Source organism: Cupressus sempervirens, chromosome 11 (assembly GCF_028749045.1).
Source record: "Cupressus sempervirens isolate cs-2001-9-10 chromosome 11, ASM2874904v1, whole genome shotgun sequence".
NCBI lineage: Eukaryota > Viridiplantae > Streptophyta > Pinopsida > Cupressales > Cupressaceae > Cupressus > Cupressus sempervirens.
In genome coordinates, this window is record NC_143128.1 from 653,792,707 (window position 1) to 653,936,885 (window position 144,179).

The following is a 144,179-nucleotide window of genomic DNA, read 5'->3' on the forward strand; positions in this document are numbered from 1 at the left end:
CTTTGGTTACTTTCAAAGTATCTAAGGAAAAATCAAAAGTGCAACCTTATAGATAAAGTTCAATCATAAAAATCAAATTTCTTTTTAGAGTAGGAAAATTTCATACATCTTTCAAAAGCCATTTACTTTTATTTTTCAGCAACAATAAAATGGAACCCTTTCTAACAATTTCACATTCAATATTATCTCCTTGATTTTTTTCACAAAACATATTGGCTAAATAGTTTGTAAAAGCACTCTAACATGGAGTAGCATGGATTTAGGCACCTAAATCAAGAACCCATGAAGTAACATTCATGTCACTGGAAATGAGAACCAAACCCCTCTCATATTTAACGTTTGTAGTGTTTACTATATGTTTAATCACTATTTTGGTGAATTTATAATTTCAACATTTCTTTTTTGTGTATCTGGGTTTACTGTAAAACAAAGAAGCATCATTTATACCTCTAGATTTGGAACTTCTATTAATGTTATGTTTTCCTCTTTCCCAATGCCTACCTCTATTGTTAGTTCTCATAGCATTGAGTGCATCATTAGATAAAGATTCTTTATTTTTTCTTTTCATGTCTCCACTGAGAAGTGTAGCTATAACCTCATCATATTTGAGTGTACTTTTGAAAATAACTAAAGTGATGACTACCATTAGTACACCTTCCCATTTATTCAATAGTGACAATAGTAATAAAATAACTTTTATCTCATTATCTAGAGGTATGCCTACCAAAATTCATTGAGTGACTAGAGTGTTGAACTCATTGAGGTGACTTGTCATAGCTAACATGATTTAGGAGATACAAGAGAAAGAGATTGAGGAGAAAACTAACATGATTTAGTTAATACAAGAGAAAGATATTGAGGAGAAAACTAACATGATTCAGGAGATACAAGAGAAAGAGATTAAGGAGAAAGCTAACATGATTTAGGATCTAGAAGAGAAGTTGTGAAGATTTCTTACAATAAGAAGATACCTTACAATGAAGCTAAATGAACGTCATGAATACATTAAGAAAATTGAATAACTATATGAAGGTGCTATTATAGAAGAGTCTAAGAAATCCATTGAAGAGTTGATGGACAAAAATGAAAAGTTAAAAGAAAAAGTTAAAAACCTACAAAGAGAATTGGAAAGACAATCGTTTAGAATGCATGAAGACTTAGAATGAAAAAGTAAAGATGAAGATGCTAGGAAAGTTACATAAGATGCCAAAATAAATGTTGAGAATGCACTACATGACAAGGATGAATAACACTCTTCACTATATTACAAGAGAATGCTATTGTGCATAAACACCTTCATGCGAAGACTATGGAGAATAAGGAGATTGCAACTGAGAACCTAACGTTGAAGGAAGAAAATGAAAAAATAAAGAGAGAACTAAGGATAGATAAAGATGCAAATGAAAAGAAGAAATAATACAATGAGAGCATGCAAAAGCTTGATGAGAAATTGAAGAATCAAAGAAGACATAATTATACAACCAGTCTTGGATACAAAGTTCAGAAAGAAGATATGATCGGAGAAACATCGTATTTTGAATCTAAGATCTATTAAAAAAACCAAAAAGAACTACAAAAAATTCAAGTAAGAGATTTAATAAACCCACTTTCTTTAACTATGGAAGGAATGGTCGTACTACTAAAGTGTGTGGAAGAAAAATCTTCAACAAGTCAAACTCATTTTAAGGTTGTTGCTATAATTGTCATAGTGTGGACATGCTTCCTATGAGTGTAAAATGAAGTCTAAATCCAATAGTAGTACTTTTTATGGACTCAGTGTTTACCGAGTGAAAAAGGTAAACAAAGGACTCAGTGTTTACCGAGTGAAAAAGGTAAAAAAAGGACTTAGTGTTTAAAGAGTGAAAAAGGTAAACAAAGGACTCAGTGTTTACCAAGTGAAAAAGGTAAATGAAGGACTCAATGTTTTTCGAGTAAAGCAAGGTAAACGAAGAAGTTAGTTTCTACCGAGTGACACTATATCTATCGAGTCACCAATGGTTACCGAGTTCCAAGAAATGTTGTGTGGATAGTATGAACTGAGCCTCTACTTCTACCGAGTGCATGACAATGTCGAGTAATGTAGTGGATGTGGAGTATCAGAAGGTCACCAAGTTAGTTTGAGGAACCTGAGTTTTCTACTATCTAGCCGACTCTGTAATGTTTTGTTCACTTGTGTTTTGGCCGACCTTGCAATTGTAAATATTGGAATGGTATATATGTAATGTATGATATCATTTGTAGAAAGTGAGTAAGATATGGATAAATATATCAAGAGAGACATGTAATATTTTGGAAATCAGCAGAAGAGCAAAATATTCAGCAAGGTCTATAAGGAGTAGAACAGATTCATCAGTCACAAGAGGTGATCTATACTTCAAGGATCTAATTAGTAAATCAAAATTTTAAGTAGATCCACTATTTCGTCCTAACAGGTGAATCAATTTTGTAAATCCTTTAACAGGGTAGACTTAACAGTCTTTGTATAAATCTCCTAACAGAGTGCATACTTCAGTGTATGTTTGTAAATCCTCTAACAAGGTGGACCTAGTAGTCCTTTGTGCTCCTAATAGGGAAAATCATCAGAAGTGATCAATGTAAGTGTTAACCGGCCAACTTCATACTGTAGTAACAAAGTTTTGTGGGCATCATCCCCACCCCAGTTTTACTTTCTATTTGGAAGGTTTCTGGGTCACCAAATCTCTGTGTACATGTGCAATGAATGTTTAATCTTTCAATTATGCAGTAGATTAGATGAATGAATGATGAATGGTTAAAATGATGAATTGTTTAAAAGTTTTAAAAGTTATTGATTCACCCCTCCCCTCTCAATAACCTATCTTATCCTAAATATTTCCAACAATTGGTATCAGAGCTTTGTGGTTCTCAGGATAAAGTTTGAAAGCTTGAGCAAAGATTAAGGACAATGGAGATATTCAAACTTGACAAATCTATTGAAAATGAAAAGCTAGATCTGGAAATGGCCATGGCTCAACTCAAAGAAGCTAAGGATCATCTTTCTCAATCTCTAAAGAGAACGAAGGAAATTGAAAGACAAATGAATGATCATCAATATGTTGAAGAAAACATTGAAGACCTTTTACCATCAAGTAGTTCAAATGAAGCCAATGAAGCAATCAAAGAACTCCTAGCAAAGAATGGTTCTCTATAGGAAGAAGTAAGACATCTTAAAAGAGAACAAGAAATCCAATCAATCAAGCTATGTGAAGTTTTGGAACAACGAAACAAGGCAAATGAAGACTTAGAGGCAAGAAATAATCAATCCCTTCAGCATGAAGATCTTGTAGGTCAACTATCTAATGAAAATGAAGAAATTATGAATCTAAGATCTGAGAATGAAAGTTTGAGAAATGATTTAATCACTGAAAGACAAATCAATGCAAGCTTACAAAGTGATCTGAGATTTGAAAGACAAATCAATGAAAGTTTGGAAATTGACTTGATCATTGAAAGATAAGTCAATGAAAGAATGATGAAATCTCAAGCAGACATGAATCAATTGAATTAACAAAATGAGTAGAATCTTCATAGACAAAAAGGTAAAGCCAGTCTTGGATATAAGGAAAAAGGTGAAACCTCCAAACAAGGTGCCCAAAGGAATCAAAGACCTACTTGCAATCACTATGGTAAGTTAGGTCATACATCAAACAAATGTTGGAGTAATGGAAAAGGAAAATTCAATGACAAATGCTACAATTGTAGTCAGCATGGTCATAAAGCTAATGAATGCAAGGACAAGCCAAAGTTTGAAGGAAATTGTCACAAATGCAAGAAGCATGGTCACAAGGCATTTGAATCCAAATCCAAATCATTCAATCTAGTTGAACAACCTGTTAAAGTAATCTTTGGATGGGATTACAATACCTGGTGTAGATGTCATTATTGTGGAGAATATTGACATATTGGCAAAGACTACTCAAGGCATCACTTGAGAAAAAAGGATACAACCATAAGATGTTACACATGTACTGAACTTGATCATATAGCTAAGAATTGCATGAATATTGGAAGAATTGAAGATGAAAAGAAAGCTAAAGCTGATAACATTCAGAAGTAGATGAGACACCAGTGGATTCCTAAATCTACCGAGAAAGACAGTTCAAATGATGGTCATGTCACTCAAGAAGTGGGTGACTCCACCATTTCCAATTAGATTTAAGAAGAATTAGGAACTGTATCATCAAGCTATATCCAGAGTAGTTCCAAATGCAAGTAAGCAAAATTGATCAAATCACTATTCCAGATACACAAAGATCAAAGGAAAGGTATCTTTCGCTGAGTTGCATCTACCGAGGAAAGTCGGTTGAAGACCTTATCGAGCTAGGTCGGGAGTAGCTAAAATTTTTTTTGACCACCGAGTTGCAAGGATTTACCGAGTAAATCAATGATAGACTAGCAAGAACTATGTCATCATAGCTACCTTCATACCGAGCATTAATGATAGTATTTTTGTCAAAAGGACAAAATTCGATTTCATTCTTCATCACGATTTTAGAGCAAAGAAATTTCTAGCGTATCTAGAGAAAATTCCAAGTGATTTCAAGCAATTTTCAAGTGGAGAATTTGTTCAAGATTTTTTTATACTTACTGAGCAGCTATGGCATCTACAAGCACTAGCAGCACCAAGGTGAAGAGGGGTTCATAAATGCTGGTAAAGGGTATAGAATTGAATTTGCCCCACTTCAAAATTGTTTCGACCGTTGCAGAAACACTCGACCCAAATGGAGCTCAATCATGAATTCCACCTAAGGTACTTCTTATCAATGATATTCGTACTCATTTCAAATCTTCTATTCAAGAAATTGGAAACTTAGAAATGGACAATACCCTAGGTGAAATGAGTGTAGATGGCTCTCTGAAACCTGAATTCAAGCATCTTGAAACCAAATGCTTGACTCATATCTCACATATGCCTAGAAAATTTCAAACCAAATGGATTAGGTATATTTTGAGTCGGGTGCATAATGGGCAATTATGGTTAGAGCAGCTAGTGTTAATCACAAAGAAGATGATTCACAAAACATGAGTCTCCCTATGCTCAACAAAGCTAAATCCACCAAAACCCTAGGTTGGGAGGAGTTACAGAAGAAAACCCTAGCCAAGTGGGATGGTAGAGGTTTAAAGGTCAACATTGTATCAGATGTTGAACTAAGATTTGGCATTCATGTCATTGCCCATAAAATCTATAGCTCTAGTCGACCGAACAATGTACCTTGTGAAGCTGTGGATTTGGCCTTCAAAATTATAAAGAAAAACCTTGAATTTGACCTGTTGAAAGTATTGTTAAGACAATTGAATAAAAATATGGATAGTATAAGGACTTCCAAGAATAACCCTTGTAAATTCAATTCTTTGTTGATCTGTTTATTTTTCTACATTATAAAATTCTTTCCATCTAAAGGAACTGTCGTATGGAGGAAAGACATTCCAATTTTATATTAGATAAATGAGTTTGTAGCAGAGATGGGTGAAAATTTTGATAGCATCATGGAAAATTATTTTGAAGATTTCAAGGAGAGAATGAACAATAGGTTCCAAATTCCTCCAAAACTAGTTGAAGATTACAGAGATGATGTATGCTTTATGGTTGACTATGACAAGGTATACATTCAGGCATTTAGACCCCGAGTTGCATGGGTGAAACCTCTTCCTTATGAGGTAAATATTGATGAAGCTAGAGACATCATAGAAGCACTAGTAAATGAGCTAGTAAACCCAAGGCAACCAAATTTTTGAACTTATGATGAAGCAAAGGCTAGAATTGAGCTTGAAATCAAGCTACCACAGGCCATAAGCAAAGGCAAGAGGAAGATAGCCAAATTTAAAACTGCTACTGACCCTCTTATGCTAATAGAAGGAAAAGATGAGGACAAAGGAGATGATGAAGAAGGAGGAGAAGAAGAAAAATATGAAGAAGAGCCATCAAAGAAGAAAGGTAAGGTAATTATTACCAAACCTAAGAAGAAGCCTACTGTAGTATTCACTAGAAGGACTAGAAAAGGCAAGTAGGAACCTATACTAGTCAGGCCTGCACCCACATTCGAGGAAAGGCTTAAACAATTAGAAGAAGGAGCTGGCATCACAAATTTCAAGGCATTGAAATTTGAAACAAGAACAGATGCTGAGAAAATGTAGATTGAGGAACTAGTACTCAGCAAAATGGGTAAATGGAAATACTCCTTGGACCAGCTTGCCTCTCAAATCTCCAAAGAACTACTGGAGAGATTGCAACCGAGATGGGAGTCAGCTACCCAAACAATAAAGACATATATGAGCAATCTCTGAAGAATCTTAGACCAAGTCTCATTGGAGCAAAAATAAAGACTAAAATGAAAAACCATGAAGGTAAAATGATGATCAGATTTTACACCTATTTGATTTTAATCAAAGACATTGAGCATGTTGTAAATGATGCAACAAACATGTGGAAAATATCTATCATTTTCATAAGCCCAGTGAATACCCAGTAGAAATCAAGGATGATGACAACAATGACAGTGATGATATTAATGGCACTCCATTCATCACAGTCTCACCAAGAGAGCTGCATGCACTAATGGAAGAAGACAAGGAGGAAGAAGGAATGGAGGAAGAAGTTGAAGAGGATAAGGAGGAAGATGATCCAGTAAAAATTGTAGCAGCAGTTATTGCATCCCTTCCTCACTCTCCACCTAAAACTATCACATCATCAAGGTTGGAGTTAGCTTCAGCAGGTTTGATAGCATCTACATTAGATTTATCATCTGCACCTGCCACATCATAGCTCTAGGTATCATCAATGGAAGTGTCTACCACTTCATCTACCGACATGCAACCCTCTTCTTCAGCTACTGAGCTAGCCTCCTCAGCTCCATCATCATCAGTCGGTATAATAGTAAGTCCTACAATTTTGTCAGTTCCAGCTTGTTCCATAATTTTGTCAGCATTATCTATATCTACTTCAAATCCAGGTAGTTCAGATACTGCTCTATCGAGTGTATCATCATTTTTGGAAAGTATTCCAATTTTTGATCCAGTAAATACTTCTATTGGCATTCAATCCTCAAGTCATATCCCAGTTTGTACTGCTAGTCCTTCCATCTCCACTACTGTGTCTATTCCTAAGGTCAAACCAGTCATCACAGAACTCAAACAAAAGCATCCATTAAGACTTTTGATCACTGGAAAGGAAATTCTAGAAGATATTGACTTAGACACAGAGATGGTGATTCCAAAGATTGACTATGAAAATGCTACCATTGAAGAGATGAGGTATGCTAGTCAACTAATAGAGATGAATGCTACACAGAAGTAGTTAAGATCTGAAAGGGATAAGGAATATAGAATAATTGAGAATGCCAAGAATATAATTACAGATGCTATAGGTGTTGAAGTAGATTGTACTCAACACATTTTGATTCAGTTAGAAGAGGCTGTAAATAAATTCAATGAGGACACCTCTGGTCAAGAAAAATTGATTGAAAAGGCTGAAAGGAAATTTGATAATAATGTGCTTGAGCACATTGCTCAGCACATTGTAATAAAATAGGCAGAATTGTCCACCATTTTGGCCAATCTTGAAAATTCCTTTAATAATGTAACTTCACTTTTTGCCAAACTTTGTGATGTTACTGAGTACACCAAGGAGATCAAAGAAAAATTGAATAAAATTGATGAGGATATGAAGGTCAGTGCCCAAATGCTGCAACTTGACCCCAATTCAAGTTCATCCCATCATTTTAGAATCAGATTTTTGTCAAAAAAGTAGGCAGAATTGTTGAGATTTCTAGTCTAACATGAAAAATCATGTAATATTTTCTTCTAATGTAACAAAGAAGTACAAAAATAATATTTGTTTCCTAGTGGACACAAATTCATCTATATTGTAGGTAGTAGAACCTATAAGAGGATTTCCTTCCACTTATAGGATATGAGGTTGATGATGATGATGCTAGTATTCAAGCTAACATGTTGTTGTAAAAAATTGTGGACAAAATTGAGAAAGTTTTAGTACCTATGATGAAATTCTTGTAGGAAATCTAAAAAGATGAATACACTAGAAGCAACCAAGAGGAGATTGATAGAACAAGTCCAACAAGCACTAGGTGAAGGAGTTGCGACATCTAGTAGAATCACAATCATGATAAAGGGTGCATCAACCAATATTCCCTCCACCTACAAAAGAGTAAAGATGAAGGTTACTCAATTAGTTGCCAAGGAAGAAAACAATGAATTAATAAAAAAGAAGAGACAACTTCTTGGTGCTCAAATTGATTGGTTAGGAATCCTATAAACTTGCCACTTAATCTTTGGATCTTCTAGCTCAATTTGGTCAACTAACATGAATGATCCTCAAAGATCAAACTCCTATGCACTTCAGGCTCTACAGGCCGTAGGCAAATGAAACTATACGTTGACCTTGAAAATGATTTAAGTCTTGTATTTTATTTTATAGAAGATAGGTTATGGAATGCTTTGAGTGATTTTTCTTGGAATGGAAAGTGATTCTCAAGTTAAAACAAATCTATGCCTTTAATGATTTTGGGATGTTTGGTTAAATAAATTAAAAGTATGAATGGGAATGATTTGATGATTTGTAGATGAGTAAGGCAGTGCAACATTAGGCCGCAAGAGTATATCAATTCAAAGAAAAAATGAAGATAAGTCCCTTACCAAATTATGGGAAAATAGAGTCAATTATAAACCAATTTATTATTATCAAATTGTATGGAGTTAGTTCACCCTAGCATCAAGTACTAGACATAGACCTTCAAATATAAAACCCTAGTCTAACTATACTTAACGTCAACCAAAGAAGACCCATTAGAGAAATGATGCATATCATGCAAATTTTGATAATCAAAAGTATATATCAAGTTTGATCTATCAATAACAACATTGATCCAATAGGATGATTATTGAATGCATGCAATTACAAATTGAAACAAAAACAACATCTTTATATTTATTGAAAGAAGAAGTTCAATTGATCAGTACCATGTTGATCTCTAAGCCTATGTTGTTGATTAGTGTCCAAAAAATTAGTCATTTACTAGGCACGATTACAAGGTCATCACTATGACCAGGATATCTAGTAAAGGCCAAGCATACAATATTGTTAATACTGAGCATGATAGTGATTGCCAAGTATTCAGTAGTGATCAAGAAGATGTATGTGCCAAGAAATATAGTTGAGACTGAGAATGTTGGCAAGTTATTGATTGCTAAGAAAATAGGTATATAGATGTCAAGTCACAACATATAGAAGTCTACATGAGCAAAAGTCAGAGCATTCAAGTGTTGAGCAGTTTAGTTTTGACACATATGTTTGTAATGACACAAACACATATGTAAACCATTTTGGTTGACTTTTAATATTTCCAAAGCTAGCTAAGAAGATAATCACACATAATTTTATAAGGTAATGATCCCAAGGCATGAAATTCAACCAATCATAAAATGGGATAGAAATGACAAAAGATGAAGTGTAAAGTGTCAATAAAGATCTAGAACCTTCACAATACATCTATTTAAGGAGGTTTCTAATCCTAGAATCATGTGGAGTATCCTTATGTGAGTAGGAAGGAAGGAATGGATGTATGGATGCACATGTGAAGGAGCGAAGATTAAGTTCAAAGATCAGACAAAGAGAAATTAGAGTAGTGTAGGGCTAAACAGAGTAATTAGATTAGGAGATTAGATAAGAGATATAGAAAAGAGGAGACCCAAGATCAGCTTATAGAGAAAACTGAGGGTCAGGTGTTAAATCAATTATTATTAATTGAGATAGGGCAAATATCTTAACAGAGTGGTTTTAACAGACCTATGTAAACCTCCTAACAGAGTCCTTACTTTATTATGAGTGTAAAATCCTTTTACAAGGTGAGACCTAATACTCTCTTTAGATTTTCACAGGGAAGACCCCTCACAAGGTAGATCATAATTATGAACAAACATTGTAACCCTAATAGGTCAAATTTATTGTTACATCATTAAAAAATTGTGGGTTTCATCCCCACCCCTATTTTACCTTCATCTTGAAGTGTTTATGGGTTACCAAATTAGTGTGTTATGTGTTGAAATATTTATGGATGTGATGTATTTCATTTATGTTTTAACGTTACAATTTTAGTGGTATATCTATTACATGAGATGAATTAGGTGTGGATTTATGAAATTGATTTTGAAGTCAAAAGTTTAAGATTGTGATTCACCCCCTCCCTCTCAGTATCTTGTTTCCCATATACTCACTCCAACAATTGGTGTCAAAGCTCAATTCTCTTATTAGAAAGCTTAACAACTTGAGAGGGTCAAATAATGGAGATGGAAGTGTATAAGATGGAAAAAATCATTGAGAATTAGATGATTGAAATCTAGATTGTATTACAACAATTAGAAGAAACAAAAGAGGAGTTAAGGAAAATCCTTAAAAGAAGAAAAGAGATAGCTATTTAGAAAAATGACACTTAATATAAGAAGTTGACACACAAGGACTTCTTGACAATGGAAAGACTGGTAAAAATGATGAAGCATTGATAGAATTGCTAGAGAAGAATAATGCCCTAGCAAAAGAAGCAAAAGATCTCAAGATAAAATAATAAATTCACTTAGTTACACTATTTGAAGCAATAAAACAAAAGAAGAAAGAAATGGAAGAAAAGCTCATGGCTAAAGAAGATAAAAGACATATAGCTAGCAGATTTGAAGAGAGATCATTTGAAGTGCAAAATCTTACAAATAATCAATTGGATATGATAAATCAACTAGTAATTACAACTTAGGAAGCTAATATAAAGGATTTGGAGATCACAAATCTAAGGTTACAGAATGAGAAATTGAAAAGTGAGTTAAGGCATGAAAAGGAACTCACAAAAAGATTGAATAAACCAAATGAAGTAATCAAACACTTTGAAGAAATGTTGAGGTCACATAAAACAAAAGAAACCTCTAGACTTGGATACAACAAGCACTTCTCATCTACTAAAGAAGGAGAATCATCCAAAAGTGGAGAACAAAGGAATACAAAATCAAAAGGAAAACCTACATGTGATTACTATGAGAAAATTGGTCGCACAACAAACATTTGCAAAAGCAAAAATGGTATGCAGACTCCTGAACCTAAACTTATTGGCAATTGCTTTAGTTGCAAGAAAGTAGGACATAGAACAAATGAATGTAGATCAAAGAAAAATGAATCAACCATAAATGTATCTAGATTCCAAGGTCATACAGTGCCAAAAGTATGGACATAGAGCTCATGAGCACAAATTCAAGAAAAAATCAATTTGGATAGCTAAAAAAAAAACTCATACATCAAGGAAAGGAAATTCCTATAATTGGTATTACAATACATGGTATATTTGTCACTATTGTGGAGAATATGGACACATTCCAAATAATTGCATCAAAACACATTTTAGAGGAAATTACAAGAAATGGCTAATTGGAGAAATAATATGTTTTAGTTGTCTCAAAGTTGGACATATGAGTAGAAACTACAAAATTAGAACACCAACGCCAACACCAAGGGAATTGAAAAACCTAAAGGAAAGAAAATATGGATAGAGATAGTAAGAGTTGGAAGCAATAGAGCAGATGAACCTATGATTGCCCAATCTAATAGATTAGGTGATCACACCATATCTCACTAAAGAAAGAAGGTATGTAGGAACTATAAATGCAATGTTAAACTTTACATAAGTTCCTAGCATGGAAGTGATAAAGGTTCATACCCACATAAGTAAAGATATATTAAGAGCTATAAGAAAAGAAAATCATAAAGTATTGAGCATCAGTGGTACAATCTATATTGATTGAGCTTTGCAATATAGATCGAGTGATCAAGAAAGGTAATATATTGACTAAATGAATTAGTTATGGCTAAGTGAGTAACCTTGACCAAGGTGAAATGGAGATCAAGAAAGGTGTCATACATAAAGCAAGTATGAGGGCATTAAATATAGACCTAAAATGAAAATTTGAAGGTATTTATCAAATTTGAACATTCATTTTCATTCACCAAGTGATCAATGAGTTTAAAAAAAGATTTCAAGGAGATTGAAGTGATTTTAGTGACTAGTGCAAAAGAATCACAACAGTGTATCAATGAATTTATGGAAAAAAGTAAGTATTATTCTCTATGTTGAGTTAAATATTTAGTGTAGATATTTGCAAAAGGTTTTGTTTTACACCCTAGTTCAGAATGACATCTGGAAGTGAAATGTTGAAGGAAAAAAATGTACAAATTATAAGAAATGATCAAAGTCCTCCACCCAACTTCAAAAATTCAATAATCCTCAAAAACATTATTGATGATATTAGAGCTTTATCATGAATTCTGTCTAGATTCTTGACTATTGAAAATATAATATCGTGTTATCTATTCAAAATAGGTGAAATTGGAGATTTTGAGATTAGAGCAACTTATGATAAGCTATGTGTTGATGGAATACTGAAGGATGAATACACGATCATTGTTGAGAAAGGGCTTACATGTGCTCTAGGATTTCCAATGGTTTTTAAATTTTAATGGATAAAGATTGTACTAAGTCATGTTGATGACATGGAAATATGGTTAGAAGGTGGCCCGATCAATATAAAAAAAGCTATCACTCGCAAGGTAATTGGGTATGATTGAAGAGTATAAGTAGTGCAACAAATTTAATGAAATTGAAAATTTGACCAAGGAAAATTGGTATGACCATGATATGTCAACTAATGGAATTGAGGACCCATTAATTGAATTTTCTATTTATGTAATTGCACACAAATTTTATCAAGTAGGTTGAATAGTGTACCTTGTGTAGCAGTGGATTTGGGCTACAAAATTTTGAAGAAGGATCATTCCTATGATCTTCCCGAGCTATAACTTCACCAACTCACAAAAAATTTAGAGGTACTGAGGAAAGAGAAGACTATCTCTTGTAAGTTTGGATCTTTATTAGTTTGTATATTTTTTTATGTACACAATCTTTTCCTACTATTGGTACATTTGCTTGGGATACAAATAGAACAACTATGGAGCAGATTAGTGATTTAATCAACAGATTGGGAGAAAATTTTGAAGCAATAATGAAGAACTACTTTGAATAATTCAAAGTAAAGATGAGGAATAGATTGAGGATTCCTAAGTCAGTTGTGGACAAGTACTATGATGAAGTATGTTTTATTGTAGACATAAATCTTTTGTATGCTCAAGCATTTTTTTCCAAGGATAACATGGGTAAGGCCAATACCCTGTGAAGTAAATGTAGATGAGGTCACTATAGTAGTCACTATAATTTTGGTAAAGGACATAGATGCTAGTGCTGAGAAATTTGGCACATAGGAAATTTTAATTGCTAATCTGATTGCTAAATTTGGCACACCCAAAATAGAAAACAAAATAAAAAGAAAGATTGCCAAGGGTGGAAATAAGGAACAAGGAGAAGGGCCTGGACAACCTATAGAGGCCAAGGAAAGCAAAGGGAAAGAAATTTTTGTTATAAAGTGTAAGGCCACCAAGTGGAAAAAGGTTGTTGTCATTGTGATGAAGGGTGCTCCCCTTAATACCATAAAAAAATCACAAAAACAAAGAAACAACACCAATTTGCAAGAATAAAATATGGGCTTCTTATCATCACCACAAATGCACAATTACATAATTTAGAATTACAATATGCTAACCCAAATGGGCACCTTCATTATAGTAATCTACAAGACAAAGCTGCAAACTACTATCCAGAGCTATCCTAGATAATGTTTGGGCCTTTCTTAAATAGGCAATTTTATGCCACCTAGGAAGGTTCTAGACACTCAAACTTAATACCTAGGGCTGACAAATCTTGAAAATACATATAGAGTCTACCAAATAAACTTTTGCCATTATTTTTGAAATTTTTGTGCAGCCCAACTTCAGAAGACCATAACTCTCAACCCGTTACTTTGACTGGCTATTATAACCACTTTTTGGAAACCTTAACTCTTGATCTACAGGCTTGAATTGGCACAAGTGCCCATCCATCAAGTTTTTGGGCCTCATCTGAGGCCTCTAAGGCCTTCAAAACTGAGCCTAGATTTTTTATACCAAAATTACACATCAAAAATATGTAATAACATTACAAATGCATATAATTTATCCATGGAACTCAATTGACAAACTAATATAACTAAAACAAACCTTCACCACTGAAATTAGAACATTTTGACTCATATGACTGACTTACTAATTATAAAGCCTTCATAGAAAACAACTATTCATTAAGACAACCCTTATTAAAACAACTGAAAGGAAATATTTTTGTGTGATGCAAGATTGCTCTTACACCCATGATACTCTTGCATCACATTAAACCTAAGATAAAGGATGACTTGAGGAAGAATATGCAAGAAATGGTGATACATCAGAAGCCAAAGGGAAAGGTGATCATCACCAAGAGAAAGGCATCTCAACTCTTTCTAAGCAAGCAATAGGAAGTTCATTAAAGAAGAGGAAACTGACTTAAAAACAAAAGCATCCAACACAAGCAAAGTCGAGGAGAAAAATGATCATAGCACAAGAGGAGGAAGAAGACAATGAAAATATCAAGTGTGATGAACCCAAAAAACTTCAAATAGTGAAGAGACTCCCTCCAATGACTATCAATCATGTATGTGAAAATTTAAGAGAATATGGAAGTGTTATGGGATTCAAAGATATTCATTATGATTCTTTGAATAATGTTGATCAAGATAAGCTTGAAGGAGCTTTGATTGACATGATGATCAAGTTTAGATGCACACCCTTGGAATTGGTAGCTGGATTTCTAGTGGGATTGTATAATTGAGTAGATGCAAAGTGGAAGTGGGCATTGTCCACTAAGAAAAAAATAAGAGAGACACCACTGGCACAAGCTATGCCATATTTGGTGAAGAATCATATTTCTATAGCCCTTAAAGATATTGTAAAGAAGTTTATGTCGAGAGATAGGGCATATAATATTTTGAAAAATAAAGCTCATGAATTTGAGCAAGACAATATTTAGATATGGAAAGAAGCATTTGGGTTGCTTGCTCCATTTGTGGAAGTGAGGGAAGGATGAGACACAATAGAATTTGAAGATGAATACAAACAAGAGGTGGTCAAGTTGATTAAGGAGATTCAACAACTAGTTAGTCATTTTGAATAGAAAGAGGCTGCCACAATAGAAGATGACATTGACATCCCTCCACCAAATTTGAATATACTGATAGAAGAGGAAATTTAAGGCTTAATGAAAGATTCAAATAAAATATATACTAACCCAATTTTTTTATATATTATAGATTATCCAAAGCATGAAAATAAGAAGATTGATGATATTGATGTGACATCAGTTCTAGAGGATACAAGTGCCAAGAAACTTAGCAAGGTTTTAATTGTATATATACTATTATGCCTATTTTACAAAAGGAGGTAAATTTTGAAAAAAAACACATGCACTGAATTAGTAGAAGAAGAAGTAATACAAAAATATTAAGAGGCTACACAAGATCTTATTCAATTTCTAAGTGTAAAGGCTATAGAATAAAAAGCTATGCCACCTATGCAACAAGTGATTTCTACACAAGTGCAACAACCAAGATCGAGATGAAGTGGAAAGGGGAAACAACTAAAATTATCACTACCAAGTGATACACCCTCATGATCTCAAGATGTGACTCATTTAGGTAAGGATGACGAGTTAGTTAGCCTTGATGAGGTAATCACATTACTTATGTATGATTTGAACAATGTCATGCCCTAAATTTAACCAGGAAAAACACAACCAACAATTTTTTTTGATGAACTTAACAAATGATACGTACACAGACCTATACTTTGTTATGAGTATTATATGGAACTATGGGGTGTTGTAATGATAACAAGTTATATCCTGCAATAATATTGGAATGTTACTTTATTCAGACATTGAGTTGAAGATAAGAGATTTAGTTGTTGTGGAAAGATTTGTTTCATTTGGAAAATCTACACTCTAGTTTCCATGGTAGATCAATTGTTTTCTAAACATCCTTTAGAACTCTGAGACATATATTAGGAGCTATATGGTTTATCTTTTCAAATCCACATCCTATCCTTGAAGAAGATATTTTGTGTAGAAATGTGAAGGACAATTCTTCTATCGATGTTGTTACAATAATTCAATAGTTTTGCAAATATGAAAAAGAGAGTTTATAGTTGTCTTAGATATTCCAACTTCCAAGCTGACTATCGTTATATATAGATGTCTTGAACTCATTATGTCCTATGTCCAATTAGTCTCTATTTTATTTTATCTTTTATTATTTGAATTTATTATTTTTATTTTCTTTTATGTATGTATACCAATTTTAATGAACTAATACGCATTGTCATTTCATTAAATGTCCAACAAATTCTATACCATCACTTTGGCAATTGAAGATATATATTTATATACTATTTATTTTCCCTAGAACCGTATTATTAATTATCAACTAACTATTATTCATAGGGTTGTTTCCAATACAAAAATCAATTTTATAAGGCTCACACATTAACTAAGGGTCAAGATCAACTTAACCACTACATAGCCTACACTTTAATGTCATTAAGAAATTTTCTCACTCAATTAAACAACATCATTATACTTAAAATTTTTTATTACAATTTAATCACCATTTTCATTTTTAACTACAAATTTAATAATCATACTTACATTCCACCCCCTCACTACAACAAAAAAATAGTTGAGTAAATAATAATAACATAATTGTTTTATTTAAATTTTTTTTACCTATACTTCTACTTAACCCCTCATATGCCTTTTTGAAAAAAAAAATATTAAAATGGGAACTACCAAAATTTCCTACACATTCATACTGACTTAATCCTAAATAAATACTTAAGCCTAATACTTTATCCTACCAACATTCCATATTAGCACTTGATTATAGCAATACTCTACTTTCAAATATTACATACATTAATCCTACCTAACACATGACTCAAATAATTATCTAACTCTAAACATCAATTCTTAAAACATGACTTCCCTACCCACTACCTAAGACCTACCCTTCCCCACCTTAGACTTCACCACTCCCCAAGCACCTATACTTCCTAGGAACATGTAATCTCTTCTCCCATGATGGATGGTGACCAAGAAGGAAGTCCTACTTGGGTCAAAACAAAGTACTACTTACCATGACAAGTTTCTATCAAGCTTTTTAGAGGTGGAGGCCTATTACCCCAAGGTTAATGACACATATTAGTGGGTGTTTCCTTCCTTCCAAGCACCTAATTTTATTGCTATTTGTAGATTTTGTAAACCAATAAACTTCCTCCCTCCTTGGTTAAGGCACCTAAGTCCTTGTGGATTTTATGATTTTTTTTTTTGGATTTGTTACATATATATTTTTGTTTAATTAATTAATATTTTGTCCCCCTAACACTTGGTGCCTAGGAAGAAGCTTTTTGATTAGATGGTTTCTCTTTTTTTCTTTTTAAATTTTTTTTTATGGTTGCAAATAGGACCACCTTTACACTCAAGTGCCTACACCTAGGCATATTATTACATAGTATTACAAATGGGTGTAGCCCTATCCTTAAATGGATATTTATATTTATATTTCCTCTAATCTTTAGCTAGGGATGATTATTTATTAGTGCTCTATAGAGAATATCCAAGGTATATTCTTCCTAAATATTATAATGTTTTGTAATAGGTAGGGATGAATTTTTCACATTCTCATATATTTTTTAGAGAATAGAAGTGCAGCTACATGAAGTTTTCTCCCTAAGTTTAATACATTTCTCCTCTTTTTTTTTTTAGGTGATCATATATTTTTGAGTTTCCAATGTTTTGATTTGACTACCCTACTAATTTTACTTTGCAAGTTTGTTATTAAAAAAACATCTATCACATCTAAGGATCTAATTGAACTTGAAAACAAATGGATCATTCTCCATGCATACACAATAAACTATCAAATATAATACTTTATTTTCATTGCATCTAAAACATGATATATGATCTTATTTTTCAATCACCTATGTTTTCAAATTGAGCCAACTATATCAATGAGGAACTACAACAACTCATGAAATGTTTTCAACAATTGATTTATAGACCAACATAAAAAAAAATGTCCCATTACTTAACTCTCCATATTACATAAAATTACCCAATGTGAAACTTACAATGTATATTTCCTTGCAAGTAACTATATACAATGATAAGAAAATTTCTTTTACATCACAACACATTTGAGCTGACATGGAACATTGGTCTTTCTTTATACACTTGATTTTTTTCAACATTGTCAAGGGTTAAACCCTAATAACTTCAAGGAATCCATCTTCACAAAATTTGCATACACACACAAACTAGAAACCATGGTGGGTCAGCTCCCATCCTAGGCTTCTATGAAGCCACCCACTAAGTAGGGGAACAAGTCCAAATGGGATACACACACCCAACACTTTCCAATGCATAAAACATATCACATAACAAAAAACAATCCCTCCCATGGCTTGCACATTGATTCACCATTGGAACCTTAACCATAGGGTGAAGGTGTGCTTTCAAAAAGGAGACTTTTCATATCATACCATATCTGCAATAACAATTTTTCATGCCCTTTTGGGGCTTTTCACAAATCAAGCAAAATTCCATGCCCTTTTGGGGCTTCCACAAATATCCGCCAAACATACTATCAACAACTATGAAGCCCATACTCCATTAACTTCCTTGCTACACCATTTTTCACTTATCATCCCCAAAGTATGGTATGAATGAATATAGCATATGATGGAGCCCATACTCCAAGGTTCTCAACTACATTTCAAGCCCAACTAAGCCCTTCACCCTGAACTTCTCTTCCCTTCCCAAAGGTTGAGTGAAGCCCTCACACCCATAACAACAATCTTCATGCTGAAGGGATTGATTATTTCTTACCTCTAGGTCTTCATTTTCCTTGTTTCTCTATTCCAAAACTTCACATACCCTGATGGATTGGATTTCTTGTTCTCTTTTAAGCTTCCTTACTTCTTCCTGTAGAGAACCATTCTTAGCTAGGAGTTCCTTGACTGCTTCATTAGCTTCATTTGAACTACTTGATGGTAAAAGGTCTTCAACATACTGATGATCATTCATTTTTCTTGCAAGTTCCTTCCTTCTTTTTAGAGATTGAGAAAGATGCTCCTTTGCTTCTTTGAGTTGAGCCATGGCCATTTCCAGATCTAGCTTTTCATTTTCAATAGATTTGTCAAGTCTGAATATCTCCATTGTCCTTGATTTGTGCTCAAGTTGTCAAACTTTATCTTGAGAACCACAAAGCTCTAATACCAATTGTTGAAAATATTTAAGATAAGGTAGGTTACTGAGAGGGGAGGGGTGAATCAGTAACTTATGAAACTTCTATCCTATTCAGCATTTTAACCATTCACCATTCATTCATCTAAACTATTGCATAACTGAAGGAACAAACATTCATTGCACATGTACACAGAGATTTGGTGACCCAAAAACCTTGCAAATAGAAAGTAAAACTGGGGTGGCGATGATACCCACAAAATTTCAATACTACAGAATAAAGTTGGTCTGTTAAGGCTTACAATGATCACTTCTGGTGATCTGCCCTGTTAGGAGCAAGTATGACTGCTAGATCCACCTTGTTAGAGGATTTACAAACATACAGAGAAGTATGCACTCTATTAGGAGATTTACAAAATGAATGTTAGGTCCACCCTGTTAAAGGATTTATGAACTGATTCACCTATTAGGATGAAGCAGAGGATCTTCTTACAACTATTTTCTAATAAGATCCTTGTTGCATTGATCACCTTATGTGATAGATATAACTTTTCTGCTCCTATGTTGACCTTGCTGTATTCCTTTTGTTCTGCTGCTGACTTGCTTTTACTTATCTCAAAAATATATCAAAATCTTCTTCATATGCGAACATCACTCTCTTTTATACACATCATACCATACTACAAATGATATCATACATTACATATATACCATTCCAATATTTACAACTACAAGGTTAGCCAAAACATAAGTGAACAAAACATTACTGAGTCGATCAGATAGTAGAAAACTCAAGTTCCTCAAGCTGATTCGATGACCTTCTAATACTCGGCATCTACTACATTACTTGGCATCATCATGCACTCGATAGAAGTAGAGGCTCAATTCATACTAGCCACACAATACTGCTTGGGAATCGGTAACCATTGGTGACTCAATAGATATAGTGTCACTCAGTAGAAGCTAACTTCTTTATTTACCTTGCTATGCTCAGTGAACACTGAGTCCTTAATTTACCTTCCTATGCTTGGTGAACACTAAGTCCTTTATTTACCTTCCTTTTCTCGGTGAACACTGAGTTCTTCATTTATCTTGCTTTGCTCGGTGAACACTGAGTTCTTCATTTACCTTTCTTTGCTCAGTGAACATTGAGTTCTTCATTTACCTTGCTTTGCTTGGTGAACACTGAGTTCTTCATTTACCTTTCTTTGCTTGATGAATAATGAGTTCTTCATTTACCTTTCTTTGCTCAGTGAACACTGTTGAACTACCCATTCACTCGGTATCCTCTGGAATGCTCGGTGAGAACTGTTTACCTGTTGAACTTATAAGGTAACCACTGAATGCTTGGTATACATTGTAGACTAAGTGATGAGCTTGGTAAGCATTTAAAACCGAATAAGTGTTTGCACTAATGAAAAATATATCATAATTCCAATAAACAACACTTGACGTTCAAATCAAAACAAGAAGATCAAGAAAGAAAGCCAAGAACTTACATGAACACAATGCACATTCACATCATCACAACACAATATCAAACTCTACAATATTAAGATTCACAATACAATGCAACATCCCATAAAAAATCCTCCAAGCTTGAAAACTCATTATGCAATGTTAAAAGAGAGAATATGGTCATGGTATGAACACCAACCTTGGTCCAAGCTAAGGAAACGGTATTTGTTGTAGATCTCCCTTCATCTTCCTCCAAAACCTAATTGTATCTAAACTTAGGGAGTGGGTGAACAATCCACTACTTTGACCAAGACTCCCTAAAAAGGCCTTCTCACTAACTATTTTAGCAAAGACACTAAGCCACTTCCTCTTACAAACTTGTCTCCCTCTAAATTTTCTATATTTGAATTAGTGGAAACATGGGAGAAGACACATGTGATAGCTCAAATTTCGAATTGATGGAAGGATGCATGGGTAAAGGCCCCCCCTAGGATGTCTAGTCACTATCATGGTCAAAATTAGGTCCCTAACATGTTATACTATCATATGGGCAACTCATTTTCACATAAAGGACACTTTGGGACCACCTAATGACCCCTTAAAACCCTAGCCAAGTCCAAATTCGAATTTCTTTTGATTGTGACCCATCCTACCCCTTGTCAAGTGGGTTTTCTTACTCATTAGTAAGGTGATTAGTTTTAGGGTAAAATGCCACCATGACCAAAACCCTAGATGACATGTCATTGCACACAAAATCCACAAGTATCAAATGACACATAATAGGACATTCCACATCACCATGACATGTCCCTAATGCATCTTTATGATTAAACATTTCCACATACAAGAAAACTTACATTTACAAAGAAAAATTCTCTCATAATGAGGCTTTTGAATCTTCCAAAGATTTACCTTGGTTAAACTATGTTCATATAGGTTTGGAACTTGTTCCCCCCAAAATTCACATGGCTCCACTTCCTGCACATTAAACTCGAGCATCAATAGTCAAAGGAGGTCAAATAAAATATATATCATAAATGCATATAATTTCAAATGTTATGTGAATCCATATGAACATAATTTGATTAAGTTTCCTTTCCTAATCATTTGAAATAACTCATTCAAAATGTTAAAATATCCAAAATATACATATCAACATTAATATTTAATCAAAATTCATTTCCTATCGTAGTGATGGAATGTTGAATCTACACTATTAGATCAATCAACATGGAAATTAGTTCCAAATACTTATTTTAGGTTAAACCATCAAAATAAAAACATCTCTACTAATATCCTTTGCTTTAGTTAAATATCATTTGGTTGCTATCAATAACCTGTTATCATTATGAGATAATTATAAAGTGTATCAATATGTCAGGTAGACAAGATGTTTGTATAGTCATGTCACATGGTTTTAGGATCCAATCATAGAATGGATTGATTATATTATATTGGTTCATAAAATCTTCCCTTATAAATACCAAGACATCCACCTAATTGACTCATCACATTTCATTATATCAAGTTCTTCTGTATAGACTTTTATCCAAAATTTGATAATAGTTTTATCTTATGACTATTAATACTATTCCCAAGAGTGAGTGTGAATTAATCTTTCCATACTAGCCGTCTAATTTAATTATCCTAATAGACCATCAAATACCAGGAACCTGTCATCATAGTTTTCTAATTTATGGCACCTCAAGTCTTTATTCCATAGGGTTTAGCTTATCAACCTAATGTAATTCGAACATGATACTTGGGACAACAATGAATTCAATATACATCAATCTCAATAAGATTTTAGGTTTATTATAAATCAAGGCATACTTAGATTCCAAGACCTTCATACCATCTATTAGCAAAAAAAATTTGCATGGTCAATTTTGAGCACCATTGAGAAAATTTGGTCCTATAAATGCTTTTGAATGAGATTGTACCCAGCTATACCTTTGAGACCCCTAAGGTGTTTAATGTTTCTAATACCCTGCATTCAGTGTGTCTAAGTGTTCTATGAAGTTAAACTATCATTTCGAACCATTCTGCGAAGTCTTGTTTTGAGTGCATTTCTAATCTGCATTTTCACCTGTGTCAAACAACGATAGGAGGCTGTGTTTGCCATTGAATATCTCACACCCAGAAATTTTTTGTGACCTTCCACTTTGGGAGTATTTAGTGTCCATACTTGAGAACCTATGTTTCATATTTGTAGTCATTTTGAGTTCGTTTGCCTAGGTTTTGAATCCCTCAAAGTATGGATTGTACCACTATGTTGTCCTCTAAAATTACTTTAAGTGTGCCAGTTTTTAGGTCATGATGAATCCATTTGCACACTTTTCTAGGTCAATTCCATTTGCAAAACATTGCTTTCTGTCAATGTTTCTAGTTTGCAAAATTCTGAGTAGCCCACTTCGAACGCTCGGCAAATTTTCCTTGTTATTCGTCATGAGCCAAAATCCCATATTTATACTCACCTCATGACAGAGAACTAGTGCCCTAGTTTTTATCTTCTCAAGTGTCAATTTACCCAATTTTTGAAGTCGATTATGAACCCCATTTAGTGTTTTTTGACTTGTTTTCTTGCAAGAAGTTCTGAAAGGTCAACTTTGATAGTGAATATCTTTTGACCCTGAATTATTCATGAGACAAGATTCAACATGGTGCAAGTATGTAGAGCAAAGATTTAGTGTGCCAGATTTCAAAGCTCGATTATTAGTTCGAGTTAGTTTTTAAAGCCAGTCAAAGGAGCTCCTGGCACAAATTTGATAGTTGGAAAAGGGTGATAAATTGGATTTCTAATGATCATTCAGTGATCAAATTTAATTCTAAACAGTTTGAGAAGCTCAAGGGATCAGTTTACATAGTCAGTTGTCCAAAAATGAATTTTTTTAGTTGGACTAGCTTTGGGGCCTGGCTGATTCTATCAGAATGGCAACATGTTGTGATGTTTCTCATTAATCAGGATTCAATGTAAAAATAATGTACAAAGTTGCAAAGATCAATATTATTGATGCTCCAAGCTTGATCAGATATATGTTTCCAAGATGTTATAGGAACTAAAGGGAGTGGATATATTCGAAGAATCTTGAGGCCTGCGTAGGACAATATTGTGGTATTTCTACTTTACCATAATAAAATATGAGATGTTAGACTACTTCAACATTATTGATACAAGGATAAATATGGAGAATGATTACAAGTGCCCAAGTTTTTTGCATTAGATAGAAAAGGATATGGAAGAGAAATTGTGTGAATCTCTTCAAAATTTAAACTAACCTCAGGTAACCAGCCAGGGAGTGATGGGGAAAGAACATATTACCAAGAGCATCAACAAAACAAAAATCTACAGTTTGAAATAAGAAGCCCCCCATGCATTGGGAGAAGGGTCTCCAAGGCATCAGAGGGATAGATCCATGGCTTTGTGGCAAGGGAGGCATCAATGAGTTCTACAGGGGAAGTCCACGTATGAGAGGGGAAAGATTTGGGCATTTAAAAAAGGGGCGAGAACCTAATATGCAGCTCACGTCAAGAACAAGGGACATTATCAAGCATCCACATGCACATCAGGAAGATGGAAATACAATGGGATCCACATTGCTTGGTGCCAGAAGAGTAAGTGTATATAGCATCATCATTAGCGACAGGGGATGTCATAGTCCAGCACATGAATGGGAGGAGGAGCCATCTATTTCCAAGGAAATAATGTAGGGCATCTCATAACAAAGAAGGGAGCAAGCTGTTTGATTTGCAGTCTACACAAGGTGCATAAAGGATGTAGGGGATGGCAGGAAAGGGGCTTCACATTTTACATAGGAGACACCCCATAGTGCATGAATGGAGCTGGGTTCTCCATGCTAAATAGCAAGTTCTTTTAAGCCACTCATGACAAGTAAAAATTCAAAATGTATCCCAAGAAAAAACAAAACAAGAAGGTCCATGTTAGATTTGATGTGCAGAAGCTTTTTCTCTCCATACGCAAAAGGTAGAAGTCACAGTAGCACCCCACATGTAGAGGAAGAAAGGAAGCTCCACAAAAAAAGACAGGGAGCTGACTAAGGTAACCCGTAGTCAAAGGATAATAGAGAAGGTGCCAAAGAAAGGTGCAACTTAGCATATGATCTCCAGTGTTGGAAGAAACATGGATGGTTAAATGAAAATAGAGTAGTGACTCACGGAAGGTGTAGAGGTGAACTTTAATCCCACATTGGGGATACTGTAATTTTTTTAGCAATATAAATAGAAAAGTGCTCATTATACACAATGTCTTAAGGACATGCACTCTTTGAAGTGCTAGTTGCAGTGTGGTCCTGGATGACGTCAGCCAGAGGTGACTTGTGCAAAATTTTAAACAAAAATGTAAGCATGCTGACATGGAAACCTGCGCTAAGATCATGACATGTGGCAGGATCAACGGTGCCCACACTCCTACAAAAAGAAGTTGCAAGGAGGATAAAAATTGTGGGAATGCAAATTTTTGACACATGGCATGGGTCCTAGTTGATGGTGAGGTGGCACCACGAAGCAAGTTTCAGTGCGATGCACAGGATGCTATCACATGGCAGATCTAAGGAATGATGCATTCCTACAAAAAGAAGATGCAAGGAAGATAAATAATGTGGGAAAGCGGGCAAGTGCCACATGGCGCAACTCACAGTGGCACTGATGTGGCAGATAATGCAAAGAGGCAGCCAATTAAACATTGACACATGGCACCCAATCAAAGGGGGGTTGACCAAAAATTTGAAGGGGATGGAAAATTAAAGTGATTAAAAATTTTTCATTTTAAAATGTTTTCAAAAATGATACATTCAGGTTTTTTAAATTGTGAAAAGGCATTCTCTAATGTTCAGACATTAGAATGTTTTACATTTTTTGGAATTTTAAATTTCAAATAGTTGCAAACCTGAACATTTATAGCAGGGGAGTCATTTTCAAAATGAATTTCAAGGGGTTTTTGGAAGGCAAAATAGGCGATGTTATATATTGCCAAAATTGGGAGAAGACAAACTTTTTGATTCTGAAGCCAGTTTTTACACAGAATGCCATTGATTCCTGCTATAGGAGGTTTTGTCCCAAATTCCTAATAGGCAGCCGTATTCATATGACAAAGTTCAAAACTATTTTCTAGCATGATAATGAGTTAATGCTGATAAAACATGATAAAAATGTAGTTGGGATTGAATTGGGTTACATTCAAATCAGTTAAATTTTGATTCCTTTAACATTTTATGATGTAGTTCAAATTTTTGGAAAGAAAAAGGATTTCATCTTTTAGCAGAAGATATATTCCAATCAGTTACAGGTAATGATGAAATCAAATCAGATTAGATGGAAGAGAGAGATTAGAGAGAGTCTTTTCAGTTGCAGAAGAGGGAATTTCAAGTGGATAGATGTCAATTGTAGATTCAATCTAAGAATTCACCTTTGTCTATATCTTTCTATCTTTCATCCATTGTAAGGGTTCCAATTTGTCACTATGAGACCATTGTTGGTAGGAAATTTTTGGTCATTCTGTGAGACCACTTCTTTGGATCCAGAACTGTGATTCCACCTTCATTCTTCAGTAATTCTCTCTTGTATGAATAGCATTAGGAAGGAATACACAGATAGTTCAAATCTATTAGGTTGTTTTATGTCTTTCATTTCATGCATATGATTGTATAATTTCAAGGAAATAATACAAAGAGCAGTAGATGATTGAGTTTCAATTGAATCTTGTCTCCATTTTCAGTGAGCTGTAATGTTTTATGACCTTTGGACAAAGAACCTAGGTCATAGTTGCAGTACCTTAAGGCTGTATGTTGTTTCATTGTTGCTGATAATTCAAGGAATTATGTAAATGCTTCATAGAAATCAACAGGGTTGCATATTTATTAAGGAGGATATCAGGTAAGAATGAGATCAAAATAAACATAGATGTCTATTGACAAGTTGAATAGTTAGATCAAATATCTGAGGATACACATATGTCTTAGATATTCATATGTATGTTTGTGATTCATGGATTTGCCCAATGGTTAAGGCATTGATCAATTACAGGATCATTAGGTCTTATTGCTACATATCTAAGGATTTTTTGAAATCAACATTATTAACAAAATGTTTTTTCCATTTTATGTTGAAGGACCTAAATAGAATGCCCTCACTCAGCTTGTGAATATTCTAGATTTGCATTTAGCTACTGTAGATTGATGTTATTTCATGAGTTATTAGGAGATATAAGGGTTTTCATCTGCTTAATAGATTCAGGGATATGTTTTTGCATTGGTACAGTATCATTTGAATTTGAGGTCTACCCGCCTAGGTTTAGTAGAGCCTAAAGTAGAAGAAGGGTCATGCCTTATAGTTGGCCCATTGTCAGAAATGACATGTTGAAAATGGGAGTTAGCCGCCCCTAGATATGCCACTTTGCTCAATGGGATAATTGAAAACCCTCCAGCGTTTTCAAACACCAACACCATCATTCTATCATAAGGTGTGTGGTAACAATCTATCATTCACAAGTGACATCACATAACATCTTATCTGCTTTATTCCTCCTAGACCTAACCATATTCATGTTATTAAGATAACTAAGGTACTAGGAAAGGGGCCTTACATCTTCCCCCCCTTTCTTTTGACTTCCTCCTGGAAGTCACCCAAAATTAGGAACATCATCTTCATATATAGGGCTTACCTAGCCATAGCATAAATGATCAAATTTTAGAGGTCTTTTCCATAATATTCATAACAGGTTTATGTGTATTCATAATTTAATTTAAGAAATTATAAACTTACACAAATTAACTTCAAAATGCCTAGATAGGAAGAATAAATCAACACTAATAGTTGGGTCACTTCGCTATTGAAAAGCATAAGTGCCCTCTAAATTTATCCAGGTACAGCTCCCCATATGAGATTGACAATGAATCAAATATACTATGATTGATAATGGTTTTAACCTAAAAGAAAGAAAGGTTTACAAACATCTATCCATAAACATGGAATAGATGTGAAAAGACTAACTGACTAAAAGGAAATAAATAATAACTAACACAAAGTTCATTTACTCAAATGCTGCATTACAAAATGAACATAGCGAGAAAAAAGAATGGTCTTTTTCAAAAATATGAACAACTAAAGCACAAAGTCCAAAATATAACTGTGACAATAATCATATATACCAAACTACATTCAAAAGTAACCAAGATAATGCAAAGATCATCATTGATCAGTAATTTAATACACAAACTCAAAGTTTTGATGCACTAAAATAATCCTTCTCTGAACACCACAAAATAAAAAAAAAATTGTTGCTTGATACACACAAAAATCACTATCTGGAAAAATGTCTCCATTCTCTCCCTATATTCATAGTCCCTTATTCTACTATTGCTCAAAGTCTTCCCAACAAAATTTAGAAAAAACTAGAACCTTCTTCTCTTTTTTCTCAAAGATCATATAATTTCCTTCAATCTCAATCAAGTTAATTAGTTATGATAACTACTTCTTGGAGATTCTTTCCCTTGATATGTCTTTCATCTTTTTATAACTCTCTCTTGGTGATGAATATCTATCTATAAAGTTTGTGAAGTCTATTTTAAATCATCATAAAGATATGTATATAATGTAATGTCTTGTTCCTTTATATCAAACATTATTTAGAATTCTCAAGACCCCATGCATAAAATGAGCCACCACATCATAAGTGAGGGATGTAGATATTCTAGCATGCGGAGGTCTTTATTTCTTTGATATAATCTGCTGTCAAAGAATTCTGTCAGACAATTCACAAATTTTCTCTCCAAATAGCCTATGGTCTGGTCCATCAAATGCAAGTTGATTTCAATGAGGGTGTTCATTCTCAATTCACCACTTCTACCTCACCATTTTCATGGGATTCCCATTCTATACCTTGGGCTCTCACAACATGCATATGCTAGATGTATCTACAAAGTGCTAGATTAGTGATCTTGCAGGACCCCATAAATAAATTGGCAAGCACTCAAGGGTGTCTTTGGGGTGATATGTCGAGACAACATCTCTCATAAATATTGTGGGTTGTGACTCACTTGTCTATCCTCCAAAATATCAAGTTTTTGAGCATATTGGATTTTCAAACAATTCATAATGTGTCTCTTTTCATAATGGAAGAGCTTGTCCTCAAGATGCATTTATATAGGCTTTTTTGCATTAGACTATGGAACTTAACCATCTTTCATGCTGATGCTTTCACATTCACTGTGATTTGATTATCATCCAAAATAGAGAGATATGCTTATTATGGCTTGACTACCTCGTATCAAAATGGAGACCCATATGCTTGACTAGTCGAGATTTTTTGATAATTTGGTATACAATTATTACCACTACTAAAGATAATTCATTCTCTATATTTACATTGAGTGATATTGTTTCTATTGATGCTGATGTATAAAACACATCTTTGTCTATCCTTGTAATGGTTTTGAATGTTATGGTATGTCAGGCTAGAAATATGCATGACATTGGTGATTGTTTCTCCTCAAGCCGTTGCCAGTGGTCTCCTTTCATGGAAGTGAAGATTGGAATCCTTCTAAATTGGACATTCTATCAAACTATTGACATGTAGTGTCTCTTGATCTCTCCTATGTTGATCCATGGCTTTCACACATTGATCTCGTTCAACTATAATCATGTCCCTTACTAAAGAATTTTGTCAAATAGTTGGTGTGCATCTCCATGTCAAGTTGACCACACTCCTGTCACTCTTGATAACTTTAATTGATCTAATGTGTCTCTTGAATGGAGGTCCACAACTCACCAAAAAAGTTGATACATGTATCCATAGCTACCGTGGTCCCTAGATCGAACATGTTACAATCTTGAGTAACTAACCACATTTGATGTTGGTTTAACAACACTTCTTTATGTCAATATTTGGTCAAATGATTTTGGGGAAAGAAAGAAGCACACCACAGTCTATTGATATGAGTATCAAGTGCGCTACCATGATTTTTCTCTTCTCCTACCTATTGCATCCAAACTAGGGTTAAAAAAAATTCATTTACTTCTCGATTGTTCAAGTATTTGGTATTCCTCAAGGAAAGTGTGCACTTGTGCCCAAAAATCTTTTTAACAATTCATCAAATAGTTTGCAAAACCCTTCATATTCACATGCTACCATGACATAATGACTCGGCCATATGTTTAACACTATTTTCAAATTTTTGTGTTCATGGAAATTGACTATGGGGATCCCATGTTTAATAAATGCCAAAATAATCAAGAGTTTGAACAATGAACCTAAGAAACCTATACGTCAGATTCATTCAAATTAGAGTTAGAGGATAATCCTAAGTAAAATTGTTCTTGTGTGCTTTTAGAAAACTAGATTTGGAATTCATCAACCTTTCTGTTGGTGGATTATTGTTTTTCCTTCATTCTTTCAATTAAATAAAATTCAACTATTTTTTAGATGAAGGTAGAATCCAAGATCTCAAATGGTCAAGGCTATACATGGGTGTCTTTGTTAATACAACCATAGTTGCTTCTACATGTATCTATTTCTAGCTTTAAATGAGCAATTTTTGACTCATTCAACATTATTTTGAATTGTGAGTTATGATGATTGAAGAACTTCATCTAGGTAAACCTCTTTTTTTGAGATGAAGTGTCAAGAATTATGATTGAAATAACTTGTAGAATGGAAACTTAAACAATTGTTGATCCAACTATGTTGAAGTTGATTATCATGATAGTATCAACATTGAACTCGAACATTTTGATCTTTCTAACTTGTAGATCATCTTTGATTTATTATGAACCATAATGAAGCATTCTTAAAATTTCTTGAACTTATGGATATTTGAATCATATATGAACTAGGTGAACTACATTGTGCTCATTGAATCAGATTTGATCTTCGTAAGCAAGCTCTGGATCTCTAGACTATGATATTCTGACATCTTTAAACTAATTTGAATTGAGTCACAAAAAGTGTAGAAATTTTGGAGCCTTTCTTCTAAACCTGATTGCATTAATGGTATTAGGGAGAACCTTTGAACTTGGCCTTAAACATGAACTTTGCATCATTGAGCCATCAAATTTGTGAACTGACAAACTACATTTCTGAACTGGAAAGGAATCAATGGACCAAGCCAATGGATTATACATCAAAACTTCTTAGAATGAAACATTGAACCTATGTGAGAAAACTAGACCACTTTGAACTACTTCAAACTACTTTGAACTTAGTTCAAAGAGATTCAAGACCCTCAACTCAAAGTTTTAATTACTGGGTCTATATGGGTATCAACATGGGCTCTAATTGTGGGACTATTTTTCACTCAAAATAGAGAACTCTAGCAATCTTTGGTGAAATAAAAGTGCCTTATCCATTGGGTGAATAGTGTTAGAAAGAAGAAGAATATGGATTTTCTTGCAAATAGGACAAAGTGGAGTAGGGCAAAGCCAACTAAGAAAACACCAAACTAATAGCAAGCACGAAGCTTGCAAATTTTTCAAATTAACACTACTCACACCAAAAGCATATTTACAATTTATTAAAAGGTAGGAAGAGAGCCTACCACAAGAACCAAAAGTAAGAAATATTCATGTGAATCCATTTATCGATTGGGAGAAGTAGGAGCCTTTCTACCACAACAAATCATGTCTTAATGGAGCAGCTCCACACCATTTCCTCCTAGTAACTTCTTCAATGCCAAATCTCAAGCTAAAGGAACATATAATTGTGTTGACCAACCACTTCTTCCCCATAACTCATCATAGGACTCTTTTTCCCTTAAGAATTGATTTTCAACATTCATTGGGCTAAGTTTCATTTCAAACTGAAAAAAATAAAATGGAGAAACCTTTTCAAGAAAAGATGCACAATATCTAAAATTTTTGTCACCAAGACTCACCCCTTGCATATGGCATTTAGTATCATGATCAGCTTGTAGGCAAAGAGATGCCTAATCCAACATAGGATCAATTCCAAAGTATATGTTCTCCTCATCCCTTTCAAGAATCAAACTGTCATCAAGCATGCAATGTATTCTATCTTTTCTCTTTCCCAAAGTTTCATCACTTCCACAATCCAAATCAACAAAGCCACACATAGAAGGATGAAAAGAAAGGTTATCAATGTATGTTTCATTTTAAATTTGATTTGAATGAATACCTAAATCATTATGGAAGACATGATCCAGTTTGAGTGATGATAGAAATTCATATATGATTTCTTCTTCTTCATTAAGAAAATTATCCTTCAACATCTTGTTTGAGTCATCAATGGCTTAAAATTTTGCCTCGTACCCTCTTTTCTCAAAAATAATTTTATCATGAGAAGCTTCAACCAAAGAAATCTTTACCTCATCACAAACATCACTTGTATTTTCATATTGACAATATTCTTCAATGGGCTAACCATTGATTTCACAATAGGATAGATTATTTTCAGTTTTCTCATTAAAAAGAAAGATTCAAATTTTGATAACATGTCAATGGCAATTTTTTCACAAATAGGAACTTTTATAGAAAAATGACTATCATTAATGTCAAATTCTAAGCTTTCTAAAACTAGAGAAACAAGAGATTTAGGGGCACCTTTATCAATGTTTCCTTGAGTGCCGTCATGATTAGTAAGGATTGCATAGTTGCAAGAGGTGAAGTAAGATGACATAACTAGAGGTTCTTCCCCTTTGATTGTAAACTCTTCTTTATCTTTGTTTTTTTTGATAAGAAAAAAAGATTTTATAGGGATCTTGAAACCCACAAGTCAAAACATTTCAAATGGCTGATAATAAGCAACAAAATCCCAGCCATAGAAGAATAGCCAACCATAAGGCAAGTACAACAGACAGGTAAAAAGCTAGATCAATAGAAAAATAAAAAGCCAACTATCAAAAAACTATAGTAGACTAATAGTCTAAGAGACACAAAAAGAAACACCTAAGTTATTCCTCTGTCTTTCTCTCGAGCTCCTTCATTGTTTCCGTCACTTCATAGGCTTTGTTTAACTCCTTAGTAATCTGCACCTACCTGATTTGACTAGTCCAATCCAAGCTATTGAAGGTAATGTCCACCCTCATGTCCTCTTCCATTTTATCTCTAGCTTTTTCCTTTTCCTCATTTTCATCTAGTAACCCTCTAGCTTTCAGCATTCCAACAAGGGAAGAAATGTTATCATTTATAGAAGTCAGAATGGAAATCATCATGGTTTTCACATTCAGCTTGAGTGTTCTCGTTTATCCATGTCTAGTTTTCTTGTGCCTAAATTATAACTATTTGGCTTTCTTTCTCACTCATGATGAGGTGATTGAGATAAATAGATAAAACTCAGATAACTTAAGCTTCTTCTTCATCAACTTTCAACTCTTCATTTAGCTATGATACCCTTTTTTGATATACTTGCAACACTTTGCTCCTTTCTTCTAACTCTTTCAACTTGTGAAATCTGACACAAAGGCTTCTCCATAATAGCCAAAATGTGGCATCATCTTCCAATATTATATTATTCCTAACAACTTGGGAAATGCTTTCTTTATAGCTATCCACAAATTCACACAACACTTCATCCTCCATCGGATAAAGACCCATGAGAGTGAGATTTGGCCTTCTCACAAATTTCTTATTTGGCATGGTCTTTATATAGAGTTGTTAATCTCCTGCACATGGAGATAATCATAAAACTTAGGAAATAATTATAGACACTGATATTCATTTTTGATTCCCTAGAAAAGTCACCAAAAATTTGTTAGTGAACAAATTGTCCTCCAAAGAAATATACACAAATTAACTCCAAAATGCCTAGATAGGCAGATTAAATCAACACTAATAGTTGGGTCACTTCACTATTGAAAAGTGTAAGTGCTCTTTAAATTTATCCAGGTACTTCTCCTCATATGAGATTTAAAATGAATTGACTATACTATGATTGATAATGGTTTTAACCTGAAAGAAATAAAGGTTTACAAACATCTATCCATAAATATGACCTAGATGTGAAAAGACTAACTGACTGAAAGGAAATAAACAATAAATAACACAAAGTTCATTTACTCAAATACTGCATTAACAAATGAACATAGAGAGAAAGAAGAATGGTCTTTTCCAAAAACATGAATAATCAAAGCACAAAGTCCAAAATATAAAGGTTTGTGATAGTAATCATATATACCAAACTGCATTTGAAGGTAACTAAGATAATGCAAAGATCATCATTGATCATTAATTTAATACACAAACTCAAAGTTTTGGTGCACTAAAATAATCCTTCTCTAAACACCACAAAATAAAAAAACTTTTTTGTCTGATACACACAATAATCACTATCTATAAAAATGTCTCCATTCTCTCCCTATATTCACAATTCCTTATTCTGCTGTCTCTCAAAGTCTTCCTAGCAAAATTTAGCAAAACTTGAACCTTCTTCTCTTTGTTCTTAAAGATTATATAATTTCCTTCAACCTTAATGAGGTTAATCAATTATGATAATTGCTTCTTGGAGATTATTTCCCCTAAAATGTCTTTCAACTTTTTATAACTCTATCTTGGTGATGAATGTCTATATATAAAGTGTGTGAAGTCTATTTTAAATCATCATAAAGATATTTATATAATGCAATGTCTTGTTCCTTTAAATCAAACATTATTTAGAATTATCAAGACCCCATGCATGAAATGTGCCACCACATCATAAGTAAGGAATGTAGATATTATGGCACGCGGATGTCTTTATTTCTTTGATATAATCTACTATCAAAGAATTCTGTTAGATGGTTCACAACCTTTCTCTCCAAATAGCCTATGGTCTAGTCCATCAAATGTAAGTTTATTTCAATGAGGGTGTGCATTCTTGATTCACCAATTCTGCCTCACCATTTTCATGGGATTCCCATTCTATAGCTTGAGCTCTCACATCATGCATATGCTAGATGTATCTAAAAAGTTCCAGATCAATGATCTTGCGGGACCCCATAAATAATTAACAAGTACAAAAGGGTATCTTTGGGGTGATATGTCAAGACAACATCTCTCATCAGCATTGTGGGTTGTGACTAGGTCATCTGCACTCCAACATATTAGGTTTATGACCATATTGGATTTACAAACAATTCACAATGTGCCTCTTTTCATTATGGCTGAGCTTGAGCTTGGGCTAAATTTATACAGACTTTGTTACATTAGACCTTGGAACTTAACCATATTTCATGATGATGCTTTCACATTCACTATGATTTGATCATCATCTAAAATAGAGAAATATGTTTATGAGGGCTTGAATACCTCGTATCAAAATGGAGACCCATATACTTGATCAGTCAGGCTTTTTTGGGTAACTAGGTATTTGATTATTACCACTACCAAAGATAATTCATTCTTTATATTTATAGTAAGAAACATCCCTTCCATTGATGTAGATGTATAACACACATCTTTGTCTATCCTTGTGACCATTTTGAATGTTATGGCATGTTAGGCTAGGAATATGGAGGGCATTGGTGATCGTTTGTGCTCAAGCCACTGCCAATGGTCTCCTTTTGTAGACTTGAAGATTGGCATCCTTCTGAATTGTATATTCTATCAAACTATTGACATGAAGTGTCTATTGATCCCTCTTGTGTTTATTTGTGGCTTTCACACATTGATCTCCTTCAACTATCATTGGGTCCTTTCCTAAATTATTTTGTTAAATAGTTGGTGTGCATCTCCATGTCAAGTTGACCACACTCCCACCACTCTTGATAACTTTTGATGATTTGACATGTTTCTCGAATGAAGGTCCACAACTCACCCACAAAGTTGACACATGTATCCATAGCTGCCATAGTCCCTAGATCAAACATGCTACAATCTTGAGTAACCACCCACCTTTGATGTTGGTCTGATAGCTCTCCTTTATGTCAATATTTAGTCGAATGATTTGGGGGAAAGAAAGAAACATACCATAGACTATTGATATGAGTATCAAGTAGGCTACCATGATTTTTCTCTTCTTCTACCCATTGTATCCAAACTAGGAAAAAAAAACAAATCATTTACCTCTCTATTATTTAGGTATTTGGTCTTCCTCAAGGAAAGTGTGCACTCGGGCCCTAATACCATATTGACAAATTCATTAAATAGTTTTCAAAACCCTTCAAATTCATGTTTACCACAACACAGTGACTCAAGCATATGTTTAACACTATTTTCACACTTGTATGTTCATGGGAACTAACTATGGGGATCTCATGTTTACTAAATACCAAAATAATCAAGAGTTTGAACAATGCACCCTAGAAACCTATATGTTCCATTCATTCAAATTAGAAATCTAAAAGTACACAAGAACCTATAAAATTTGATATCTAATCTTTAATCTTCTCAATGCTTCTCCTTGTCTTACTTCCTTATATCTCCTTTCCTATCCTTTTCATATTCTATCCCCCTTTTTTTTGTCACTGAGGGAACTTGGGGTTGTTGAGGATAATTGATACTTATTAAAGAATTACTACTAATTTTCTACAATATTGGCATAACCTTTTCTCAGTACCCATATAGACCAAGTAATTAAAACTTTTAGTCAAGGGTTTTGAATCTCTTTGTACTAAGATCAAAGTAATTCAAAGTAGTTTGAAGTGGTCTAGTTTTCTCATAAAGGTTCAATGTTTCATTCTGAGAAGTTCAGAGGTATAATCTGATGGGTTGGGTCTAGTGATTCCTTTTCAATTCAAAAATGTAGTTTGTAAATTCACAAATTCAAAGGCTCAACAATGTGAAGTTCATTTTTAAGGCCAAGTTTAGAGGTTCTACCTAATACCATTAATGCAATTAGGTGTAGAAGAAAGACTCATAAATTTCCACACTTTTTGTGACTCAATTCAGATTGCTTTAAAGGTGTCTGAATATCACAGTCTAGAGATCTAGAGCCCGGTTTCAAAGATCAAATCTGATTCAATGGGCACAGTGCAGTTCACCTAGTTTGTATATGATTCAAAGGTCTATAAGTTTAGGTAAGTTTAAGAATGCTTCATTACACTAATTCAAAGATGATATACAAGTTAGAAAGCTTAAATTTCAAAGATCACAATGTTTGGGTTCAATGGTGGTACTGTCATGATAATCAACGTCAACATAGTTGGCTCAAAAATTATTGAATTTTCCATTCTACATGTTATTTTAGTCATAATCCTTGACACTTCATCTTGAAAAAAAGAGGCTTACCCAGATGAATTTCTTCAATCATCATAACTCATGGTTCAAAATAATGTTGAATGAGTCAAAAATTGCTCATTTAAAGCTAGAAATAGATACATGTAGAAGCAGGTATAGTGGTATTGACAAAGAGACCCATGTATAACCTTGACCCTTTGAGAGCTTGGATTCTACCTTCATCCAAAACATAGTTGACTTTTATTTAATTGAAAGAATGAAGGCAAGATAAAAATCCACCAGCAGAAAGGTTGATGAATTCCAAATCCAACTTAGCCATTGTTGTGGATTTCTAAGAGTAAGACAAGGAGAAGAATTAAGTAGATCAAAGATTAGATATCATATTTTATAGGTTCAAACTATGGTCTCAGGGGGAGTATGCATTTCTAAAGAAATGATTATTCATGAGAAAGTGTTTTTTCCACTAATGTCAAAGGGGGAGATTGTTGATCTCTAAGCCTATGTTGTCAATTAGTATCCAAACAATTAGTTATTTACTAGGCAAGATTATAAGGTCATCACTACAACTGAGTTATCTGGTAAAGGACAAGCATGCAATGTTTATACCAAGTAGGATAGTGATTGCCAAGTATTTAGTAGCAATTGAGAATATGTACTCACTAATAAATATAGTTGAGATTGAGAACATTGGAAATTTATTGATTTCCAAGCAAGAAGGTATATAGAAGTCGAGTGACAATATAAAGCAGTTTACATGACTGAGCATTAGAGAATTCAAGTATTGAGAAATTTAGTTTTGACATAGAAGTTTGTAATAGCACAAACATATATGTAAACCATTTTGGCCAACTTTTATATGTAAACCATTTATGAAATTGATTTTGAAGTCAAAAGTTTAAGATCCTAATTCACCTCCCTCTTAGTATCTTGTTTCCCATATACTCTTTCCAACATGTCTAGTCACAATACCTATTGAAAGCCTGTAAAAATCATCTCTTCTTGATATCTGATCTATTGGAGATTATTTTTTCTATAGCTATGAGGTCTTGATACCTTTTCTTATATAAAATGAATGGGTGTAAAAAAGCTTTAGATCTCTTCATTTCAAAACTAACTTAAAACTAAATGTAACCAGACAAAAATATGTATAATGATGTACTAAAAAAGAAAACCCTACTATTTCCATATTCAAATTGGTCGGATCCCTCGAAGCATCTCAAGAAGATCATCCATGTGTTGATTATTTATATGTTGTTCTTGACATTGTACAAGTATCTACTACAACTCAACCTTGTCCTCCTCTAACTCCAATCCATGAAAATCATTGGAATAACTTACATAATTAATCCTCAAATCCCATGCAACTACATACATATAATGAATGATGTTTAATTGATCTTCTTTCTCCAAGGTTAGACTAGGTTGTGCAACTTATTTTGGCACTTCCCCTATTGAATTTTCCTAAATTGGTAATCTCGATATAAATTTTCCAAACAAAAATATGACCTAGTGATGGTAGATCTTTGATTTCTGTGCTTCAATATTTCATAGTGATATTAGCCTATATTGTTAGTGTAATATAACAGATGCATTTATTGATCATTTATTTCATGCCCTAATTTTAACAAGGCAAAACACAACCAATAGTGTATATATATATATATATATATATATATATATATATATATATATATATATATATATATATATATAAGGATGAACTAAAGATAATGTGTATAGAACTATATTGGTTATGAATGCTCTATTAAACTGTGAGGTGTCTAGATAACAATTCATATTTCCTTGAGAATGTTAAAAAAATTACTAATTTGATCATTGAGTTTTAGGGATGATGGAGTTAGTTGTAAAAAAAGAATTTATTTTCATTTGAAATCATGTACTTCAAGTTTCCACGGTGGTGCCAAATTATACCCTACCATTTATTTAAGATCTAGGTTATGACATAGGAGATGGTTTAGGTTATCATTTTGATTCTACATCTATTTCTCATAATGAGGCATTTCATGTATAAATGTGAAGTACAAGTTGTATATCAATGAGCTACAATAATTCTATTGCTTGTGAATGTGACTTTGTTTACAATTGTCCTATATATTCTGACTTTAAGTCATATAACCTTACTCGATACATTCTATGTTCAATATGAATATGGTATGGTTATTACTATTTTAATGAAATACATTATATCCTTTATTGATGTTCTCTGCCTAGGTATTTTAAATCAATTCCCCATTTATTTATTCTCCAAATTCTCTAATGGGTATCCTTTTAAAAATCTCATTCATCCATAATTGTACTCATTAATATTCGTACATGTCTTACCTAACATATTATTTTTCAATGTCATATTTTAATTTTTTAATATAAACCCAATTTCTTATTGCTCCTATTATACTATGTTAATTGGCCAAAATTAATTTAAATACCTTAACATAATTAAATAAACATTGCTTAATACATATGTATGAAATAATAGCAAATATGGGGGGAAATATAAAGAACATTCTTTGAACTCAAAATTTACTAATATTCCTACAAATTTAATCCTTCCATGAATCTTAATTATTAATTCAAGTCTAATGTGTTCCTCAAAATAATATATCTAGTACACACACTTAGGTATTAAAAGTTAACATCTAATCTTACCTTACTAATTTACTATGATAAAGTGATGATGAAAGAAAAATAACCAAATACCATAAATTAAATTAAACCCTATATTTAATTAAATCTCCCATTACCACCTACTAGCTACTCACCTCCTAATTCTTTAATTACATGATTAAGTGACTTATATATCCTAGTCTAACCCAAAATATAACTAAACTATTAACCTTCTAATACACCACATCCCCATGCAATCACAACATGACTCCACCCTAAGCACCACACTTAATCCACACAAAGAAAACACCCCCTTATCCTAACCAAATGCCTAGTTCCACTAGAAAGTATTTCCTAACATTTCCTACCACTTATCCCAATGTTGCCACCTACCCCTTTCTTCCCTCCTAAGACTTCACTTTTTCCAAACATTAATACTAATCCCCATACATGTCAAACTCCCATTTCCATCGAATCAGGTGCTAGCTCATGATGTCCCATCCATGTCACCTCCTTCAAAGACGCCTAGGGATCTAGGGAGGTGCACTCTTCCTTGTCCCAAGGTTGAGGTGCCTAGGGAGGTGGCTCTAACATTATGTCAGTATTCTGCCCCCATCACAAAACTTAGTCACATGCATCCCATTGTCCTAGGAAGGTTAGCACTTGGGTTTGGCAATATTTTATATATATATATATATATATTTTTTCTTTATTTGATTTTTTTTTTGTTAATATATGGGGATTTTCCACTTGGGTACTTCCTAGTTTTAAGAATTGAGTGTCTAGGTCTATTATACTCTTTATTTGACATAGTCTTAGTTTAAATATATATTTTTGTTTTATTTTCTAAAATGATGACCCAAGGGTCATGTGATTTATAAGAGTTTTCTCTTACAAATAATTTAGGGACTAGGTCATTATTATTATTTGAGTCTTACTCTTAGTACATGTATTATTTTATTAACACTCTAAGCACAAGATTCTTAGTATATTCTCTTTGAATAAAATATTAGTCTATAATCTTGGGGAGGGGATTAGATTCTTCCCCATACATTTTCCAAAGGACATATTATGCACGTACATGATTGTATCCTTATACATTTGAGCTATTTATTCATTTTCAAGATAATTTTCCTTTAATCCTACCAAGGTAATTTAGTGAACACATTTGATGATTTGATGATGTTATCTAACCTAGGGAATTATCAGATCTTGAAAACTTGAATGAACTAATTCTCATACACATAAAATGAACAATCAAAATATGATAACTTTCTTCCATTTCATAGCATATGATTTTTACAAATCAATCACCTATATTTTGAATTGAGTCAACTATATCCATAATAATCTTCCACACAAAAACTATGAAATATTTCTACCAAATGATTTATAATTTACATACGAAGAAGGATATCATTACATAACTTCTTCCTAATACATCAAATCACATATTATGAAACTCATAATGAATATTTCCTTGCAAAGGCTACTTTGTTCAATTTTCTCAATTTCACAATTTCAACAATATGCACTAATATGAAAATTTAATTTTACATCACATTGAAACAAAATGAAGATTTAACATCACAACACATTTTGTGATAACATAGGAAGATTGGTCTCTCTACACATTTGATTTTTTTCAATATTGTCAAGGGTGAAACCCTAATATCTTCAAGGAATCCATCTTCACAAAACCTGCAAACTCACACAAACTAGTAACCATGGAGGCTTATCTCCCATCCTAGGCTTACATGAAGCCACCCACTGAGCAGGGGAAATAAGATCCAAATTAGTTACATGCATACAACATTTTATAATGCATGAGAAACATATAAGACAACACATAACACTCCCGTCCAAGGTTTACACATTGATTCACCATTGGAATCATTATCACATTGGGTGAAGGTGGACTGTTCAAAGGGGAGATGCCATAAGAAAATATAAACATCATATTTCTATTGCATTTTGGCCATCAAAAAAACTCCTCCTTCTTACACACAAAACCCTTGTATCTCCTAAAACAACAAGGTATATGGCTTCGATGGAGCCCATACTCCATGAAAGAAAGAACAACTCCTCATCATGAAGTAAATTTTCTCAACTACAATGTTGAGCCCAACTAATCCCTTCACCCAATGCTTCTCTTCCCTCCCAAATGTGAGTGAAGCCTTCACAACCATGATCACATTCATCATTCAAATCACAACAAGAAAATCAAGTAAGAAAGCCAAGAAATTTACATGAACACAATACTCATCCACACTATCACAACACAATACCAAAATCTACAATACAAGGATTCACAATACAATGCATGATCCCATGACAAATACTCCATGCTTGCAGATTAATTATGCAATACTAAAAGAAAGAAAAATGAACATGTTTTGAACACCAACCTTGGTCCAAGCTAAAGGAAATGATAGTTGTTGTAGAGCTCCCTTAATCTCCCTCCAAACCCTAACTGTCTCTAAACTTAGATAGTGGGTGAACACCCCACTAGTTTGACCAAGACTCTCTAATAAGGCCTTATCACTAACTATTTTAGCAAAGACACCAAGCCACTTCCTCTTACAACTTGTCTCCCTCTAAATTTTCTATATCTGACTTAGTGAAAGCATGGAAGAAACACATGTGAAAACTGCAATTTCGAATTGATGGAAGAATGCATGGGTAAAGGCACCCCCTAGGCTATCTAGGCACTCACATGGTCAAAATTAGGTCCCTAACATGATATACTATTATATGGGTAACTTATTTTCACATAAAAGACAATTTGGAACCACTTAATGACCCCTCAAAACCCTAGCCAAGTCCAAATTCGAATTTCTTTTGATTGTGACCCATCCTATGCCTTGTCAAGTGGGTTTACTTACTCATTAACAATGTAATTAGTTTTAGGCTAAAATGCCACCATGACCCAAAACCCTAGATGACATGTCATTGCCCACAAAATCTACAAGTGTCAAGCGACACATAAAAGATCACTCCACATCACCATGACATGTCCCTAATGCATCTTTATGATTAAAAATTTCCTCATACAAGAAAAATTACATTACAAAGTGAAATACTTTCACAATAAGGCTTTTGAATCCTCCAAAGATTCACCTTGGTTAAATTGTGTTCACATAGGTTTGGAACTTGTTCCCCCAAGAATTTCCATGGTTCCACTTCTTACACATTAAACACGAGCATCAGTAGTCCAAGGAGGTCATATAAAATATATATCATAAATGCATATAATTTCAAATTTTACAAAATCCCTATTAACATAATTCAAATTAAATTTCCTTTCCTAATCATTTCAATTAAATCATTCAAGATGTTAGAATATCAAATATGCATATCATAAACTATCATAATCAATTTAACATCTATCTACATATCATAAATCATCATAATCAATTTAACATTTATCTGCATATCATAAATCATCATAATCAAATTAACATTTCACATTGCATTATAATCTAATTCTATCATGTCATTAAGCTACATCTATGTGTTCAATCATTTCATACACAATATCAGGTTCTTAGTGCATATCATAGATGAAAAACACTACTATAATGTCAAAATCACTAGATAAAACAAGCCATTGCCCATCTAAGTCTTGAATAACTATCAAAATATCAAAGTCTCAACTATCAAAATGCAAGTAAAATGTCTATGCTATGATGGGTTGGGGTGGGGTCTCACAATTTAATTCAAAGCCCTTCAAAAGAATTCCACATATATTTAACATTTATTCATGATCTAATATTATCACATCTGATTAGACATTGAATTCTTGATTTAAGTTCCAAGACATTCTAACAGATCATTATTTCACTATTTTGCATCCCTCAAAATACATATGTGATGAATTGATGATCTATACATTTTCTACCCAGAAAACCAATTTGGAGTCCTTATATTTCTTGCTACTGGTTTTGAAAAACTTCTCCAATTTGTAAGGCTCCATGAACTTACTAATGAAATCATGACTTTGCATAGTCTTCTTTGGATAATTGAAAAATAACATAAAATTGCTATTTTGCAGGCATACAATTCTCTATCCCTAAAATTGTGAAAATAGGTTCCTTAATAAAGATTAAAATATTTTGGGTTCTCCATCAATGACTCTTTCTAGGGATGCATATTTTCTACAAATATGATGAGAATCCAACTATCTCTAGGAAACAAAAAGAAACATCAAACAAAAATCATCTACCTAATATATATATATATATATATATATATATATATATATATATATATATATATATGTATGTATGTATGTATGTATATATAAATAAAATTAGGTAGATGTTTTTTGTTAATATATATATATATATATCATATCCCACTTAATTTAGGATAAAAAGGGTTTGAGATATTGGATATATGCAAGAAACTCTTGAACATCTCCCCTATTGTCATGTAAGTAATAAAAACATTCTCTTGCCTTCTCTGAGATGATGAAGGGGTTCAACCATAAAGGATCAATTTTTTTGTGCTTTCCCTTGTCTTAGTCTATAATATTCCACTTCAAAACCCAATCTCCTACATTTAGAATATCTATATTATGACTTCTTATCATGGAGTGACTTAACCTATCTCTATCTTTGAATGTTATGTTTTGGTGTTCATCTCCTATTCTCATCCAGTTCAACAAGTGCAAATTTACCCTTTCTTCCATAAAATCTACATCTTCTAGTTGTTGATCCTTAGTCATGAATTTTTATACTGTTATTAATTTATTCAAAAGGAGTCTAGCTTACTTACTAGAGACCAAATTGAATTGAGGGAAACCTACACATTTCTTCACTATGATTCAATCCACCCACAATGCTAAATTCAATTTTGAGTCCCAAGCCTTTTTTTTTAAAACATTCTTCTAATGATTTTGAATGCATTTGTGTTACTCAATTCTACCTATTCATTTCAATGTGGATGATATGGGGAAGAGTAGGAGATGACTATTCCATACTTTTAGAAAAATTTAAAGAATTATTTTAATCTAAAGCACATACCATTATCTACAACAATCCTCCAAGGAACTCCAATCCTAGTTAATACATTTTCCCTTTAGATTTGATCATAACTTTATTAGTAGATTGTTTAGAAGGAATGGCTTCTACCCATTTGATAAAATAGTCAATGACTACCAAGATCCAACTGTATCCCCCATTTAACTTATCACTTATCTCTCTCATAAAATTTATCCTGTACATTTGAAAAGGTTCTTTAGTATCTAAAGTCCTTAAGGGAAGAACTCCATTATATTTTAGTTTTCTTGGAAATTTTGACATGCTTCATACTTCCATATATAAGCATGAAATTCCTTGAATAGTTGGAGCCAAAAATACCCTACATGAAAAATCTTATGTGTAGTAGTTTTGGTTGAAAAATGACCACCACAAACTCGTTCATGGAGATCCTTGAGGATAGATTTTTCCTGGCAGGTGTCTAAACAAAAAATTAATACCCCATCTCTATTCTTCCAATAGAGTTCACCTTGAATCAAGATGTATTTCAATTCTTGAAGTTTTACAATTCTCTTTTGAATTTCATCTAAATAATAATGACATTTTATATGCCTTAAATAATAGACTATATCACTATACCATGGGCATCTCTCAATGTTGACCTCTATGTGCTCAAGATCTACTTGATTTACCTGAGTTGCTTCTAGATTTGTATTAGCAATGAGCTTCTCCAATCCCTGACCTCTTACTAATTTTGTCATTTCGATATTGATGTTAGATTCTCGGATTTGGTTTATCCACCTATGTCTCCTTCTAGTAGATTCTATTTACCTTAAAATATCTTTGATAACTTCATTTGGCACATATGTAACTATTTCTACATTGACCAAATAGGGTATAAATTACTTCATTGCCTTTATCAATGCATAAGCTTGTATTTCATTGATATCATAATTAAGGTCAATAGTTTTCAAAATTTTGATAAAGAAAGCAATAGGTTGTTCATGCCATGCTTTATTCTTTTGCAACATAACTGCAACAATAGTGTGATAAGATGCAAAAGGGAAAATATGGAATGACTTCTTAGATTGTGGAGCCTTAAGTACTGGTGCCTCTTTAATTTCTCTTTTTATATCTGCAAATTCTTGTAAAGGTTCTTCACCCCATACTAGATTTTCTCCCCATTTCATCATTTTGGCAATAGGTTTAGTTATTTTAGTAAAATTGGAAATGAATCTATTTAAAAAGTTAATCTGATCCATAAATTATTGAATAACTGTCATTCCCTTGGGAACTTTTATTTTGTCAATTTCTAATACTTTCAGGATGAATTCTTACTCCCTCTTTGGATACAATATGTCCTAGAAGCTTTCCCTTAGTGAACTTAGAATGAAATTTCTTAGGATTGAGTGAAATCCCTTATTCCAAAGGCCTTTTAAAAATCTTTTCAAAATGATTACAATGATCCTCTACTTTCTTAGAGTAAGAAGTAAGGTCATCTTGATAAACAACCAAGATGAAATCAATCAAGTCTTCAAAAGAAACATCCATAGCTCTTTGAAAAGTGGCACCTGCATTGGTCAATTTGAAAGGTATTCTAGCATATACATAAGTGCCCCATGGAGTGGTGAATACTATTTTATATTGTTTTGATCCCATAACCTTTACTTGAGAATATCTTGAAAATCTATCCATCAAGGAGAGTAATTAATTTATTGTCAATTTATGCAATAATGCTTCCATGTTAGGTAGTGCATAGTTCTCTTTAAAGGATAATATATTCAAATTTCTAAAATCCACCCATAACCTTATACCTTTGGTCTTCTTTCTTACTGGGACATGATTAAATATCCAAGTGGAATGCCTAATAGGTTTTATGATTTCAACATGTCTCATTTTATCAACTCTTCTTGTTGGAAAAATTTCTTCGATTGTATGTTGTCATTGATGTTACACAAATGTCAGTATTAACTGATAAATGGAGAGTTTGCAATATTAACCTTACATATTTTAGTATTGACCAAGTAGTCAAGTAAAGAAGAAATTTTATTATTAAGTAGTTGGTTAATGAAGGGTAACTTTCTTGTAGTATTAACCGAGTGCTCGAGCATCAAAGGACTCACAGTATTCACTGAGAATTCAACCCTAGTATTGATTGAGTGACAACAGGATGTGATTGTCTAATAATTAATTTATTGAGGCCAACTATTTGGATGCTTGTAGATTATTTGGAAGGGTATTCAAGCTGACTTTTCCTAGCTTATGATATACAAGAAAGGTCAAGTTGTGAGGATAAAGAGATACAAGTGGAATATCAAATAAGTGCTAAGAATATAAGAGGAGTAACCAAGAGGGGAGGGGTCAATTAGTTACCACAAAAATAAATCCTAGATCTATTAGATGTCAGTACAAAACATAGATTCTGTTGAAACTACTGTTACTCGGTTAACACATAGGTAGTTGGTTAAAAATAGTAATATGCTATAACTTTTCCTTTACCTCTCTCATCTTGATGATGGATCACAAAGTGTGATTTGAAACATTGATGCAAAAAATTGTAACACAATCTACCTAGAAAATACAACAAAGAAGCACTATAATATCAATAGTTACTTGGAAAATACTAAACATGTAGATCTTAATATATTAAGTGTGATTAACCTTATTAACTTAGTTACATACACATAAAATAAATAGCATGAGCACAAGTGACACCAAGATTTAATGTGGAAACCTAATTTGGGAAAAACCACCAATTGCAACTAGTTACTAATTTTCACTCTTATGAAGTGAGCCCTATTAAAGGTTACATAACACATTGTTAGGTGTGACCCTATTAGAGGACTTAATCACCCTATTAGGAGTGGCCTTGTTAGAGGTCTTTAGACACTTCAATCTAGAAATGCCACCTTGTTAGAGGATTTGGCAAATAACTATTAAGTTAACTCTGTTAAGATATTTAGCTCACTACTACAATGGTTAGAAAGTAACAATGAAATGACTTGATTGCTGATGCAACTATATTGCTGATTTCAGATCTCAATTCTGGCTCAAATAATTGGTCCTTCCTAATCAGATTAATCTTTTTAGACCAACAAGGATATTCTTCTTATCCTTCCAATTCACTTCCTCTAAACATCTTCTTATTTTCCATACATTCTCTTATCTTCAATCCTCAACTTGACCTTATACTTATATCATATACATTTTCAAGTTAGAATGAGTACAAATTAGAATAATAATACTTCATCTCTTCAGTCAGCTAGAACCAACAAACAAATCTATTAAACTCAATATGCCAAAAATGAAAATCCTTTGTTAGCCAAACCTGCTCGATCGACACTAACACTAAAATGATTTTCCTATATTAATGAAGTGAACTCAATTAACACTACAACTTCATAAAATTAGTTTGGTAAGTGAGTGAGCTTGGTTAACACTGGTTGCATCCAACTTTTTCTTTATTAATTTAGTGGGCTTAGTTAACACTAAACTTCTATGGACTTCTCTTAAGCACCTGAATGTACTCAACAGACACTGTCTTCTAAACTTGGAAAACAATAGAATGCTTGGTAGACATAGGAAACTATCTTCATTTCCTGAGTGAGCTCGACATACACTAATTGGTAAAGATATGACATTTTGTGTAACATCAAAGAAAATATACAATTGATCAATTATTTTCAACAATCTCCATCTTTGGCATTGATGGAAACACAACCTATCATAATATATTGAAATTTTTAGAGAAAAATAAAAGTAAGGATAATATCCTTAGTTTCATTCTAATTCTCATCCATGAGAACTCCCTCTATTGGTGCAAACTCCCTCTAACTTCAATCTCTCCCTCCATTGGTGTGAACTCCCTCTAACTTCAATCTTCATCAAACTCTTCCTCTTTGACATCTTCAAACATTTAGAAGAAATTCTCTAATATAGAAAACTCTTTCTTTAAAAAATTTCTGTGATATGACAACAAACTTCTCCCTCTTTGACATCTTATGAAAAAGACAATACCCAGTGAATTTCAATGTACCTAATGTATTGATTCATATGCAATCTACTCTTTCATTACTACATCAAATTGAATAATTTTCAAGAATGCTTAGTTGATGTATCACTAAATGCTTTTTAGTGAGCTTCAAATAGGGGATAAACCCTAGCTTACCTCTTAGGTACAAAAACACATCCTAAGGTAAAGACTTTGTGAATATATCTATACTTGTTTTCTTTAGTACTCACATATTCCAATCTAACCTCTTTGTCTTGCACTAATTCTCTCAGAAAATGATATTTTATTGCAATATGCTTGGTCTTGGTATGCATCACATGATTGTTTGATATATTGATTGCACTGGTGTTATCACAGAAGATAACCACCAGATCCTTTATTTCTACATTCATACTTGCCAATAGTTGCTTAAACCAAATAATATTGGAACAATTTACTATTGCTGCAACATATTATGCCTCTATGGTAGATTGAGAAATGTAATTTTTCTTCTTACTTGTCCAAGACACTAGTCTCTTACCAAGAAAGAATGCTTCACCACTTGTGCTCTTCCTATTATCAACACTTCCAACCCAATCTACATTAGTGAAGACTTTTAAATCTAGCTTTCCTCCTTTCTTGTACCATAATCCATAATCTTTAGTACCCTTAAGATATCTCATGATTCTCTTTATCACCATCATATAATTTTCTTTAGGATTAGCTAAGAATCTTCCCACCATACCAACTACAAGAGCAATATCAAGACTAGTATGTACTACATACTAAATTTTTCTCATCATAGATCTATATGTGGATTGATCTACCTCCTTGGAATCATCATTATTAGAAAGATTATGTCTTGTAGACATAGGTGTTCCAACTATTCTTGAATCCTCCATTCCAAACTTCTTTAGTATCTATTTGATATACTTATATTGAGTAATGTAGATAACATCTTTCTTCTATTGAATGTGTAAGCCAAAAAAGAATTTGATTTCTCCAAATGTTGACATCTCAAATTAATTACTCATTTCCTCAAAAAAATATTTTCACAAATCATCATTTCTAGTAAACAATGTATCATCCACAAAGATTTCTGCCAACAAAATCTTCTTATTTAGTCCTTCTTTGATGTATAGGCTATTGTTATCATTCTGATGAGGTGTACTAGGGGATAATACTTGTCTTTTTATTCCTTTCTTAGTGTATAATTCATTGAATTCATTACAAATGAATTCTCCTTCTCTTTCTAATCTTAAATTTTTTAGCTTCTTTCCTGTTTCCTTCTCTACTCTATCTAGATAACACTTGAATTTTTGTAAGTCTTCAAACTTAACTTTCAAATACATTACTATCATCACCCTAGAGTAACCATCAACAAATAAAATGAAATATTCATCTCCACTATAGCTCTCTATGCCAATAGGTCCACAAAGGTATGTGTGAACCAACTCCAAGGTTTCTTTAGAATGATAGTTCTTTCTTTTGAAACTTGTCTTGCCCATCTTACTATTGGAAATACAATAAGGAAATCAACTCTAAGATGTTGGGGGTTTGGGGGGTGTGTATATTAGCACTTAAAAATTTCAACCTCAAAAAAATTCACCATACATTCATCTCACAATCTATGTATATAAACTGAAATACCAAATTAAGTATATGCATCCATAGCATGAAAGTAAAACATTCAACACATGTATGACACAAGATATTTGGTTACCAAGAAACCCTCCAAGGATAAGGTAAAAATAGGGTGGAGATGACACCCACAAATATCCACTATTGAAGTAATAAAGTGTATCCAATGAAGGTTACAATGTTTTCATCATGAAACATGATCTACCCTATGAAAGGTCTACCCTATTAAACACTTACAAGATTGTTAGATCTTACCCTTATAAATGATTTCAACACCATATTAGACCCATCCTTGGTAAAAGGACTTTAACTTACAATGAATTAAGCACACTGTTAAAGGATTTACAACAACTTGTCAAGACTATTCAGTCAAGAGATTTACTTAATTCACCTGTTAGAATGTCTTAGAAGTGATCCTTTGGTTAGCACTCTATTGATTGATGTCAAATCACCTCTTTCATGATGTATACTTGATCCTTTCTAATATGATGTATCTCTGCTATCTTCTAATTCCTTTACTATGTTCTCCTCTAAAAGATTTTGTAATGTAACTCAAATTATAACTCCTTAGTCACCATTAATGCTCTATTTATGCATGCAAACTTCTCTCCTTTCTCCTTACAACATTCATAAAAAGTTTAGGATTTGTCTTCCTTAAGAAGACCTAGGTGACTTAGCGTTAGGTATGAATCAACAATTGTAATTCAACCATATTGTTGCTTAATCCTTCCCTTTTTCTGATTGGATTCATGTAATGCATAGGAATTCACAATTAAGATTCATCCTTATCATCTAAGATCGTAAAAAAATCCTTAAGTTGGCCAAAAAAACTTTAAATACAAGTTTATGCCATTACAAACAACTATCTCTAAATTGTATCACTTTACACTTGAAGTCCCTGATGCTTGGCATCAACTGCAACTTCAATGTTGTAACTTGGCCTCTGAATGAGTTGGCATCTATTGATCACTCAACATCTAAATAACTTGATATAAACTATCTTCTTGGCACTTGAGTAACTAGGCACTTACTAGTTACTTGGAACATACTAAATATCTTTTATTTGACATATACTATCTGACAACTTATGCTCAACATGTATTACTTGTTCAACATGAACTAAGTAAATGACTTAAGTATATTGTCACTCATATGTCAAAACCAATTTGAGATTAACAATGTCCCCCTTTGACATGAGTGGAAAAAATACTTAGTCATGCATGAATAACTCTAAGCCTTTCATGTTAGAGTAATTATTTGTTTACACTTATTAATTAAATCACTTTGATTTAATTAAATAAGTTGCCTATTACTCTAGTTCTCTTAAGCTTTCTCTTAGGTAAATATAATTAATATTTTATATTAATTATAATGTGCAACCTATATTTTTTAGGCTTTAAGTTAACCTTTTTGGGTTTTGATCTCCTTTTATAAGGATTGATCTCTTTGTAATTTTATTAATTCAGTTTTGATTATAGCAATCTCTTTTTTGCTTATCAAGAATGTCTCATATATGGATCTGGCAATTCCTGCCTCCATAGATTTTTGCCTCTTTCTTCTATAATAGATTTTTGCATGCAGGTGATTCTTGGGAGCTATGGGGTTGATCATTCATCAAGTTCAACATGGTATCAGAGCTCTAGATCTTCATACACCCATTTAGTTTATGAGATTTTTTTCTTGGCTTTTTGATCTGTGCTTTTTTATTTCAGGTTTCTGTTTTTAGAGTTATTTTGTATTGGATTTGGGGGTGCATTTTTTTGGTGCATTTTGAGCACAAAAAAACCTCACCATTGGATTTGTAGCACCCAAAAACCCCTATTTCCATATAAAATTTGTCTAATTTGGACATAGTTGAAATTTGAGGCAAAAAAAATTTGCTACCAGATTTGGACATGCTTTCCAAAGAGATGATTTTAAAAAATAAATAAAAAATGAATCACTAAAACAAAAGACTTTATTAATCATGATTTAAAAAAAAAAGTGTATGATTTTTTTAAAAAAAGCATGTGCTTTTAAAAAAAAAAAAAATCTTCAAAAGAGTTTTGTTTTTTCAAAAAGACCTTTTTAAATCATCCTAAAAAGGATGCTTGCATCATTAAAAGTACTGACATAGTAGTGAGATCAGAAAAGTAATGACGCAACAGGTTTGACAACCGTAGGTGCTGATGTCATCATTTTTGGAGCTGAAATTTGACGGCTTTCAAACCATCATTTCTATGATTTGTTTTGTCTTAAAAAGTTGTCTGTGGTTTTTTGGCCGTATCTTTGTCATATGTAGGTATTTTTTGATGAATCTTATATTGTCAGAAAGATCTTTCCAAGCCCGACATGATGGTGGTAGTTATTTGGACTTTTGATGCTATTTGGTTTCCTATTTATCAAGTCAAATCCAAAAGTTCTATTTTGCACTCCGGGAGGCATATCTTGAGCATCTGATCTCCAATTTGGGACTTCTTTATATCATTGGAAAGCTATTTCTACACTCTTTCTAGTGATGTTATTTATTTTTCTATATTCTAATCTATGCATATTCTATTTAGTCTTCTAATTTTTTTCATTATGGTAGATATCCTAGTTGTTTCAGGTTTGGGGATCAATTTTGTTGCTTCAGATGATTTGTTTTGGGCTGTACTATCTATTGTATCAACTTTTTTCATTTTTTGATAATTTTTGATATCATTTAAAAAAATCTTTATGCAAACACACTGAGATAAAGTGCCACTCTTGCATCTTGGGTTCATGAACATTGTTTTGAGATAGTTGTACTTGCACTATTTTATTAAGTGCTATGGGGGGTATAGTTGTATGTTTCTTTTGTGTCCTCTTCCTTTTTTGCCCCATGATATGTCAGTAACACATGCCTTTATAGGTGTTTGTACCTCTTATTCTCTCTCATTGTTCTTGGTTCTTTCTATAGAGGATTTTGGCCCACCTTTTCAGTTGCTTATCACCTCACCCCATCTGCATTAAGTGGGGTTTATTCTATTGTTTCTAATGTTTCCTTGGTTTGATGGTTCAATAGTGTGATCTATGTATTTAGTATTTAATCCTATATACTAAGAGATTGTAGTGGCTGGCTACCTATGCATTTTGGTGAGATGGATCATCTACCATATAGACACTCCTGATCTGTGCCTTCTATTTTCGTGGAGGTTCTACAGATCAACAATGGCTTTTTAATAGAGTTTGCGGCTTCTTCATGCTTCAGTGGTTTTCTTCATGATCGCTCTTTGTTCCTATCTTCTGGAACATTATTTGCTATCTCTTTTTGGAGTAGGGTTTTTCCCATGTGGTTTTCTCTATTTCTCCATTTGATAGAGATTTTGTTGTGTTTGGGTACCTCATCAGGCTTTGTTACCGGGACCCATTTTTCTTCTTTCATATTTGTGCTAGGTTAGCTTACCTCCTAAGCTTTTCTTAAGGGGGGGTGTTAGAGTAATTATTTGTTTACACTTATTAATTAAATCACTTTGATTTAATTAAATAAGTTGCTTATTACTCTATTTTTCTTAAGCTATCTCTTAGGTACATATAATTAATATTTTATATTAATTATAATGTGCAACCTAGCTTTTTTAGGCTTTAGGTTACCCTTTTTGGGTTTTGATCTCCTTTTATAAGGATTGATCTCTTTGTAATTTTATTAATTCAGTTTTGATTATAGCAATCTCTTTTTTGCTTATCAAGAATATCTCATCTATGGATCTAACAATTCCTACCTCCATAGATTTTTGTCTCTCTCTTTTGTAACAAGTGTTTGCATGCATGTGATTCTTGGGAGTTGTGATGTTTATCATTCATCAACTTCAACATTTGAAGCATAACTTAGCTAATATCCATTTACATACAAAATTTCAAAAGTTCAAAATTTTGCAAAAAAATTATTACTCATCATTCATACCTCAAAATTTAATAACTCCCCCTAAGTTGATTGTGTTGTTCTGTATCTGAACCAAAATCATTCCTCCTACTGAGTAGATGTGCATAAGCTAATCTGTGTACTCTGTTTCTATCATTTACTCCTCTTTTCTCAAAAACAATAGCTCTTCCAAAAAAATATTATCTCCCCCATACTTATTTCTCCCCCCTTTTGACACTTATATCAAAGGGTTATACACTTATAGTGTGTTTGTACAAATTTTTTTTGTGGAACTCAAGCATAATTTTCAAAGTAGCATCCCAATTGTCTCAAGCTACCTCTAATGATTTGATTTGGATGGCCAACTTAGCAACAAAGTGTACTAAGTCTTCATGAGTAGAAATATGTGGATCTTTCTTCATGTGTGTTTCAAAAAAGGCTACTTATGAAATATCTGCATATGTGGAGTCAAGATAGACTGGATATTGATAAGTTTAGCCTTTATGTTTGCCTCTTCTGCATGTAGCACTACTAATTGACATTGGGAGTTCAGGAGATTCTTGAAATGTTTCTCACTCTAGAGTGGAGACCTTGGAAGAGTTATACCTAACTTTGAAACTCATTATGTGGCTCCTAATTTCCTATATGAAGAGTGTTGGATTGCACAGTTTGGTGTATAAAGAGAAAATGTTCTCTAGTACCTTCTTTACATTGTACATTCTGGTTGCTAACTCAACCAATGATAGTCCAATAACACTTGATATCTTTTCATTGACCTTATTCTGTAACTTTCTTTCAGACCATTCAAGTAATTTTACATTTGAGTCTAGGTCTGTGTCATTAACCTTCTCAACTAAGCTGGTTAGCTTCTCTATGATAGGCTTGGTTTCTTCTGGTGTTAGTAGGTCAAATGCATCAAGAAAATTTCCTTGATATCTAGAAAATCTTTGTTCTACCTATACTCCCTTCTGAGTAGTTCTTATTCCTTTTTCCTTGCAAGAGCATCCTCTAGTATGCCTATCTATTCAATAGTGATGGTTTCAAGATTAAAATTTGGTAACTCAATCACTTTATCAAAGTTCACATCACCAAATGATGTAACTTTAGCTACCTTGAATGTGCTTGGACTTGGCTTTGATTATTGTAAAGGCATAGCTTCTATACTTGGCCTATGAAGAGCTTGACTTGGAGGAGTAGTTCTTGTTCCTTTTTCCTTGCAAGAGCATCCTATAGTATACTGATCAATTCAATAGTGATGGTTTCAAGATTAAACTTTGGTAACTCAATCACTTTATCAAAGTTCACATCACCAAATGATGTAACTTTAGCTACCTTGGATGTGCTTGGACTTGGCCTTGATGATTGTAAAGGCATAGCTTCTATACTTGGAAATTGAAGAGCTTGACTTGGAGGAGTAGTAGTTTCTGGCAAGATCACCAATGCTTGTATTGGAAGTTGCTCCTTTGGTTTTGTAGTCAACTCTAGCTCTTCCATCCTATCTTGTGTTTTCTCTACATTCTTAGTTACATCTTGATCTTGAGCTATACGTGCAGGAGTATGATACAAGCCTATCTAGTAGCCCTTATTTAAATAGAAAAGACTAAAAATAAAATATTTTTGGGTGATGCAAGATTTCCCTTACACCTAGGATGCTCCTACATCAGACACTCAGGATAATTTGAGAAGTGACCCTATCACATGTTAGGTATTCAGAGGAAAACCAAGATGGTTGGCCTCCTCCTTTGCTAGATATGATGAATCCTCAACTAGTCTCCCTTTCCATTTGACTAGATATTCCTCATTAGTTCTATTTCTAGCACTTTTTCCAACACAACTATCTAGTATCTCCTCAATCTCCTTTGTAGCCAAACTAGCTGCTGGAATACTCAACTATTCTTTTGCAACTTCATCTCTATCACCTCCTTCATAATACTCTATCAAATCTAAAATATTAAATACTGGTGAAATATACAATTTAACAGGTAACTCCACTTCATACGCATTGCCAGAATCATGCCTCTTCATTATCTTGCATGGTCCAAACTACTTCATCTTCAACTTATTAGATGTACCCACTGGAAAATGCTCCTTTCTTAATTGAACCATGATGTCATCTCCAATCTAAAATTCCTTATATCTCCTTTTCACATCTTCCTTAGCCTTATACTATGTATTCATCTTTACAATGTGCTTCCTCACCTCCTCATGGATGTTCTTCAAATGTTCAACAAAATCTTCTACTTCAACACTACTTATCTCTCCTTTATTCAACTGCCTTAGTTCAGAAACATTTCTAGGACTACTCCCATATACAATCTGGAATGGTGATTTACTAGTACTCCTATTGACAGAATTATTATATGCAAATTCTTCCTGTAGTAAAATCATATCCCATCCTTTTGGTTTATCTCCAACTAAGCATCTCTACAAATTTCCCAAACTATGATTCACATATTTTGTCTGTCCATCAGTCTGTGGATGAACTAAACTTCAAATCTATCTTGAACTTCTTCCATAATGTATTCCAATAAAAAATTTGGTATCTGAATCTAAAACTATACTCTTTGACAGACCATGTAATATCACCACTTCTTTGAAAAAAACTCTGCTACATGAACAACATCACTAGTCTTCTTGCAAGGAATAAAATATGCCATCTTTGAAAACCAGTTAACCACCACAAAAATAGAATCATGCACGTGCTGTGTCCTCGATAATCCAAGAACAAAATCTATGCTGATATCCTCCCATAAATTCTCTAGTACAGGTAATGGCCAATACAATCTTGTATTCTACTTCACTCTTTTCGCCATCTGACATACTGTACAACTTTGTACAAACTTCCTCATATCTTGTTGTAACTATGGCTAGTAGTAATTTTCAAAAACCAAAGCTATGGTTTTATCTCTACCAAAATGTCTAGCCAATCCTCCACTATGCTTCTCCTTGATGAGATTCTCTCTCATTGAACTTCTGGGAATGCATAGCTAGATTTCTTTGAACAATATACTATCTTGGATCATGAAATCTAACCACTTTGTCCTGTCAAGTGTAACAGGTTCTATACAAGCCTTCCATGCTTCACCAAAATTAGGATAATCTAGATACAATGTATTGAGTTCCCTAAATGCAACCACCTCTATCTGCATTTCTGTTAGCAAAATTTTTCTTCTACTAAGAGCATCTGCAACTTTTTTAGACTTCCCACTCCTATGCTTCAAAACAAATGTATAACTTTGCAAAAACTCAACCCACTTTAAATCCCTTTGGTTTAATTTTCCTTGACTATTCAAATGTTGCAATGCTTGATGATTAGTATATGAAACAAATTCCTTAGGAAGAAGATAGTGTCTCCACTACTTCAATTCTTGAACTATAGCATAAAATTCTTGATCATAAACAAAATATTTTCTTTCTGCATCATTCAACTTCTCACTAAAATAAGCAATAGGTCTACCTTCTTGGCTTAAAACAAATCCTATTGTAGTATTGCTAGCATCACAATCTACTTGAAACACCTTGTTAAAATTAGGAAATGCTAAAATAGGTTGCTTATTTACTTTGAAACTCTTATCTACTCCTACAGTCCACTTAAACTCTTTCCTATCCCCTCTCATTATTTTAGTGAATGCTCCACAAATACTGCTAAAACTTCTTATGAACTTTCTCTAAAATGTAGCCAGTCCATGAAAAGATCTTACCTCTGTCGCACTCCTCAGAGTAGGCCATTCAAAGATAGCCTTCAGTTTCTCTGGGTCCATTTTCAAATCTTCTCGTGAGACTACAAATCCCAGGTACACCAACTCTTTCTTTACAAAACTACACTTCTTTAGGTTTATCAACAACTTTTCTTCCCTCAACTTATCAAACACCTTGTGAATATGAATCAAATTCTCCTCTAATGTCACTAAAGATCAATATATCATCTAGGTAAACAATGACAAACTTACCTGGAAACTCTTTTAGTACCTCATTGATGAGCCTCATGAAAGTGCTTGGTAAATTGGTTAGCCCAAAAGGCATGACTAACCACTCATATAGTCCTTCCCTTGTCTTGAAAGCAATCTTCTGCTCATCATCTTCTTTGATATGAATCTGATGGTACCCACTCTTCAGATCTATCTTTGTGAAATACTTAGCTCCACTCAAATAGTCCATAATAGCATCCATCCTTTGCAATGGAAATCTATACTTTATTGTGATCTTGTTCATAGTGTGAGAATCTATGCACATTGTCCATTCTCCATTCTTCTTTGGTGCTAATAATACTGGTACAACATGTGGACTCAAACTCTCTTGAATCAACTCCTTCTGCAACAACTCATGAATTTGCCTATTCAACTCTTAACTTTCTATTGGTGTCATTCTGTGCATTGCCTTATTTGGAAAGTTGGCTCTTGGAACCAAATCCATCTGGTGACTAATCTTCCTCACTGGGGGCAATCCTTTAGGTACATTATTTGATACTATATTAGAAATCTCTCTCAACATATCGTCAACTTCTATAGGTACCTCCTCTACTTCTTCTTTACTATCTTTACAAAGTATAGAAAAACACATATGCTCATGCTTCATACCTTTAAGAAACTCTTTTCCATCAAAAAAACATATTCTAGCAGCACTACATACCTTTTCTTCTTTATCCTTCAACAACTTCAACTTATGTTTCACTCCATCCTTAGTTATAGTGTAGGTATTTGCTCACCCATCATGTACAACATGCTTGTCAAACTACCATGAGCTACCCAACAACATATGACATATGTCAATATGTATGATATCACATAGTACCTCATCTTGGTAGCTTCCAATCTTGAACATTACTGAGCACTGCTCATTGACCATGACCTTCTAGTCATCTTGCACCCAAGCAATACTATATGGACACAGGTGTTTCTACCTTTTTAGCTTCAACTTGGTGACCATCATTTTTGACACTAGATTGTTAGTACTTCCACCATCAATGATCACATCACAACACTTATCTTCACATCTACACCTTGTGCAAAGCAACCTCCTTCTTATTCAAGTTCATTCTCACCACTCAACAAGACTGTTTAGTTAAATAGGACTTCTCTTTGAGCATCTTTAGAATGTGAGGATCTAACATCTTCATAATGTGAAACTCTCACTTGACCTTCTATTCTTCTATCTATCCTTCCTTGGCATTGGGTACATTCAAGTGCTCTATGCCCTTCTTCTCTACAGTGAAAAAGTTTTCCACGGAAGCCTCCTCTTCTAGATCCTTATCCTCTACCTCTTCCTCTTTGATCTCTATTGTTTTGATCATGGAAATGATTGAAATTTTTTCCCCTTTGGTTCTAACTGCTACTTCTAGCCTCATCCTTGTTCTCTTGATCATCATTATGACCACCATAAGATTGTCCACCAGATCTTCCACTGTGACCTCTTCCACTATTCTTATTATCAAACTTCTTTCTTAGTTTCTCCTCAACTCTTAGGGAAAACTGGTATGCCTCCTAAATACTACTCATTTGAACCAAACTTAGCTCATCCTAAGTGCTTGGCCTTAACCCATTAAGATAACAAGAAACTTTCTCCTTTTCACCTTTTACATGGCCGATTCTAATAAGAACTTAGTAGAACTCTTTGGTATTCTCTTGAACAGATTTTCCTACTTGCTTCAACCCTTGCATCTTTTTCAATAGATCAAGCTCATAATACATGGAAATGAATTTTTACTTCAATTTATCTTTAATCCAATCTCATCTGGTGATTTTGTCCTTTCCCTTTCTATTTCACTCTAGCTGAACCTCCTACCACCAGATCTTCACATGTCCCTTTAGTTTTGCCTTTGCAAACTTGACCCTACTAGGATCATCAATATCTTCATACTCAAAGTACTCTTCTAGCTCATTGATCCAATTGATCAGCTCCTTGAGGTTAATATTTCCCAAAAATGTGTGAACCTCAAACTTAGGTGTTTTTCCAATCTTGGAGATGGCCCTAGAAAGCCTCTCTTCCTCTAGATTTAAAACTACCTGTACTTCAACATTTTCTTCTACTTGATCCTCATCCTCACTTTCATCTCTTATGGGAAGATTCATTCCTCTATGGATTTGTTCTTCCAATGCTTGCATTTTTCTTTGGAGGGCTCGAAAACCCTCAGGTGTAACACCTACAACTCTTCCACCATGCTCTCTTCATGGAGGCATTCTCACACTTCTCCTAAAACCCTAGTGCAAATTGCCTTACAACCGATGATTTGTCTACACGCTTAGCCCAAACCATGATCCTAGTGCAACCTGTCTCATAGTCCATGATCTTTCTATAGACTCAAGAACTCTAGCTCTGATACCACTTGATACAGGCCTATCTACTAGCTCTTATTAAAATAGAAAATACTAAAAATAAAATATTTTTGGTGATGCAAGATTGCCCTTACACCAAGGATGCTCCTGCATTAGAGTGGCATCTTTTCCTATGTGTGCTTATGTTCCTTTATTCTCTTTTGTTTCATCTTCTTTCTCTCCAATTGTCTTACCCTTGTCATTTTCTTTAACCTTTTCATGTCCTAAGATTGGAGTACTTTGCACCGATTTACTAATAGTAGAAGTCTCTATCTCCTTCCTTTGATATACCACAATAGGTAATGTAGTTTGTATATGGTCAATTGAGGCGGGGCTATAAATGTCTCTTTTATTTGAATTTCCTCCCTTATAGATGTCTTGTTTGCCTTGTCAATCTCATCAATACTTACCAGTATAGGATTTTCACAAATTTTTTCCTGGATAGTGGATTCTACTAGTATCTTCTTCAAGTCTTCCTCTATAAGGGGATTGATGTTCTAAGTGACAATATTAGAAACATCATTTATCTTTATAATATTTGTATCTATATTCAACTCATGTTGATGACTGACACTCAACACTAGTACATCTAATACACTTTGTTCTATTTTTCACTCATCCTTACCTGGTACTTGTGTGGCTTCATGTGTCTTAGTGCCTTCCTCATGTGCAACTATCAATTTTCAATGGTCTTCTTTGGTAACCTCAGTTACTTTTTGTTCATCTTTGTCCTTGCCTACCTCAATAAGTGTTTGCATTATTACCTTGGGTGCTGTCAAACAATATAATGACTTCCATAACTGGGTGGTCTTCTATATAACATCCTGAATATTATTCTACAATATGATGAATGCTCTATATTTAGGTGCAAATTTCCTAGTGTGCTTCTTTATTTCCTCTTCCATTATTTCCCTATCTAATTCTAACATCACTTGTGCAAGTGTAGTCTCTCTAATTTGTCTTTCTATATTGAGACTATATTGCCACTTTTTCTCAACTATTTTACATAGATCTTTTGGTAATGAGCTGGAAATCTCAATTGGAGTTTGTTTGAATGTTGCCATCATGGCATATATTGACTCCTCTACTTGATTCATCTCAAATTTTCCAAGTTTATTAAACTCAATATGTTTGAGACAAGATAAATCAACATTATTCTTTATGTTCTCACATATATTGTCTAAATCTAATGAAGGCCGGTGACTTGCCATTTTTAATTGGTTGTTTTCATTAGATTCTATCCTCTCTTCACCAAATTCAGCTAGAGATATATACTTTCTCTTTGGTCCCTTCTTAGGCTCTTCTTCTTTACTAGCTGATCTAGCTCTCTTCTCTTTTGGCTTATTTGCTTCTTGAGCCTTTTTGGTAGTAGCTCTTGTGCTAGTTTGAGTTGCTTGACCTATAGGCTTAGGTTTCACAACCTTCCTTGGTTTGCTAACTATTCGGGCTTTAGCTTTCCTCTTCTTTTTCTTAGGTGCTTCAAAGGATTCTTCTCCCTTGACACCTTCTTCAATTTCTACCTCTTCTAATTGATCTTCCCCTTGACCTTGAGTTAATGCCAGTGGTGCTTGAGAAGGAATATCTTCTTTTTCTTCTTCTTCATCATCTTCTTCTTCATTTTCCTTTGCTCCTTAACCAAATTTCTCCTTAAGCTTCTTGACAATCTTTTTTTTCTTTATTATGACTGTGACAATATTCAAATCCATTGTTATCTTAGATTTGGCCACATCATAATTCCCAAAGGTAGTAGCCTTAGCATCTACATCTTCTACAAGTAGTGCTATAATTGCTACAAAGGCTTCGTCCACATTGATCTCATAGCCTAGTGGCCTTATCCACCTTACCATTGGAGCAACAAATTGAACATATGTAAAATCAGTGTTAACTAGAAAGAAAAAATCATTGAAATATTTCTCAACTAGTGAAATTGGTAGCCTCAGTCTTTTCTTCATTGGCTACTTGAAATCTTAAAAGTAGCTGGTCATTATAGACTCAAAACTATTTCCAAGTTTCTTAATAAATTCACCTATTTGCACTACAATAGATCCATTTGTTTTCCATGCAACTTTATGAAAAGTAGGAAATGTATTCTATACATACAAGAATTAAACCAAATTTACATTTTGCACTCTTGGTCTTCCTTATTCCTCCCAAATTTTTTGACAATTATTGCATCTACAACTTAGAAAGGTCATAGGTATGATCTTTCTTAACTATATTGTAGCCCATGTCAACAACAATACAAGGTACACTATTGAGCCTACTGGATTGATAGAATTTATGTTCTATAATCCTCACTACAAAAGCAATTAGGGGATCTAAGATATTGTCAATTGTCATTCCTCATTTGTTTCACACTGCCCCTATATTCTTCTCAATAACTTCTTTAGGTTCACTCCTCATGGTTTTAGGTCAGTCAAGAGATAGATAACCTATTACTCTATGTACAATCTTTTTTGTGATCTTCACTAGTCCATTATCCAACCATATAAAATTATCATGAATTCTACTCAGAACTATCTTTATTCATTGAGTTTTGAAGACATCAATTGGGGAAATCTAGGGCACAAGTTAACCCATTTCTCTCTACAATTTTGAATTCATCTTTCAATACTTTGTTTCACATAGTTTCCCATAGGTTTCTCTAATTTCCATGTCATCTATACTACCCCACCTTGTGTGTGTAGCAACATCTCACATCTTGAATCATTAAAACTTGTGGTGGTATCATCGATAATGCACTAGATGAATCTTGCTTGTAAGGAATATTAGGAATAACTCTAAAATTTGGTTGTCTAATCTCATTGCTTATCAATTATACATTCAAAAGTTCCTTACCCTCTTTAACCTTAGGGGCTAAATAACTAAATGCCATTATGAAAATCTAGGGTTTTCAAAAATCCAAACTATGCGGCTCAACACACGATAAACATCTTTGTAAATCTGCTGAGATGATGTCAAGCAACTATTGAATCCTATTTGCAAATTCTTGGAATGATTTCTTCAATTAGCCTTTTTCTCTTTGTGGTCCTCTTCAAATTTGAATGATGTCAAATGAGTAGAAATTGATCATATAGACCTTAAAACCTCACATTTAATGCTCAATGCTTACACAACTATAAGCTTGGCTTTAATAAAAATTTCAACTCACTCTGCTTCCATCAAGTTTCATTTTTTCTTAGTAACCACTATGAGCTTGATCAACACTATCATCTTTGATATCTTGACATCAACTAACATTTCACTCGGTAATCATAGTGAAACTTTTCATGCTCGATAGTAAAATGAATACTAACAAAACTTAAAGATTTCTTCCATGTTATGATCAACATCTTGCATCTTTCTTCATGCAAATATAATCTTTTCAGAACTAAATCCTTGGAATTAATGCATAGTGTGTCTTTTAAATAACAGTTATACATACCTCTTGATTTCTTAATTGGAGGTGGTGTGATTACTTGACCCATTAGGTGAGGTGAACCCATCTGAGCTTGATGTACTACAGTCTTCCTTTCTCTTCCATGTCTTGTTCATCTCATCTCTAACATATTCAACATCTTCCTTTCTTTTAACTTTGTTGAACTCACTACTTGGTACCTCTGACCTTGTTGGAAAATTCCTACTTATGTGACTAGTCTTCAAACAACTAAAACATGTAGTTTGACTCAACCATCTTTTGTAGTCACTTTTGAAATGTGTTCTTATGCAATTTTCAGTAACATGTCCATACTCTTGATGAAAATGACAACTATAGCTAGTATTATAATCCCAATTACAAGAGTTTTCATTGTTCTTTACCTTTATCTACTTGTTTGATGACCATTTAGGCTTAGATCTACACTCATATATATGCTCTTTGTCCATACTTCTGACAATTATAGTAGTAGCCTTCAAATCTTTGTGTGCTTATGGTCTTGGTTCTGCATTCTTGTGCCTAATGTCCTTGATTGTTGCATTTGTGGCAATGACCCATAAACTTCTACTTAGGATTCTAATTTACACTCTTGCTCTTGCAAACATTGGTAGTGATGGTGCCCTAAAATTCAAAGAAAATTAGGCATCCATTTGAGCATATTTTATGAATATCAACCTCCATGACTAAAATTCATTTCTATAATGCATTTGAAGATGATGATGGTCATGTTCACAAACTAATGGAATTATGTAAAGATGGAGAATTCCTTGATCAAATATAGAATTATCAAAAGGATAAGTGCTAGTGTAAATCTGATGTAGCTAGTCTATTCGTTAGTCAAAGGAAAATTTAGCATATGTTATGCAAAGTTAGGGCTAAAGAACTTACTTAGATCATTAATCTACTCTTTGATGCCAATATGGGCACACTTTAGATGACAACCAGAGAAAAAAAGTATTGATTTAGGGAGTTTCTTCTCCAAAATAGCTTGCAATGCTAAGCATGGTTTCTAGATTTTGGATGGAGAGAAAATATTAGTATGATTTTATGTTCTATTTGTCAACACGTGTTCATGGGCACTAGACTATTGATCTTTAAAAAATAGGCCAATGGTAACAAACATCCATGGCTATGGTCACTGAGCAAAATACACCAGTAAGGGAACAAGGAATTTGAGACATGAAAATATACAATACTCTATCTACAACCATGGAAACCATCTAGTCCACATGGATAAGGCATGATTCACAATAGAAGTTCCAAGGCATATAATTATCAAAAATACTTTTGTAGCTGTCATTGTTTCACATGGAGAGGTTAAGACTATCATAGTGATGTGCAAATATTGAGTAATTTACTTCCAAATTATAGGTTTTAAGTGCAATACAAGTCATCAGTAGCAATTTTGATGCATGGTGATACGAAGGAGCCTAAAAACTATTTGTCACATTACTACAAAGTGTTGTTCAATGAATAGGGATATCTGGAAGTCAAATCTCATACTAGTGAAAGTTTGTAGTTGTTATAAATATTAAAGTTATGATTATTCAGGGGAGAAATTAATTCAAAGAAGCTCAAAACAAATATGCAACCCATTAAAGCATATTTGTTCTCCTTAGCATCAACATTTTCCACTTGGCTTTTTGGTATTGTTTCCTATCAATCATTACCAATATATTTTACTTACAATGCCTTGTGTAATTGTGGCAGGTGTATGTTTGGATGAAGGAGCCATAAAAAATTGGAAGAATATTATAATGCACCACATTCATCTAATGGAGACACTACATATGTGGACGAATCTTTTTTTGGTGCTCCACACACACTCAAATGTTATGATCCTAACTGAATGTTGAATGTAGAACTAGACAAAGATTTTCAAGCATGGTCTAAAGAAGGTTGGCACCGTTGAGAGTTTGACATATGCACAGGGATCACATGCTCGATGATGGAGATTTCAACATTTGTTAGATACATGGAGGAATTCAACTGATTGGAGCCCTTGTTTATCTTATATAATTTAATCATCCCTAATTAAAGTATTTTTATTTATGAAAATATTGAGGGATTAGTTGATTAGTTATTTGTTGCAAAAATAGGTGATGTTTGGAAAAAGTAATCGACACCCTTTGATAGTTTATAAGTATGTAATGTAAAATCAAACAAAGCCCATTGTTCAGATATACCAAAACTCTCTACATATTCTGAAAGCATATGTGATATTTAAATTCCTTCCTTGTAAAAATATTGAAGATTGAACCAAGTTCTTGGATACTGAATTATTGGGCATAAATTTTGATATTGTTTGAGATCAAATTGTGTTGAGTGGACCATCAGTATGTAAGTGTCTTCAATGTAATTTTTTCTATAGTATAATTAGTAATATTTTTAATTTTCTTTAGACTTAAAATACTATATAGTTCATCCTTTATGACCATCTTTATTTTCTATTAATAATCTTTTATTAGGATAAGTGGATCAAATTTTTCGTTGCTATTTAAACCCGATAACTACAAATATTGTGAAATATTGTGTTTGTTTCCTTATTTGTATCTATTTTGTCTCTATAAGGATTAAAAAATTATAGACTGGTTCAAATATGCATGAATATGAAGTGATTTGATGCATCTTGATAATTGAAATTTTTATAGATTTAATATACATAATATCATAGAGTTGTATGTGAAAACATATAGTTTTGACTCTATCGACCTTTTGAATTTTGACATTGATCAATAACTCACTCATAATTCTCAATCAATATGCTGGCAATAATTTAATGCCTTTCCTTTAAGGGTTCAATATCTATTTTTTTAATAATTCACTTTTGATCTTGTTTCAGCATTCACAAGTTTATTAAAGTAATCATAATTTTAAAGATTAATACTCACTATTAGCAATCTTGAAGTTTCCTTGACCTCTTGCCCTTTTTGGAAACTATCTTTGCATTAAATCTATCTACTATAAAAATCTTGGATCCAAATTTGTTATCTAAGATCAGATGCACTAGCCTTGGTTTTGTAGAGCTAGAAGCATAGAGGATCTAGATCGAATTAATTGATCCTATCAAATTGGCCACAATCGATTAGATATCCCAACATCGAGTAGGAAAGACTCATAGGATTCTAATCTATGGTTTTGGGAACCAATAGGAAGTATGACCTATCTTACCACAATTATGACAAGTAGGTTTGGATTTCTTACCTTTTTTACTTATTTCTTCACCACTTTTGGATGATTCTCCTTCTTCTCTAGTAGTGTAACCCAATCTAGACGTATCATTGTTAGACCTAGGAGAACTCATCAATTGCTCAAAATACTTAATCGCTTCACTAGGTTTGTTGAAAATTTTAGCAAACTCTTTTTCTCCTTTTAGATAATTTCTCAATTGTTCATTTTGCAACTTTAGTGTTGTGATCTCAATAGCCTTTGCATTCAATTCATGATTTGCAATCATCATCTGACTCAATATTTCCAATTGCATGTTAGCAATCTTTTTTACCTATGATGTTTTCTCTTCGAGTATATTGGTCAAAATCCTTTTTTCATCTTCAATCATGACTTTTTCCTCTTCAAATTTCTTTTTCTGCTTAGTCACCTCACATAGAAATATTGATTGGACTTCTTGTTTTGTGTTGAGATTTTTGATTTCTATTGTTAGGGCTCCATTCTTTTCCATCAGATCCACAATTGGTGCATCAAATTCATTAGTGTTTCCATCTAGAAACAATTTAGTAGTGTCAATCTCTTGGTAGTGTGTGTCATTCTCTTCAATAGTTATTTCCCTCCTTTTCAATGATCATTTTAACTCATTTCTTGCTTCATTCAATTGATGTAGGGCAAGTTGTATTTCAATCTTATGGTTCTCAATAGTCATTCTCAACTTGTAGACTTCCATTTCCAAGATCTTTCCTCAAAGTTGCAAAGCTTTATTTCCAGAGAGCTCATATCTAATACCAATTATTGGAAATACAATAGGGAAGTAAACTCTAGGGGGGTGGGGGGTGGAAGTGAATCAACACTTAAAACTTTCAACCTCAAAAAAATTCACCACACATCCATCTCACAATCTATGCATATAAGCTAAATATAAATTAAGTATATACATCCATAGCATGAAAGTAAAAAATTCATCAGATGTATGCACAAGATATTTGGTTACCTAGAAACCCTCCAACGAGAAGTTAAAACTGGGGTGGGGATGACATCCACAAATCTCCACTACTACAGTAATAAAGTGTATCTAATGAAGGTTACAATATTTTGATCATGAAACATAATCTACCTTGTTAAAGGATTTTGACACCATTGTCACATCATCAATTTTCCCTCCAGAGGCTTTGATTGTACTTAGACTAACTTTCGGTCTCTCAAAATATTTTGCAATGTTTTCATCTTCCCTCATCTTCATCTAATTAAACTGAAATCTCAAGATTTTTTCCTTTGCTCTCCTCACATTATCATCACCTCCATAGATATATTTTATTTTTTTCCCACATCTCATAAGAAATAGCACACGCTTTGACTTCATCAAATTCAACATAGTTAAGAGTAGATGTAATGTCAATCGTCATAATGTCATGATTCTTCTTTTTAACAATCTCCTCCATAGTCATAGTTCTAGTAGGAGCTTTATAATGGGTATTCAAATATTTTAGACCTAAATTACTAATGTTTCAAGATGTAGCTTCATAATTTCCTGCCTTGCCTTGAAGTTATCTTTGTTTAACTTGGGAATCTCTCTTCTATAAGACATCATGATCTTTAGTTTAGGTCTTTGAAACCTTCTCTACAAGCACCAAAAGCTCTAATACCAATTTTTGAAAATATAAGAGTAGTATCTAAGAGGGGAGGGGTGAATTAGATACCACTTAAATAAATTCTAGATCCCTTAAAAGTCAATACAAAACATAAACTCTGTTGAAACTATCGTCACTTGGTTAACACTAACAATATGTTGTAACTCAGCAAACACTATAATATCAGTTGTTACTAGGCAAATACTAAACATGGAAATCTTAAGATATTAAGTGCGATTAATCTTGTTAACTTAGTTACATACACATAAAAGAAATAGCATGAACGAAAGTGACACCAAGATTTAATGTGGAAACCCAATTTGGAAAAAACCACTAATTGCAACTAGTTACTAATTTTTACTCTTATGAAGTGAGCCCTGTTAGGATCCAACCCTATTAAAGGCTACAAAATACATTATTAGGTGTGACCCTATTAAAGGATTTAATCACCCTATTAGGAGTGGCCTTGTTAGGGATCTTTAGAAACTTCAATCTAGAAATGCCACCTTGTTAGAGGATTTGGAAAATAGCTATTAGGATAACTCTGTTAAGACGTTTAGTTCACTTCTACAATGGTTAGAAAGTAACAATGAAATGACCTAATTGTTGATGCAACTATATTACTAATTTTAGATCTCAATTCTAGATCAAATACTTGATCCTTCCTGATCAGATTAATCTTTGCATCCCAACAAGGATATTCTACTTATGCTTCCAATTCGCTTCCTCTAAGCATCTTCTTATATTCCACACATTCTATAATCTTCAATTCTTAACTTGACCTTATACTTATATCATATACATTATCAAGTTGGATTGAATACAACTTAGAATAATAATACTTCATCTATTCAGTTGGCTAGAACCAACAAACAAATCCATTAAACTCAATATGCCAAAACAAGAAAATTATTTGTTAGTCGACCCTGCTCAATAGACATTAACATTGAAGTGATTTTCCTATGTTAACCAAGTGAACTTAGTTAACACTATAACATCATAACTTTCCTTTGGTTAGCAAGTGAGCTTGGTTAACACTAGTTCCATCCAACATTTCCTTTATTAACCAAGTGAGCTTAGTTAACATTGAACTTCTATGGACTTCTCTTAAGTGCCCAAGTGAACTTGGTAGAAAATGTCTTGTAAACTTAGAAAATACTAGAATGCTCAGTAGACACAGGAAACTATCTTCATTGCTAGAGTGAGCTTGACATATACTAACTGGTAAATATATGACATTTTGTGTAACATCAAAGACAATATATAATTGATCAATTATTTGCAATAAAAAGATGGATCTGTGAGCGAAAGGCAGAGTAGGAAAGATTGGAAGATAAGTTGCAAAGAAGATATGATCAATAAGGATGCAGAGGTCAAGCTAGAATAGAGATCTAAATCTGCAAAGATAGTTACTTCATAAATTAGGTCAAATTATTATTACCTTCTAACCATTGAAGCAATAAAGATATCTCTTAATAGAGTTGACTTAACAATCATATTGCAAATCCTCTAACAAGGTGACATTACATGATCAAAGTTTTTTAAGACCTCTAACTAGGCCACTCCTAATACGGTGATCTAAATCCTCTACAAACAATATGCTCTGTAACCTTTAACAAGGTTTTCTCCTAACAAGGCTCACTTTAGAAGAGTGAAAAATATTGTAACTAGTTGCATGGCAGTTTTCCCAAATTGGGTTTCCATGTTAAATCTTGGTATCATCTATGTTCAAATTATTTTCTTTATGGTTTATGTTTTTGTAAATAAGTTACTAAAGGCTAAAATAGTTTAATAATCATAGAATTTCTTTGTTAATATAATGACAATAATATTCTAGTGTTAATTGAGTTGGACAATTTTGCATGATTAGTGGAAAGTTTGAATTAATATCAAGGGATGGGAATTATTTTAGCAGTAACTGATTCACCCATCCCCTCTTAGTTACACTCTTCATTTCCAAAAATTGGCATTAGAGAATTTGGTTCTTATAGGAAAGGTTTCAAGAACCTAAGCTAAAGATTAGGATGCCATATAGAAGGAAGATTCCCAAACTTAATAGAGATAACTTTTCAGCATGGCAAGAGTTGATGAAGTTGCACCTATCAAGCATTACTGATATTGGTCTATTCTACTTGGGAAAAAAATATGTATTGTCACCTAAACCTATGACAATGGAACATATGAAAGACATAAAGGATCACAATATAATGATGATTGATATAGCTTCTTCTCTCAACTATTTTGAATTTGATGAGGTTAAAGATTGTTCTATTGCATTTGAAATATGGGAGAAACTGTAGAGTCTATGGAGGTGATAAAAATGTGCAAGGAGCCAAGGCAAAAATCTTCACAGGCAAGTTTGATCGAATGAAAATGAAAGAAGGTTAGAACATTGTCCAATAAAATGGAAGAGTAAAAGAGAGTGTGAGTGAAATCAAAGCTATAGGAGGATAAATAAACAATGAGAAAATGGTTAGTAAGGTACTAAGAATTCTTCTTCCCATTTATGCAATTAGATTTTCAAAAATTCAAGAGATGAGATGCAATCCTAAAAATAAAATAACCTTGGATGAACTTGTGGGAAAATTAATTTCTTTTGATTTGGATAACTTTTATAACTATTTTCCTACATCTAGCAACCTTGAATCCTCATTCAAAGCCAAACTAACCCTTTTCATAAAAGGAGGAAACTAAAAAAGAAAATAGGTTGATAGTGAAGAAGAAGATGATTCAGATGAATACCTTGAAGTCATTGAAGCCCTACTTGTAAAAAGAATATCAAGAGGGAAAGTAAAATTCAGAGGCACAATTCCATTGATTTGTTTCTCATGTGAAGAGGTTGTTCATATTGTTGCAAGATTTCCAAACAAAGAAGATAAAGATGAGAAATAAATAATAACTTCAAAGGAAAGAAAGACTTCAATAACTACAGGGATTGCAGAGACAAAGGTAAGAAATTTTGTTACATTGCTAAAGATTATGATAGTGATTATAATGAAGAAGTAGTTTACATTGTTACTAAGGATGAATTTGATAATGAGGAAAATGAAATGATGACACTTATTTCTCATGTTAGCAAAATAAGATATGGATCATAGATAGTGGTTGTTCCCATCACATGACAGGTGACAAAATGAAGTTTGAACATTTAGAACACTATGATGGTGGAAGTGTTAGATTTGGAAACAACATGTTATGTAAAAGAAAAAAGAATCATAGCATTAACTAAAAGAATCAAATATGAAAATTCCTACTGGGTTGAAGGATTAAGACATAAAGTACTTAGTGTAGAACAAATGAACAACATAGGATACATGGTAGAATTCATGAATGGAAAAGATAAACTATTGGACGGAAAAGGAAACATGGTTGGGACCTGCAATCAGACAAATGGTAATTTGTTTTACCCTAGTATGCAAAGGTTATGCTCAATAATAAGGTATTGATGTCATGCCCTAAATTTACAAGGCAAAACACAACCAACAATTTTTTTTTGAAAGGTGTACTATGGATTTTATGTATGGATCTATACTTGTTATGTACATTCTATTGAATGGTGAGTTGTCTAGATAACAATTTATATTTCCTTGAGGGTGTTGAAAATTTACTAATTTGATCATTGACTTTGGAGATGATAAAGTTAGTCAATGTACAAAATTTGTTTTCATCATGTACTTTAGTTTTTCCATGGTGGTGTCAATTTATCTCCTAATATTAACTGAAAATCTAGGTTATGACAAAATAGCTAGGTGAAGTTATCATTTCTGATTCACATCCTATGCTCAAGGTGAGACATTATAGAAGCAATTGGGAAAAACAATTTCTATATTGATGTTGTTACAAGGGTTCCATAGTTTCTTTTGTGAAGATGTTTTACAACTAGGTATATTAAATTGTTTATTATTTTTCACTATCCAAATTCTATAATGAATTACCATTTACCAATCCCTTATTATTATCTAGAAGTTATACCATTTTGATTTAATGAACATAAATAAGGAAATATATAGATCAATTGAGAATTATGATTCTATTATGAACTATAAACCATTGCTCTTAACTATGATTCTTAGTATGTACCCCCAATTAATAATTTTATATTCTAACTAAAATTCTTTATCTAGTCCCCAACTACTTTGTTATTACCATTACATATACTTACTTAACCTTAAATATAGTAGTTTCTTCCCAACTACTAAATAAATCTTACAATTCCATGACTACTAGAAGATCTATCAATCTTATGATTAGTCTAAATAACCTAAGTGCCAAATTAATTATACATGCTACTCAGCCTCTCATAACTAACTATTATAGAAAAATTAGTAGCCCTTTATTGGAAATACAAGAGTAACTAAGAGGGGAGGGGTGAATCAGTTACTATGAAAATAAATCCCATATCCCTTAGATGTTAGTACAAAATGCAAATAGATAACTGAATATTGATGAAGCTTGGTAAACACATAGAATGTTGTAACTCGATAGTAACTAGATTAGCTCAATGAAAGATTAACATATAAACCATTCAATGTTATCTGTGATTATAAATACTTTAACTTAGTTGCAAACACATAAAGAAAATAGCATGAACACATTTGACACCAAGATTTAATGTGGAAACCCAATTTGGGGAAAACCACCAATAACAAATAGCTACTAGTTTTCACTCTTCTAAAGTGAGCTCTATTAGGAGCTAACCCCATTAAAGGTTACAAAACACACTGTTAGGTATGACCCTATTAAAGGATTTAATCACCCTATTAGGAGTGGCCTAGTTAGAGATCTTGAGAACAATTCAATGGAATTGTCACCTTGTTAGAGGATTTATAAATAGGTGTTAAGCCAACTCTGTTAAGAGATTCAAATCACTGCTACAATGGTTAGAGAGTAACAATGAGATGACCTATGAAGTAAAGCTATTGGAACTTATTTTTTATTTTATAAAATTTATTAAGGCCTTGGCCATTTATTGATCAAAAAAAAAAAAACAATGAGATGATCTGATTTGAATGCAACTATAAAGCTGATTTTAGATATTTGTTCTGGCTTGTACTTGATCCTTCTTGATTGAATATGGCTTTGTTGCACCACAAGAATATTCTACTTATCCTTCAAATTTGCTTCCTTTTCTCATTAATATATCTGTAATCACATCATCATAATTCACACATTCTCTTGTACTTTCACACACACTTGCACACTTTGAAATCACAACTTGACTTTATACTTATGCCTTCCACTTTTTCAAGTTAGATCAATTAATACAACTTACAATAATCAATATTCATCATCTTAGTCAATTGGAATCAATAGATATATCAATTAAGCTCAATACAACAAAATAAGAAAATCCTTTGTTAGCCGACCTTGCTCAGTAGAAACTAACTCTGAAATGATTTCCTTTGTTAACCAACAAAAGCTTGGTTAACACTGCAAACTTACAAAAATCCTTTGGTGACTAAGTGAGCTCATTTAGCATTAGTTCCATCCAAATTTCCTTCAATACCTAAGTGAGATCTATTAACACTTGCTTTTTGTAACTTTTCCTTCGACGCCCGAGTGAACTAATCATAGGAGCATGCTCGGTAGACACTGAGAACTGTCTTCACTGCCTGAGTGAGCTTGGCATATAATGACTGATAATGATTATGACATTTGTGTAACATCAAAGACAACACACAATTAATCAATTGTATCCAACAATCCTTAACCTTTCACCTATTCCTAACTTTCTAACCTTCCCATACACTCACTACTGCATATGATCTTACCCCTAAACATTAATAAAAATTACATTTAATTATAAATACACTCTTTACACATAACATGAAATATCCAAAAATAAATAAACACAAATTATTGCTACCTACTACTACATTACCTACCCCCATCCCATCCTGAACTCTACCCTTTTCCCAAGGTGACATCATCTAGCCATGGTGGCCTTACCAAGTTGGGTGGTTTTCTATGTGTTACAAGGTGGAGGCACCAAGGTGAGGAGGGTTTACTTGGGTCTGCACCATTTTCTTTTCCCAACATGTGCCTAAAAGTGACTTAGGAGAGGAGGCACCTAAGTAAGGACACCTTGACATGTGTCAGGGTGATGAGACACATAAAAAGGAACCCAAGTCTCTTCCATAGCATGAGAAGCTCTTCTAACATATGGTTTCTGATAGAATCTTTAAATCAATGCCTATGTATTTAGTGACGAGACCTTCACTTTTAGGACTTAACTCCATCCTAACATATGGCATTCTTTTTAATAGAATTTAGGTTTGGTTTATTCTTTTATTTTATATTTTTTTCTTTAGTATTTAAATTTTACCTATGTGGGGGATGTTTTCTTGGATTTGACATATCCCATTATGTTTTAATTTTATATATATTAGTCTTTTTGATTGGCATGATGGTGAGATGAAATTCATGCGACTCACTTGAGTCTCCATTTTCAATGCTTATAAAATGGGTATTTGATGTTGTTAAAGTTCCTTCCCTTAGCATATATGTTATTCTATTAATATTTATTCTACAAGATTCTAGGGTATATTCCTCTTAATATTTTATTGCTTCATATTAGGCATGGATGAATTTTCACCTTCTCATACATTTTTTAGAGAATGCAAAAAGTGTAGCTACAACAGGTTTTCTCAACAAGCTTAATGTATTTCTCCTCTTGCTCATTTTAGGAGATCATGTTTAGGAGTTGACAATGACCTAATTTGACTTCCTTACTTATTTCAAATTTGTAAGTTTGATATTGCTATAGCATCTACCTCACCTAAGGATCTATTAGAACTTGCAATTCAAATGAGGTAATGTTAATGCATACACAAGGAGCTAATAATTTTATTCCATTATATTAAATGCATAACCTATAATTTTGCAATGCAATCACCCATATTAAATCAACTATATCAGAAGAAATCTTGTGCACAACAACTATGCAATGTTCCTAACAAATCATTTATAGATCATCAAAAGAAAGAGGGTTTCATTTCATAATTTTCTCCCTATTAAATCCAATCACATAATGTAAAAACTTAGAATGAATATGCCTTGAGAGTAACTACATACAATTTTCTCAACCTTTCCTTACACAATTTCAACAATATACAATGATAAACAAATCTCTTTTACATCACAATGAAAGAACAATAGAGACTTGATATCACAACAAATTTGAGATGACATGGAACATTGATCTCTCTTTACATTCTTGATTTTTCAACTTTTTCAAGGGTGAAACCCTAATATCTTTAAGAAATCCATCTTCACAAAACCTACACACACACACAAACTAGGAACCATGGAGGCTCACCTCCGATCATAGGCTTCTACGAAGCCACCCACCAAGTAGGGGAAACAATATCCAAATGGGATACACACACACCACATTTGATAATGCATGAGAAAAATACAAGACAACACATAATACTCCCTTCCAAGGTTTACACATTGATTCAACATTGGAATCATTATCACATTGGGTGAAGGTGGGCTCTTCAAAGAGGAGATGCCATAACCGAATATAAATATCATATTGCAATTGCATTTTTGCATCTCAAGGCCATCATAAAAAGCTCCTCCTTCTTACACACAAAAATTCTTGTATCTCCCAAAACAACAAAGGTATATGGCTTCAATGGAGCCCATACTCCATGAAAGAAAGAACAACTCCTCATCATGAGGTATATTTTCTCAACTACAATGTTGATCCCAACTAATCCCTTCACCCAAGGCTTCTCTTCCCTCCCAAGGGTGAGTGAATCCTTCACACCCATGATCACATTCAACACTCAAATCAAGCAAAGAAATCAAGAAAGAAAGCAAGAAAATTCACATAAACACAATACACATTTACCACATCACAACACAATGCCAAATTCTACAATACAAGATTCACAACGCATTGCATGAACCCATAAAAATTTCTCCATACTTGTAGATTCATTATGCAATACTCAAAGAAAAGAAATGGTCAAGATATGAACACCAACCTTGGTCCAAGATAAAGGCATTGATAGTTGTTGTAGAGCACCCTTAATCTCCCTCCAAAACCCTCATTGTCTCTAAAATTAGAGAGTGGGTGAACACCCCACTATTTTGTCCAAGATTCTCTAATAAGGCTTTCTCACTAACTATTTTAGAAAAGACACCAAGCCACTTCCTCTTAAAAACTTGTTCCCCTCTAAATTTACTATATTTGACTTAGTGGAGACATGGGAGTAAACACATGTGACAACTCCAATTTCGAATTGATGGAAGAATGCATGGGTAAAGGGCCCCCCTAGGTTGTCTAGGCATTCACATGGTAAAAATTAGGTCCTTTACATGATATAATATCATATGTGTAACTTATTTTCATATGGAAGGCACTTTGGGACCACCTAATGACCCCTCAAAACCCTAGCCAAGTCTAAATTCGAATTTCCTTTGATTGTGACCCATCTTACCCCTTTTCAAGTGGGTTTACTTACTCATTAACAAGGTACTTAGTTTTAGGGTAAATTGCCACCATGATCAAAACACTAAATGACATGTCAATGTACATAGAACTCCCAAGCGACAAGTGACACATAAAAGCACATTTCACATCACCATGACATGCCCTTAATGCATTCTTATGATTAAACATTTCCACATACAAGCAAACTTACATTTACTAAATAAAATACATCACAATGAGGCTTTTGAATCTTCCAAAGATTCACCTTGGTTAAACTATGTTCACATATGTTTGGAACTTGTTTCCTCCAAGAATTTCCATGGTTCCACTTCCTGCACATTAAACTCAAGCATCAATAGTCCAAGGAGATCATATAAAATATATATCATAAATGCATATGATTTAAAATCTTATGAAATCCCTATTAACATAATTCAAATTAAATTAAATTTCCTAATCATTCAAGATGTTAGAATATCAAATCTGCATATCATAAATCATCATAATCAAATTAACATCTATTTTCACATCATAAATCATCATAATCAATTTAACATTTATCTGCATATCATAAATCATCATAATCTAATTAACATTTTGCATCACATTATAATATACTTCTATCATGTCATAAAGTTGCATCCATATGTGTTCGATCATTTCATACACAATATCAGGTTCTTAGTGCATAACATAGATGCAAAGCACTACTGTAATGTCAAAACCAATATATAACACAAGCCACTATCCATCTAAGTCTCAAATAATTGTCAAAATATCAAAGTCTTGAATATCAAAATGCTAGTAAAATGTCTATGCTATGACGGGTCAGGGTGAAGCCTCACAATTGACTATGGGGAAACATTTAACCCTGTTGCAAGACTTGAAGGATTCAAAATACTTACATTATATGTAGCACTAAAGGGATTCAAAGTATATTAGATGGGTGTTAAATTGGATTTCTTGAATAGAGTTTTGGAGGAAGAAGTCTACATTGAACAACCTGAAAGTTTCATTGATCCAAGAAAAAGAGACATGGTATGTAAACTTCACAAAGCTTTATATGGATTGAAGCAAGATCTTAGAGCATGGTATGATAGAGTACATGGATATCTAGTAAGATTTGGTTTCAAAAAGGAAAATGATAATAGTAATTTGTATATTATAGAAGGACCACATGACAAGCTATTACTTATAGAAATATTTGTAGATGATATCATATTTGGAGGACATGAGATGTTATGAAAATCATTAGTTGAAGAAATGAGCAAAGAATTTGAAATGTCTATGTTTGGAGAGATAAAATTATTTGTTGGTCTTCAATTTTATTAGATGAAGGATGTCATATTAATCACTCTATCAAAGTACATTAGGGAAACATTGAAAGTATTTGAAATGGAAGATTCCAAACCAATTAGAACACCTATGTCTACTGGACATAAACTTTCAAAGAATGATGTTTCAAAGGAGGTATATTAGACTACTTACAAATCAATGATTGATAAACTTCAGTATGTGGTACGCACTATACTTGATATTTCTTTAATAGTTGGCATAGTTGCAAAGTTTTCTACTAATCCTAAAGAAAATCACACAATGACAATAAAGAGAATTCTAAGGTATCTAAAAGGAACTAAAGAATATGGTTCATGGTATAGGAAAGGAGGAAATCTTGAGTTAAGATATTTTACTGATGAAAATATGGCATGAAGCATTAATGATAGAAAAAGAACTAGTGGAGAATTTTTTCTTGGAAAGAGATTAGTATCTTGGATAGAAAGAAGAAAAATATTATTTCTCAATCAATAGCAAAGGCGCAGTATGTTGCAACAATAGTCAATTTTTTTAACAAAGCAATTATTATGAAGAATGAAGCAAGAAATCAAGGAAATAGTGGCTATATATTGTGATAACATAAGTACAATAAATATATCCAAAAATCCTATGATACACACAAATACAAAATAAATTGCAATCAATTATCATTTCTTAAGGGAATTGGTTCAAGACAAAGAGACGAGATTGGAATATGTGAACACTAGGGAGCAGATACTAGATATATTTACTAAGGCTTTACCTAAGGATGCATTTATGTATCTAAGGGATAAATTAGGGGTTATTCTCCTATTTGATGCTCACTAAAGAAAAATATAGTGAGGCATCAACCAAACTCCTTTGAAGATCTACCAAGTTGATGCAGTTTGTCACACTTTAGGTGTGAAATATAGAGAATATTATGTATGAATCAATACATGAGGTACATAGTAACTCCAAAATTTGTATCCTTTGGAAGTTGATGTCAAAGAGGGAGAGTTCAGTGTCAAAAAGGAAGAGTGAGGGAGAGTTCAATGTCAAAGAGAAAGAGGGAAAAGTTTTTATCTTAGAAGGAAGATATCCAAATAATATATTGTAAAGAAAAGAGGGAGAAAATGATAGTAGTCCATAGTAGAGTGTTGACACATGTAAGAGGGAGAATTCATGTGGAAGAAGATTAGACAAATCCAAGCAGAATCATAGAGGGAGTTGGTATGGATGAGAATCAAAATGAAACTAAGGATATTACCTAATTGCTCACACTCTTATCAATTTATGTTGAAATGTTGTGTTTCCATTAATGCCAAAGAGGGAGTTTTTTGGAAATAATTCTTCAATTTTATGTTGTCATTGATGTTACACAAATATCACTATTAACTAAGAAATAGAGAGTTTTCAATATTAACCTTTATTATTTCAGTATTGACCCAATAGTTGGGTAAAGAATAGCTTTCAATATTAATATAGAAGTTGGTTAATGAAGGGTATCCTACTTGTAGTATTAAATGAGTAGTCATGCATCAAAGGACTCATAATATTAACCGAGTGTTTAATCTTAGTATTGACTAAGTGATAAAATAATGCAATTGTCTAATAATTAATTGATTGAGGCTAACTACTTAGATGTTTATTGATAATTTGCAAGGGTATTCAAGCTAACTTTTCCTAGCTTATGATATATAAGAAAGGTCAAGTTGTGAGGATAAAGAGATACAAGTGGAATATGAAATAAGATGGATATGAGAGAAAATGGAAGAGCAATAAAGTGTGGAGGATAAGTTGCAAAGAACATCTAATTATTAAGGATCTAGAGGTCAAGCTAGAACAAAGATCTGAATCTGCAAAGATAGTTACTTCATAAATCATATCAAATTTCTATTACATTCTAATAACTATAGCAATAAAGAAATCTCTTAATAGAGTTGACTTAATATTCATATTGTAAATCCTCTAAGAAGGTGACATTTCATGATTGAAGTGTTTTAAGACCTCTAACTAGGTCACTCTTAACAAGGCGATCTAAATCCTCTAACAAACAATATATTTTGTAACCTTTAATAGGGTTGGCTCCTAATAGGGCTCACTTTGAAAAAGTGAAAAATATTGTAACTAGTTACATGATGGTTTTCCTTAATTGGGTTTCCATATTAAATCTTGGTATCATCTATGTTCATATTATTTTCTTTATAGTTTATGTTTTTGCAATTAAGTTACTAAAGGCTAAAACAATTTAATAATCATAAGATTGCTTTGTTAACTGAGTGACAATAATATTCTACTATTAACTGAGTTGGACAATTTTACATGATTAGTGGAAATTTTGAATTGAAATCTAGACATCAAATTATTTTTGTCGTAACTAGTTTACCCCTCCCCACTCAATTGCAATCTTCATTTCCAACACTTCTTTCATCTTAGGGGCCAACAATGGGAAAATGGGTCATTTCCTCTATCTAAAGGATTTTGCATCAGGTTTTAGAGGTATTTCATGCTAGAATAAATATTCCCTCTAAGCCTTTAACTCATCATATGACTAGGAAAATATGTGCTAATGCTTTCTCAATAAGAAAATTAATTTTGATCTCACTTTAGGAGATAATTTTTTTATCAATAAACATCTCCTTTTGGGTATGTTCATTCCCAAGATTAATATTCTCAATCTCTCTCTCTCTCTCTCTATAGTGGTGGGTTTAGAGACTTTAGAATTTCACTCTCATAAAATAATATTTCTAATGCTACCAATCCCCTCGATATCTTATTTATCTTGAGTTGCATTACTTCTTTCCCAAAAAAAGTTTCCCTACCACATTAATGTTTCACATATTTGTTCAAGTCAATCAATTTGATTTTGGTATTTCTCTTCACAAGTTAGGAACTTGAGTACATATTTTTCATTGTCAAACACATTCCAATTATTCATATTGTCTAGTAAAGATGATCCATTCTTCATTTAAACTTATAGTTTCTTCTAACATAATGCCAACTTGTCTAATAGCTAGATTAGCCATGAAGTCAGCTAGGAAATTATTTTCCCTATAAATCTATGTGATTGGAAATGCATGAAATGACTCAATCAAATCCGAAACATAATTCCTATACTTATTTAACCTGGAGTTCTTAGTGATGAGTTTATTTTAATTTTGGGATATAATTAATTCAAGGTAACTAAAAATAGAAAGTATTTTAATCTTATGTGTCTTCCCAAGATTCAATCCCATGATCAATTACTCGTATTCAAAGATATTATTAGTACACTTAAAATTTAATAAAAATGAATATTTGAAGATCTTAGCAAAATGGGATATGAAAAAAATTATTTTCCCATTATCTTCTTTTCCACAAGCTCCATCAAAGTACATTGGATATATTTCATCATTTCCTTCCTACAAGTGCACTTTAATTGGATTACCAATTTTTGGGTTATCTTATTTATTCTTACCTAGAAATTTTCCTTATCAATCTAATAGAAGTTGACTCCATAATTAGGGCTAAAATCTTCAACTAAATATGTTGACCTCGGATCTCTATTAATTCTAACATTCCTTCCATTTATAGGAATGGTAGCATATGATAAGTCCAATTGAACATGTCCACCAATCAAATTAGAACATTTTCTAGAGAGGAGCTTATCATAAAAAGTTGGAACCTCTACCACAATAACATCTGTGTTCTGGAGAAGTAGGAAATCTAGAATCCAAATTCCTAATTATCCAACTACATGCATGGATATATTATCCATTGCATATTATTTCCCAAATTATGTATCTACTAATAATCCAAGCTCTCTCATAACTCCTATTGACATGGTATTAATTGCTATTCCTAAATCAATCATTCAATCTTTGACCGATTTATTGTTAATAAGCAATGCTAAATAAAAATGATCAATTTTTGGTAAAATTTTAGTGAGTGTTTCTCCTAGGTACACAATGTGCGATTCATTAGTATTTAGTTTTCCCATAGAAATTCCTATAGATTCATCATTAACTTTAGAAAGAACTCCTAACACTTCTTTTCCATATTCAAGAATATTCACAATTTTAAGGGTCCTAGAACTAGGATTTTAATCTAAGATAAAGAATTTGACATGAAAAAATTATCACTTTTCAGTTTCTTACCTGCTAATAATTTATTGGTATAAATAATTACTTTAGGAAAATTCACTTGTTCCTAAACATGCTGATCATTAGATACTGTTCCCTCCTTATCCTTACTTTGAAGGTTAGATGGTGACATCTTGGTAAGAACCCGTAGATATCTTCCCATATCTAGATTTATAATCTTATTTCTTAATCTTTAATTTCTTCTAGATTGATCACCTTCTACTATTGTACATTTTTCCTTTCTTTATTAATTGTTCACCTTATTCCAGGGTTTTATCCTCATTAGAGAAACTTGTTGTGAATATTATTTCCCTATTCTCATATTTTAAACATCAGTGATATGTTCATCTTCTAAAGGATAATCATCTATTCTATTGTAAATTATTTTTTCTTTATTTATGAGGTCTTGGCACCCATTCTTATAGAAAGTGAATGGGTGTTACAAAGCTTCAAACCTCTTCATTCTATAACTAACTAAAAACTAATTGTAACTGGACACAAATATGTACAATAATAAACTAATTTAGACAAAAACCCTATAGTTTTTATATTCAAACTAGATGCATACCTTAAAACATCTCAAGAAGGTCATCTATGTGCCAATTGTTACCACATTGATCTTGAAATTCTATCAATATTTACTGCAACTTAGCCTTGTCCTCATCTAACTCCAATTCATGACAATCACTAGCACAACTTGCATAGTTAATCCTTGAATCTCATAAAATTACATACATATTATGAATGATATCTAATTGAACATATTTCTCTAGGGTTGGACCATGTTTCACAAATTGTTTTGGTACTTCCCCTATTATATGTTCCTAAATTGGTAATCCTATTTGTGTCAATTTAGCAATAAAAAATATGACCTAGTGATGGTAGATCTTTGATTTTTGTTCTTCAGTGTTACATAGTGATATCAACCTTGATTATTCATATAATATAATAGATGCATTTATTGATCATTTAATTCAAAAGTACCTTTAATGAAATTCCACCCATATTTAACATTTCTTCATACTCTAATATTATCACATCCAAGTAGACATTTAATTCTTGGTTTGAACTTTTGAAGATGTTCCAATAGATCATGATTTTTATATTTTTCATCCCTCAAAATCCATATGTTATGAAACAATGATCAACAACTTTTCTTTCTAAGACTCCTCCAAAAATAGGATACTTAAGAAAGACTGGAAGATTTTGGGATCTCCATCACAACCAACCAAAGAAGTCTCTAGGAAGAAGAAATATGACAAGGAACAAGAGGTGGAAGAAGAAGCATAAATGATAGAGTTAGATTAAAAAGTTATAGAACTAAAGAAGAAAAGATTGAAAAGAAACACACCCACAATATAATAATTTTTTTAAGGAATAGTAGAGTAATGTGGATTAACAATAGACAAGAGAAGACATAATCTTCCAAATAAAGAAGATAAGAATAAAATTGAGGAAGCAATTTTTCAACATAAAAAAATATTCAAGAGAGAAACCCTAGAGCTATATTCAATTATTCCTAATGAGTTAGAACAATTTATTGATGCAAGGTAGTCACTAGCTCTAACAGTGGAAAAATAAATCATTAAGAAAGATCTAATGGATCTAAGCTCAAAGGATTCCAAAATATTGTATGAAAATCACAAGAAGAAGTTTGGAGTAAAGGAAAGTGGAACCAAAATTTATGTGGAAGATACTCAGAAATTACATGATGAGATAGTTGATGTATGGAGAACAATTCAAAAGCTTGATGAGAAAACACAAGGGTACTCATCATCCATTGAAGCTGATGTCACCTTTGCTGCTGAAGAGATAATTGGTAGTATGGTCCAAGATATTCCTAAATGGGTAGATGAACTAGAAGCACTGCAAGTGAAATCAACAACCGATGACGCCAGAGATATTGACATAACCAATTAACCAAAATTATCTAAACGATAGTCAAAGACAATTGAACTTGAAAATAAAGATGAAATGATTCAATAAAGTCAATAATAGAATAAAAAGAAGAATATCAAGTGAGAAGAAAGCTAAGTCTTGTGTCAAGTATTAAAAAGAAAATGAAAACTTGTGAAAATTTTGATAGAGGAAGAACTTGAAGATGAAATCATTCCCATGCTAATAGATGTTAACAAGTTGAAGCCTAATGAATTAGTAGAATATTCATAAAAGTTTTAGTTCCTCTCCCATTTAATTTTTCTAATTCATTCAGAAGGATGCAACAATGATGCTTGTTCTAGTGGTTACTTAGATTTATATGGTATCATGATGTTGTTCTATGAGTACCCTTGAGATGCAAATAATGGTTGCACTGTGTGTTATTGGTCTGCTATAATAGATTGGGCTATTGTAGTAGTGTTGACTCATGTGTTTGACCATGTTAACTTATGGTATTTTGGTCATACTTGTATCATGGAATTTTATGATGTTAATTGGTAAATTTTACATTTGATTTTTATGATGTTGCTTCAAGATGACTATTTGAGATTCATGAATATCGTTTCTTTTATTCCACGAAGTATTATGCTATTAATTCCACTATTAAATGCTTAAAACAATTGGAAATGAGTTATCCATATTATAATCATGGGACTATGTGCTAAAAATATCTATCTTGTTCCTTTCAGCAGACATTTAAATAATTATTTAAACTAGATTAATTAGATGCCTTATTATGTGATTATGTGTAGTTGTTACTTTAGCTATTTTTTTTATTGTGCTTCTACACTTGATTGTGTTTGTTTATTGTACAAGAATTATATCCCTAACAATGATAGATGGTGTTAGTGATTAGACCTTTCATGTTGAGCCAATATCGTTCATGTATGGGTGATGTATCCTTATATTGATTACTTTAACCATCTAGTAATTAGTAAATCTAGATTCATAATGCATTATGTGATTAGACCTGCGAGCATGTTTGTACATTTAGGGATCCCTTGTGGTCATGAAAAATATTAATTAAATGCTATTTTAATGGATTTGAGGGGTTTTATTTATTTTGTTTTATTTCCTAGATAATTTTTCTATAGTTGAATTCCAATTTAATTGGAATTGCCTAATTTAATTTTGAAAAAGGACCATTTGGTTATTAATTTATTTTAATAACCTAATTTATAGGTTACTTTAGAAAAAGTGCTTATATTGGCAAATGAGAACTTTGTTTCTCACTTCTCACCTTTGAATTCTTGTTTCAAGAGAAAAATGCTCAAACCCTCATTGGGTTGAAATGATGATTTTCTCCTTGGGAGAGATTGTCTTGGTGGATTTTTGTGAGGCCAATCTCGTTAAGAACTCTTGTTATGCTAAGAGTTTCAATGCATTTGGTGGGCCTATTATTTTATAGCTTCATTCCCATTTTAGCAATTTTGTCTATGAGGTAGGGCCTTGTCAATTTTATGGTTTTACTATGTTTTAACATCCTTTTCTTGTTTCTAAATGTTAGGGAGTAGAGAAATAGTGCCCCCCTTTTTCTTTATGCAATTCCTTAACTTGGTATGATAGGTGTGAGCATTTCACCTTTCTAGTATGTGGGTTTGTGAGTTTTCCTACTGTTATGTTGTTGGATTTCCATGAAGTGTTTGGGTCCAAGATTTTATTTAAAAAGTGTGAAGGTGAGTGGATTTAGACCAATGGGTTTTAATTTTGATGATTTATTTAATGTTTGATTTTTGGGCATTTTTGGCATTGTCTCATTTTGTGTCATCTCGTTTTCACCCATTTCTCTATTTGGCTTAATTAGATATTTGATCTTATATCTCTTTCCTCAAGGAATAAGATTGTAGAATCAAAATGGTTATAGGACATTCCAGGGTATTTTATTTCCTAATCTGAACTCATGTCTTCATACTAAATTTTGTAGATGTGTTTTTGCCAAATTTGTCAGATTCTAAATTTGATCTTGTTTAGTGAATTTTATTAGATCCTTGTTCTTCTGACCATATTCTAGAGTTGGGGTTTCAATTTCACTATTATTTGAGAATTTTGAATTTTGGGCTTTTTATTCTTGTCTCATTTCACATGCCACCCATATTTTGTTGGGTTTTGGAAGTGTCTTTTTGGATTGTGGAAGTGGATTGTATTCCATGTCTCATTTATGTTATTATTTTATTTCATGAACATTGAGATTCGTATCAAATCCATACTACCAGATTTTGGCCAATTGAGTGACTTTGTGATACTTGGTTATTTTTTTTCCTTATTGGGATTCATGATGAATCCATACTCTCGTCATGATGCTTAGTTAAATGAGTTGTACAATTGTTTCATTTGTGGCATTTCTCATATCCAACCCTTGGATTGATATTATGTAATTATTTTCATGAAATTTTTTGTGGCCACACTTGATCACATGTACATGCATATGGTGGGATCTTGAAAGACTCAAACTCCTAGATATAGGCCAGATGATGGATTGTTCATTTGGGAGTTGGGTTAGTAGGTTGCATTGCCTATGAATAGTCATCATGTGATGAATATGGGCATGTGGGGTAGGTGGTGGAGTTTCTTCTCTCATGTACCCTGGGGTCAGAAGTATTCTAAAAAGGTAATACAAAGAGGTTCCAACAAGTAATAATCATAATTAATAAATGGGTAATAAAACTTAATGTTAAGATAAGAAAACATATGTATGGTAGGCTTATATCAAGTTTAAGGGTGTGTGTCTATATTGTAGCCTATATTAGGTCTAAGGACACAATGTGATTACCTTCTAATGGAATTGATTTTTACACCATATACATCTTGGGCTTCCTGATGTGAAGCAATTTACACTCCACTAGATCCCTACATAGCTATCCTATAGTGGATCTAACTAGTGACCTAATGTACTACATTGTCTTCATGATCATAAAGATGTTGGTATCATATTCTTCATTGGTGTGTGTGTTATCCATGGGTGATTATCTTAATAATTTTGGTTGGTTCATTATCTCCATTTGTATGATGGGATTGGGCCTACCATGTGGTTGGGAGGTATAGCTACCTATACCACTTCTAGGGAACAATATACGAAGATGGTTTTCTTCTAGTTGAGGCAAGTGCTAGATGTTTAGTTGGATTCTTGGTGCTTCAGTGTATCTAGATCATATTTCCTTGTGATGCATGCTTTACTCTTCACGAATTTGATATCATGTTTTAGATGATGCTTAGTACATTACTTGTTTCATTCTTTATCATAATTATAGATATTGTTTCTTAGTTGATGTTACTTACCACTACTATGGACTAGCAATGTGAATGATAAATTAGCATGTTGGATGTTTCATGTTTATTGATGGTATATATGATGGTTTGTTAAGGTAGAAATCATAAGGTAACACTAGTGAACTTGTTGGCTAATTGTGATTTCATGCTTGGGGTAATGGTTAGGATCCTTGAGGTCTTATGATCCCATTAAGGTTGGCAAGAAATCAAACTAGTTTGGTTGCATCTTATATTTGTACTTTCCCTTCATTGTGATGTCTTTTATGTACATGATTTTCTATGATGATGTTGATTAGATGGGCATATGTCATTGTGATATGCATGTTAGCATGTTAAGGGTTTTAGACTCCTTTCTTTCTCTTGAGTGTTTTCTCCCTGTTTTACATGGAGCTAGTACTCCCTAGTGTGGAGATTTCATCTTTCCATTCTTTGTTTTATGAATTTTTATTTTGCTATCAACTTGATGTTGAATGGAAAAGGAATTCAATTGCGTGATAGAGAAAATTGTCACCCAAGTCTACATTGATTCATATGGAAAAGAAAAGTCTTGCACAAGCCTTTGTTGTCTTATGGGATACTAGAAATGCAACTCTCCTTGTTTGTGGGGAACACTCACACCAGGAGCATTCTAGATCAAATGAGCCTATTTCTATTTTGTCAATTGACAAATAGTGGGTGTCGATTATTGGTTTTTGGAAATTTGATTTGTAATTTTGGATACCTTCTTAGGCCCCACATCTTCCTAGATAAAAAATGATTTGTTCAACTGTGTATTTTGGGAATTTACCATAGTAAATTCATTTTAGTAAATGGAAATAAACCTATATGATTAATCATCTAAGAACTTTCGTTTTGGGTTTAAAATGTACTTCATGTTAATGTTAACTCATAACTCAGAACAAACATTGTATGTTTAATTCATGTAGTAGTAAATGAATGCCTTATTAAGTGATGAAAAATTGGGGATCTTTGGTTATTTGGTTATTTTTCTTCCATTGTAATCTCTTTTATGTTTTTAGTTTCTTGTATGTATGTTTTATTTTTAATAAAAATATGTTCATCTTTATTTATCCTTGTTTCCAAGGATCTCTAGGTAGGGCATCACATCTGGTATCAAAGACCACGTTCCAACATTGGAATCTCTATGTATATGTTTCTCATATGGTTGATGTTGTTTTTGTGTGAGTGTGAGTGTCTCTTTGTCATCTCATGATGTCTTGTTGCTTCGGTACCTACTTGGGATGAACTTTCTTATGTAGTAGATGTGACTCAAGTAATATGAGGGGAAGGAAGTGAATCTTTCAATTTTGTGTACCTTTTAGGGATGAATGATACCTCTTGTTGATAACCTCATCTAAGAATACTAGACCATGTTGTGGGTTGTTTCTTATGGACTCAATTATCTAGTGACCCTTGTGTGGTTGATGTATGCATGAAAATGTGGGCTATGCGTACACACTTCAACATGGTCCTTATTTGTGAATTCATCCTAGAATGAACATTGGATTGTTCATTTGAAAATCAGCTGGCAAAGTGACCTATTGCCTTCTATCTAAAGGGAATTTCTTGTTAGATATCCTTAGATTTTAGGTGTTAAGCAACCAGACCCTCTACGAACGAAGGATTTTAAAAGAAAACATGACTAATCTATATGAGAATGTAGATTAATCTAAATGGACATGCAAAGAACTCTAAATATGTTATGCAATTAAGCTAAGAACATATGAAAGAAAATATGCTAAAATGAATGCATATTAATTCTAAGCTAACAATGAAAATACATAAGAATATGCTAAAGCTTAAATTCGGCAGCAATTCAACCTCTTCTCTTTTTTTTTTTAAATGAGGAATTGAGAGCTTCATAAATAGAATCCAAGAATTCATCAATGGTCAAGATCAATTTGGATTGATGGTTGGGATTAGAAATGAGATTCAATTAGAATGGAAATTTTCCTTATGAAAAGGAAGTTAACTAATTTCTTTTGAGTAGAATAAGGAGTTAACTAATTTAATTCCTTTTATGATTTTAGTCAACTGAGAGTTTCCATTTCTGAACTGAAGAGAGAATATTGGAGAAGATATTTGATTTAACGAAATTAAATATGACCTCATAATTGAGTATTCTAAATTGAATAATTAAATTCAACAATTAGAATGAGGATATTTAACTAAATCGAATATATTTAATTCCTTTGTAAATTAGCTAAAGAAGTAATTTAATTTAATTAAAGTATAAATACTTATAATTAAATTAATTTTAATCAATAGGTTTAATGTAGCTAATTTGAGTCAATACTTGGGAATTAAATAAAGAGTGTGATTATTGCAGATTATGATTTTCTACATTTGACAATTAAGTCAATTAGTGAAAATCAGAATAAGAATTGCCTAGTGAAATATGACTTTAGCAATTATTAAGATAGACCAGAATTGGTATCATGGAAATGAGCCAATTTTGAGGTATTACATTTTGCCCCTCTTTGAATGAATGTAAACGAAGCACATTCAATTCAAAGAAAATCAAAAAGCATGATGCGAGGATCAAGAAATGAGATTGGTTCCAAAATTGATGATACAAAGACCAATTGATAAGTTTTTAAGGACTATCTCTAGAACAGAGCTTAATCCCAAGGAATCCAAGTAGAATACCTAGATACCTAAAATTAATAAGCATTTAAAAGGTTTCTTTAGAATGAAGTTTGACCTTTAAGGATTCAGATAGAACACCTAGATACCCGAGATTGAAAGCATTTAAAAGATTATCTCTAGAACGGAGCTTAACCTTTAAGGATCCAGATAGAACACATAGATACCTGAGATTGATAGCATTTAAAAGATTATCTCCAGAATGGAGCTTAACCTTTAAGGATTCAGATAGAACACCTAGATACCCAAGATTGAAAGCATTTAAAAGATTATCTTTAGAACAAAGCTTAACCTTTAAGGATCTAGATAGAACACCTAGATACCTGAGATTGAAAGCATTTGAAATATTATCTCTAGAACGGAGCTTAACCTTTAAGGATCCAGATAGAACACCTAGATACCTGAGATTGAAAGCATTTAAAAGATTATCTCCAGTATAGAGCTTAACCTTTAAGGATCCAGATAGAACACCTAGATACTCAAGATTGAAAGCATTTAAAAGATTATCTCCAGAATGGAGGTTAACCTTTAAGGATCCAAATAGAACACCTAGATACCTGAGATTGAAAGCATTTAGAAGATTGTCTCCAGAATGGAGCTTAACCTTCAAGGATCTAGATAGAACACCTAGATACCCAAGATTGAAAGCATTTAGAAGATTATCTCCAGAACAGAGCTTAACCTTCAAGGATCTAGATAGAACACCTAGATACCCAAGATTGATAAGCATTTAGAAGATTATCTCTAGAACGAAGCTTAACCTTCAAGGATCCAGATAGAACACCTAGATACCTGAGATTGAAAGCATTTATAAGATTATATCCAGAATAGAGCTTAACCTTTAAGGATCTAGATAGAACACCTAGATACTTGAGAGTAATAGCAAATAACAAAATCAAATTATGAGACATAGAATCATCCCCAGAATGAGGCTTGATCCTCAAGAGTTGAGGTTTAGATTGTCTCGATACTTGTAATCAAATGATGACAAGATGAAAAAGATACCAAAAAGAGGGAACAAGATGCCCCTAGTGGTGAGATGCCCTGAATGATGAGGACATAAGATGGGAATGAGATGCCCCAAGCAATAAGTATTTAATGATGTAATCATCCTGCCCCCTCAGGAGCAAAATCGAAAGATGACACACTAGAAATATGATGTAAATTAGTATATCATGAAATATAGAAGAAATCTAAGATTCAACTTAATGTAGAAGAGATCAGAATGATATGAAGAATAAAGAAGAGAACTGAATGATCTAAAGAAATATAAAGAGATCAAAATGATCTGAAGAAATTTGGAGAGATCAGAATGATCTAAAGAAATATGAAGAGATCAAAATGATCTAAAGAAATTTGGAGAGATCAGAATGGTCTGAAGAAATATGAAGAGATCAGAACAATATGAAGAAATATGAAGAGATTAGAACGATCTGAAGAAATTTGGAGAGATCAAAATGATTTGAAGAAATATGAAGAGATCAAAATGATCTGAAGAAATTTGGAAGTTGATCCGAAGTGATTTTGAGGTCCAAAAGACCAAGTTTGAGTTGAAAAGATTATGAGAATCGTAGAGTATCAGAAATATTTGGGCTGCACAAACATTCAATTGCGTCGGTTCCCAAAACTTTAAAACATATTTTTGAGGCACTTAGGTGTGTCAAATTTTGAATTCGATCCCAAAAATGGGTTTAGAGTGGTCAAAGTAGCCAAGAGAGGGATTAATCAATCATTTGTGCAGTCATGAAGAAACATGATATGTGTGAAGATGCCCCCAATCCTTCCTCACATAGGGGAGAAATAGAATCACAACTAAATTGCATGCTTATGCATGTGAAGCATGTAATGCAAGACTTATGTTATATGCAACCCTAGGTCTGGTTACCAAGCCTTGATAATTTATCATCACTGGATATAGGACAAAGCTCGTATGTTATACAATTCCCACTGACATTGCAATCATGGGAATATGAATAGAACATATGTTATAGGTTTGTCAGGAGTAAATGTAAGCATTCAAGGCACAAGAAGCTAGAATGACTAGAACATTTGTCCCTTTTAATGTAGCAAGTTAACATAAGAATAAAGGCATAATTGCTAGGATGACTAGAATGTTTCTTGCATGATAGGCACCCCAAACACACGGGAGATCTATCTTATGCTAAGTATTCAATAGTTATTATGTCCACAATGACCCTTGCATTTGTAACCTAAGATAGAAGTGTGCTAGATATACTCGCAATGACCCGTACATTCACTTAGCAAGACGAGTATCAGTATTTATTGTAGCATGAAGAGTTTACTCCAACAAACAAGGAGAAGGATCAATGTTATTGATAGATTCATATAAAAGGAGTCAAGGTACACATGGCCATCCAATACGAGATGGAGGCTCTTATAGTGGACACCCGTCTTATAGGAATATGTCAACTAATTGGAACTAAACCACAAGTAGAAAGCAAAGAAAAGATCATGCCCCTAGTCATTACTTCTCTAGTCGAAAATGACAACATCGAGTTGCTCGATGAGATATGATAAAGAAAAACTAAGAAAACAAAGCAAAATGCTCAGAATATCTAAACAAGTATGTCATTTTTGAGTTCAATGTTTTTGGGATTGATGTCAAGTGTCAGTGTCCAGAACATGTTTGAAAGAAATCTCTTTAGTAGGGTGACAATAGTAGGCAAACACAGTCAGAATGACTAGTGATTGAGGTCAAAGAGGAATCTTCACGATGAAGAACCTAAGAAGGACTGAGCAATAGTAGATGGACATAGCCAGAATGACTGCTGACTGACGCAAGAGAGATCTTCTGTAAAGGAATCTAGAGACGTAACCCAAGCAACAATAGGCAGACAAAGTTGAAACAACTTGTAAGTGTCATAAAGGAGATTGTATGAGGAGAATCTTTGAATAGAGTGACACTAGCGATAGTAGATAGACGTAGTGAGGACCACTAGTAACTGTCGTGAAGGAGATTTTATGAGGAGAATCTTGAAAATAGTGACACTAGCGACAGTAGGAAGACATAGCTAGAATTATCGGTGATTGACACAAAGGAGATTCTATAAGGAGAATCTTTGAAAAAAGAGTGACACGGTGGGCGCTAGAAATGTATGCGTGAAAATGCGGGCTATGCTAACGCACACACTTCAACATGGTCCTTATTTGTGGATTCATCCCAGAATGAACATTGGATTGTTCATCCAAAAATCAGCTGGCAAAGCAACCTGTTGCCTTCTATCTAAAGGGAATTGCTTGTTAGATATCCTCAGATTTGAGGTGTTAAGCAACCAGATCCTCTACGAATGAAGGATTTAAAAGAAAATGTGACTAATCTATATGAGAATGCAGATTAATCTAGAATGGAAATGCAAAGAACTCTAAATATGTTATGCAATTAAGCTAAGAACATATGAAAGAAACTATGCTAAAATGAATGCATATTAATTCTAAGCTAACAATGAAAATACATGAGAATATGCTAAAGCTTAAATGAGTATGCAATTTGGTAGCAATTCAATAGCAATTCAATTCAACCTCTTCCCTTTTTTGTTTTTTTTAAATGAGGAATTGAGAACTTCTTAAATAGAATCCAATAATTCATCAATGGTCAAGATCAATTTGGATTGACGGTTGAGATTAGAAATGAGATTCAATTAGAATGGAAAGTTTCCTTATGAAAAGGAAGTTAACTGATTTCTTTTGAGTAGAATAAGGAGTTAACTAATTTAATTCCTTTTATGATTTCAGTCTACTGAGAGTTTCCATTTTTGAACTGAAGAGAGAATATTGGAGAAGATATTTGATTTAAGGAAATTAAATATGACCTCATAATTGAGTATTCTAAATTGAATAATTAAATTCAACAATTAGAATGAGGATATTTAATTAAATCAAATATATTTAATTCCTTTGTACATTAGCTAAAGAAGTAATTTAATTTAATTAAAGTATAAATACTTATAATTAAATTAATTTTAATCAATAGGTTTAATGTAGCTAATTTGAGTCAATACTTGGGAATTAAATAAAGAGTGTGATTAATGCAGATTAGGATTTTCTACATTTGAAAATTAAGTCAATTAGTGAAAATTAGAATAAGAATTGCTTAGTGAAATATGACTTTAGCAATTATTAAGATAGACCAGAATTGGTATCACGGAAATGAGCCAATTTTGGGGTATTATAGTTGATGTTGTGGATAACTTGCAAACTGGACCTATGCCATTCCTTAGTTTAGCATGTATTTGATGCATTGTGTTAATCCTTGTAATGCGGTTGATATTGACGTGCCTTTATATGACATGGTTTCTTGTGTGACCCCTTAGTCAGAGTCATTGATTATTGTCCATGTTCTGGCCTTGAGTGCCTCTTGTATTACTCTTTATGGAGTATGGTGCATTATGTCCCTTGTGTTATCCTAATTGAAAGTAAAAGAAATGAAATGTATCTATAATTCATTTTCACTTCATGATGATATTGAAATGGTTCCTTTTATTGAAAGAAATGACTACATATTATGAAATCATTGTAAAAGAAGTAAATCATTTCTTTTTATCATTTGGGTTAATGACTTACATCATCAAATGGATTTCTCTTAATATTATAAAATTGTAATTAATAAATCATACTTGTGCATTCATAAGAATCTTGTAGTATGCATATGCAAGAGACCATTAATGCTATACTATATGATGTGTGTGAGTGTGTTCTCTAATGATGTTAGGAGGATGTATTCCTTAGCATTGTGTGGTAGTTAATCCCTTTTAGATGACTATTCTGAGTCATCACATATAATGTGATTTAATTGATGTCTTTTTTTATTTTTTTGGTGGAACTTTCCACATGTTATTTGGGCTAGCATTTTTTTTTAGTATTTTCCTTTCTTGAAATAGTCATCCAAGATTTCTCCGTCTTTCTCTTGTGACAATTTCCAACTTGAATTATTGTTGAACTATTGACATTTTTTAGATTTACTATTGGAATTTAAAATTTCCCCATTTGAGTCTTTTCTTTTGTTTCATGATGAGTATTTCAAATATCTTCTACTACTACCAAGTTGTGTACTATGACTCTATCATGTTCATTCAAACCCATGATAGTATGTGCAAGGGGTAACTGAAAAATACTAGTGTATTTTTTAATAGATGTAAAGATGTTGATGAACATTTATTTTGGTTATATGTTGATAAATTTAATGTTACTTATGAAAGAAAAATAAAGGTGATAAAAAATGTATACCTGTTAAATGACACTTTATCTTTGATGCATTGTTCTATCTTGAATTTAAATTATTATAACTTTTTATCAAATGATCAAGTTAATGTTGGTTATATTAAATAAGATTGCATTGTTTAAGAATGTGTTTTTATTTTCTTGTCAGGTTCCATTGTTGCATTTGCATTACTCCATTTTTGTGAGTGATCTTTCTATTGTCCTTAGATGGCTTTAGGTTCTTCATATCATAGAAATTGCATAGACCCTTCAAGTAGAGTCAAGCATAGCTAGGATGGGAAATAATTTTTTGTGGTAGCTCTTGGTGGATTTTGATGGATCTTAGTGGTTCATAGAGTACATGTCATGACTTTTTAGTGAATTATCACATGACCTAATGCTTAGAATGTTTTAATCTATGACCATGGGTCTTATGACCATAAGCTTCTCTAGAGATTTTCTCTTTTAGAGTAGAAGTTATCCTTGGAGGATTGGGTGTGATTTAGTCTACCTATCTTTTGACCCTAGTTGTAAGTCTTAGTTCTTGTGTAGTTTCCTTGTTCTCTCCTCTCTAGATTGGATAATTTTGCATGGTTTTGTATATAACACATTTAGTGTTGAGTGTTTAGATGGTTGGGGGTATGGTGAGCTCTCCCCAACTCATCTTGAGCTGAATTAGTACAAAAAGTGAGAGAGATTCCCTAATAGTCATGACACTCAATCATTTTTATCTCCTTATGGATATATCTTTACAATGTTATCTTGGCCAAGTTTCTCTTTTATGGTTGACTTGAGGTTACATATTGAGTTTAGAAGTAGGTTGGGTGTAGTTTTCCCATTAGGTTGCTAGAGGGACACTGTATCTTTGGATACACATTACCATCTTGTGAATTGTCATGAAGCTAATTATATTATTTGGACCATTAATGAAATTCTTTTATTTGGTTGGGTTGAGTAACTCTAGTTTCTAGTGATTGTTGAGCATTTTGTACTATAGAGACTAAGTTTCTCGTACTCTTCGCAGTTGATTGTTGGGAGTATCCTTCATAAGGGTACAACTTTTGTAGAAAAATGTCATCCTTTGTGTTCTAAAGGGTGAGTGTTCTTAGATTCAAGAATACTCATGTGTTGCATGGTAGTGTTCTTGGGAATTTTGGAACAATTAATCCCTTGATTCTAATTCAAATTGGAAGTTCTTAGTTTTTTGTCCTTGCTTAATGGTCACTTGTTAGGTGGATGTTATATTTGGGCACCTATGATGAGATAGAGTGGTAGGTTCCTTACCTCATAGTATTGAGTTTGTGGGTAGATGGGTTTTCTTACCACAATAAGTTCATTTTTGAAGGGCTTCTTGTAAATGTGACACCTTTTCTCTTGTGGTTGATCTAATTGGTGGTTGATGAGATGCCTTGTGAGTTTTGGAGTTATTTTGTTTGAGTTATGAAGAAGATGATGAGGTGTTCTTGATTTTTGAAAATTTACTCTTGGTGTGCTTGGTTTCTATTCCTGGATCATAGAGTTCCAAGAGTAAGCCTATTCTTAGGGGGGATGATGTAGAGCCTCTTCCATTTGATTTTTGTAAGTCATCGAGAAGGATGCAATTGTGATGCTCATGCTTTATGAGTGATATTATTAGGACTCATGAGTGGTCTACACTCTTGGGGTGATTTAATTTATTTTATTGTATCAACAAGTTATTTATGCTTATGCCTAGTTTATGATATGTTAGATGGTTTCACTAAGGTTGTGCCAGTGATTAATTAGATTTATATGGTACCATGATGTTTTTTGAGTATCCTTGAGATGCAAATAGTGGTCGTACTATGTATTATTGGTCTACTACATCTGATTGGGTTCTTGTAGTAGCATTGACTCATCTATTTGACCATGTTGACTTATGGTATTTTGGCCATATTTGTATCATGGTGTTTCATGATGATGATTTGTACATTTTACATTTGAGGTCTATGATGTTTCTTCAAGATGGATATTTAATTCATGAATATTATTCCTTTTATTTTGTTGAGTATTATGTGATTAATTCCATTATTAAATTCTTAGAATAATAAGAAATGAGCTATCCATATTAGATTCATGGAATTATGTACTATGAATATTTATCTTGTTCCTTTAGTAGAATAATTTAAATAAGATTAATCAGATGCTTTATTACTTGATTGTGTATAATTTTTGCTTCAACTATTATATGTTGTGTTGCCATATTTTTAGTCCTCCATCTTTAAACTTTTAGGTCAAGTGCTAAATCAATGTTTCATGTCTTGTATTGGTATAGATTTCCATTAGTGTTTTCTCTCTCATCTTTCCCTCTGAGTTGACTAAGTGGGAATACAAGAAAAATACAAATATTTTCAGTCATTCTAGGTGATTAGGATGGGAAGCATAAGTTAATACATTCCCTAGATGAGAGAGAGAAACAATTCTATTCATAAGAGATCCTAACTCCATGATCAAGTGTTCCATTGACAACATGATGCAGATTGAATGAAAAGATTATGGGCATATCCTAAGCAAAATGGCAGTAAAGAACACAAGGACTAAGAATAAAGAACATGTTGCAAATGTGGTAACAAGATAAAGAATGATTAGTTGACTTTGATGTTAAGTAAGCACTAAAATATGTAAAAGTATGGAAGAACATGGTCAAAGGTGGTAAAGACCAAATGTTCTCTTAGATCAATGATGTAGATTGCATCTGAATGCCTACATCCAAATTTGAAAGGATTGCATGATCACACTTGGCTTTGGATTAGAAGACTTTTAAGTTGTGAAGAAGAAAAAATTTGAAGATCATGAGGTCGTAAGGAGTTAGAGCTTACCTATGGTTAGAGTTGTGAAGAAGCAAAAAGCTATAGATCGCATGTTCACATGGTGTTAACATTAACTCGAAGTCAAGGTCACGATGTTGTGAGAAAGGTATGATCAAATGGGTAAGCTGGTTGAAGGAACACATTATTTCATTGTTTAGATAAAATTCTAGAATAATTAAATCTTTTCAAGTTGCAATGATGTGAAGAATGAACATGACAACTAAGATTTAAGATTTCACATTATTGCATACCTTTAGGGTTAATTATAAGCTAAGGGTACAAAATCATGAAAATTTATCTAAACAATAAATTTTAAAAGAGCACAACATCACATCTAGTCAACCAAATAATTCAAGTTCATGTTATGAAGATGCGAGAAGCATTGGCAATTAATTCAGGTAGTCATCACAACATTGTAGGTGGCATAGACAATTAAGCTTTTCAAGTTGTAAGCTTGTGAAAGTGTTAGCATTGAAACATTACAAGATCATCATAGAATCACAAGCCCAAATAAATAAGAGGAAGATAAAGTTTAAAAGCTGCAAAATGCCGGTCATTGCACCATTGTAGGTAGAAATATAGTCAATACACTTAAATTTGTGAAGCCACAAAATAAGATAGCAATTAGTGATTTCATCATTGCACTAGTTAAAGGTATTGCATGACAAATAGTTGTGAAGATATGAAAAACAAAATAGAATGACACATGTTCAAACGAGCCCATCATATTCTATAGTCACCAAACTCTTCAACCAATGAAATAGTGTCACTTGTCTACCACAATGTACACAACTAGAAGATGGACCCACACTATAGAAGTGAACAAGCAATATAACACTTTATAATCTTAGCAATCAGATCTTTAAGATCAATTCTTATTTCATGTTTGTGAGTGATTAAAGATAACCATGAGTTAACATGGTGAAGCTATGAAAGCCATTGATCACATGGTTACAAGAAATGTAATGTTAATAAAAAATTTAACCCACAAAACAACAAAAGTAAGTGATCACACTATCGCAAGAGGTTATGATTAACTCTTAAAGAAGGTTTTGAAGGTGCAATTAAGGTTAATAAATACTTGTCATAGTTTCATCGTGGTTAGTAGAATAGAGACATGTTAAGTTGTGACCTGGAAAAAGTGTTAATAGTTAAACATTAAAAAAATCACAACGTCACAAGTGGTTAATGTTAATCATGAGTTAAAGCTTAAAAGAGGTATAGTATGTGTTCACATGGTCGTAGGTGGTCAAATGCAACCTTGAGTCAACACAGTAAAACAATGAGAGCTAATAATTGTATCATTGCATCAAAAGAAGATATCATATGAATAACAAGAAGCCACAAGGAAAAATAAAAAGCATTGTTCTATTTTAATCATGATTGTTAATTTGAGATCGAAGGGCATAATTCAAACTTGTATTGATCATTGGTATAAAAATTATATGGAATTTGTGCCAAGGTGACTATTATAGATCAGAGAAGAATTTGAACCATTTTGAAGGTTTCTAACCATTTTTGCTTTTCTTTCTGTAAAGTATTGAATTGTAATGGATGACTGTTGGATTTTTGAGTGATTCAAGTGCTCTACTAATGTAACTAATGAATCTATAACTAGCCAAAAAACTTAAGAGGGGTCCTATATATGTAATTTTCTAAGTTAATAGATAGGATCAACAAGCTTCATGCATTTTCTCCCCTTTTAGCAAAGACTATTGAGTGAGAATCGAGAGGTGTATGGAATGAAGGATTAGATTGATATCTAAAACTGGGGAATGTGATGTTTTAATTCCACTTAGAACTAGTATGCCTAGGTTTCTTTCATTGTCTCCTTCAGCTGAGCTAACATGCATGTAGATTAGTCTTTTCAGAATTACATAGGATAATTTCTTGTGAAGCTATTAGTATTTAGGCTAATTAGAGTGTTAGTACAATGTTAATAGTATGGATTGTCAAAGTGCTATATTTCATAGGTATTTCTTCTCTTTTCCAGACCAACATAACATCTTGCATTTTTGATGTGAAGTTTAGATTGAAGTGTGCTAGGATTTGTCACTAGGTACCCTTGACTAGTTAGAAAGCCACTTAGGGCCATGAGTGTTCTTCTTCCATTACATTCCCTTGCATCTTATAGTATTAGATGCATTTAGGAGAAGAGTTAGTGTTAGAACTAAAACCTTACCTATGTTGCTTATGTCTATGAGTAATTTGGCTAGCCTCTTCTACTCTCAGGGTAAGAGCATACCCATAGTCACCATTTTGATCACATAAAAACATCATTGCAAGTATATCTTTCATATAAGGAAGTTATACCTTATAATTTAGAGGATAGTGATATAACACATACACTGATCTAGTTATTGGTGACATCCTTTTTTTCCCTCACATTTAGGGTGTCTAGAGTCATGATAAAGCCAAGTTAGAAAGAGGGACAAACTATTAACCAGTATTTTTTGGCAACTCTACTAGGGAAACTTGAATAAATTTCTAGTTATCAAATGATTCTACTAAGAATCAATCCTAATAGGATCTCTTGTATCTCAAAGATTAGTATTCTCCTATATTTTAAATTATCATGTATGTTCAGGATTGGAAACTCTAATTAAAAGGACCATGCCTTTTAAAATTGTGAAGGGGAAGAGGCTAGATCTTTCCTTTATAGAACTTCATCAAACTCGTGATCTAGTATTGTGTGATATGTTTGATGCTTTTAGAGAAAGCATTATTTGTTAAAGAAAATCAAATTTGAGCATTGAAGAAGAGTGCACACTAGTTTTGTTATGGAGAAGTGTTTGTGCCAGGTATCACAAGATGAAAGAGTTGTAAGTGAAAACAAAGTTGTTGTAGCATTGCAAAAGAAGGGTATTGAATTTAAGTGAAGAAGTGAAGGTGAATGATGATGAAGTTTTAGAAGTTCCACATGACCTTGTTTCTTATCACTTTTCATTCTTGAATGAACAAGAAGTTTAGAAAGGAAATCAATCAAAAGGAAACCTACATTTGAAGAGATAAATGTTGAGAGTGAAGAGCCTTATCAATATGAAGAAGAAATAACTCATGCATGTCCTTCAAAAGAAGAAGAAGATGTGACTACACTAGTACTCAACCTTTTGGAGATCAAAGGAATTCTTATAAAGGGATTAAAGATTTCATGGACTAGTTTGATTAAATACTAACCAAGATTCCTAAAGACAACATGCCCAATTCATACAACCAAGCTATATTCTTCATCCTAGCTATGCCTTCAGAGATAAGACATCAACTAGAAGAGATTGAGGTATTTGATCTTGAAACCACCAAACAAGAAGTTATTAGGATTGAAAAGAGCTTAAATTTATTAGCATTGATGAAAGGAATATAAGACACTAAGAATCTTGGTAATGGGGATGTTCACTATTGAGTCTTAGTATGAAATGTGTCAAATCGTATATCATCCTATTGAGATTATAGATTCTTTTGTTGAACACCCTAAATGGGATATCATGAATGCCAATCCTCAAGTTGCTAAATATTCTCATTATAAATGTAAAGATAACATAGGAATCTCAATGATTGAAGAAGAAAACCTCAGTTACGTCATGCCTCAATTAGACCCTATCCCTTATAGAACACCAATCACTGATGATGAGGAAGAGCCTTTTTATGAGACCACTTTCTTTGGAAATTTCATTTCTAATCACCATGACCTTACCTCTAATGATTAAGAACAAGTCCTAGATGAAAAAAAGAAAGTAGAAGGTATAGAAAAAGAAATTCTTCTCTTTTGGTCATCACCTATTGACAAATTCTCCCTCGATGAAAATGGACTTGTTAGATAAGGGTTAATGGTGGATGTATTATTTGAGAGCTTGTTGAATGTTCATAACTCCTTTGAAGATGTAGTGGAGTGGAAAATATAAATCTCTCATAATAACTTCGGTATGATAGATTTAACTGTTGAGGATGAGTTGTTTTTTGTTGTTTCTCATCCTTATAAACTAGACATCATTAATCCAAAGTGTGAAACCTTTATGGAGAAAACTATTAACACACTAGAGGATGTAAGGAAAGAAGAATAACTTGATGGCCTAAGTCCATAACCAAATCAAATTGTAGAGGGTTCTTTAATGGTTGAGTTTTCTTCTCCTTCTCCTATGTTTATTCTTACTGATCTCATTCTTGAAGAAAATGAAAATGCAATGGAGGATATGGAGAAAGAAGATCACTACATAGCTAAGGGAGAATTTGTTCTTGAATGCAATGAAGTGGGTACCCATCCAATAATAGAGCTTGTGTAGGAGAACAATTTCTCTATCTTGGTTGATGAAGCACAATTATGTAAGAGGGTAATTTAAGTCCTTGGTGCCAATCACTTTTCTCCTAATAAGGAGGTGAATGACCATCTTCCTCTCCTAGAAGATTATACAAAAGAGATTATCAAAGGACCTGAGAAGGATAAGGTAATATATAATGAAACATGGTTATTTGGATCTGAACGGGTTTCTAATCAAATCTTGCATACTACTTGGAGAGTTGAAGTTACCATGCCTTTGATGCTGCTACAAGTAGGAATCTTTCTTAGAGAGAAAAATCAATTATGGATGAATGGATCCTACTTTAGTGAATTAGTAAGTGGATTCACCTAACTATCTTTTTCTGCTAGTTTCTATGGTGAGATTCATCTCACCTCCGTAAATATGTTAGGTTAGGTGTATGTTTACTATAGTTGTCTTTCCTTGCTTTCCTTTGTGTTGGCTTCCTTATTTTCTACCACCCAAATGCATAGCATCTCCCTATGATGCTTTAGACTCTATAACCCAATGAACTAGGCATTGATCTTTTCTATTTGGTTTTTTCTATAATAAAAGAAGTAGCTAGCCTATTGCATTTTGTGTTCTTGCCAAGCTTTTTGTGAAACCAAAGATTTCTAGGTTCCTGCCTAGGCACTAGCATGCCTATTTCCCTAGTTAGAGCTAGATGTTGCCACATTTTTAGTCCCCCATCTTTAAACTTTTAGGTCAAATACTAAATCAATGTTTCATGTCTTGTCTTGGTATAGGTTTCCATTAGAGTTTCCTCTCTCATCTTTCCCTTTGAGTTGCCTAGGTGGGAATACAAGAAAAATGCAAATACTTTTAGTCATGCTAGGTGATTAGGATGGGAAGCGTAAGTTAATACATTCCCTAGATGAGAGAGAGAAACTATTCTATTCATAAGAAATCCTAACTCTATGATCAAGTGTTCCATTGAAAACATGATGTAGATCGAATGAAAATATTATGGGCATATCCAGAGAAAAATGACAATGAAGAAAACAAAGACTGAGAATAAAGAACATGTTGCAAATACATGAAAAAGCTAAAGAATGACCAATTGACTTTGATGCAAAATAAGCACTAAAATATGTAAAAGTGTATAAGAACATGGTTAGATTTGGTGGAGACTAGATGTGCTCTCATATCAACCATGCATATCACATCTGAATGTCTATGTCAAAATTTGAAAGGATTTCATGATCGTACTTGGATTTGGCTTAGAAGACTTTTAAGTTGCAAAGAAGTGAAAATATGAAGATCACAAGGTTGCAAGGAGTTAGAGATTACCTAAGGTTAGAGTTACAAAGAAGTGAAAAGCTATAGGATGCATGTTTGCATGGTGTTAACATTAACTGGAAGTCAAGGTCATGATGTTGTGAGAAACATCTAATTGAATGAGTAAGTTGGTTGAAGGTATGCATCATCTCATTATTTTGATAAAATTCTAGAACAGTTAAATCTTTTCAAGTTGTGATGATGTAAATAATTAATATGATAGTTAAGATTTAAGCTTTTGCATAGTCACATGTGGTTAGGATTAATTATAAGCTAAGGGTATGAAACCACAAAAAGTAATCTGAATAGTTAAATTTAAAAGAGTGCAACATCACACACAATTAGCCAAATTATTCGAGTTGATGTTTGAAGATGTGAGAAGAATTGGTAGTTAATTTAGGTAGTCATCACAACATCATAGGTGACACCGACAATTGAGCTTTTCAAGTTGTAAGCTTGTGAAAGTGTTAGCATTTAAATATTAAAAGATAATCATAGCATCATAAGCCTAAATAGATATTAGGAACAGAAAGTTTTGAATCCATGAAATGCTAGTCATTGCATCATTACAGGTAGAAATATAGTCAAGACACTTAAAGTTGCGAAGCCACAAAATAAGATAGTAGTTAGTGATTGCGTCATCATACCAGTTAAAGGTGTTGCATGAAAAACAGTCATGAAGATGCAACAAAGAAAACAAAATGACATGTTTTCACACAAGGCCATCATATTCTACAATCACCAAACTCTTCAACCATTGAAATAGTGCCACTTGTCTACCATGATGTACACAGCTGGAAGATTGACCCACACTATAGAAGTGAACAAGAATGCTAAGACCTTCTAATCTTATCCATCAACTCTTTAAGATCAATGCTTATCATATTTTTGCAAGTGATTAAAGATAAACAAGAGTTAACATGGTGAGGCTATGAAAGCCATTGATCTCATGGTCATAGGCAATGTAATGTTAATCACGAGTTAAAGCTGTGAAATAGTGAAAGCAAGTGATCACATTTTCACAAGAGGTTATGATTAACTCTTAAAGAATGTTGCAAAGGTGTGATTATGGTTAATACACAATTGTCACACTTTTTTTGTGGTTATAAAAATGGAGACATGTTAAGTTGTGACCTGGCGAAAGTGTTAACAATTAAACATTAAAACAAACATCACAATGTCGCAAGTGGTTAATGTTAATCATGATTTAATGCTGAAAAAGAGTGACAATATGTGTTTGAATGGTTGTAGGTTGTTAAATGCAACCTTGAGTCAACACAGAAAAACATCGAGAGCTAATAATCACATCATTGCATTAGAAGAAGATATCATGCAAATAACAAGAAGCGACAAGGAAAATAAAGAGCATTATTAAATTTTAATCATGATCATTAATTTGAGATTGATGGACAAAGTTTAAACTTGTGGTGATCATTGGAATACAAATTATATGGATTTGGCGCCAAGGTGACTATTATAGGTCAGAGAGGAATTTGAACCATTTTGAAGGTTTCTAACCATTTCTACTTTTCTTTCTCTAATGTATTGAATTGTAATGGATGACTATTGGATTTATTTGTTAATGTAACTAATGAATCTATAACAAGCCAAGAAACCTAAGAGGGGGCCTATATATGTAATTTTATAAGTTAGTAGAAAGGATTGATGTCTGCAACTAGGTAATGTGATGTTTTAATTCCACTTAGAACTAGTATGCCTAGGTTTCTGTCATTGTCTCCTTCAGCTGAGCTAATATTCATGTAGATTAATCTTTCTAGAATTGTAGGAAAAGTACTTGTGAAGCTATTAGTATTTGGGCTAATCAGAGTGTTAGCACCATGTTAATAGTATGGGTAGTCATAGTGCTACCTTTCATAGGTATTTTTGCTCTTTTCTAGAGCTTCATAGCATCCTACATTTGTGATGTGAAGTTAGGATTGAAACGTACTAGTAGTTTACCACTGGGTATCCTTGACTAGTTAGAGAGCCACTTAGGGCCATGGATGTTCTTCTTCCATTACATCTCCTTGCATCCTATAGTCATATATGCATTTAGGAGTAGAGTTAGTTTTACACCTAAAACCTTGCCTAAGTTTTTTATGTCTATGAGTAATTTGGTTAGCCTCTTCTTCTCTCAAGTTAAGAGCATACCCATATGCACCCTTTTGATCACATAAAAACATCATTCCAAGTATATCTTGCATATAAGGGAGTTGTACCTTATAATTTAGAGGGCAGTGATATAACACATACACTGACCCATTTGTTGGTGACATCCTTCTATTTCCTCAAATTCTAGACACCTAGAGTCAAGGTAAAGCCAAGTTAGAAAGAGGGACAAGCTGTTAACCAACATTGTGCATCTACACTTGATTGTGTTCATTTATTGTCTACTAATTATAAACCCACTAGTCATACATGCAGTTAGTGATTGGACCTTTCATGTTGGGCTAATATTGTTCTCATATGGGTGACGTATCCTTATATCAATTATTTTAACGCTTTGGTAATTTGTAAATCCTAATTCATAAGGCATTATGTGATTAGACCCTTGAGCATGTCTCTATATTTACAAATCCATAGTGGTCATGTAAAATGTTAACTAAATTTTTTTTTAATGGGTTAGAGGAATTCTCTTTATTTGATTTTATTTATTATATTTCCTAGCTAATTTTAGTGTAGTTGATTCCAATTTTATTGGAATTTCTAGATTTAATTTGGGAAAGTGGAAAATTGGTTAGTAAGTTATTTTATTAACCTAATTCATAAGCCACTTTGGAAAAAGTGCTTATATTGGGAAATGAGAACTTTATTTCTCACTTCTCATGTTTTAATCTAATGTTTCAAGAGAAAAATGCTCAAACCTTTGTTGTGTTGAAACAAAAAGTTTCTCATTGGGAGGGATTGGCTTGGTGGATCATCGCAAGGTCGGTCTCATTGTATTTTTAGTGGGGAAGTCTTGTTAAGATGAGAGTTTTAGTGCATTCAACGAGCCCATTATTTTATGGCTTCATTTCCCATTTCAACCCTTTTGGTTACAAGGTAGGGCCTTCTTATTTTTATGGGTTTACTTCATTTTATCTTTCGTTTCTTATTTTTAAATGTCAGGTAATGGAGAACTAGTGTTCAACTTACTTTTTTATGCAATTCCATCAACCAATTGGATGGGTGTGAGAATTTTACCTTTTCAACATGTATGTGTGAAGGGGGAAATATGATCAAGAATAAAAAACCTATGTTCATCACATAATCTACTTACATATATGCATATAAGGGGAGAGAAGATAAGGAAAATGACTCTTCTAACCCTAATTCTGAAGAACTTGGTCTAGGAAGATTAATGCTAACCAAATGAACAAGGAGCACTAATGCAAACTAGGTCTAAGAAGAATAGGGAAATGGTATCCAATTCCTTAAATGTTCTTCATGTATGTGTGTGAAGGAAAGTAGATCTACATAGATATATTGAAAGGACAAAGAAGGTAAGTAAATACAACTTTGAAGTCTATTTTTTGCTGGCTATATTGATCAAAATGAGTGGAAGCATTCTATTTTAGGCCTGAAATTGCACAACAAACAAAACCCAAAAATCTTTCACCAATATTTTAGGGGTGAACTAGTGCTTTAGAAGAGAAATAGATCATCAAGGGTGAAGTGCACCCTTGATGATTGAGTGTGAGGCAGATGTTGATTTCACAATTTGAAAGAAAGTTGAAAAGGGTACTCTAACCTGCAACCGATTTGTTGATTCAAGATCCATAACTTGCAATAATTTTTTTTTTTTTTGTGGTTGAAAAGCGAGGGGGAGGTTACCTCAGTCAATCTCTAGTTTAGGAGTTAACGTTGAATTGAACCAATTGAAATAACATGAATGTAAGGTAAATGTACAAATTCATGTTACAATGTTGAATCTCTTGAATTGAATGCAATGTGCTTGACTTCACAAATGGATTTGGACCAAGAAGATGAAAATGAATGGATGTAGAAGATGTGACAAAGGATCTTGAATGGATTGAGGAAGTTATTTAAGATAAAATCCTTCAATTTCTTGAACACTTGAATCCCTGATCTTCAATAGAGGAATCCTTGAAGGCTTGAAATTGAATGCAAGAGCACTAGAGAGCTTGAACTTGTGGATGCTTGAGCATTTGATGATTAGATCTTCTTTCTTGTGAATGTATGGAGATGAAAATGGATAAAATAGAAGGGTTTATATAGAGCTCATAATTAACTAACTCTCACAAGATGACAAAACTAGAATTTAACACCTGAACATCCTAGAACATGAGACTCAAAGAGGGGAGCCAAAATAAGGCTTCATCAAGGGAAAATTACACCATTATTGGTTAGGTGAAAATTTTACCCCTAATTATTAGGTGTACAAACCCCAAAGGTTGTCTGAAGGCTCCAAAATAGATCTCAAAACCCTGAAATTAGGTCTTGATTTTGAGGAAATCCCATTTTGATGGGAGGAGCATATTCCAAGTGGATAGATGGATGAAAGGAATTACCTTACAAGAAATATATCCTACCTCAATCTTAACACCATTAAATAGGATCTTTAAGGATGATCTAATACATTTTACCCCAATTCCACCTAGTTGGAAGGACTAGAAAAGGGAAGAAGAGATTAAAGAGAAGAGGAGATTGATGATCTCACATTAAATATGTGTGCAACCTTCATTAAATTATAGTGATTCTAATTTAAGATGATACATTATCCCCCACTTTAGCGAGAGTATGGAATCAATCCAAATTCTTGGTAAAGTAAATCACAAGGTATAAGATACTCTTATTAAGACCTAGAAGAGAAAGAATCAAGCCCCAAGGGATTTGAAAAAATTTCTAACTCCAAAATGATAATGAAGGAGAGATAAATGAATTAATAGAGGGTGATTATCTTTCTCAATAGATTTCACACTCCATTATGAATAACTAAAAAAGATGTTGCAAAAGATGAAATCAAAATAGTCTAATGAGGTTGTAACCTACTAGTTAACCCATTAGAAGACTCACCCATAGATCAATGTTCTTCATATTAGCCCGGTAAAGGTTTACTAAGGATGCATTACACATATATGAGACTTTAAAAAATTGTTATGTGTAGCCCATAGATGAGATTTAGCATATGTGCATGTAAAGAAAAGAGAGACCTAATGTCAAGGATGCTCACCTCCTATATTGAATGTGTGCATAGATAATCAATTTATTTAGGATTGTACATAATTCATAAAGAAATTTGTAAGATGTGTACATTGAAAGAGATAGATGAAGTAGTAATCTATAGATTTGATGTTAACTTCTAGGAAGCATACTAAGCAACAAAGGCTAGAGTACCCCAAGTTAGACACAGAATCCATATTCATTACAATAACCTAAAAATGGTCATCTAGACTATGATCCCCCATTCTAGAAATTTTGTATAATTTATTAATCGCTCATCTTTGATCAAATCATCATTTTTCTATTTTATTTGATTATGACCTATGGTTTGACCAATTTATCCTAAGTCTTTTATTTAATTGAGAGAAGTTTCCACCTTTCAATCAAATAAAAATCCCCAATTCCCATCCTAAGTGTGCACACATAAAATATTATTCCTATTTTAAAAATAAAAGAAAAGGCTTTTTGTCTCATTTGAGGTGCACACTTTCCAAGGTGGGTGAAATCTTCTTTCTCCTCCACACATCTCTCACCTTTTGAACTCCATCATTGGTCTTGATTAGGTGAGATACTTGTGCACATGGATCCCTCATGATGCATCCTCCATCCTTGATTAAGCCCCTCTTGACTTTCATTTTTTGGTGCCCACCATGGGGCTAGAACCAAGTTTCTAGCTCTACTTTCTTGCATTTTTGTTTCATCTTAGTAGCTTAACTTTATTTTAGTTTAGTTACATTTTATATACCATCAATTAAATCTATCTGCTAATACTACTATGTTCACTCAACCGATTAACTACTAAACATAGTTTATCGTATATGAGCTATTGATACCAGTTACTAACTAACTTAAGTTATCAATGCCTCTTATTAACATGTAACCTATCAACTCACTACTACACACACACACACACACACAAACACACACTTTCTTAGTAACTTATCAACTCTCCCTACTTCCATGATAGTTGACTTATATCATAAAAATTTCCTTCCATGAATAAAAGCTTACCCATTTACCAATTAATTTTCCCTTAATCAATTCCAATGTCTAAACCAAAAGTCATCTTCCAAATTATATATATATATATATATATATATATATATATATATATATATATATATATATATATATATATATATATATATATATATATATATATATATATATATATATATATATATATATATATATATATATATATATATATATATATATATATATATATATATATATATATATATATATATATATATATATATATATATATATATATATATACTTGTCATCAAGGTGATGTACATATCTACTAATATTTTTGCATGTCTTACTAACATATTATTTCTTAATATCATCATAATTCACTAGTACATTTGACCCCATTTTTTGACCATTATTGGTCAAAATTTCAACTGTGGTTGGTCAGAATTTGGACCAACCAATTGGTTGAAGTTTTTTCAGTCAAAAATTTTGACCAATTTTTGGTCGAAAGATACCAGGCATTGGTCAAAAATCTCGACCAATGATTGGTGGGAAACTTTTATTTGTTGGTTAAATTTTTTACCACTGCATGGTTGAAAGCTACCATGCATTGTTTGAAATTTTGACCAATGCTTGGTAGAAAGCTTTCAGGGGTTGGTCAAAATTTTAACTAGTACCCGGTGGTTTTTGATTAGCTATTGGTCAAAATTTTGACCAATGGTTGGTCAATATTTTCTTTGAGGCATTCTATAAAATAGTTCACATACCTTGCCTATGATTTGACATTTTACATGCATCCTTCACTCTCTCATCCTGATGATGGATTACAGAGAGTGATATGAAATGATGATGCTAAAAAACACACACAATCAAATCCAAAACAAACTTTCATTACAAATGGATTGTGGAAATCTGATTTTTTAATTTTACATGCATGTCTACCTAGAAAATCACAATTATATATGTTTAAGTTGTGATTTTCCTAGTAGACATGCATGCAAAATTAACAATATCAAATTTTCACAATCCATTTGCAATGCAAGTTCATTTTGGATTTGACAGTGTGTGTTTTTTAGCATCATCATTTTAGATCACTCTCTATAATCCATCATTAGGATGAGAGAGTGTAGGATGCATGCAAAATGTCAAATCATAGGCAAAGCATGTGAATTGTTTTATAGAATGCCTCAAAGAAGCTAAGAATATTGAAATACTTAAAGGGACTATTCTGTTGCTCTAAATATTATAGGATTTTTTGTCTTCCAATCATAAGGATATTTATTTTTGTATGCTTCTTCCATGATAAGACATGAGTGTTCATCTAAGCTCTTGACAATTGCCACATTTAAGTCATGGGCCCCTCCTCGACTTTCATGCTTTTGGGTAGGTACAAGTACCTTCCTAAGTATCAAGGCATGTTGTACATTGTTGGTTATAATTTTTTTCATTAACAATATAATGTTATCACTCTTAGCTATATTCAAGATACTTAGATACTACTAGGAACATCCTTTATAACCCAGACTGCCTACATACCCTATATCCATAGGATCAAGGTTCATGGATTCACACTCTACTAATGGTATGTAGTTCTAGTGTACTATTTTTAATGCAACTATATTGAGAATGCAAAACTTTCAAGGTATTTGCTGATCCCAAACAGTTCTTCACTATCACCCATTTGGATGCATCCAACAGAGCCTATATCATTGATTACAAACATTTGAAGTGTTTTCCATATAGTTATGGTTGAAAATATGTTTTAAGATTACGTATGTGTGTAAATGGTTTTATTTAGATTCATACTGTCATTTCTAGAGCCATAGCTACTTCAGTGTCTACCTTCCTATTTGTTTGGTGTATAGTAAATTTGTGCAATAACTCCCTAAACCTTATTTAACAATTATAATTGGATTCCTTGTATTTATGGCTATCATTTGAGGATGATCTTTTCTATGTTTTCCTATGATTTTCAATGAGTTTTCAATGTTTCAACATAACTTTCTATCAAGAGTCCTCGGGAAGATGACAATTAGTTTTATAAGAGTTGCAACAACATTACGTTTAAAACGTTTAATTAGTTGCATTATATCACATGTTAACCAAACATATCAATTACAAAAGAATAGTGGACATAACTAATCACAATGTTTTTTAGGAATAAGTGAATGAATAATAATAACATAGCTAGAAGAGAATTAGACATTGCTATACTCAGTGTGAAGAATAACAACATCTAGTAATGGAAGATTACTATGCTTAGTAGGCAAAAAAGTTATTATGAAAAGAAGAATACGATTTTGGTAAGGGAAAAAAAATATAATTCATATATTTGTATTATACCATTCTCTGTGATATAAACAGGTGGATTGTTGTATTTGTATTTCACATAATTGAGTAACTCCCTAATCCCTCTTCGATAAAGATGTAGCCAATTTTCTCCTCCCTGATAAATCATTCCATGCTTTGGATCAAATTATTATCTCAAAAATATTGAGTTACTACTTTTATAACTTTAGGTTTTCCAAGCTTACCTGAGGTCCAATCAAAACACCATCATGTTCATCTGCTAAAAGGGAGGAGAGTTGTAAATAAACAAATAAATAATACCATCTAATATTTTATTGGAATCCACTTTACTCAACCCAATTTCTGAATACTAGAAATAAGAGTTTTTAACTATTTAAAAGTAGTTATTGATAATTAAAAATATACTTCATTCACAGATTAATGTGGCTTGGGCATCTTGTGTAAAATTTTTGTTCAATGGGTTTTGGGTAGAGTTGTCATCGATGACATACATTCTAGTATAATAATTGATGCCCAAGAAATCAAATGAGCCTTTCACTAGCTTCACCTGCACTTGGGTAAAATGGGGCAAATGGGCACCCAATATAGCTCTCATTTTTGTTGGATATTCACATTTTGTAAAATGGGGCAAACATGTACAATTAAGAATTAACTTTATATACAACAAGAATTTGAAGGTATCAACATTGCAATACAAAGGAAAGAATACAAAATAAACTCCTAGCTCTTGCATTGAAATCACATTCCTCTTATTACATGATTTCATTAACAAAGGGCATGAAAACCACTTAATCTTAAGAGTATACCATACAGCTACACTAAGGTATAAGTTAGATATAATAGAAGAACTAATGTTAGTGCATAACAAGAAACTAATGGTATCAACAATCAATGAAATATAAAGGAACGAGAAAATACAAAATAAACCTCGGTTCTTACATTAGAGGAAAATCTCATTTTTCAAAAAATAAAAATAGACTGATCCCTTTTTATAGTATTAATTATGAAGAACTATTCAAATAAAAATCCTAGGCATTGCTAAACTTCTGAAACATGACATCATGTAAACTAGTGGAACTACTGTCATCAATCTCACAATAGACTTAAGACACCTACCACATGATAAGAATATAAAGGTTGAGCTAAATAAAACCTAAATTCTAGAATTTTATTGTCATGAAAGACTTACCCTGGCCTCCATTTGAATAGTTTAAAGTAGTAGAGACCTCTTTCCCGATAGAGCATTGCAACTCCAACTACATGTCCATGCAAGTTTCCACCATATGTTGTAAGTCACTCATTCCTTGTTAGAGTCTTACTATTTCTCTCCTTAAATCATTTATGGCTTCCCATTCCTTGTCAACAACCAAAAACATTAGAGGGTCAGATTTCTTAACTACACGTATGTGCTTGAACAACCACATTGAACAAAGATACCTGAAGCCATGTGCTTCCCCTTGTTAAAAAAGAGAGGAAATGTTATTTAAATTTCCAGCATTGAGAAAGTTTAAATGTGAACAATAATATTATGTTGCACCCTAAAACTTTGATTTAAAAAAGGCAATCACCATTTCAGTATGTTGTAATGTAGAAATACTAACTATGGTTTGTGGTTGAATGATATAGAAATGAACAAAAAACAATTTCAAAATCATTTCATAGTTCAATATTCCATTCAACCATCATCTCAAAAACACAGACACCATTATACTTGATATATAGAAACATAATGTGGAAGGTTGTTGAAGGCTAAATTTATATTTTATTGCATGATTTGGTACCATTGTGAATTACTAAAAGTCATAGATAGTAAGTTAAAATACTTTTCAATGTATCTTAATTATTTGCAAAATGCCTCAAAGAGATGTCACAAGGTGAAAGTTACTTAGGTGCTATCAACAGCATGCCTTGACTAATCCTAATAGCAATGACTAATGTGATTAATGCATAAAATAATGAAGATGACTAAAAGATCGAAACATATTAATGCATAGAAATGTTTTCCTCAAGGAAATATATTCTCTTCAATAAGATATAAAAGGAAATATGAATTAGATGTGATCTATGTGTGCTTTAGTAAGATGGACATTACCTTTTGAAAATCATTCAATGGAGGCATCATATTTTCATCAATTTATAGCAATGAATGAGTGATCTGAATGTTGGTCTATAGCAATGCAACTAGACTACTAGATCCTGTAAAATTTGGAGTGCTCTTATAAGTTATTTTCTATTGGTCTACTAAACTATAAGACTCCAGCCATTGATACAATTTTTTGATTTACATGTTGTAGCCTTGAATTTTTTGAGATGAAGTCTTTATGTATCATATTAGGACTCTAAATAGTCAGATCTTTTAATGTGGCTGATGTAAGACAAATCTCTTGGTCAACTTACATCATTTCATGAGAAAGTATATAATTTGGCCTTCCCCAAAATCTAATTCCTTGGGGATTTGCCTAGGGAGGTACTTAAGACTAATGTATAGTTATACTGTGTTCTAATAGGCATTCCCAAGTTACTTTTTCAGGTCAAATTATCCTTTCTCCTAACAGTTTCTACTACTATGAATAATCTCTTACTTTTGGTACAAGATTGAGTTGCCCTAAAGAACCTTCCATTTCTTGTTTGAACTTAAGGCTTCTAAAAGTTCAACGATCAAAGCATCTGACCAGTAGATCAAAAATCACTTTATTTCTTACAAGTTAAACTTTCTCATTGATTGTACTGACTTGCTTTCTACTAACATAGACAAATAGTAAGTTATATATTTACATTTTTCATAAATCAAATGAAATTGATATTGATTGTTCATTTGATCACATACATCAACTACCAGAATTGGAGAGTGACTCTCTTTCATAATGATTTGTAGGTTGCTAGTTGGGGTGCCTACCTGCTAAAGAGAAACATTTTAACCATGTCCTTTTCACTGAGGGATACACATGAAGCACAAGTATAGTTTTCTCTGGAATGTGGTGTTCCAAAAATGATTGGTATCATGGCTTCTAAAAGGATACCATATCCAACAAGATCATTTGATATGACTCACTACTCTCGTTGTCTTATTCCATGGAAAGACTATGGTAATTATCTAAATCCAACCTATTTCTTCAATAGAGCTTTAGTAATGGATGGAATTTGTTTTTCTAAGCTAATCTATGATTTTTCCCACCATATGGCATTTACTTACTAGAAGTGGATAGGGTGTTGAGGCCTGGTGGATATTGGATTTTATTTGGTCCTCCTATAAATTGGCAAAATTATCACAAGGGTTGGGAAAGAACTCTAGAGAACTTGAAAGAAAAGTAAGATGCAATTAAAGATGTTGCAAATAATCTATGTTAGAAGAAGGTTGTTCAATAGGTGACCTCACTATATGGTAAAAGCCCACAAACCATATTTATTGTGTTAAAAGAAGACGTTTTTACAAAACACCCCAAATATGTGAAGCTGACAACCCTGATGCTGCTTGGTACATAATTTTACCCATTTTTATTTTATAGCAATATAAGTCTTCAAGAATGAAACATTATAAGATTTTGGTATGAGAGCCTCTCCTCAACATCTTTTAGTTTAAATTAGGAATATATGTCAATCTATTAGATCATCTTTATAGCTTAGCTTTGTTTGATTTGTTTTTGTTGTTGACAATTTGAATTCTTGCTGAATGGAAGGTATAAGAAGATAGAAAATTGCATAACACCACTTCCAAAGGTGAATGATATCCATGATGTTGTAGGGGGGGCTTTAGAAAAGTGGCCAAAACATCTTACAATTGTCCCTCTGAGGATAAGTAGTGGCAATCTCCCTGGAATTATAGCTGAAAAGTTTGGTGAAGATAAAAAACTATGGAATGAGAGAGTTTCATACTACAAAATGCTTAATGGCTATCTGGGGCAAGGACGATATAGAAACATCATGGACATGAACTCTGATTTGGGAGGCTTTTCTACTGCCTTGGCAAATGATCACTCATGGGTCATGAATGTGGTTCCATCGAATGCAAAACTAAATACTCTTGGTGCCATCTATGTAGTGGATTAATTGGTACTTATCACAACTGGTAACAAAAATTTTTTTGGGCATATTCTCAAATCTAATATTGGACCCACAATTAGCCAACATTGTGCCCTGCATGCATGCAGTTTCTACAGTCTATGATACATTATTGGACCCATAATTAGGTAACATTTTGCCCTACATGCATGAAGTTTCTATAGTCTATGATAAATTGTTGGATGGTTTTTGGATTTGATGCCATTAACAATTTTTTATTAACATTTCAAATCATACTCTGTGATTCATATGAATATAGAATTGATTGATCATAGAATATGATCCAAAGTGTTAATAAAAAATGGACAATGCAGTCAAATCCAGAGTTACCCAATAATATTGTGACTATTTTCTAAAATTTGATATAGCATCTGACCTTACTACACCTCATGATTAGAGTTAAGGTGAAATGGGAACTGAATGAACAACTCCCAAATTGAAGATATTTTGTTGTTTAATGTAAGAAGTCCCTAACAATTTCTTGGCTAGTTTTTCTTCAAAGTTAAACCTAGATGTAACCTTCACATATCTTCAAGTTATGACTTTCCACAAACCCCTGCCATGAAAAATTACCACCCAAGTGCTTTCCAAAATATTAACATAAATTGTGTGACATGAGATAACATGGTTTTGGTACTTGGACTCACCAAGAGTACACTATTAAGCCTATTTGGATGGTATGACAAAGGCATTTTTTTGGATTGCAGGTGTGAGGCCTTTTTCAAAATATCCCAAAACTTATGACTTGATTCACAGCAGTGGTGTCTTCAGCATGTATCAAGACAGGTAATGGTCTATTTCAGTGTTCATATATTATGTTATGCAGAAATCCTCCATGGGTATGTTGAAGATTAATAAGTTTTTGAAATCTTCAAGGTTAAATTGGTTTTAAGAACAATCAAAGTACATATTATGATGTCAATAAATTTTTGAAACCTTCAAGATTAATTGGCATTAAGACCAATCAAAACATATATTTTGAAATAGAAATCTATTACTATAATAGTTAAAACTTTGTAAGCTTTCTTTGGATTAGATCTTGCCTCCAAGATACATAATGGGGCTTGCACTAGTTGTTGTTTGAGTGCATGTAAGGAAAATCATATATGCAGCATTGTAGAAGCCTGGTGGAATGGGTGTTATTGGTGATCACCTAGTGAAGCATAACACTTCCTTTGTATCCAAAAACCAATTTGGTTGTTAAACCATAAGAGCAGAAGTATCTTCCAACATCTGATAACCATTTCATTACCTGATACAAGTGAGTGGAGCAAGGTTTATTACAAAAGAAAAAGGTATGAATGAATGTAGAAATCCAATCTCTAAAAAGGCTTTCCATCATTATTTTATTGCTTCTTTTATGGCTTAATCAAATCAAGATCAATATGAATCTTGAAATTAAGAGAATGTTAGATTAGGAGAATTAAATAGGAAAAATTATTTGGGGAATATGGAAGGAGATGTTTCAACTTTAAAATATTGAGATATCTCAGTAGAAATCTACTGCAAATTTGGAAATGTCTATTATACCCTAGGGCCTAAAATCAAGTTTTCAAGCTTCATCCTTTAGATTTATAGAAAACACCAAGATTGAGGTATAAGACCAAGATTGGGATATAAGACTATCCAAAAAAGTATAACACTTGAAGTGAAGACCTAAAGAAAGAATACTATACTATTATGTCTATAATAATCTTCATATAAAGATAGCTATGAAGGAAGAAAATCAATATAAACAGGTATAATCCAATGGCTATCGATCCCCTTGGGAAAGGTCCAAATATCCATGCTCTAGTCATTTTAAAGCCTCATAGATACAAAAAGTGACTCTATCTAATTAGGCTATTTGTTACATCCATAGATAATTGAATAACCCTATAATCAAGCCTCGAATTTTATCTCTAGTAAAAAGATTTTAAGATCCTAATCTTTATAGAAATAACACTAGCCCCTTTTAAATCTCAATCTCTTTTCACCAAAAAATTTTAGAATCCTAGTTTCAACCAAACAAACTCAGAGGCAGAGTAGATATAGATTAATAATCAAAACATTTATAATAAACTCACATTCAACAAATGGGAACTTACTTGTTAAGTGCAATAAACACACTGCTGAGACCAAATGTTCCCATCACAAGCAACCATCCAATAATGACCAACCTACCATAAATAGTAAATCTTATCAAGGTGGCAAAAAATTAAAATAAACTAAAAAACCTACTTTTCATGAAGCATATTAAAATTTTGAAGAAACCAAAATAAGGCTTACCCACATATAATATGCTTGAAGCCAAGAATAGTTAATACTGTTAGTTAGTCACCCTCAAAAGCATTAGTATAGATATGATATATTTTATCTGTAGTAGAATAGAGGAACCAATAACAAAAACACTAGAGTCTAGAACCACTAAAGTTGGAACATTCTATTTTAGTGTTCGTAGGAAATGATGCATAGAGGGGGATAGAGAGAGAGAGAGAGAGAGAGAGAGAGAGAGAGAGAGAGAGAGAGAGAGAGAGAGAGAGAGAGAGAGAGAGAGAGAGGCACATATAACAACCAAGAATGGCTACCAGAAGCATCACAACAACTACTACGTCAATTAAGGCATCTCGATTGTCATATAAAACTCAAACCTTGATAATGTTTGTGTAGCACATAGTCAAATTGTAGATCTCTTATTTAATGTCCTTCACCTGCTTCTACAAGTCTTGTACATAGCTAATGGCATCTCCAACAATCAATGCCTTGTCCATCTACACAAGCAAAAATAGAACCCCCTTTTAGAACATACAAATAGAGAACTTCACATAGAATCTTCAAGAAATAGAAGAAAAAGAAACCAAAAAAGAAAATAAAACCCTACTTTGGAATCTTACCTTGGTGATTTTGGGAACAAGAGTACACAAAGCATAAAGTCTCTCATTTAGTTGGTCGTGAGCGAAGTGATTCTACATTACTCTTTGGATGTTGATTTGATATCTCAGATTGGAAGAAGACCTCCTGGAAGAAGACCTCAATGCATGCTGCAAGTTCTATAGAGTTCGTTTAATGCCAAAAAGTGGTGCAAATGAGTTAGATCTGCACTATTTCTACAAATGCTCACCACACTCAAAGGTTTGAGGATCAAGTGGGAGATTAAGCATTCCACAGACCAAAGATGATTGTACAAATCCATGTATCCCTTGTGCAAAGTGTGATGTATGTGTGATTACATGACTAAGTGAGACCTTTCCATCTCCTACATGACATAGTTTGGATAAGGAAAAAGTGGACTAAGATTATCAGGCTTAGGTAGAAATTTAGAGGCACAATCCAATGACATGGGACCACAATGAGTGTGCATAATAATGAAATAGGGCATCGACCTTTTTCATTTTCAAAACAATATGAAGCCGGTGTTGGTCAAAATTTTGACCAACACGGGCATGGATTTAAAAAAAAAAATATTTTTCCTTGCATATTGTGACCAATCTAAAACATTTTAATAGATGCTAAAAAAATTTGCTCTAAAAATGGGGTCAAATGTACTAGTGATTTCACATTTCTTGTGATATACTATGTTCATGGATTGTGTTTTATGGGAAGATTAGACAAAATAACTTATCATAAATATATACATTATCAAGTATTTGCATATATAAGACTATTTCACATTTCCTCCTAGAATTAATTAGTTTATGTAAAAGACAATAAAATAATTAAAAACATATGAAAATGTGTATCACATTTTATATCTCAATATCTAACTACACTCCTACATACTATTACTTTTATTGACCTCAATATGATCTCAAAGACTAAGGTGCTTTCAAATTAAACCTACCTAATACAACATGACTACTAATTGATCATCTAATATTAATACCGTAGTAAAATACCTTTCTATTTACTAACATTAACCCTTCAATTTTCCTAAAGACTAACCTATTAACTACCCCTTATCAAACTTTACTAACTATCTTATCTAACCACCAACCTAACTCACTTAACCCAATCTATTAGCTTCCTAATTTAATCACCAATTCCTAACTTTCTAACCTTCCCATCCACTCACTACCACATATGAGCTTACCCCTAAACATTAATAAAGATCCCATCAAAAATACACTCTTAACACATAACATGAAATATCAAAAACAAACAAATAAAAACAAATTACTACTACCTACTAATATATTAATTCAAAAATGATATTAACAACCCCATAAAGTGTTGGAATATTCGAATATGGAAAGAATACTTATGAGAGAGGGGGGGGGGGGGGGGGGGGGGGGGGGGGTGGTGGGGGGGCGGTGGGTGAATCATAAGTATCACACTTTAACCAATAAAACTGAAAGTAAATTACATGCATGTAGACACATCAAGTAAATATGAAACTAAGACATGCATCAACAACACATAATACTAGAATTTGGTAACCCAGAAACCCTACAGAAATAAGAAGGTAAAACTGGGGTGGAGATGATACCCACAAAAATCACTACAGTAATATTGTTCAATCACTTCTAATGGTCTACCCTGTTAAAGGCTTTCCACTGTGTCAATAGTGACCTGGTTAAAGGATTTTCAAACACTTAACATGAAGTGTCACCCTGTTAAAGGATTTAATCACCTTTTGATAATGATCTACAAATAGCTATTAAGCCAACCTATCTATATAGGATTTCCTTTCTAATACAATGGTAAGAGAGTATTAGGTATTATAAACCTGATAGTTTGCAATCCTTGATTGCTGAATGCAAGCACTTTTTCTGGCTCTCTCTCTGATTTCAATCCTCTGAGATCTAATTTTTGTTTGTCTCCTTTGCTTTGTTCTGATCAATTGAATATCAAATTGCTGCTCTTTACTCACTATGTCTTCTTTCACTGAATTCCACTATGTTTTCCCCTTTAGCACTGCTCTCCTTCTCTCATCTCTCATACAATGAGACTTTTGTCTTCCTTAAAAAGACTTCGAAGACTTAGGGTTAGATATGGATCTACGATCCACATTGAATCTCAATTTCCTACTCAATACTTGCCTTTTGCTGATTGGTTGCATGCCTTTCCAATTTTCTAATTTGCTGCATGTAGATTACATAGGAAATGTAAAAGATTCATTCTTATCTCTAGATCTTTCAAGATTTACCTCGTGTCAGCTACAAAAATGGTTTACATCATAGTTTGTGTAATTGCAAACTCTTATGCTGATATTCTGAGTTACTCGGCTCATGAAGCATTACTAATGCTCGGTACATGTTGTTTCTTGGATAGCTCAACACCTAAACAAAATTGTATCACTCGGCACCTTATATTACTCGGCACTTGATATAACTCAGCACTTGATATCACTCAGCACTTGATAAAACTAGATTGCTCAGCACATGATTGTGACTCGGGTCCTACTCTTTTCTCGGCATGTATAGTGAAAAATGGTTAAGTGTATTAACACTCAACTATCAAAATTATTCTTTAAACCAACAATCTCCCCCTTTGACATGAGTGGCAAAAACACTTAACTAAGATCCTGTGATCTTGACATTATTTCATGCATCCTCTTATTTGCTTCAAAAAATTTAAGAACAAATAAAAATATACCTTATGACTCCCTATGAGTTGATTATGCCTTGTACACTCAGTGACTTCTATCCTATTTCTACATTCTGACCAATATGTTATATCAAAAATTTTCAAATTTTTTTAAAATTCTCTTCAAAATTCTCCCCCATACTTAATCTCCCCCTTTTTGACACTTATGTCAAGGGTTCTATAGGGAAATTCCATACTTGGCCAAAAATGTACTGTTTACTTCAAGGAGTACCTTCAGAGCTGCATCTCAATTTGCTAGTGCAACATCCAATGACTTAAACTGGATGGCAATCTTTGCTGCTAGGTATACAAGTCCATCAGATGTAGAAAGATTGGGGTCTTTCTTGAGCACTGTCTCTACATACATCTACTCCTTGTGAAGTATTTCCAAATAAGGAGTGATAGAGGATTGAATTTGCATCAATTTGGCTTTGGTGGTTGCCTCCTCTACTGCTAAGACAACTAACTCTCTTTGTGTGTGAAGCGATTGGGAAAAATGCTTCTCACTTTGAGCTGGATTTGTAGGGAGTTGCATGATAGAAATCTTCAAATTTTTCTCCAAGCTCAGTATTTTTTGGCTAGTGTCCTGTGTGAATGCGGAAAAATCACACAACTTGTTGTACAAGGAAAATATATTTTCAAGTACAGTTTTGATTGTTTCAATTTTCTTAGCCAGGTCCACTTGTGATAGTGCTATATCACCAGATATTTTATTATTTACGTTGCTTTGAAAATTTCTTTCTGACCATTCTAGTAATTTGGCATTTGTTTCTTGGTCTTCACTAGTCACCTGGTCAACTATATCAGATAGTTTCTCTATAATTGGCCTTGACTCATCTAGAGAGTGTAAGCAGAAAGCGTCTGTGAATATGTCATTGATTTCATTCAAGGTATGCTTGTGCTTGTGTTCTCTTCTTAATGCTTCTTGTCTCCTTCTTCTATCCAATGCACTATAAATTTCATTGATTTTTTCTTCAGTGAGAATGTTGGATTCATAGTATGGAATCTTTATTCTTCATCAAGCTCAAGAACTCCATAGTGAAGTTTCCTGACTGCCTTTGATGAGCTCGAGCTTGGTGTCCTGATTTGTAATGGTAACCTATCAGTGCTCGGTTGTTGAAGAGTCTATGTTGGAGTACTAGATTTGGGTAATGCAACCAATGTTTGTATTGCAGACTCCTCCTTCTTACATGTCTAATCTTTTTCTTCAGCTTGTTTATCCTTTTGATGATCAATAGGTGGGGTTGAACTTACTAGCTGTTCAGATGTTTCTTTGACTTCCCTTGTTGTTGTACTCAGCATCTGAAGTGTATCAGTGACTACACTTGGTGGAGGTGGTGGAGGAAGGAATAGAATACTAGTAGGTTGTATGGTCGAAGGTGGTTCTTGTGTTTTCACCTTGACTGCCTTTGTTTTAGCTATTGGATTTCACAATTCATCAACACTGACCAATACAAGATTTGAACATAGTTTCGCTACTAGTGTTGATTGGTCAAGTATTTTTGCTAAATCCTCTGTAGTTAATGGATTGATGTTTGGACTAGAAGTATTTGTAACATCCTTGATTTTGACAATTTTTTCAGGTGTGATGATGGCATGAGGAGGACTAGGAGGTGATAGCTGTGTGTCTTGCACACTTTGATCTTGTTGCTCAACTGTATCTTTCTCTTCCTCTTTCTCCTCTGTATGTGCCTTTTCATCTTCTTTTTCTTTTTCAACCTTATTCTCAACTTGTTCCTTTTCTTTTTCTTTAATTCCTGATGCCTACATTTCCTTTTTCTTGGCACTTGCCTCTGCCTTATATTCTTCATTGTATACATCTTCTATTTTCTTATAAACTATCTTCCACAATCTTGTGGACTTTGTAACTACATCCTCAATTTTGTTCTGCAAAATGCTGAAAGCTCTATGTTTGGGAGTGAATCTATTGTTATGCCTCTTAACTATATTTGTTATTTGATCCTTGGTCAAATCAGGCAACAATCTAGCTAATGTTGATTCCCTTATCTCACTTTCCATTTGCAAACAAAAATACCATTTATCCTCTACAATTTTGTACAATTCCTTAGGCATTGATTCATCTAACTCTAGAGGTGTGTGCTTATACTCAGCCATCATAGAATACACTAATTCCTCTAATTTATTTTGTTCCTCCTTGGTGAGCTTAGAAAAATTTAGGTTCTTTAAACCTTTCAAATCATCACTCTTAATCTTTATGCATAATTTATCAATAGTAGTCTAAGGTTTGTGACTTACCACTTGAAATTGGTTGTTGTCCTCTGACTTAGTCTTCTCTTCATCTATTTGAGGCTGGGCAACAAATTTTCTTTTCTTCTTTGGCTCGGCATCAATCTTCTTTGAAGCTTTCTTCTTCTCTTTTGTCTCCTCTTGGGATTTTTGTGTTACAACCCTTGTAGTAGGTCTCTTTAGTGCAGGAGCAGCTACTTTCTTTCCCTTGCGTTGAGGAGCAGGAGGAGTTGTGGCCTTTCTTTTCGTGACCTTGGTTCTAACTTGTGCTTCCTTAGCTTCTTCTTCCTTAGCAATTTCCTCTTTATCTTCTCCTAACCCTTGAGTTAGACCTTGAGGTTCATCTCCCTCATCTTCAATGTCTTCTTCTTCCTCTTCTGTTGTTCCTTCTCCTTCAACACCAAATTTTCTCTTGATTTGCCTTACCAATTTTTCTTTCTTCTTTACTACTGAGGCAGTCTTCAAATCTGTTACCACCCTTGATTTAACAACATCATAAGTTCCAAAGGCTTTTGCATTCTTATCAACTTCTTTTGCAAGGAGGGCTATTATTTCTGTAGAGGCTTGATCAATATCGATTTCATAACCTAGTGGCCTAAGCCATCTCACTCTAGGTATGACTACCTGTATATAAGTATAATCAATATCTACAAGAAAGAAATTTTTTTTTTTCATATTTCTCAGTCAATGAGACTGGAATCCTCATTCTTTGTTTCATGGGTTGTTTGAAGTCTTCAAAGTAGCTAGTCATTTGGGCATCAAAATTATCACCCATCTGTTCAATATATCCATTGATTTGTTCAACAATTGTTTTGTCCGGATTCCATCTAACCTTACCCACAGAAGGGAATTCTTTCATCAGATAGAAAAACATGCACACCAAAACTGATCCAAATTTGCACTGAGCTCCCTTGCTCTTGCTTATAGCTCCTAGATTTTCATTAATCTATTGAAACATGAGCTCTACTAGATCATAGGTATGATCCTTTTTAATCAATTTGTATGCAACATCAACTGCTATACAAGGCACACTGTTTAACCTACTAGACTAATAGAATTTGTGTGAAATGATTCTCATAGCAAAATATAGTTGGGGTTATGTGATTGTATCAATAGTCATTCCCCCGTTGTTCCATTTAGCACCTATGTTTCTCTCTATTACTTCCTTTTTGTCACTATGCAGGGTCTTTGGCCGATCTAGGGTTGGATTACCAGTAACCCTATGAAAAATTTTCTTGGTAAATTTCACTGGCCCTATTTCTAACCAAAAGGCTTCATCATGTATTATGCTCAAAACTATGCGTACCCATTCAACTTTGAAAACAATTGAAAACTCTAGGGTTTTGGTCAATCCTTTTCTCTCAACTATTGAGAACTCATCTTTTAGTATTTTTTTCTCACATAGCTTGTCATATGCATTGTAAATTTCTAAATCTCCTATGGCTCCAATTTTGCAGTTATAGCATCTACGAACATCTTGGACCATGACAACTTTATCAAAAATAACTGATAATGCACCTGCGGGATCATTCTTGTATGCAACTTTTGGAATGGGCTTGAACTCTAGTTGCTTAACTTCATTACTAACCAACTATATTTCATGACTCTCCTTGCTCTTAGTGGTTCCAGACCCAGATACCATTGTTTTCCAAACTAGGGTTTTCAGTTTAAACAAGGTTATAAACACTACCTAGCTTGGCACACAAGTAAAATACCTTAAATCAATGAAACTCATGCTAAATTGCTGTGGAAATCTTTTGAAAATGACTTCTGAGATGGCCTTGATCTTCTACACTCTTCTCATCTTTGCTTCGCATTTGAATGGTAAGAAATGATCAAAAATTGAACTATCTACCCTTCAAAACAAAGCAATTAATGCTTAGTACGCTGACAACTGTCTACTCAGTACCTGAAGGATTTCAACATGACTCGACACCCATTATGTTTCACTTTGCTCAGATCCCATTGATATTTCACAGCTCAACATTATCTAGCAACTTGATCGCTGTTAGCAACTCGACACCTAAAGACAACTTCGACGGATTTTGCAAAACTCTCAATTTAGACTTAGCATCTTTTCTTATGCTGATTTCTTCTTTGCAGTTCTTCTATGTCTTGAAACTGATGTATGATATAACTTAGTATATCAGTCTCACACACCCATTCTTGCTTAATTAGATGAAGTGTGATCACTTGACCCATTAGGTGAAGTGATCTCTGCACTTGATGTGCTGCACTCATCTTTTTTTCCATGTTTTATTCATCTCACTTCTGATGTGTTCAACATCTATCTTTGCCTTTCCATTGCTAAACTCAGAACTTGGTGCCTTTGACCTTGTTGCTTAATTCCTTCTGATATGACCAATTTTAAAGCAACTAAAACATGTGGTATGACTCAACCATCTTTTATAGTTCCCCTTGAAATGTGTTCTTATGCAATTTTGGGGTATATGTCCATATTCCTGACAATAATGACAACTATACCTGGTTTTATAATCCCAATAGTAGTGATTTTCATGGTTTGATGTTTTTGCTAGTTGATTTGATATCCACATAGGCCTTGATATGCATTCAAAAGCTCTATGTCCATATTTCTTGCAATTATGACAATGGCCCTCAAATCTTGATGTCTTAATAGTCTTGGTTCTACATTCATGTACTTGATGGCCTTGCTTCTTGCACTTATGACAATAGTTTACACTCTTAGGCTTATCACGCTGATGGGCATTCTTGCTTCTACATACATTAGATGTATGTCCTTTCTTTCCATAGAAATGACATGTAGGTTTGACATTTTTACCTTTGATGTTCCTCTCTTCTAATGTCTTGGATGTCTCTCCTTCTTCAGTGCTAGAATATCCTAGTCCTGAAGTGTCATTGCTAGACCTTAAGGATTTCAGTAATTGCTCAAAATTATTGATGGCTTCATTGGGTTTGTTGAAGCTTTCTGAAATTTCCTTTTCTCTTCTCAAGTCAATTTGTCATTGTTCATTCTGCATCTTCAGTGTAGAGATCTCAATGTCTTTCACATTGAGTTCATGATGAAGGTTCATCATTTGGGCAAGTGTATCCATCTACATGTTTGAGATCCTTGTCAATTCAATACATTTTTCTTCAAGTTTGTTTGCAAGATTTCTTTTGTCATTTTCCATCATGACTTTATCTTCAACTTCTCTTTTCTTTTGTTCAGTGATTTCACATAACATTATGGCCTGTGATTCATGTTCCATCCTGAGAGATCTTATCTCATCTGCTTGAACATTGTTTTTCTCCATCAGTTTTGCAATTGCTGCATCAAACTCTTTAGTATCTCCATCAACAAATATATTTGTGGTATCAATCTCCTTGTAGTTTATCTCATTTTCAGCTATGGCTAAATCATTCCTTCTTTTCAAGGACTTTCTCAATTTATCTCTAGCTTCCTCCAAGCTATGCAGAGCAAGTTGCACATCTATCACCTAGTTTTCAATGATCTTTTCGAGTTTGAAAACTTCCATCTTTAGATCTTTTCCTTCAAGCTGTTAGGCTTTTTCTTATGAGAACCTTGAAGCTCTGATACCAATTGTTGGAATATTCAAATATGGAAAGAATACTAATGAGAGGGGGGGGGGTGTGAATCATAAGTATCACACTTTAACAAATAAAACTGAAAGTAAAGTACATGCATGTAGACACATCAAGTAAATATGAAACTAAGACATGCATCAGCAACACATAATACTAGAATTTTGTAACCCATAAACCCTCCAAAAATAAGAAGGTAAAACTGGGGTGGGGATGATACCCACAAAAAACACTGCAGTAATATTGTTCAACCACTTCTAATGGTCTACCTTGTTAAAGGCTTTACACTGTGTCAATAGTGACCTGGTTAAAGGATTTTCAAACACTTAACATGAAGTGTCACCCTGTTAAAGGATTTAATCAGCTTTTGATAAGGATCTACAAATAGTTGTTAAGCCAACCTATCTATATAGGATTTCCTTTCTAATACAATGGTAAGAGAGTATTAGGTATTATAAACCTGATAGTTTACAATCCTTGATTGCTGAATGCAGACACTTGTTTTGGCTCTCTCTCTAATTTCAATCCTCTAAGATCTGATTTCTGTTCATGTCCTTTACTTTGTTCTGATCAATTGAATATTAAATTTCTACTCTTTACTCACTATGTCTTCTTTCACTAAATTCCACTATGTTTTCCCCTTTAACACTATTCTCCTTCTCTCATCTCTCTTACAGTGAGACTTTTGTCTTCCTTAAAAAGACTTCGAAGACTTAGGGTTAGATATGGATCTATGATCCACATTGAATCTCAAATTCTCGCTCAATACTTGCCTTTTGCTGATTGGTTGCATGCCTTTCCAATTTTCTAATTTGCTGCATGCAAATTACATAGGAAATGTAAAAGATTCATTCTTATCTCTAGATCTTTCATGATTTACCTTGTGTCGGCTACAAAAATGGTTTACATCATAGTTTGTGTAATTACAAACTCTTATGCTGATATTTTGAGTTACTGGGCTCATGAAGCATTACTGATGCTCGACACATGTTGTTTCTTGGATAGCTCTCCACCTAAACAAAACTATATCACTCGGCACCTTATATTACTCAGCACTTGATATCACTCGAAACTTGATATCACTCGGCACTTGATATCACTCGGCACTTGATAAAATTGGATTGCTTGGCACATGACTGTGACTCGGCTCCTACTCTTTGCTCGGCATGTATAGTGAAAAATGGTTAAGTGTATTGACACTCAGCTATCAAAATTATTCTTTAAACCAACATAAAGAATTAGCATAATCCTAATAACTTCTAACTAACCTACTCACTTCCCTTGTGCCACCTAATATTTTACACTTTTTCAAAACATATTTACTTACCATACCACTACTAAGCAACATTCTTTACCCCTAACTCTATAACCTAAGCACTTGTTAATTTATCCATTAATCACTATCTAAATTTGTCTACCCTCACCCTATCTAAAGCATGACACAAAACTTGCCAAAGCTACTATCTTCCTACTTCCATTACAATACATGAATTTGTGTAATACAATTTCACCTACTACTAATTACCCCATACAAATTGACACCTCCTAATCAAAAACTAGGCGCCAACTTATCCTACTTTCCTACCTATCCCTCATCCCATCCTAAGCTCCCTCTTCTCCCAAGGCATCTAGAACCTAGGGAAGCACTTTACTCCCCTTTCCCAAGGTGGAGGTGCTAATGAATAGGGTCCCTGATTTTATGTCAGTGAACAGCCCACTAAAACTAAATCACATGCTCCTTTTGTTTATACATTTACTCATATATAGTTGTCTTTTTTTTTAGGCATGCCCATTTATTATATACTTCCAAGTGATTGTGATTGTACCCATCACTTGACATGTTCTATATTTGAACCAATAGAGGTGTCATGGTTTCCTAAATATTTTCTTCAAGCCTAAAAGTTCTAGCCAATAGGTGGTTGAGTGTCCTTATTCTCATATGCATCGAGTTTGTTAAAGTCACAGGTTTATCACATGCATTAAGAAAGGTTTTTGAATATATTTACCTCAATACAAAAGCACTTCCATGCACCTAGGCTGATGGAATAGAGGTGGATAAGGGAGGGGTATCATTTTCTTAAGGGGGAATAGCTAGGTACTTCCCTATGCTGATTTGGTTATCTTATTTTATATATATTATATATACATTTAAAAAAAAAAATCATGTGACTAGTTTATGGAAGTCAATAGACTTGGTCAGGAGACCCTATTAGATAGATATTTTTTCTTTACACCCTAGACTATACTATCATCATTTTTTAATTTCTTAAATTATAATATTATTTAAGTGAAAGAATCTTATAGAATATCTGCTATCAATGTTTTATTGGTCTGTAATCTAGGGGAGGGAATTATTTTCTCCCCCCATACATTTTCCATAGAAAAAAAGTGAAGCTACAGGAAGTTTTCTCCCTAAGTTTAATACATTTCTCCTCTTTCATTTTTTTAGGTGATCATATGTTTTTGAGTTGCCAATGTTCTGATTTGACTACCCTATTGATTTTACTTTGCTAGTTCATTATTACTAAAGCATCTATCACCTCTAAGGATCTAATTGATCTTGAAAAAAAATGAATCATTCTCCATGCATATGTTATAAACTATCAAATATAATACTTTCTTTTCATTGTATCTAAAACATGATATATGATCTTACTTTTCAATCACCTATGTTTTCACATTGTGCCAACCATATCAATAAGGATCTACAAAAATACATGAAATGTTTCCAAAAATTAATTTATAGACCAACATAAAAGGAATGTTTCATTACTTAATTTCTCCATATTACATAAAATTACACAATGTGAAACTTACAATGATTATTTCCTTGCAAGTAACTATATACAATTTCTCAACCCTTCCTTACACAATTTCAACATTATACAATAATAAACAAATCTCTTTTACATCACAATGAAATAAAAATGGAGACTTGATATCACAATACATTTGAGATGACATGGAACATTTCTTTCTTTTTACACACTTTATTTATCAACATTGTCAAGAGTGAAACCCTAATATCTTCAAGGAATCCATCTTCACAAAACCTACATACACTCAAACTAGGAACCATGGAGGCACACCTCTCATCCTAGGCTTCTATGAAGCCACCCACCAAGCAGGAGAAACAAAGTCCAAATGGGATACACACACACATCTCTTGTCAATGTATGAAACACATCACATAACACAAACAATCCCATCCCAAGGGTATTTCACAATGGTTCACCAATAGAACCTTGAACATAGGGTGAATATGTTCTTTCAAATAGGAGACTTGCCATATCATACCATACCTACAATAAATGATTTTAATTCCCTTTCAGGGCTCTCACAAATTAACAAATTCCATGCCCTTTCGGGGCTTTCACAAAAATTCTCCAAATGTACTACCTTCAACTATAGCATCCTTGAAATTCCATACTCTATAAACTTCCTTTCTACACCATCATTTCCCTTATTACCCCCAAAGTAGGATATGAATGAATATGGCATACAATGGAGCCAATACTCCAAGGTTCTCAACTAAATTTCAAGCCCAACCAAGCCCTTCATCGTAGACTTTTCTTCCCTACCCAAAGGGTGAGTAAAGCCCTCACACCCATACAACATTTGACATTTAGATCAAAACAAGGAGATTCAAGAAAGAAAATTGAAGAAATTTCATGAAACACAATGCACAATCACACCACCACAACACAATACCAAAATCTACCATCCAAAGATTCATAATACAATGCATGATCCCATAAAAAATACTAGATGCTTGCAGATTAATCATACAATACTAAAAGAAAGAAAATGAACATGGTTTGAACACCAAACTTGGTCCAAGCTAAAGGCAATGATAGTTTTTATAAAGCTCCTAAGTCTTCCTCCAAAACCCTAACTATCTCTAAACTTAGAGAGTGGGTGAACACCCCACTAGTTTGTCCAAGACTCCCTAAAAAGACCTTCCTTAGCCTTCCCACTAACTTTTTTTAGCAAAAACACCAAGCCACTTCCTCTCACAAACTTGTGTCCATCTAAATTTTCTATATTTGACTTAGTGGAAACATGGGAGAAAACACATGTGACAACTCCAATTTCGAGTTGATGGAAGAATGCATGAGTAAAGGGCCCCCTTGGGCTGTCTACTCACTATCATGGTCAAAATTAGGTCCCTAACATTTTATACTATCACATGGATAGCTCATTTTCACATAAAAGACACTATGGGACCACCTAATGACCCCTCATAACCCTAGCCAAGTATAAATTCGAATTTCCTTTGATTGTGACCCATCCTACCCCTTGTCAATTGGGTTTACTTACTCATTAACAAGGTACTTAATTTTAGGTAAATTGCCACCATGATCAAAACCTTAAATGACATGTCAATGCACACAAAATCCACAAGTTTCAAGTGACACATAAAAACATGTTCCACATCACCATGACATGCCCTTAATGCATCCTTATGATTAAACATTTCTTCATACAAGAAAACTTACATTTAATAAATAGAATACATCACAATGAGGCTTTTGAATCTTCCAAAGATTTTCCTTGGTTAAACTATGTTCACATATGTTTGGAACATGTTTTCCTCCAAAAATTTCCATGGTTCCACTTCCTACACATTAAACTCGAGCATTAGTAGTCCAAGGAGGTTATATAAATATATATCATAAATGTATATAATTTTAATGTTACACAATCTTATTAACATAATTCAACCAAATTTTATTTCCTAATCATTTCAAATAAATCATTCAAAATGTCAAAATATCAAGATCTACTTATCATAAACCTATCATAATCAAACTAACATTTACCTGCATATCACATTAAATCATAAATCATCATAATCATCATAATCAAATTAACATTTTGCATCACATCATAATCTAATTTTTATCTTGTCATGTGTAAAGTTACATCCATGTTTGTTCGATCATACCATTCACAATATTTGGTTCTATAACAAAATTGATCCTTTCACACCAACATTATAATTTAACATTTCAAGCATTTCTACAAATTGAATTTCTATTAAAGCAATTGAAGTAACTTAGAACATGAAATGGAATCATTAATTATATCAAGTAGGTCCTAATGTGTGAATCATCAAAATACAGATATTAAAATAACCTAACCTTATAGCCTCAAAAGTGTATCAAAACATTGAATTAAGAGTATCATAATGCAAATATGTCATCTATACTATGACGGTTCAGGCAAGGCCTCACAAGTTAGAATGAGAGCACTAATAGCATATATTATTGCATCAAAATATAGGCCTCAAATACATATTACATTCCTAAATTATAAGAAATCATCTCCTCAATTTGTATTGAGAGTGATAGATCTTTGTATGAAACATATGCTTCTAAACTAACAAAACAAATCTATTTATGTACAATATGACTCTCTAAATGGTGCTAACTAGGACTCCACCCTTGTTTATATCAATTAATGGGTGCATGAGCCTTTACATGTCTAAAAAAAAAGAAAGAAGTATATAAGAAAAAGGAAGCTCGAAGAGGATCTGGAAGTCACTGGAAGCTATAAAAAATGGAAACTTGGCCCTCTCTAAATATTTCTAGGAGTTAAACTGTCGTCAAAATGCATTTCTAGTGCATGGAAAGCTCTAAATTTGGAACTGGTAGTTAACTATCGGTGCACCTCTGACTTCTTCAAAATTTCTAGTGCACCTTTGGAATAGCACACCTGTGCACCAATGCACCTACACAAAATTTGTACAAGGTGCTCAATTCACCAAAAAATCAAACTTCTTAGTTTTGAAAATGATTTCTGGGTTTTTCTAAGACAAGGTTTCAAAGCACTCTAGTGTACTTATTTTTCCCTTTTCTGATCATTTATACCATCTTTATAGCCAATCATTTTCATAGATTTGAACTCCTTTTGATTCTTCTATCTGAAATTCCAAGGCACTTGTGTTGAATCTTGTTATTAATAGTTGCATAAGATGAGGAACCTATTCTAGTTCATGTGTCCAACCTTTGTATCTTTGATCTTCAATGCAAATTTATGAATCAGAACTTATGCATAACTCCTTTAAAGGTGAAGGTTACCAGCTTAGGTGATATCTCTATTATTGTTGATAATGAAGATGCTATGATAATTTGTGCATTTGTGCATTATGTGCCACACCTTCGTGTAATGCAAACTTGCACACCTTCATGTTATGCACATCTTCATGCACTATGAAGTCCATTCCTTGATTTTCTCTTCTCTCTTATTTCCTAATCCTTCTTAATTAGAGACCAGGTGATCCATATTATCCAGAATGATCAAATGTTTGAAACTTTTTCATATTATTTTAACAAGATTTTCTAGGCATTTTTAATTGGCTTTTTTGGAGGTCTTCTCAAAATTTCAAGTTGAAACTTTCATCAGTCCCTAAAACTAGGTAGTTGAAGGCTCACTATTTTAGGGACTAAAATTAGATTTTTAGTTCTTCTTTCCAACAATGTAAATGGTTTTGAATTCCAAGCTCTAGGTCAAAATTTATGACCCCAAAAAGTTAAAGATGTTTTTAACTATACAAAGAAGTGAACATTAGTCTGAATATTTGAAAGTATAACCCAAAACAAACCCTAATGGACAAAAATCCAAGCCCAAATGCTCCAAAATAGTGAAAAACCAATTGAATCCCCCCCATAAACCCTGGAATGCAAAATAGTGCACCTAGCACACCTTGACAGGTGCACTAAGTGTGTTGAATGGTCATTTTAAGGCCATTTTAGCATAGTTGTGGACCTATGCACCATGGATAGGTGTGACATATGCATGTGTACAACTACACACATGTGAAGCAAGTATGAGGGGGGAATTTAGTGATTTGTTTAAAAAGGGTATGCACATGCACACCTTAATGGGGTGCACATGTGCACACCCTTAATATTGCCTTAATATTTTGAAAGGTTCTCATGTGCACACCTTGGGGAGGTGCATGCATGCACACCTTTCCTTAGGTACTTTAGTTTTGGACCCAAATTGGAGGTGCACATGTGTGTAGGTGCGCATCTCCAAAGGGAGATAAGTGCTCATTCAGCTCACCTACACACCTTGGATAGGTGTGCATGTGCAATAGTGTGTAACTATGCATTTATGCACTAAAACACTTAAAATATTCTAATTTTTCATAGTTCTGACACCTCATACTTGTCCAATCAGAGACTATGACTTGATCTAGACTCAATACAAGTTCCAAAAATGACCCAAGCCTAGACTAGGGGTCTCGAAAAAAAAATTTTAACTAGGGGGTCCCATTTCTAGGAGAAATGGGGCATGCGTTGTGAAACCAAAACAAATAGCCTAAAAAAATTGAAGAAATAAAAAAAGCATTTCTTCATCAGCAAGCATTCATCTGACACGTGTCAAATAACAACTAAATTATGAACACTTCAAATAGTTTTCAAGTTCCTTGATAGTTAGAACTTCAGAATCTCAAATCTTCAAGCCTAATGTGTTCTCAGTGTATTCATTTCCTTCAACTTCTCGAGGTGTAGTCTATCATGAGTATCTAGTAACTTGGAGAAAATTGTATCCTCCATTGGTCCATTTATCAAGAATCCTCGTAGAACTTGTTTATCAATCACTTATCTAACTAGATGAGAGAATCTATTCTAAGGGCTCTTAACAAGTTATCCTTTTTTGCATTTCAAGTTTTGAGTAATCTTTGGATTCTACTTCATGGAGCTCACATGTTTCCATTTTATTCTTGGATGAAGCCATTCTAGAGGGCATATCCCTTTTTTCGGATTACTTTTCTTAGACCTTTTGGAATCTTTCATTATTAACACCATCTTTCTTTTTATTCTCTTTTTCTGCCTTGATCACGCTTAAATTGTGTGGCAAATGCATTGGTGTCATTTCTCATATCCTTTCTTTAGTTTGATAACCTATGCATTCCTCTTTTGATGAACTTTTAGGAAACTCTCACACTAAATAGTGATCTTAGTAGTTCTTTTAAGAGACCTTTTGTCTAAACTAGAAAGTTTCAAACTATCCCTTGCTATCATCAACCTCAGTTTGAAAACACCAAGATAGTCAAATCTTTAAATTTTCCAAGTGTTGAGCACTATTGATCCACAATTCTAAACTCAAGACTATAAGTCCTTTACGACTAAAAGTAATATCTATTGTCTAGTTGGTATAAGAAACAAAATTATTTGAATGCTTTGAGAAAGAAATACCTCTTCCTAAAAGTCAAAACCACAATGAGTGGTTTATAAAATGCATTAAGAATGAGTCTTGATTACACCTAACCCCCAGACTAACATGGATAAAAAATAAAAAGAAGTAAAAAAAACAAAATAGACTCGATGCAAAGAAAAGTAACACCCAACTAAAGAGACATTTTTTATAATAAAAAAAACATATATACTAGAAAACTATGAATAAAAATAATGTGGGGTGGTTGTCAGTAGATTTCTTATTATGTGAAGTAGTAATAAACCACCCCATATAGTCCTAAATGATGTTGACCTATCTTTGTACTCATAAAAATAAAAGTTGGACAATCTTGGTTCAAATTATGGGCATAAATCACACAAAATCAAAAGCTATGGTAACTCTCCATGACCATGATTAATCCAAAAAAAAGTTCTCCTACCTTTAGCATCATATTCAAATTGAAAATCATCAAACTGAGAGGGATAATGGAAATATATCATCTGATCTAGCAAGTCTCCCACCATAGGGGTACACTTACACATTGTAATTTCTCCTTCTGGTGGTCTTATGTCATGGTACACAACTCCACATGCACATGGAAACACTTTAGGTTCCTCTAGAATAGAAAAGTATATCATCAACCTTCCTTTTGAATTGGTCACAGGTCGACCCACAATAATGGGTTACACTTTTTTGCCTAAACTGACACTGAACTATGAATTTTCAAGAAAACTTTCACATTTTGATGCAAATTGCCATTTAAAGGTAAAGACTTTGAAGATGAAGTAAATTAGAGTCTTTTGGGATTTTTTGTGTAGATTCTAAACATATTTTTTATTTTTATTTTTGAATTTATTTGATTGAATTAATTTTTCTCCCACAAAAATTGCTATGTTATCAAAAACCTGATTTTTAAAAAGTGACATTGTTTTTGACACACATAACTTTTTTTCTACAATAGATACCAATGTGATTCTTTCAAATTTAGGTTATTAACATCCATAGAAAAACTATAGAGGTGATTTGATATCTTTATCCTTAGTATTTCATATTTTATTAGAGTTTAAAGTTGACCTAACACTAATTTGGACATATGTGGATTTTGACACATGTAACTTATTATAGATTTATCCAATTTCAAAATTTCCTTTTTTGAATGAAAGAGGACTCAAATATAGAGACTATAGTTATTTTTCAAAATATTTATTCTCCTAGTTACTATTTTTCCATGAGCATTCAATATATAGGTTATTTTTTATAACAAACCTCTATTCAATTAATGTAAAAAAATGTATACTTAAACCATTTGAAATATATAAAATCCATAGTCATTAGAAAGCTAGTTCTGAGTACATGTGTCTTGAAAAATGAAATATCTTAAGTGCTCAATCTGAACCTAGAAATAGAGCTTAGAAGCCATGAAAATGACAGGAAATATTATAGACTTTGAAAAATGCATCTACTTTACTAGTTTCGATAGAAACTAACTTTCTATTGAAAGTTTTTTAATAGTTTCGATAGAAACTATTTTCAATTAGTTTCTATCGAAACTATTTAGGCCCAATTTTCATGCCTAATTAGTTTTGATAGAAACTAAATAGTTTCTATAGAAACTACTTAGTTTCTATCAAAACTATTTAGGCCAAATTTTTTTATTTAGTTAGTTTCGATCGAAACTACCTTCAAAAATAGTTTTGATTGAAACTATGTGAGGAGTTTCTATCAAAAATTTTAGGGCCAAAAATTTATCTTGCGCATTTTTGGATGAATTTCTTCTCCCAAAAAAGTGTAACCCATTATTGTGGGTTCACCCTTACATAATTCATTAATATCATCTATCAAGATGTTTTCTGCCTCATATCCCAAAGAAGCTTGTTCAAAGTCATACTTTGCCTCCATTGTGATCTCCCAAGTTAACAAGAAATCAAGACAACTTTCTTCTGAATGGAACCCAAATGGATTGATTCTACATGACTCAGTTATTGCATGGTTTGATATATGTGTAGATACCCACAAATAGACATTTCTTCAATCAAGCTCGAGACCAAATTGAACACTTTATCCATCTCTTGTAATGATATATCTTATTTTAAGGGAGATATCTTATCACTATTTAGTGGGGAATCAATATCACAATAGGAAGCCTTAGTATCTTTTTCTTGATGACTTCCTAATTCAAAATTATCACCAACCTTGGGATCTTTTGCAATTCCATCACTTTTTACAACTTTGAGAATTTTTGCAACTCCATGAAATTTTGGAGCTTAAAATTTTTTTGCATCCTCAAAATTTCTTGCCATATCCAAACTTATTGCAACATCAACACTTGGAAGAATTTCTTCATTAAATGGGAACATAAACTCCTCTTTATCATCTTCATCATGTTGTCCTCCTGTAGATTTATCACATGATTCAAACACCATTATACTAAACTACAAAGATTGTTCCTCCATGATTTGGGGAGGCTGATTTGAAACATCATTATGCCCATATCCATTTTCACTTGGACTCATACCTATAATACCATTAATCTCATTCTTGATGTTACTGTAAAGGAAAAAAAAAATTTCTCTAATTTTGAGAATAATTGTTCTAGGTAGCAACTTATCTTGGATGATTTCCTTGGTTTCTTGAGGGATTCAACTTTATTCTGATGAGTTCATTGGATAAAAGAGACATCATCTCTTTCATGGTCTTAACCTCTCTAGCCATATTGTTCTTGAGTTATGTAGGTGGAGAATTCTTTTTCTCAAAGAATATAGTCTTTTTGGACTCATACGCTGAATATATAATTACTGACATTAGAGCAATTGTAATCTACTTCGTAAATGTAATAGCCTCTTTGAAGACCTTTTCAATGGTATCAATGTCTTTGGGTGGGAGCCTTCTTAGAAAAATAGAAGTTAATGAATCCATTTTTCCAAAATAGATCTGGATGGTAGCATCTTGTGGTATAGTGTATGGAAACTCCATTCTTTGATACATCCAATAGAAGCAATGATTAAATTTTGAAATAGTCTCTTGGGGATCCCTCTTAATTGAGATGAACTAATGATGTAGGATAGTTGGATCAATATAGATCTTGAATTGTTCTAGAAACTTGCTCTCAAAATAATCCTAATCCCTTATTGATGTTGGTGGTAGATTGAGGTACCAATTGAATGTCATTTCCCCCAAAGTGTAAGGAAAAAGGTGGCATGCCATGTCCATACACCGAATCTCGTTTTGGTTACAGATCTCCTTGAAAATTTTAATATGATCTTTTGTTGTTTATGATTCTCAATAGATGAATTGTGAGAAATAAATTTCAAGATTTTTGGGCAAGTCATGTAATGGACCAGTTAGATTGAAAGGTAAGTTTGGGAACTAAAGAAAGACATTGTGCATAATGATGGGAATGTTACAAGTAGAATGTAGAGCGGACGATGATGATGGAATTTGTAATGTGAATGGGTGAAGTTATTGGTATATCTTTATCTTAGTGATGCTTGTAAAAGTGATTGATTGTGAGGAATTTGTGGTTATTCTATAAAAGTGCACCTTTGAAAAGAACACCTCAAAAAAGCACACCTTCAAAAAGAGCACCTGCACACTAGTGCACCTTTTGACAATTCATAGACTTACAACATTTTTTTCCCAAAAAATGTATATTTTTCAAATAGAAACTTTCATTTTTTAGCCAAATAGTTTCCAGGCCCTCCTTTTAGCACCACTTTAGTTGAGATATCATTTTTCACAATACTTAATGACAGGAATCCTTTTAAACTCCTCTCTTGAAAAGTTGATCTGGTATCAACTCCAAGGTTTTGTGTGGTCTTGTGACCTACTAGAATCCACTTAGTTAAAGATAAATGTATTTGTTCACAAAGAGGCCTTTGCTGGTTTGTACCAATTTCATATAAGATGATAAATTTTCTTGCTATTTCAAAATTAACCATAAAAAGAGATATATTTTTATATTTTCTATTTTTAAATATATGCAATCTAAAAATGCAACTATATGAATTCCTAATTTAACCAAGGGTTGGAAAAGAAAATAAAAAAGATAATGTAACAAGAGATGAAAGTAAATAGCATGAAAGAGAAAATTCTAAGAGACATAAACCACAATAACAACATATCTGCAAGTTAAATTTTTGAAAAGATTAAGTAGCAAACCAATGAAAGTAGGCACAATGCTTCCTCCAATCCACTGATGTAATCGTTGATGGAAACTTAGTAAAACTGAAAGATATTTCACTTTTTATCAAAGCGCAAGGCCACAAAAAGTGTGCTCATGCGAGATGAGAAGCTCTGTAGGAACAATAGGGTGATCTCTTCTCCAACTCTATACATCAACAAAATTCATCAACACATGGCAAACACCATAACTAAAATATTGCACAATCAAATCAACACAACAAAACTATCAACTCCATTATTATCATGAACAAGAATCCACAAAAATAACACACTCTAGAAAGAATAACTACATTTAGAATGAGAGCACCAATACCATATATTATTACATCAAAATATCAGCCTGGAATACATATTACACTCCTTAATTTATAATAAATTATCTCCTCAATTTGTGTTGAGAGTGAGAGATATTTTTATGCAAACATATGCTTCTAAACTAATAAAACAAATCTATTTATGTACAAACTAACTCTCTAAATGGTGCTAAGAAGGACTCCACCCTTGTTTATATCAATTAATGGGTGCTCACACAATTAATGGGTGCATGAGCCTTTACATGGCTTAAAAAAAGAAAGAAGAAGTAGATAAGAAGAAGGAAGCTCTAAGAGGATCTGGGAGTCACTGGAAGCTCTAAAAATTGGAAGCTTGGCCTTGTTTGAAAGTTTCTAGGAGTTAAACTATCGTTAGAATATGTTTCTAGTGCATGGAAAGCTCTGAATTTGGAATTGGTAGTTAACTATCAACACACCTCTAAATTTTTCAAAAAAATTGGTGCACCTTTGGAGTAGCATAATTTGCACACCTATGGACCAGTGCACCTCTGCAGCTTCATGAAATTTGTGCAAGGTGCTCAATTCACCAAAAATCATAGTTCTTAGTTTTGAAAATAGTTTTTGGGTTTTTCTTAGACGAGGTCTATGAGCACTCTAGTGTACTTATTTTGCCATTTTTTGGTGATTTATACCCTCTTCATAGCCAAAAAATTTCATACATTTGAACTCCTACTTCTTCTATCTGAAATTCCAAGGCACTTGTGTTGAATCTTGTCTTTAATAGTTGCATAAGATGAGGAACCTATTATGGTTTATGTGTCCAACCTGTGTATCTTTGCTCTTCACTAAAAATTCATGAATCAAAATATATGTGTGACTCTTTGAATATGAAGGTTACTAGCTTAGGTGAGATATCTATTGTTGTTGATAATGAAGATGTCATGATAATCTGTGTATTTGTGCATTATGTGCCACACCTTTGTGTTATACACATCTTTATGCACTGTGAAGTCCATTTCTTATTTTTTTCTTCTCTCTAACTACTTGATCCTTCCTAGTCAAAGACTAGGTGATCTAGATTATCTAGAATGATCAAATGTTTGAAACCTTTTTTTTTTTTTTTAACAAGATTTTCTAGATGTTTTTAACTGGCTTTTTGGGAGGTCTTCTACTAAAAATTTCAAGTTGAAAGTTTCATCGGTTTCTAAAATTGGGTAGTTGGAGTTTCACTATTTTAGGGACTGAGATTATATTTTTAGTTCTTCTTTTCAATGCTATTAATGGATTTGAATTCTGAGCTTTAGGTCAAAAGTTATGACTCCAACAAAATAATGATGTCTTTGTACCTACACAAATAAGCAAAGATTAGTCTAGAGAGTTGAAAATATAACCCAAAAAACTCTAACTAATAAAAAACCTAGCCCAAATGCTCCAAAATAGTGAAAAACCAATTGAATCCCCCAAAAAGCCCTAGAATTCAAAATAGTGCACCTAGTACACCTTGATAGGTGTGCTAAATGCATTGAATGGTCATTTTAAGGCCATTTTAGCATAGTTGCAAACCTGTGCACCATAGATAGGTGTGTACATGTGCATGTGCACAACTATACACATGTGAAGCAAGTGCGAGGGTAGGAACTTAGTCATTTTTTAAAAAGACCCTTTAACATGGCTTTAATATTTTTGAAAGGTGTGCATCTTTGCAGCTTGGGGAGGTGTGCACATGCACACCTTTCCTTAGGCACTTCAGTTTTGGACCTAGTGTGCACCCTTTGGATGTGCATGCCTACACATGTGCATAGGTGGGTATCTCCAAAGGGATATATGTACACATTTAGCACACCTATGCACCTTGGATAGGTGTTCATGTGCGCTAGTGCACAAGTGCACATTTATGCACTAAAACACTTAAAATATTCCAATTTTTCATAGTTCTAACACCCTATACTTGTCTAATTAGAGAGTAGGACTTGATCCAAACTCCAAGAAAAGTTCTAAAAATGACCCAGGCCCCAACCTAGGGGTGTGGGAAAAAAAACTTTTACTAGGAATTCCCCATTTCTAAGAGAAATGAGTCATGCATTGTGAAACCACAATAGTGACCCCTATCAAAAAAAGGATATCTGACTGCCAGAAACAAGAAAGAGATGTAAAAATTTGTGTCATCGGATCAAAGGGTCAGTGTTAGAGTATAAATCTAGTGGCCAAGATAATGTATTCTTTTTATAATAATTGCCAAGGCAAAACAATGCCCTCACCAATAGATACTAAAATCACATACATTGATGGCACTAATTTGGAATAAGTGTAGGAATATACACATGGAGAAGACTAAAAAAAATTTGACCTCCTCCCAAATGCAATGAAAGTGCTCACTAAAAAAAACTCAAACATGGGTGTTGAACAAGCCTCGGAAGATGACTATATTGAATTTTTGGTTCTCAAGACAAACATGTGTCCCAATTAATCACACAAAAGGTATGTGTGAGTAGAGAAGCATGCATGAGATCAAAGAGTGGTGTCCAAATTAATGCCAAAGACCCTATCTCTTCAAAAAAGGTGGGGGCACACATAACCACCAAAAAGTCTCCTCCCTTCACCAAAAAACATGCATTAACTAATGGTTTATGTTGATGAAAAAGGTTCATAGGAAATGAAGCCCTTGGAAAAATGTATGAATCTAGGCATGTGGAAAAAGAAATTGCCAAATGATTAATTCCAAAAATCATGCAAACGAGCCTTCACATAAAATATGTGTGCTAATGTGACACCATAAAAATCATAATTGACCCTTGGAGGAGGGCATTGAGGGTTGGATAATTGCACATGGGGGTCATAAACAATGATGAGACTAGCGCAGTCTCCACAGGTAGCATGCCATCAATAAAAAACGTAGTCACCATTACAAAAGTGTAAAAGAAAAATTTCCCGTTACAAAAGGTTCCCATGGCATGCACATCCAAAGCACAATTGATCTTAGTGGAACCAAGGAAGAATCAAGGAATGAGTGCCAAAAATTGCATCATTGAGTTTGAATTTTGAAACAACCTATAACATGGAAATAAACTAACTTGTGATTCAAAAAAGCACCAAAATCTGAGGAGGACATCCATGTGGGCACAAAGATAGAAGAAGGCCACCAAAATAGTGGGAAGCAATCATGCCATATGGACCAAAGCAAGCACAAGTCACACGGAAAGGAGAATGGCCAAATTAGTGGTGGTGATAAAAAAATGGGCTTGGTTTCCAATGCCTTCCAATACATACCACAAAAGAAGAAATGCAAGCCAAATAAGAGGTCCAATCACCCAAAAAAGGGTGTTGTCTCCAAAGTAAAAGGACAAACATCACAAACCCCAAAAAAGGTGTGATCATCGAAGCACTGAGTAAAGGCCAAACCACCCATCAAATACTATGTTCACCTTCTACTCCCATGCTAGATTTCTTGCAACCTCACATAGTTGTCTTCGTAGGTCAAAAAAAAAGCATGAACACCAAAGAATAGGTGATTACCAAAAATAATATGCATCGCTTGGCACAGGAACCATAGATCTCCAAAATGAAACTCGATTCTCCTTTATAATCAGCTCACCAATGTAGGCTGACTCCTTCTAGTTTGATCTATTAGCAAGATGCCAGTGACTATACCCAATGCATTGACAATAGCAATAGCCAATTACCACAATAGATGAGCCCAATTTCATGAGACCAGATAACCATTTCATTCCTAAACTTTTATGCCCTGCCACATAGTTTGAGCAGCATACGTCTCGGTCTATATCATGCCTTGACTATTTGCATACAGTATGTGCATTTGGTAGTGCTCCTAAAAAAAATGCAATT

The 144,179-nt window shown here is 33.2% G+C and overlaps 1 pseudogene; it reads left to right on the top strand.

The window, feature by feature from the left end:
* Positions 1–24,098: 24,098 nt before the first annotated feature.
* Positions 24,099–117,106, top strand: LOC149531472 (putative methyltransferase PMT18; annotated as a pseudogene).
* Positions 117,107–144,179: the final 27,073 nt, after the last annotated feature.